Consider the following 103,004-nt stretch of genomic DNA (forward strand, 5'->3'; position numbering starts at 1 on the left):
GCATGCTGGGAAATATGATAATGATGAGCGTGGTTTGGAGTGTTTTACTCTACACACATTAAAAATGACACAATCACACTCAACTCTGGTTTTTAAAACCAATACTTGGTTTATTTTTTTATCCTGAATCAAATGTTCACTAACTGGACTATATGATAATTATGCTAAACAGTAAAGGTGTAACACACTGGGCACATTCGTAAATTCAAAGTCTAGTTTACACTGAAAAATCAACAGGGCTCTCTATTCAGTCTTTCACTAAAGTGAGACAGCGTGCTAGAAATGTAAAGGGAATTTCTGACTGGGACGATTTACAGAGTTTACAGTGAATGAAGAACATTTCCTTTGCATATCACTCACGCTGTAACGCTGAATTACCGCGAAATGGATTGAATACCCCTAGATTAAATCAGATCAAGTTAAACAGGTGTGGTGATACTGATTATTTTGTCGGCAGAGATGGTTTGTTTACATAGTAGGTTATAATAACTAACGCGGCAACGTTAGGGTAGCAGGTTAGGGGAATGAGGTTAAGGCTAGTAAAGGGTTAGGTTTAGCTACAATGCTAGTTGTCAACAACTGTTGTACACCTGCTCCACTAAACCACAACAGTATAAACGTAAACACATCATCCGTTCACAACACCGGGAGACATTTGACACCTCTAACGCAGTTCCCGACACCGTCAAAACAACCTCGATTTGGATGTCAGCTAAAGCGTATCTGATTGAATTGATTCGATTTGTGCTTGTTACAGAACGGTGGTGCGACTTCCTGTCACTCTCAGTTTTGCAGCGCTATGCGGCTGTATCACCACTAATTGACGGACAGTCCGATCAGCGAATGAGAGTTAAGACAGGACTCCCGAGCCTCCAATGGCTGTGGATATGTAACCCGATACCCCAGAATCATTCGAGGCAAACTGAAGCAGGAAAACGAGACGGTCAGCCACAACTGTCATGAAGCGATTTGGCCTTAATATACGGTTATTTCTAAGCGAATTACCTTGACAAAACAAAATAGGGGAATTAACATTTAAGAGTTTTTTTAGGTAGAACCCTTTGACTTACAAAGAAAAAAAAGGTGCCCAGTTTTTCAGATTAAATACGTTTTTTTGATAGAACCAGTTTCCCACACAAAGAAATGTGTTTTCAAATAGTGTAAGTCAATGCACCTCATGCTTAAGTGAGAGGAGTCTGCGGTATCAGTGTGGTTTCCGTGGTGAATATATGAGGGCTGGGGTACAGTCAAACAAACCACACAAGTAACACCTCCAGCATCTAGTATAAACAGCACAATACGACTCAGTGGTGTAAAGTATTTAAGTAAAAACACTTTATAAAGTACTACTTAAGTCGTTTTTTTGGGGGTATCTGTACTCTACTATTTTTTTGTTGTTGACAACTTTTACTTCACTACATTCCTAAAGAAAATGATGTACTTTTTATTCCATACATTTAACCTTGACACCCAAAAGTACTCATTACATGTTGAATGCTTAGCAGGACAGGTAAATGGTCTAATTCACACACTTATGAAGAAAACATCCCTGGTCATCCCTACTGCCTCTGATCTTGAGGACTCACTGAACACATGCTTTGTTTGTAAATTATGTTTAGTTGGTGCGTTCCCTTGGCGATCCATAAATAAATAAAAACAAGAAAAAAATGGTGCCGTCTGGTTTGCTTAAAATAAGGAATTTAAAATGATTTGTACTTTTACTTTTGATACTAAAGTATATTTTAGCAATTACGTTTACTTCAATACTTAAGTATATTTAAAACCAAATCCTTTCAGACTTTTATTCAAGTATGACTTTACTCAGTGACTTTTACTTGAGTAACTTTCTATTAATGCATCTTTACTTTTACTCAAGTATGACATTTGGGTACTTTCCCCACTACTGATTAGATTAGACACATACAGCATGAAGAGCACGTCACTATAACTTCTTTGTATTAGAAATGTTCACTAACTGGACTGTATGATAATTATGCTAAACAGTACAGGTGTAACACAGTGGGCACAACGTCTAGTTTGGATTTACATTTGGTTAAGTTATCAGCTAAGGTGAAATCAAACCCCCCAAAAATTGGATTTAGGTTAAAAGTTGGGTGAAAAAAAGACTAAATTCACATTTATGACTTTTTGCAAATCCAAGTCGTTTTCCTTGTTCAACATCACAGTACAACCCATTTTTGCCCAGTTTCTTGCTTAGCGAATAGGCCTACCACTTCCACCTGATTCAGCTCATACCGAGGAGCTCTGCCTCGCAAACACACATGACCGTCCTCCTGAAGCATCTCACCCAGTTCTGACACCCCGAAAAGCTAGCTATTCAGCAGCGCAAGTCGGGACACTTCAGGCTGATGAGTGAGTTTCACACATCCCCATGTGCTACAGAGGCACTGAATGTGGGTTGGAAGTCTACCAGTCCTCGGTTAATCCAAGCAGTGGACAGGGGTTTTCTGCTCTTAGTATGAAGGCAGGTGTCTGCTGTGTGGCTGGCTCTGCAGAGATTTAATCTGACACTGAAATTCTGCCACCTGTTAACAGAAATACAGTACCAATTGAAATGGCATATCTGATCTAAAAAGATAATTACTAAAGACAACAGCACTTAACCCTGAGGAAGCCAAATTAGGTTTTTGTGTGTGGTGTACATACCAAGCAGCTCTTACCCACTATTCAGGGCCAGTAATCTAAGACACAGCAGGCAATCAAGCTGTTAGTAGGCCAAGATAGCTAATGGAACATATATATGTGTGACAAACCACAGTTATATAAACACTGGTTACACCTTTGCATTAACATGTGGTTTTCATTATACAATTGAAGTAATCTCGTCCACCAGCCGGCTCTCTCTTGTTAGCAATGTAGCCTGAGGATGAGGTTAGATTTCCAGATACAATGCATGAAGCATCGCTGATTACCTCCTGAGGTGGTCAAGAAGATCGGTTCACAATAGGTTCCCAATGCGTGTTTTAATTGTCTACACCCGTCTGAAAATGTGTGTACAATCAGAATGTGGGCACGATCAGAACACAGGACGCATGGGGGGAAAAAAACTGGTATATAACAGGGCTATTATGACACACAAACCAGCCTCTTAATTATCCGTCTGTTATGGGAATTAACATAGACAATTGCCTTGTGTAATTTTATTTATTTATTTTATTTCACCTTTATTTAACCAGGTAGGCAAGTTGAGAACAAGTTCTCATTTACAATTGCGACCTGGCCAAGATAAAGCAAAGCAGTTCGACAGATACAACAACACAGAGTTACACATGGAGTAAAACAAACATACAGTCAATAATAAAGTCTATATACAATGTGAGCAAATGAGGTGAGATAAGGGAGGTAAAGGCAAAAAAGGCCTTGGTGGCGAAGTAAATACAATATAGCAAGTAAAACACTGGAATGGTAGTTTTGCAATGGAAGAATGTGCAAAGTAGAAATAAAAATAATGGGGTGCAAAGGAGCAAAATAAATAAATAAATTAAATACAGTTGGGAAAGAGGTAGTTGATAGGGCTAAATTATAGGTGGGCTATGTACAGGTGCAGTAATCTGTGAGCTGCTCTGACAGTTGGTGCTTAAAGCTAGTGAGGGAGATAAGTGTTTCCAGTTTCAGAGATTTTTGTAGTTCGTTCCAGTCATTGGCAGCAGAGAACTGGAAAGAGAGGCGGCCAAAGAAAGAATTGGTTTTGGGGGTGACTAGAGAGATATACCTGCTGGAGCGTGTGCTACAGGTGGGAGATGCTATGGTGACCAGCGAGCTGAGATAAGGGGGGACTTTACCTAGCAGGGTCTTGTAGATGACATGGAGCCAGTGGGTTTGGCGACGAGTATGAAGCGAGGGCCAGCCAACGAGAGCGTACAGGTCGCAATGGTGGGTAGTATATGGGGCTTTGGTGACAAAACTGATTGCACTGTGATAGACTGCATCCAATTTGTTGAGTAGGGTATTGGAGGCTATTTTGTAAATTACATCGCCAAAGTCGAGGATTGGTAGGATGGTCAGTTTTACAAGGGTATGTTTGGCAGCATGAGTGAAGGATGCTTTGTTGCGAAATAGGAAGCCAATTCTAGATTTAACTTTGGACTGGAGATGTTTGATATGGGTCTGGAAGGAGAGTTTACAGTCTAACCAGACACCTAAGTATTTGTAGTTGTCCACGTATTCTAAGTCAGAGCCGTCCAGAGTAGTGATGTTGGACAGGCGGGTAGGTGCAGGTAGCGATCGGTTGAAGAGCATGCATTTAGTTTTACTTGTATTTAAGAGCAATTGGAGGCCACGGAAGGAGTGGAACGGACGGAATGAGACATGTGCTTCTGAGGTTCTCAGTTCTGTAAAAAATAAAATAATAATCATTGCAACACTGGAGAAAATGTCACTATTGACAGAAGGATGACATGAAAAAAAAGTAATTTCAAGTTTACTCATAACAGCATGGGTAAAGATGGCTCAGTTTAGACACGCAGCTCAATTCTGATATTTTTTCACTAACTGACCAATCAGATCAGCGCTGAAAAAAGAGCGCTGAAAAAAAGTACACACACACACACACAATACCTCATAATGAACTGTTTTTTCGAAAATTTTGCAAATGTTTAAAAAAAAAAAAACGGAAATGCTTTATTTACATAATTATTCAGACCCTTTTGATTTGAGACTCGAAATTGAGCTCAGACGCATCCTGTTTCCATTGATCATCCTTGAGATGTTTCTACAACTAACCTGTGGCAAATTCTATTGATTGGACATGATTTGGAAAGGCACACACCTGTCTATATAAGGTCCCACAGTTGACAGTGCATGTCAGAGCAAAAACCAAGCCATGTGGTGGAAGGAATTGTCCGTAGAACTCCGAGACAGGATTGTGTCAAGGCACAGATCTGGGGAAGGGTACGAAAAAATGTATGCAGCATTGAAAGTTCCCAAGAACACAGTGGCCTCCATCATTCTTAAATGGAAGAAGTTTGGAACCACCAAGACTCTTCCTAGAGCTGGAGGCCTGGCCAAACTGAGCAATCGGGGGAGAAGGGCCTTAGTCAGGGAGGTGACCAAGGCCCTTCTCCCCCAACAGTATTGGGCTTGATTACCAACACTGACGAGACAGCCTACAGGGAGGAGGTGAGGGCACTCAAAAACAACCTCTCACTCAACATCAACAAATCAAAGGAGATGATTGTGTACCTCAGGAAACAGCAGAGGGAGCACTCCACATCAATGGGACGGTAATGGAGAAGGCTAGAGAAGGCGGAAAGTTAAGTTCCTTGGCGTACACATCACAGACAAACTGAAATGATCCACCCACACAGACTATGTGGTGAAGAAGGCACAACAGTGCCTCTTCAACCTCAGGAGGCTGTCACCTAAAACCCTCACAGGCTTTTACAGATGCACAATTGAGAGCAATTGAGAGCATCCTGTATCAACCGCAAGGCTCTCCAGAGGGTAGTGCGGTATGCACAACGCATCACCGGGGGCCAACTACCTGCCCTCTTGGACACCTACAGCACCCGATGTCACAGGAAGGCCAAAAAAGATAATCAAGGACATCAACCACCCAAGCAACTGCCTGTTCACCCCGATATCCTCGATGAAAACCTACTCCAGAGTATCAGGACCTCAGACTGGGGCGAAGGTTCACCTCCCAACAGGATAAAAACCCTAAGCACACAGACAAGACAATGCAGGAGTGTCTTCGGGACAAGTCTCTGAACGTCCTTGAGTGGCCCAGCCAGACACAGGATCGAACATCTCTGGAGAGACTTGATAATAGCTGTGCAGCGAAGCTCCCCTTACAACCTGACAGAGCTAGTTAAATAAAGGTAAAATAAAATTTAAAAAAACATTAGCTAGGCTAGGCTATTAAACCTCAGGTTATGGTAAGCAAAGTTGCTAATTAGCTGAAATGTTATCTATGATGTGATTCAAACATGAAACCTTTGGGTTGCTAGACATTCACATTATGCACCCAACCAACCTCCCTAATCATATCAACCGTAACTTACACATCATACTCATAAAGAACAGGCAACATTGACTATTTTAGTAAATGGATGACCTGTGGAAACAAAAACTGTTAAAATGATACAGATGGAAACTCAAGCATGGTGGTCCAAGATAGCACAAAAAAAACAGATGTAAAAAGTCTGATTCAACTTCGTTACTATGTTATGTCTCGTCTGAGGCCAGGCTGATCCTTCTGTCACGTTGACAAGAAGCGCTCTGAAAAAACAACCCGCTGCATTGTGTTCTGTTCTAATTCTCACCCTGCTGCAGCACGTTCACGATCACATTATCCCCCCCCCCCCCCCCCCCCCCCCCACAGGCTACACAGGAAATCAGTACCGTGCCAAACGTTAGTGACTGTGTACATGTAGCAGCGCATACTCTCACAGCCACACGTGGTTGTTACTCACTGGTGAATAATATGTTTCCTTCACAAATGTAACAGAGGTCAAGCTCACATCATGGATCTGGGACAAAAAGGTAGTGTCAGTATGCAATAAAAGGCCTGGGGCAAGGGGTATGAGATGAGAGATACTTTCTTTAATAGGAATTCAACTCCAATAGTTTACAGCATGTTCATAATGTGCAGCATGCCCAACGATATACAGTACCAGTCAGAAGATGACATCTAGTCAATACAAGGTTTTTCTCTATTTTTTTTCTACATTGTAGAATAATAGTGAAGACATCACAACTTTGAAATAAAACATATGGAATCATGTTGTAACCAAAAAAAAGAATTAAACAAATCAAAATATATTTTATATGAGAGATTCTTCAAAGTAGCCACCCTTTGCTTTGATGACAGCTTTGCACACTCTTGGCATTCTCTCAACCAGCTTCATGAGGTGGTCACCTGGAATGTGGAATTTCTTTCCTTCTTAAAGCGTTTGAGCAAATCAGTTGTGTTGTGACAAGGTAGGGGTGGAATACAGAAGGTTGCCCTATTTGGTAAAATACCAAGTCCATATTATGTCAAGAACAGCTCAAGTAAGCAAAGAGAAATGACAGTCCATTATTACTTTAAGACATGAAGGTCAGTCAATGCGGAACATTTCAAGAACTTTGAAAGTTTCTTCAAGTGCAGTCGCAAAACCATCAAGAGCTATGATGAAACTGGCTCTCATGAGGAGCGCCACAGGAAAGGCAGACCCAGAGTTACCTCTGCTGCAGAGGATACGCTCAGATTGCAGCCCCAAAAAATGCTTCACAGAGTTCAAGTAACAGTCACATCTCAACATCAGCTGTTCAGAGGAGACTGCGTGAATCAGACATTCATGGTCGAATTGCTGCGAAGAAACCACTACTAAAGGAAACTAATAAGAAGAAGAGACTTGCTTGGGCCAAGAAACACAGACAATGGACATTAGACTGGTGGAAATCTGTCCAAATGTACGATTTTAGGGCCACTGTAACACAGGAACACAATCTGCTGTCATGGTTACACCCCAGCCTTCTGAACAACAACATATGGCAGTTGTGAGCAAGCTCCGTTTTTAGTCTGTACTGTCGGCTAACTTTGTTCCAGCCCAGCACTTACACACCTGATTCAAATGATCAACAAACAGTCTTTATTTTAGACCACAGTTATTAGAATCAGGTGTGTTGGAGCTGGGCTGAAACAAAAGCTTGGACACAGCCACAGTGTGATTGTCCGGGTAACGGATGCTGTTGGCCTCACCGTGTTGATAAGGATAGAACTTCAGCCAGGGCCAGTTAGACATCTGACCCTTGCCCTCAATCTCAGTACGTACTGTATGAGCCAGAGTTGTCCATCTCCCCAGAGAAGTCGCTCCTCTCCTCTGTTTTCCTCAAATAAACATGTACTCTTTACAGTCCCGGAGTAAGAAAGGATCTTAGCACCTTTTTTTTATTTTTATAAGAGTGTACCATCTAGAAACTGAAAAGGCTCTTCGACTGTCCCCATAGGAGAACCCTTTTGTGTTCCATGTGTTCCTTTTTCACAGAGGGTTCCACCCGGAACCAAAGAGTTTCTCTTTTTGGAACGCTTTTTTCTAAGAGTGTATTCACAAAGTGTTTGGTACATTGAACGTGACATTGTGATTGGTTAGGGAGTGATTCAAATCAAATCAAAGTTCATCAAATGTTATTTGTCACATGTGCCAAATACAACAGGTGTAGACTTTACCGTGAAATGCATACTTACGAGCCCTTTCCCAATACCAGTTAAAAAACAGTAAGAAAAATTTGCTAAAAAGTGAATAACAATAAAATAACGAGGCTATATACAAGGAGTACCAGTACCGAATCAATGTGCAGGGGTACCAGGTAGTTTAGGTAATGTGTACATGTAGGTAGGGCTAAAAGTGACTAGGCAATCAGGATAGATAATAAACCGAATAACAGCAGCGTATGTGAAGAGTGTGAAAGTGTGTCCATGTGTGAGTGTGTGTGGCGTCAACATGCATGAGTGTGCCTGTTTTGTGTATGTGAGCGTGTGTAGAGTGTGTGTGTGTGTGTGTGTGTGTGTGTGTGTGTGAAGGAGTGTCAGTGTAGTATGTGTAAGTGGGTAAAGTCCAGTGAGTGTGAATAGGGTCAGCGCATGAGAATTAGCGCAAAACAAAATAATAAGCGGGTCAATGTAAATAGTCCGGGTAGCCATTTGATGAACTGTTCAGCAGTCTTATGGCTTGGGGGGTAAAAACTTTACAGGAGCCTTTTCGGTCCCAGACTTTGGCGCTCCGGTACCACGTGCAGTGCCATATATGACTTGTGTGGCTGGAGTCTTTTAAAATGTTTAGGGCCTCTTCCGCTAACGCCGCCTTGTATCGTTGTCCTGGATGTCAAGGGAGCGGTCCAATCTCAGGATGTATGGAGTGTTCACTGCACGGTCACGTTGGGAGGTCTGGGCAGCGTAGCAGACGCTGAGAAACACAAGACCAGAATCGTGTCACGTTTCACGTTGTACTTCTGCATCACAGTAATGTTGGATGCTATAGTGCAGTAATAAGCAGACGTGGAGGACAACTAAAACATTACACCAACATAAGAAACTGAGACTTCTTAGTCTGCCTGGAGCGGTAGTACACTTCAACACACGAGAAAGCTGTTGTGGAAGGTGTGTGAAATGAATAGCATCAACATTCCTGTGGTTGATTTATAGTCAAAACTAGACATGTGAACCACTCGCAGCTCTCTTGCCGAAACCAGACCGGTACCGACTTGTAGAGCAGGACGTGAGAGAATCCAGATCAGTACCGACTTGTAGAGCAGGACGTAAGAGACATGCCTTGTTCTGTTATAGAGATGTTCTGTTCTAGAGATGCCTTGTTCTGTTCTAGAGATGCCTTGTTCTGTTATAGTAGCCTTGTTCTGTTATAGAGATGCCTTGTTCTGTTATAGAGAAGCCTTGTTCTGTTATAGAGAAGCCTTGTTCTGTTATAGAGAAAACTTGTTCTGTTATAGAGATGCCTTGTTCTGTTATAGAGATGCCTTGTTCTGTTATAGAGAAGCCTTGTTCTGTTATAGAGAAAACTTGTTCTGTTAAAGAGATGCCTTGTTCTGTTAAAGAGATGCCTTGTTCTGTTATAGAGAAGCCTTGTTCTGTTATAGAGAAGCCTTGTTCGGTTATAGAGACTACTGTACATCATAGTTTTAACCCGTTGTGGCTGTTAGCTTTCTACATTGAAAGTAGACTTTCAGTGAACTGCAAATAATAGTTTATTCAATGAAAAAAGTAAATATTTTCATCCTAAATCTGAAGAGATCAGCATAATAAATATAGTGAATTCAGAAAGTACTCAGACCCCTTGACTTTTCCACATTTTGTTGTTACAGAAATATGACAAAATATATCTCTATATCTCTCTCTATCTCGATCTATTTAATAAAATTAAAATCGGAAATACTTTGTTTACATACAGTATATCACAAAAGTGAGTACACCCCTCACATTTTTGTAAATATGAGTATATCTTTTCATGTGACAACAATGAAGAAATTACACTTTGCTACAATGTAAAGTAGTGAGTGTACAGCTTGTATAACAGTGTAAATTGGCTGTCCCCTCAGAATAACTCAACACACAGCCATTAATGTCTAAACCGCTGGCAACAAAAGTGAGTACACCCCTAAGTGAACATGTCCAAATTGGGCCCAATTAGCCATTTTCCCTCCCCGGTGTCATGTGACTCGTTAGTGTTACAAGGTCTCAGGTGTGAATGGGGAGCAGGTGTGTTAAATTTGGTGTCGTCGCTCTCACACTCCCTCATACTGACTGGTCACTGGAAGTTCAACATGGCACCTCATGGCAAAGAACTCTGAGGATCTGATTATAATTTTTTTTATTGGACATGATTTGGAAAGGCACACACACACACCTGTCTATATAAGCGCCCACAGTTGACAGTGCATGTCAGAGCAAAAACCCAAGCCATGTGGTGGAAGGAATTGTCCGTAGAGCTCCGAGACAGGATTGTATCGAGGAACAGATCTGGGGAAGGGTAGCAAAAAATGTATGCAGCTTTGAAGGTTCCCAAGAACACAGTGGCCTCCATCATTCTTGAATGGAAGAAGTTTGGAAGTACCAAGACTCTTCCTAGCCTCTTCCTCTTCCTCGACAACTACAAATACCTAGGTGTCTGGTTAGACTGTAAACTCTCCTTCCAGACTCACATAAAACATCTCCATCCCTGATCTTGACAGCCTCTCTCCCCTCCATTTCCACAGGTCCTTCCAACCTGGACTCAGGGGTAGACGGAACATAGTAAACATAAAGCTGTAACATTCAAATGAGTATCATATGTGACGTATGGTTTTTATTCATATGTAGTTGTCCATTTCATATATGTTTCAAAATGCAATTTGTATGATATGCTACGTATTGAAATTTATTTTGGCTAACGTTAGCTAGGCTAGGGGCTGGGGGAATCAGGTTAAGGTTAAGAGTTATGGTAAGCAAAGTTGCTAATTAGCTAAAATGTTATCTATGATGTGATACAAACATGCAACCTTTGGGTTGCTAGACGTTGACATACACCCAACCAACCTCCCTACTTTAGTTTTTGACTTAAGTAACCATATCAACCGTAACACATCATACTCATTTGAGTGTCACAGATTTAACCTTACTATGTTATGTCTCGTCTGAGGCCAGGCTGATCCTTCTGTCACGTTGACAAGAAGCGCTCTCAAAAAAAACAACGCTGCATTGTGTTCTGTTGTAATTCTCACCCTGCTGCAGCACGTTCACATCCCCCCCCCCCCCCCAGTGTGATTAATGATAAAGGAACAGGCTACACAGGAAATCAGTACAGTGCCAAACGTTAGTGACTGTGTACATGTAGCAGCACATACTCACAGCCACACGTGGTTGTTACTCACTGGTGAATAATGTTTCCTTCACAAATGTAACAGAGGTCAAGCTCACATCATGGATCTGGGACAAAAAGGTAGTGTCAGTATACAATAAAAGGCCTGGGGCAAGGGGTATGAGATGAGAGATACTTTCTTTAATAGGAATTCAACTCCATTTGGAAGCAATAGTTTACAGCATGTTCAGTATTGTACAGCATATTTGGTACAACACCAGGTCCGTATTATGGCAAGAACATCTCAAATAAGCAAAGAGAAACGACAGTCCTTCATTACTTTAAGACATGAATGTCAGTCAATGCAGAACATTTCAAGTGCAGTCGCAAAAACCATCATCCGCTGTGATGAAACTGGCTCTCATGAGGACCGTCACAGGAAAGGAAGACCCAGAGTTACCTCTGCTGTGATGAAACTGGCTCTCATGAGGACCGTCACAGGAAAGGAAGACCCAGAGTTACCTCTGCTGTGATGAAACGGTCTCTCATGAGGACCGCCACAGGAAAGGAAGACCCAGAGTTACCTCTGCTGTGATGAACCTGGCTCTCATGAGGACCGCCACAGGAAAGGAAGACCCAGAGGATAAATTCATTAGAGTTAACTGCACCTCAGATTGCAGCCCAAATAAATGCTTCAGAGTTCAAGTAACAGACATCTCAACATCAACTTTTCAGAGGAGACTACGTGAATCAGGCCTTCATGGTCAAATTGCTGCTAAGAAACCACCACTAAAGGACACCAATAAGAAGAGACGTGCTTGGGCCAAGAAACATGAGCAATGGACATTAGACTGGTGGAAATATGTCCTAGAATTCAAGGCACACTTCACCAGCATGGCTACCACAGCATTCTGCAGCGAAACGCCATCCCATCTGGTTTGCGCTTAGTGGGACTATCATTTGTTTTTCAACAGGACAATGACCCAAAAAAAACACACCTCCATGCTGTGTAAGAGCTATTTGATGAAGGAGAGTGACGGAATGCTGCATCAGATGACCTGGCATCAAGGCAAAGGGTGGCTACTTTGAAGAATCTAAAATATATTTTGATTTGCATTTAACACTTTTTTGGTTACTACATGATTCCATATGTGTTATTTCATAGTTGATGTCTTTACTAGTATTCAACAATGTAGAAAACAGTGAAAATAAACTTGAATGAGTAGGTGTGTTACTGTAAAATGCGACAATTGTTTGTGCACAAGACTCACCAGGACTACTTTTGTAAACCTACAGTATGTAACTATAATGCTACGTCAGATGTCAGCTAGGTATGATAAAGCATAGACAAACATTTGCATTGGCTGTGTTTGAGGCTTTGACAGATGTAATGTATGGTTTTGTTGGATGCATTTTGTTTTATGTCACTTTTTATCCCAAATGATGCTGATAATTTAAAACTTTGACAAAATGTTGTATGAATAGTGCAAAACCTCTAAGATGAATTTGTTCCACAGGGGAGTTTCACCTCAGAAAACAAACCATCAGAAAGAGAGACATCAATAAACAATAGACCTTCAGGGATTCAGTTCTTGTTTAAAACTCAGGGGCCCAACCAGTAACAGTCGGACCAAAGCACCTTTCAAAACAAAGATGAAGTCAAATAATAAGGTATGTTTTCGCGCTGACACTTTCCTTGATTTCAGAATCCATAAAGAACAAACAAATTAATGTTTTTAAAAGTTAAAAATCCATCCAGCCGCGACATGCCCAGCGACGTAAGCTTACCAAAGGAGCTAAATGCATTTATGCTTGGAGGTAAGCAACACAGAACCATGCATGAGAGCCCCAGCTGTTCAGTACTAATGTATGATCTTGCTCTCCGTAGTCAATGTAAGACTTTCCAACAGGTTAACATTCACAAGGCCGCGGGGCCAGATGGAATACCAGGCCACATCCTCAGAGTTTGCACTGGCTAGCTGGCAAATCACCCCGTAGCACTCACATCTATAGCCATGAAATGCTTTGAAAAGTTGGTCATGGTTCACACCATTATCCCAGACACCATGGACACACTCCAATTTGCATTCCACCCCAACAGATGACGCAATCTCTATTGCACTCCATACTGCCCTCACCCACCTGGACAAAAGGAGTACCTATGTAAGAATGCTATTCATTGACTACAGCTCAGCAATCAAAACCATAGTCCCTTCCAAGCTAACCACCAAGCTCAGGACCCTGGGTTTGAACACCTCCCTCTGCAACTGGATCCTGGACTTTCTGATGGGCCGCCCCCAGGTGGTGAGGGTAGGCAACAACACATCCACCACACTGACCATCAACACGGGGGCCCCGCAGGGCTGTGTGCTTAGTCCCCTCCTGTATTCCCTGTTCACCCATGACTGCATGGCCGCGCACGAGTCTAACACCAAGTTTGCTGACGACACGACGGTGGTAAGACTTATCACTTAGGACGAAGAGGCAGCCTATATGGGCTGAGTTCAGAAACCTGGTTGTGTAGTGTAGGGACAACAACCTCTCCCTCAACGTCAGCAAGACACTGATCATGGACTAGAGGAAACGGAGGGGCGAACACACGCCCCCATCCACATCAATGGGGCGGTAGTGAAGCAAGTTCCTCAGTGTCCAAATCACTAAGAACGTAAGATCCATACACACAGTTGATAAGAGGGCATGACGGCACCTCTACACCTCAGGAGGCTGTTCTACAGCTGCACCATCAAAATAATCTTGACTGGCTGCATTACCACTTGGAAAGGCAACTACAAGCCACCTGACCGCCAGGCGCTACAACGCGGGGTGCGTACGGCCCAGTCCATCACTCGGGCAGAGCTCCCTGCCATCCAGGACCAATATACCAGGCGGTGTCAAGAGCAAGTCGTGGGGACTTGCTCTTGACACCGCCTGGTATATTGGTCCTGGAGGTTGCTACCTCAGCGAACAAACCATCAGAAAGAGGAAGAGAGACATCAATGAACATAGACCTTCAGGGATTTAGTTATTGTTTAAGACTCAGGGGCCCAACCAGTAACAGTCGGACCAAAGCACCTTTCAAAACAAAGATGAAGTCAAATAATAAGAAAACATGACACTTCCTGATGTCAGATTCTATAAGAATCATAAAAGGACAAAACGAATTAAATGTTTCTAAAAGTAACACAATAAAAAATAAAAAAAAACAGGCACTCAGATGTGGCAGGGCAAACCACCACGGATTACGGCCCAGTCCATCACCCGGGCAGAGCTCCCTGCTATCCAGGACCACTATACCAGGCGGTGTCAAGAGGAAGGCCCCAAACGTTGTGAAAGACTCGAGCAACCACAGTGCACCACGTCTGGAACCAACACGACCCTGAACAGCTTCTATACACAAGTCATAGAAAAGAAAGGTGGACTGCGGTCTTTTAGACATCTTAAAGTCAATGGGCCTCCATACCAAATCTGAAACTTTTTATGCATGTTTCTACACCCTTAAAAACCACACAGCAACATGGGATTCCCAGGCCAACCCAGGCAGCTGACAGTGTACTGGTATACTAAAAGGCCAGAATCACATGAATAACATGCCATCCTGTTGCATAAATAAAATAATCCATTAAAAAAAGATTTAGGTATTTGATAGTCCCAAAATGTTAAACATGTCAACAGACAAGTTTCCAAAAATATTGGACTTTCATGATATGACGTCTCTCCCCATCTCCTCCATCTTGGCCTGCGCCAGTGTCTGCCAGGAATCCACTTCCTGGTCTGTCCTGATTGGCTCCCCACAACTACGACCCTGCTGGGTGGAGCCTCCCTCTGTGGAGCAGATCCCAGAGTCTCCGCTGTCCTGGCAGATGTGCCTGTCGCTGTCCTGACCCAGCTCTGAGGGGGGCGCTGTGAGGGGAGGAAGGACGTGTATCTCCAGTAGCACCACCTCAGAACAGATGGTCAGCTTATGACAGCACAGCTCCGCCTCTGAATCAGCAGTGAGGAGGCGGGGCATGTCGGAGCCGGGGGAGGAGTCACAGAGGTACTGGGGTGAGGGGAAGAGAGAAAGATAAATTGTCATTGCTTATTCCCAACCACCCTTAAACACACAGACACACCCACCAACCAAGAGGATGGACGGTACACCTGGATACTACTGTTATGCTGTTTACTGTTGAGTAAGCGTTTGTGAGGCCTACCTCCTGGATGTGTGCAGGCAGCTGGATAGAGGGGTAAAAGGTGTTTTTGAGGACTCTGTAGAACCTGAAGAAGGCGTAGGAGGAAAGCAACACGAGCAGGAAACACACCATCATGGAGACCAGGAAGTACAGGAAGATCTGCCCGTACGGGGTGTCACCTGAGGACGAGAACAGTCACACTTTAGTGGCCTTATTTTGCAATTACTCCTGTAAAAGACGCTCTCTGGCATCTCTACACACACATTATACAGGTAGGTAATTTGTCAAGCAATTTGGAAACAAATCTCCAAGCCTTTAGTGTGAAATGTTCATTCCTACCCTCTGTCTGCATGCACTGGGGTTCTGTGTAGCTGCTAGTCTTGTTGTAGTAGTCGTAGCGAGACTGGATCATGACACAGTACCACGTCCAGGCCTCCAACTCAGGCAGCGTCACCAGGTTGTTGCTAGAGTCCAACACTTTAGGCTTCAGACCCTGAACATCCAATAAGAACACGTTATAAAATCAGACAGGGTTGGGATACGCTGCCCTGTCTTGCACTACTACTTGTTTCAACTGGAAGAGTTCCAGAGAACATGGAACGACAACTTTGCATTTCATCTGAATATAGAACACTTCAAACCCTTCTAGAATACAGAGCCACATCATAGAACACTTCAAAACCTTCTAGAATACAGAGCCCCATCATAGAACACTTCAAAACCTTCTAGAATACAAAGCACCATCATAGAACACTTCAAAACCTTCTAGAATACAGAGCACCAACCAGTTACCTGCATTGAAAGCCTTATTAGAACACACTTGTGTTCCTATCTTTAAGTTTATTGTTACACCATGTTGTAGCTTCTGGTATTTTATAGCAGTCCCAGGGTTACTGAGGGGAGGCCCAGGTGACAGCAGTCCCAGGTTTACTGAGGGGAGGCCCAGGTGACAGCAGTCCCAGGGTTACTGAGGGGAGGCCCAGGTGACAGCAGTCCCAGGGTTACTGAGGGGAGGCCCAGGTGACAGCAGTCCCAGGGTTACTGAGGGGAGGCCCAGGTGACAGCAGTCCCAGGTTTACTGAGGGGAGGCCCAGGTGACAGCAGTCCCAGGTTTACTGAGGGGAGACCCAGGTGACAGCAGTCCCAGGTTTACTGAGGGGAGGCCCAGGTGACAGCAGTCCCAGGGTTACTGAGGGGAGGCCCAGGTGACAGCAGTCCCAGGGTTACTGAGGGGATGCCCAGGTGACAGCAGTCCCAGGGTTACTGATGGGAGGCCCAGGTGATAGCAGTCCCAGGGTTACTGAGGGGAGGCCCAGGTGATAGCAGTCCCAGGGTTACTGAGGGGAGGCCCAGGTGATAGCAGTCCCAGGGTTACTGAGGGGAGGCCCACAAGTCTTTAGAGGCCACAAAACAAGGCAGAAGGTTGTGCCAGTACCTGAGGGTCATCAAAGCGGCTCCAGTACAGGATGCGGTAGTCCAGGTAGAAGACGTGTTCCTTCATGGAGTGCTGGGTGCTGGTCAGGGGGTCAGAGATGGTCACGTTCAGCAGGTTCCCCACAGGAGCCATCTCCACCCTGGACGGTGGGCCCAACGAAGCTAGACAGGGGGAAGAACAGAGAAGACCTAAATAAACTCACTAATAATCAATAGTCGCCATACAGGCAACTCCAGAGTCCTGGGAATGATTCTTGGTGAAGGACAGATTAACGGTCTCTGTGCTAGTTGTGTGTGAGGGTGGCTGTGCGTGTTGGCGTGTCGCTGTGTGTGAGTTATATTTTCATTTTATTTAACCAGGTAAGACCCATTGAGGTAAAAAGCCTATTTTGTGAGGGGCGACCTGGCAAGAAGGCAAAACAGGGAAATAGCAGCGTGTCCAGAAAATATTACAGAAAAATACAAAAGCTGTGTTCGAATACCCACACTAACATACTGTATATACACTACATACTATTTGTTATTTTTTATTATACTGTAAACTAAACGGTATTCTTTCAGTTGAGCGTACTAGTGCTTGACCCGTCTATCCCGGAAGTTGATGCTGTTGCTTTGCAACCACTTGCTAGATTGTTAGAATAACAAATTATTAGCTAGGACATCATACAACTTTGGCCGTGTTCTTAAATTCAATCTGGGAGTGGCAGAGCACGCTCTGGGCGTTCCTAAATTCAGAGTGTTGTCAGATAGATTATCTGTTCATAAGCGCTCAGAGCGCACACTGGACGCTCTGGTGGAGGGCTAGGGTTGATCCAAGTGTTCTGACCTCAGCTTGGGTGCTTGGCTGCCGTTGTAACTGGCTAATGTTGGCTAGCTTGTTAGCTACATCCAGACACAAATGAGAGAACACTTCACTCTGACCATTTTACTCGCCCTAGCAGAGCTGGTTAGGCTGGTTTCATGTTATCTAGAGTGTTGGTAACCAACTGTGCTGCTGGCAACAATTTAATCATGCTTTTAAAATTATTATTATTATAATATTTTTTTACGATCACCAGAGCGAAATAGCAATGTCCACTGACAACACAACTTAACTAAATTAAATAGCATATAGTTGATATACTGGCAAGTCCGATGTATTAGTAGCCAACTAACATTAGGTAGCTAGCTAACATACCGGTACATACTGCTGTAATATGCTATGTGATTCGTAAGGATAGCGAAGCTAACAAAATGTGTAACTTATTTGAAAAGTAATTACTTTATGACATTACTCAACATTTGTCATAATTAGTTAAAGAAATGAATTTGTATCCTCTCTCGTCACACCTCGGCTGCATATTTTCCACCAAATACATCAAATCTGAAAATGTTGTGAAGCCACACCCCCTTTTTGAGGAATTGCATTATGGGCCCTAAAGTACGGAAATAGTGTCCTCTGCGTGTATACTTCGGCAAATTTAGGACCACATCTGGGAATTGTCATACTAACTATATCTGTAAAATGGTATAGAAACAGCTTGACAGCCTCTGTCGAAGGCGCTTGGACCTTCTTTTTTGATATTTTCAATGGTATTGTTAACAAACACGCCCCCATAAAGAAAATGAGAATTACAACAAAAAAAAAAGGTTCAGCCCCTGGTTCGACCGCGATCTTGCAGAGTTACTCCACCTCAAGAATTGCATTTGGCGAAAGGCTCAGCACACACATCCTCAGGCTGACTGGCTATCGTTCAGGCAAATGAGAAATAAGTGCACTCAGGCTATCCAGAAGGCCAATGTTAGTTACTTTAAGGAGCAGTTCTAGCTCTGTGGGTCTAACACCAAGACGTTCTGGAAAACGGTTAAAGACCTGGAGAATAAACCTGCCTCCTCACAGCCGCCTATGTCCCTTAATGTTGATGTGGTTGTTACTGACAAGAACATGGCTGAGCTTTTAAAAAAAACAAAAAAAAAAACACAATTTCATTAAGTCAGGGTTCCTATTTGACTCAGCCATGCCTCCCTGCCCGTCCAACATTTCCTCATCTCCCACCCCTCTAAAGCGACTATCCCCGATGCTTCTCCCTCTTTTTCCCCTGCCCCGCTACAAAGTCTCTCCCTGCAGGCAGTCACTAAGTCCGAGGTGCTAAAGGAATTCCTTAAACTTGACCCCCCAAAAAAACGTGAGTCAGATGGATTAGACCATTTCTTTAAAAAAATAATTCTTACACCTATCATTGCCAAGCCTGTATCTCCTTTCTGGGGAGGTTCCCATTGCTTTGATGGGAGCCACAGTTAATCCTTTATTTAAAAAGGGGGAGATCAAGCTGATCCTAAATGTTATAGGCCAATTTTTTATTTTGCCCTGTTTAATCAAAAGTGATGGAAAAACTTGTCGATAATCAACTGACTGGCTTTCTTGATGTCAATAGTATTCTCTCGGTTATGCAATCTGGTTTCCGCTCAGGTTATGGATGGGTCACTGCAACCTTAAAAAGGTCCTCAATGACGTCACCATTGCCCTTGATTCTAAGCAATGTTGTTCTGCTATTTTTATTGACTTGGCCAAAGCTTTTGATACGGTAGACCATTCCATACTTTTGGGCCAGCTAAGGTGGATTGGTGTCTCTGAGGGGTCTTTGGCCTCATTTACTGACTCTCTCTCAAATAGTGCAGTGTATAAAGTCAGAACATCTGCTGTCTCAGCCACTGTCGGTCACCAAGGGCCCAAGGCTCGATCCTAGACCCCACCCTCTTGAAAAATGTACATTAACAACATAGCTCAGGCAGAAGGAAGCTCTCTAATCCATTTATATGCAGATGATAGTCTTATACTCAGATAGCCCCTCCCCGGATTTTGTGTTAAATGCTCTACAACAAAGCTTTCTTAGTGTCCAACAAGCTTTCTCTGACCTTAACCTTGTTTTGGAGGTGTTCAGAACAAAAGGTAATGTGGTTTGGTAAGAAGAATGCCCCTCTTCCCACCGGTGTGATTACAACCTCTGAAGGTTTAACGCTTGAGGTAGTCACTTCAAACAAGTACTTCGGAGTATGGCTAGATGGTGAACTGTGCTCTGCACATATCAAAGCTGCAGGCTAAAGTTAGAAGAAACCAAGTCTAGATTTATCGTAATCGCTCCTCTTTCACCCCAGCTGCCAAACTAACCCTGATTCAGATGACAATCCTACTCGCGCTAGATTACGGAGACAGAATTTATAGATCGGCAGGTAAGGGTGCTCTCGAGCAGCTAGATGTTCTTTACCATTCAGCCATCATATTTGCCACCAACGCTCCTTATAGGATACACTCCTCTGTAAACTGGCCATCTCTGTATACACGTCACAAAACCTACTGGTTGATGCTTATTTATTAAACCCTCTTAGGCCTCACTCCCCCCGATCTGAGATATCTACTGCAGCCGTCATCCTCCACATACAACACTTGTTCTGCCAGTCACATTCTGATAAAAAGGTCCAAAGCACACGCATCCCTGAGTCGATCCTCTTTTCAGTTTGCAGCTCTTTCCAGTCATTAGCTGCAGCAACAAACACTCACACTGGACAGTTCTCAATCTCTTCACTCAAAGACTCAATCATGGACACTCTTACTGACAGTTGTGTCTGCTTTGTGTGATTCATTGTTGTCTCCACCTTCTTGTCCTTTGTGCTGTTGTCTTTGCCCAATAATGTTTGTACCATGTTTTGTGTTGCTACCAAGTTATGTTGCCACCATGCCGTGTTGTCATGTGTTGATGCCTTGCTATGGTGTTGTCTTAGGTCTCTCTTTATGTAGTGATGTGTGTTTTGTCCTATATTTATCCCAGACCCCCGTCCCTGCAGGAGGCCTTTTGGTAGGGTGACATTATAAATAAGAATTAGTTCTTAACCGACTTCCCTGGTTAAATAAAAATCCATACTATGCCAAATAAGCATGTACATCAAAAATAGTACGGTTAGTATGAGTATTCGAACACAGCTAAAGTGTCACAAGTTATATACACTGCTCAAAAAAATAAAGGGAACACTTAAACAACACAATGTAACTCCAAGTCAATCACACTTCTCTGAAATCAAACTGTCCACTTAGGAAGCAACACTGATTGACAATAAATTTCACATGCTGTTGTGCAAATGGAATAGATAACAGGTGGAAATTATAGGCAATTAGCAAGACACCCTCAATAAAGGAGTGGTTCTGCAGGTGGGGACCACAGACCACTTCTCAGTTCCTATGCTTCCTGGCTGGTGTTTTGGTCACTTTTGAATGCTGGCGGTGCTTTCACTCTAGTGGTAGCATGAGGCGGAGTCTACAACCCACACAAGTGGCTCAGGTAGTGCAGCTCATCCAGGATGGCACATCAATGCGAGCTGTGGCAAGAAGGTTTGCTGTGTCTGTCAGCGTAGTGTCCAGAGCATGGAGGCGCTACCAGGAGACAGGCCAGTACATCAGGAGACGTAAACTTTTATTTAGTCTATTCAACAGCAGGGCATGGTCAACAGTGTCAAAGGCCTTTGACAAGTCGATAGAAAGTGAGCATCTAGAAAATCACCAACAACATCATTGCAGTAATTGTACTATACTGTCCTACCAAGCAAAACTGGCAGTAACTGCTAATTTGGTCAAAAATGAGTTAGTCATTTTTGCTACAGTAAATACATGCTTAATCATGTGGACAAGTATCCTGCCTCTATTGTATTGTATTGTGGTGAAAATTGCGGTCATGTTAACAGTTACTGTATAAAGTTACTGTGAAACCAAGGTAAATAAAAGCCATTTTCCTCAGATCCACACTATGAGCAGTTACTGCCTTTTTGCTTGGTAGGGCAGCATACTGGGCTCTAAAACCCAACTGGAATTGAGAACCTGAAAAAAACTCAACTCTGTTTTTTTCCTAAATGTTTGGATGTGCAGACAGTTTAGACATGGGACGATAGTTATCCAATTGGGACAGATCTCCACCCTTAACGTAAAGGCATGACGTAGGCTGCTTTCCAGACTTTAGGAATTCAATTCATCCGGGCCAGCCGGCTTTCTTAATACCAATAGATTTGAGTGCCTTTACAACTTCTGAAAGCTCAATCAACACACGCGTGTGGCTGTGTGTGTGTGTGTGTGTGTGTGGCGGTGTTTAAATGTGACTGTCTGCAACGGTGTTGATTTTCTTCTCTCATTTAGTTTTTCCCCCATCTGTGCCCAAGTCTGTCTGCCTTCTCCCATTCCTCTCACCGTTTTTATGAGGGCAGAAGTCTTTGTTGACCCAGTCCGAGTTGACTCCGTCTGCGCTGGCTTGGACTCGGAGCACGTACACGCCCAGGTAGCGCAGATTAGAACCTGTGAGGTCACAGCGGGTGCGTGTGGTCCTTTCACACACACGGCTCCAGTCCTCCTTCTTCTTCTTCTTCATCTTCATCTTGTACTTCCTGTTGGGGAGCGAGCGAGAGGGTCAGTGATGAGAGGCAGTCTTGGCCTAATACCAGATCATGACTCTCATGGTGGTAAAATAAAGCAGACGAGTCACTGTTTGGGTGTAGGAGGTGAAATACGGTATCATGTGACATGTAGCAGGTGACATACAGTACAGTATGTGACATGTAGGAGGGGGAGGTGAACTACAGTATGACATGTAGGAGGGGAGGTGAAATACAGTATGTGACATGTAGGAGGGGAGGTGAAATACAGTATGTGACATGTAGGAGGGGAGGTGAAATACAGTAAGTGACATGTAGGAGGGGAGGTGAAATACAGTAAGTGACATGTAGGAGGGGGAGGTGAACTACAGTAAGTGACATGTAGTAGGAGGTGAAATACAGTAAGTGACATGTAGGAGGTGAAATACAGTAAGTGACATGTAGGAGGTGAAATACAGTATGTGACATGTAGGAGGGGGAGGTGAAATACAGTATGTGACATGTAGGAGGGGGAGGTGAAATACAGTATGTGCATGTAGGAGGTGAACTACAGTATGTGACATGTAGGAGGGGAGGTGAAATACAGTATGCGACATGGAGGGGAGGTGAACTACAGTATGTGACATGTAGGAGGGGAGGTGAACTACAGTATGTGACATGTAGGAGGGGGAGGTGAACTACAGTATGTGACATGTAGGAGGGGAGGTGAACTACAGTATGTGACATGTAGGAGGGGAGGTGAACTACAGTATGTGACATGTAGGAGGGGAGGTGAACTACAGTATGTGACATGTAGGAGGGGAGGTGAAATACAGTATGTGACATGTAGGAGGGGGAGGTGAAATACAGTATGTGACATGTAGGAAGGGGAGGTGAAATACAGTATGTGACATGTAGGAGGGGGAGGTGAACTACAGTATGTGACATGTAGGAGGGGGAGGTGAAATACAGTATGTGACATGTAGGGGGGGGGGTGAAATACAGTATGTGACATGTACGAGGGGTCTGCGGGGGTGGTGTGAGTGCATCTGGTGACTTACGCCATGTACTCTACAGTGAAGCTAACAGAGTTGCCTGTGGTCGTCTGGTCCCAGTCCCACGTCAGTACATACTGTGTGTTCAGGGTGAGCAGAGTCAGGTTCTGAGGTTGAGGCAGCTCTGCAAGCACTGGAACACAGAGAGTAAGACAGGCAGACCGGGTCACTGAATAGTTCTTCACTGTTTGGTACCGTGTTGTTTATGTTACATGATGGGAGTTGGATATAAGCAACTGATTCGGCAGCAACTTTGAAGTTAAAATAGCCTCAACATTTGCATACTTTAGGCTTTGCATTTCATCACTACTTCACAGCCAGCCACCAATTCACATGTCCCGTGGACAATATGAAATATACAAAAAAAGAGGAATTGATCCCATATTTAAAATCTCCGAAGAACAAATAAGCAAACACACCCCTGTGGCGAGAAAGAAACAATTGACTGGCAACAATGACAGTGACCTCACTAGCCAGCGTTTCTATTGGCCGATTCCACGCCAGCGTTTCTATTGGCCGATTCCACGCCAGCGTTTCTATTGGCCGATTCCACGCCAGCGTTTCTATTGGCCGATTCCACGCCAGCGAGAAATATTTTCAGTATGTCAGAATGTTCTTGTAATTCTCACATAGGAACAGCATTGGGAGGAAGGATGTTTAACATGCTGTTTACCTTTGTAGCAAACTATTATTATTATTATTATTATTATTATTATTATTATTATTATCATCATCATCATTTAAACATGATTAAAGTGGCCATTTAAGACCCTAATGATCTGTAAACACGTACATGATAGACATATTGGCGTCATTTTAACTCCTTGTTGTGTTCTCTCAAATAAGGAGTATGTCTAGACTCTGAAATAATTTCCACATTCATTTATTCAACATAAATCCAAAAACATTATTACATTATTTTTTTTATCTTATTTTTTTGGGGATACTGTTTGTTTTTAACAATATATACTTTTTCAAACATGTCAAATTTCCAGAGTGGGCTCTGGTACTTTTAATGATGTGACCCACCTAGACGTAGAAATGTACATTATACAGTGCATTTGGAAGGTGCTCAGACCCCTTGACTTTTCCACGTTTGGTTCACACAGCCTTATTCTAAAATTGAGATTTTCCCGCAATCTACACACAATAATGACAAAACAAAAAGAGAGAACCCACTCTGGGAATGTGATGTAGAGTATTAAAAACAAAAAAAACATTAAGTTAAAAGTAAGCATGGGTCTGAAGCCAAAAAAAGAGAATTCCTGAGCACCGCAATGCGTACTCCACCCATGCTCTACAAAGGATTTCCAGCACACAACGTTGATCTACTAAAGTAGCTACGTTGGTTTATTGCTTAGGATTCAAACCTTAACAAAAGAAAACAGCCAAATTCATAGTCTTAGAGATGCTCCCACAATAATGTGTTTTGTGCTGCATAGAAGGTAATGTATTGCATTCATCCTACCCAATTCCACTACCTTTTCAAGCTTTTTTTTGATTTTATGAAAGCAAGCATTGCTTTTATACTTACAACACCATTAGGCTTGATTGAGTGACCTGTTTTGTCTCGTAGCAATGTTGTCCCTGCCTGCATTTCTTTATTAAACCTTTATTTTATCAATATATTCATTGAAAAAAAAATGAATAGATTAAAACATCTTCTTTGGTCAGTAGGTACCATACATAACATACAGCCGGTCTGTATTCCTGGTTTCTGTAACAGTTAGTTGACCTGTGTAATATTCACATAAACTTGTTTTTCCCAACATGGTCCTGTTTTATCAATTGCTATACTGAACAATGGACAGATCATTACCTCTGTCAAATTACTATGTAGCTTCAAGTTGTGTATACATCTCCTGATACGAACACCGTAACAAATGAGAAACACCTTACATCGGATAGGTTCGCTAAATTCTTTTAACCACAAATATTCTTAGTCATGCTGTACATAGCTGTCCAACTCTGCAAAAAAAAAAGCACATTTTCATTCCCACATTTACAAAAACATTTGGGAGCAGAGTTTGAGAGCTGGGCCCGATTTCCCAAGAGCGTGTTAAGGGTTCAGTTCATCGTTTGGAGCATTGTTAAATCTCAGAGCAGTTTCCACAAAAAAACATTGTTCTTAAAGTTGCACTTGAAAACACTCAGACCCCTTGCAGAACAGCTAAGCGCATCGTGAGATGCTTTTTTTGGCCTCCCGCACTTCATCCATTAGAAGATTTGCGCTAAACATTAAATCACATGGTTTTATCTTTTATTTTTTCACCTTTATTTAACCAGGTAGGCAAGTTGAGAACAAGTTCTCATTTACAATTGCGACCTGGCCAAGATAAAGCAAAGCAGTTCGACACATACAACGACACAGAGTTACACATGGAGTAAAACAAACATACAGTCAATAATACAGTATAAACAAGTCTATATACGATGTGAGCAAATGAGGTGAGATAAGGGAGGTAAAGGCAAAAAGGCCATGGTGGCAAAGTAAATACAATATAGCAAGTAAAACACTGGAATGGTAGATTTGCAATTGGAGAATGTGCAAAGTAGAAATAAAAATAATGGGGTGCAAAGGAGCAAAATAAATAAATAAATAAAATACAGTAGGGAAAGAGGTAGTTGTTTGGGCTAAATTATAGGTGGGCTATGTACAGGTGCCAGTGGGTTTGGCGACGAGTATGAAGCGAGGGCCAGCCAACAAGAGCGTACAGGTCGCAATGGTGGGTAGTATATGGGGCTTCGGTGACAAAACGGATTGCACTGTGATAGACTGCATCCAATTTGTTGAGTAGGGTATTGGAGGCTATTTTGTAAATGACATCGCCAAAGTCGAGGATTGGTAGGATGGTCAGTTTTACAAGGGTATGTTTGGCAGCATGAGTGAAGGATGCTTTGTTGCGAAATAGGAAGCCAATTCTAGATTTAACTTTGGATTGGAGATGTTTGATATGGGTCTGGAAGGAGAGTTTACAGTCTAACCAGACACCTAAGTATTTGTAGTCCACGTATTCTAAGTCAGAGCCGTCCAGAGTAGTAATGTTGGACAGGCGGGTAGGTACAGGTAGCGATCGGTTGAAGAGCATGCATTTAGTTTTACTTGTATTTAAGAGCAATTGGAGGCCACGGAAGGAGAGTTGTATGGCATTGAAGCTTGCCTGGAGGGTTGTTAACACAGTGTCCAAAGAAGGGCCAGAAGTATACAGAATGGTGTCGTCTGCGTAGAGGTGGATCAGAGACTCACCAGCAGCAAGAGCGACCTCATTGATGTATACAGAGAAGAGAGTCGGTCCAAGAATTGAACCCTGTGGCACCCCCATAGAGACTGCCAGAGGTCCGGACAGCAGACCCTCCGATTTGACACACTGAACTCTATCAGAGAAGTAGTTGGTGAACCAGGCGAGGCAATCATTTGAGAAACCAAGGCTGTCGAGTCTGCCGATGAGGATGTGGTGATTGACAGAGTCGAAAGCCTTGGCCAGATCAATGAATACGGCTGCACAGTAATGTTTCTTATCGATGGCGGTTAAGATATCATTTAGGACCTTGAGCGTGGCTGAGGTGCACCCATGACCAGCTCTGAAACCAGATTGCATAGCAGAGAAGGTATGGTGAGATTCGAAATGGTCGGTAATCTGTTTGTTGACTTGGCTTTCGAAGACCTTAGAAAGACATGGTAGGATAGATATAGGTCTGTAGCAGTTTGGGTCAAGAGTGTCACCCCCTTTGAAGAGGGGGATGACCGCAGCTGCTTTCCAATCTTTGGGAATCTCAGACGACACGAAAGAGAGGTTGAACAGGCTAGTAATAGGGGTGGCAACAATTTTGGCAGATAATTTTAGAAAGGGTCCAGATTGTCTAGCCCGGCTGATTTGTAGGGGTCCAGATTTTGCAGCTCATTCAGAACATCAGCTGAGCAGATTTGGGAGAAGGAGAAATGGGGAAGGTTTGGGCGAGTTGTTGTGGGGGGTGCAGTGCTGTTGACCGGGGTAGGAGTAGCCAGGTGGAAAGCATGGCCAGCCGTAGAAAAATGCTTATTGAAATTCTCAATTATGGTGGATTTATCAGTGGTGACAGTGTTTCCTATCTTCAGTGCAGTGGGCAGCTGGGAGGAGGTGTTCTTATTCTCCATGGACTTTACAGTGTCCCAGAACTTTTTTGAGTTAGTGTTGCAGGAAGCAAATTTCTGCTTGAAAAAGCTAGCCTTGGCTTTTCTAACTGCCTGTGTATAATGGTTTCTAGCTTCCCTGAACAGCTGCATATCACGGGGGCTGTTCGATGCTAATGCAGAACGCCATAGGATGTTTTTGTGTTGGTTAAGGGCAGTCAGGTCTGGGGAGAACCAAGGGCTATATCTGTTCCTGGTTCTAAATTTCTTGAATGGGGCATGTTTATTTAAGATGGTTAGGAAGGCATTTTTAAAAAATATCCAGGCATCCTCTACTGACAGGATGAGATCAATATCCTTCCAGGATACCCCGGCCAGGTTGATTAGAAAGGCCTGCTCGCTGAAGTGTTTCAGGGAGCGTTTTACAGTGATGAGTGGAGGTCGTTTGACCGCTGACCCATTACGGATGCAGGCAATGAGGCAGTGATCGCTGAGATCTTGGTTGAAAACAGCAGAGGTGTATTTAGAGGGCAAGTTGGTTAGGATGATATCTATGAGGGTGCCCGTGTTTAAGGCTTTGGGGAGGTACCTGGTAGGTTCATTGATAATTTGTGTGAGGTTGAGGGCATCAAGTTTAGATTGTAGGATGGCTGGGGTGTTAAGCATGTTCCAGTTTAGGTTTATGCTTCCTGGCTGGTGTTTTGGTCACTTTTGAATGCTGGCGGTGCTTTCACTCTAGTGGTAGCATGAGGCGGAGTCTACAACCCACACAAGTGGCTCAGGTAGTGCAGCTCATCCAGGATGGCACATCAATGCGAGCTGTGGCAAGAAGGTTTGCTGTGTCTGTCAGCGTAGTGTCCAGAGCATGGAGGCGCTACCAGGAGACAGGCCAGTACATCAGGAGACGTAAACTTTTATTTAGTCTATTCAACAGCAGGGCATGGTCAACAGTGTCAAAGGCCTTTGACAAGTCGATAGAAAGTGAGCATCTAGAAAATCACCAACAACATCATTGCAGTAATTGTACTATACTGTCCTACCAAGCAAAACTGGCAGTAACTGCTAATTTGGTCAAAAATGAGTTAGTCATTTTTGCTACAGTAAATACATGCTTAATCATGTGGACAAGTATCCTGCCTCTATTGTATTGTATTGTGGTGAAAATTGCGGTCATGTTAACAGTTACTGTATAAAGTTACTGTGAAACCAAGGTAAATAAAAGCCATTTTCCTCAGATCCACACTATGAGCAGTTACTGCCTTTTTGCTTGGTAGGGCAGCATACTGGGCTCTAAAACCCAACTGGAATTGAGAACCTGAAAAAAACTCAACTCTGTTTTTTTCCTAAATGTTTGGATGTGCAGACAGTTTAGACATGGGACGATAGTTATCCAATTGGGACAGATCTCCACCCTTAACGTAAAGGCATGACGTAGGCTGCTTTCCAGACTTTAGGAATTCAATTCATCCGGGCCAGCCGGCTTTCTTAATACCAATAGATTTGAGTGCCTTTACAACTTCTGAAAGCTCAATCAACACACGCGTGTGGCTGTGTGTGTGTGTGTGTGTGTGTGGCGGTGTTTAAATGTGACTGTCTGCAACGGTGTTGATTTTCTTCTCTCATTTAGTTTTTCCCCCATCTGTGCCCAAGTCTGTCTGCCTTCTCCCATTCCTCTCACCGTTTTTATGAGGGCAGAAGTCTTTGTTGACCCAGTCCGAGTTGACTCCGTCTGCGCTGGCTTGGACTCGGAGCACGTACACGCCCAGGTAGCGCAGATTAGAACCTGTGAGGTCACAGCGGGTGCGTGTGGTCCTTTCACACACACGGCTCCAGTTCTTCTTCATCTTCATCTTGTACTTCCTGTTGGGGAGCGAGCGAGAGGGTCAGTGATGAGAGGCAGTCTTGGCCTAATACCAGATCATGACTCTCATGGTGGTAAAATAAAGCAGACGAGTCACTGTTTGGGTGTAGGAGGTGAAATACGGTATCATGTGACATGTAGCAGGTGACATACAGTACAGTATGTGACATGTAGGAGGGGGAGGTGAACTACAGTATGACATGTAGGAGGGGAGGTGAAATACAGTATGTGACATGTAGGAGGGGAGGTGAAATACAGTATGTGACATGTAGGAGGGGAGGTGAAATACAGTAAGTGACATGTAGGAGGGGAGGTGAAATACAGTAAGTGACATGTAGGAGGGGGAGGTGAACTACAGTAAGTGACATGTAGTAGGAGGTGAAATACAGTAAGTGACATGTAGGAGGTGAAATACAGTAAGTGACATGTAGGAGGTGAAATACAGTATGTGACATGTAGGAGGGGGAGGTGAAATACAGTATGTGACATGTAGGAGGGGGAGGTGAAATACAGTATGTGACATGTAGGAGGGGAGGTGAACTACAGTATGTGACATGTAGGAGGGGGAGGTGAACTACAGTATGTGACATGTAGGAGGGGAGGTGAACTACAGTATGTGACATGTAGGAGGGGAGGTGAACTACAGTATGTGACATGTAGGAGGGGAGGTGAACTACAGTATGTGACATGTAGGAGGGGAGGTGAAATACAGTATGTGACATGTAGGAGGGGGAGGTGAAATACAGTATGTGACATGTAGGAAGGGGAGGTGAAATACAGTATGTGACATGTAGGAGGGGGAGGTGAACTACAGTATGTGACATGTAGGAGGGGGAGGTGAAATACAGTATGTGACATGTAGGGGGGGGGGGGGTGAAATACAGTATGTGACATGTACGAGGGGTCTGCGGGGGTGGTGTGAGTGCATCTGGTGACTTACGCCATGTACTCTACAGTGAAGCTAACAGAGTTGCCTGTGGTCGTCTGGTCCCAGTCCCACGTCAGTACATACTGTGTGTTCAGGGTGAGCAGAGTCAGGTTCTGAGGTTGAGGCAGCTCTGCAAGCACTGGAACACAGAGAGTAAGACAGGCAGACCGGGTCACTGAATAGTTCTTCACTGTTTGGTACCGTGTTGTTTATGTTACATGATGGGAGTTGGATATAAGCAACTGATTCGGCAGCAACTTTGAAGTTAAAATAGCCTCAACATTTGCATACTTTAGGCTTTGCATTTCATCACTACTTCACAGCCAGCCACCAATTCACATGTCCCGTGGACAATATGAAATATACAAAAAAAGAGGAATTGATCCCATATTTAAAATCTCCGAAGAACAAATAAGCAAACACACCCCTGTGGCGAGAAAGAAACAATTGACTGGCAACAATGACAGTGACCTCACTAGCCAGCGTTTCTATTGGCCGATTCCACGCCAGCGTTTCTATTGGCCGATTCCACGCCAGCGTTTCTATTGGCCGATTCCACGCCAGCGTTTCTATTGGCCGATTCCACGCCAGCGAGAAATATTTTCAGTATGTCAGAATGTTCTTGTAATTCTCACATAGGAACAGCATTGGGAGGAAGGATGTTTAACATGCTGTTTACCTTTGTAGCAAACTATTATTATTATTATTATTATTATTATTATTATCATCATCATCATTTAAACATGATTAAAGTGGCCATTTAAGACCCTAATGATCTGTAAACACGTACATGATAGACATATTGGCGTCATTTTAACTCCTTGTTGTGTTCTCTCAAATAAGGAGTATGTCTAGACTCTGAAATAATTTCCACATTCATTTATTCAACATAAATCCAAAAACATTATTACATTATTTTTTTTATCTTATTTTTTTGGGGATACTGTTTGTTTTTAACAATATATACTTTTTCAAACATGTCAAATTTCCAGAGTGGGCTCTGGTACTTTTAATGATGTGACCCACCTAGACGTAGAAATGTACATTATACAGTGCATTCGGAAGGTGCTCAGACCCCTTGACTTTTCCACGTTTGGTTCACACAGCCTTATTCTAAAATTGAGATTTTCCCGCAATCTACACACAATAATGACAAAACAAAAAGAGAGAACCCACTCTGGGAATGTGATGTAGAGTATTAAAAACAAAAAAAAAACATTAAGTTAAAAGTAAGCATGGGTCTGAAGCCAAAAAAAGAGAATTCCTGAGCACCGCAATGCGTACTCCACCCATGCTCTACAAAGGATTTCCAGCACACAACGTTGATCTACTAAAGTAGCTACGTTGGTTTATTGCTTAGGATTCAAACCTTAACAAAAGAAAACAGCCAAATTCATAGTCTTAGAGATGCTCCCACAATAATGTGTTTTGTGCTGCATAGAAGGTAATGTATTGCATTCATCCTACCCAATTCCACTACCTTTTCAAGCTTTTTTTGATTTTATGAAAGCAAGCATTGCTTTTATACTTACAACACCATTAGGCTTGATTGAGTGACCTGTTTTGTCTCGTAGCAATGTTGTCCCTGCCTGCATTTCTTTATTAAACCTTTATTTTATCAATATATTCATTGAAAAAAAATGAATAGATTAAAACATCTTCTTTGGTCAGTAGGTACCATACATAACATACAGCCGGTCTGTATTCCTGGTTTCTGTAACAGTTAGTTTACCTGTGTAATATTCACATAAACTTGTTTTTCCCAACATGGTCCTGTTTTATCAATTGCTATACTGAACAATGGACAGTTCATTAACCTCTGTCAAATTACTATGTAGCTTCAAGTTGTGTATACATCTCCTGATACGAACACCGTAACAAATGAGAAACACCTTACATCGGATAGGTTCGCTAAATTCTTTAACTACAAATATTCTTAGTCATGCTGTACATAGCTGTCCAACTCTGCAAAAAAAAAAAGCACATTTTCATTCCCACATTTACAAAAACATTTGGGAGCAGAGTTTGAGAGCTGGGCCCGATTTCCCAAGAGCGTGTTAAGGGTTCAGTTCATCGTTTGGAGCATTGTTAAATCTCAGAGCAGTTTCCACAAAAAAACATCGTTCTTAAAGTTGCACTTGAAAACACTCGTGATCTAACGGCTGCCTCAGACCCCTTGCAGAACAGCTAAGCGCATCGTGAGATGCTTTTTTTGGCCTCCCGCACTTCATCCATTAGAAGATTTGCGCTAAACATTAAATCACATGGTTTTATCTTTTATTTTTTCACCTTTATTTAACCAGGTAGGCAAGTTGAGAACAAGTTCTCATTTACAATTGCGACCTGGCCAAGATAAAGCAAAGCAGTTCGACACATACAACGACACAGAGTTACACATGGAGTAAAACAAACATACAGTCAATAATACAGTATAAACAAGTCTATATACGATGTGAGCAAATGAGGTGAGATAAGGGAGGTAAAGGCAAAAAGGCCATGGTGGCAAAGTAAATACAATATAGCAAGTAAAACACTGGAATGGTAGATTTGCAATTGGAGAATGTGCAAAGTAGAAATACAAATAATGGGGTGCAAAGGAGCAAAATAAATAAATAAATAAAATACAGTAGGGAAAGAGGTAGTTGTTTGGGCTAAATTATAGGTGGGCTATGTACAGGTGCAGTAATCTGTGAGCTGCTCTGACAGTTGGTGCTTAAAGCTAGTGAGGGAGATAAGTGTTTCCAGTTTCAGAGATTTTTGTAGTTCGTTCCAGTCATTGGCAGCAGAGAACTGTATGGAGAGGCGGCCAAAGAAAGAATTGGTTTTGGGGGTGACTAGAGAGATATACCTGCTGGAGCGTGTGCTACAGGTGGGAGATGCAATGGTGACCAGCGAGCTGAGATAAGGGGGGACTTTACCTAGCAGGGTCTTGTAGATGACATGGAGCCAGTGGGTTTGGCGACGAGTATGAAGCGAGGGCCAGCCAACGAGAGCGTACAGGTCGCAATGGTGGGTAGTATATGGGGCTTTGGTGACAAAACGGATTGCACTGTGATAGACTGCATCCAATTTGTTGAGTAGGGTATTGGAGGCTATTTTGTAAATTACATCGCCAAAGTCGAGGATTGGTAGGATGGTCAGTTTTACAAGGGTATGTTTGGCAGCATGAGTGAAGGATGCTTTGTTGTGAAATAGGAAGCCAATTCTAGATTTAACTTTGGATTGGAGATGTTTGATATGGGTCTGGAAGGAGAGTTTACAGTCTAACCAGACACCTAAGTATTTGTAGTTGTCCACGTATTCTAAGTCAGAGCCGTCCAGAGTAGTAATGTTGGACAGGCGGGTAGGTACAGGTAGCGATCGGTTGAAGAGCATGCATTTAGTTTTACTTGTATTTAAGAGCAATTGGAGGCCACGGAAGGAGAGTTGTATGGCATTGAAGCTTGCCTGGAGGGTTGTTAACACAGTGTCCAAAGAAGGGCCAGAAGTATACAGAATGGTGTCGTCTGCGTAGAGGTGGATCAGAGACTCACCAGCAGCAAGAGCGACCTCATTGATGTATACAGAGAAGAGAGTCGGTCCAAGAATTGAACCCTGTGGCACCCCCATAGAGACTGCCAGAGGTCCGGACAGCAGACCCTCCGATTTGACACACTGAACTCTATCAGAGAAGTAGTTGGTGAACCAGGCGAGGAAATCATTTGAGAAACCAAGGCTGTCGAGTCTGCCGATGAGGATGTGGTGATTGACAGAGTCGAAAGCCTTGGCCAGATCAATGAATACGGCTGCACAGTAATGTTTCTTATCGATGGCGGTTAAGATATCATTTAGGACCTTGAGCGTGGCTGAGGTGCACCCATGACCAGCTCTGAAACCAGATTGCATAGCAGAGAAGGTATGGTGAGATTCAAAATGGTCGGTAATCTGTTTGTTGACTTGGCTTTCGAAGACCTTAGAAAGGCATGGTAGGATAGATATAGGTCTGTAGCTGTTTGGGTCAAGAGTGTCACCCCCTTTGAAGAGGGGCATGACCGCAGCTGCTTTCCAATCTTTGGGAATCTCAGACGACACAAAAGAGAGGTTGAACAGGCTAGTAATAGGGGTGGCAACAATTTTGGCAGATAATTTTAGAAAGAAAGGGTCCAGATTGTCTAGCCCGGCTGATTTGTAGGGGTCCAGATTTTGCAGCTCATTCAGAACATCAGCTGAGCAGATTTGGGAGAAGGAGAAATGGGGAAGGCTTGGGCGAGTTGTTGTGGGGGGTGCAGTGCTGTTGACCGGGGTAGGAGTAGCCAGGTGGAAAGCATGGCCAGCCGTAGAAAAATGCTTATTGAAATTCTCAATTATGGTGGATTTATCAGTGGTGACAGTGTTTCCTATCTTCAGTGCAGTGGGCAGCTGGGAGGAGGTGTTCTTATTCTCCATGGACTTTACAGTGTCCCAGAACTTTTTTGAGTTAGTGTTGCAGGAAGCAAATTTCTGCTTGAAAAAGCTAGCCTTGGCTTTTCTAACTGCCTGTGTATAATGGTTTCTAGCTTCCCTGAACAGCTGCATATCACGGGGGCTGTTCGATGCTAATGCAGAACGCCATAGGATGTTTTTGTGTTGGTTAAGGGCAGTCAGGTCTGGGGAGAACCAAGGGCTATATCTGTTCCTGGTTCTAAATTTCTTGAATGGGGCATGTTTATTTAAGATGGTTAGGAAGGCATTTAAAAAAAATATCCAGGCATCCTCTACTGACAGGATGAGATCAATATCCTTCCAGGATACCCCGGCCAGGTCGATTAGAAAGGCCTGCTCGCTGAAGTGTTTCAGGGAGCGTTTGACAGTGATGAGTGGAGGTCGTTTGACCGCTGACCCATTACGGATGCAGGCAATGAGGCAGTGATCGCTGAGATCTTGGTTGAAAACAGCAGAGGTGTATTTAGAGGGCAAGTTGGTTAGGATGATATCTATGAGGGTGCCCGTGTTTAAGGCTTTGGGGAGGTACCTGGTAGGTTCATTGATAATTTGTGTGAGGTTGAGGGCATCAAGTTTAGATTGTAGGATGGCTGGGGTGTTAAGCATGTTCCAGTTTAGGTTGCCTAGCAGCACAAGCTCTGAAGATAGATGGGGGGCAATCAGTTCACATATGGTGTCCAGAGCACAGCTGGGGGCAGAGGGTGGTCAGACGGCAACGGTGAGAGACTTGTTTTTAGAGAGGTGGATTTTTAAAAGTAGAAGTTCAAATTGTTTGGGTACAGACCTGGATAGTAGGACAGAACTCTGCAGGCTATCTTTGCAGTAGATTGCAACACCGCCCCCTTTGGCAGTTCTATCTTGTCTGAAAATGTTGTAGTTTGGAATTAAAATCTGGTTGCTCTGTGACTGCGATAACCCGAGAACAAAATTTGACTACAATAAAGTTGCCAATGTCTTTGCAAATGATCCAAAAAAAGCCACGTATAGGAACATGCTTCAAATGAAAACTCAGATGACTGTGTTAAAATAAAAACAGCAGGCTTATTACACACGAAAGACAATGGTCTAAAGATCCGCTCCGGTCAGTTTAGTCATCTTGCTTGGTTAATTTTGTCTTATAACAGTAGCTGGGTTTTTTGTCACATAGCTAACCAAAGTTAGCAAACGTGTCACTTGTTGATTGTGTACATGTCACGCAAGCAAGGAATGATCATTATGTTGTTTGACCTGGATGCTTCATGTGCAACCACGCTAGGTTTTATTTTTTAAATGTAACATTCCGATTAATCGGTCGACCTCTAATAGCAATAGATACAGTGCATTCGGAGAGTTTTCAGAACCCTTGAATTTTTTCCACATTTTATTTACGATTTTATTTCTAAAACATAAGTATTCAGACCCCTTTGCCTACGAGACTCAAAAATTGAGCTCAGGTGCATCCTGCTTCCATTGATCATCCTTAAGATGTTTCTACAACTTGGAGTCCACCTGTGGTAAATTCAATAGACTGGACAAGATTTGAAAAGGCCACACCTGTCTAGGTAAATTGCAACAGTTCTTAGGCGTTTTTAGTGCGCACGTGGGGGGTGCGCAGCCAGGATGCCTGCTAAACCAAGTATAACTATAAGAAATCGAAGATGTGTCAAATTATATCCAGCTCAGGGGCTCCAGCTATGCATTTGGTTTGCTAACTAAGTGGCTAGATGTCAAGATTAAGTTTATTGGTCACTATAGAGACATTAAATCCCATCCTGGATCGAGACCCCTGTTGCCTAAATTGTTGTGGAAGAACTGCGCAGATGCAAAGTCTGACGAGAGAATTTCAGTAAAATCTCCATTCGTTTTTAACATCTCCAAATAGTCTTAAATATTTGCTCCGAATTCAACGATATCTGCAGAAAGAAAGGGGTGTTAGCTATGACATGACACATTGAAAATATATGTTTTGGTTATTGAACTACAGTAAATAAAGTGGATTTACACCCAGTGACATAATTTAATTACGGGTCTCTGGTCTGTACTATACAGAAAATGCAGAATTATGAATGTTATTCTCTTCATGGTGATGTAGCACATGCAGAGCTCTACAGTGGGAACACTTTACTCACATATGCGATTAAATATTATGCTGTGTGACCAGGATAAAAAAATATGTTTTATTTAGGAGCACCAATGCGCCTGGAACAATTAAGTATTCTAGCAATATTAGCGCAAATATTTTGCATTGTGTTCCTAAATTTCTTTGTGTGCCCCGCCTACATTTTTTTCAACTTCAACACGCATGTGCTCCTTATAAAATACGTCAACGACAGCGTAGACCCAAGAAAGTACACAAAAGGTATAAATATGCAATATCCTCCTTTGCCTACTTGGGCATTTTTCTAAATGAGCGCTGCATCCAAACAAGACGAAATTTGGTTGTTCCGGACCAAATCTGAACGAAGCATAGACATCTAAGTACACCACAGTACAGCTCAGTAGAGTACAGTGTACTCAAGTCGTGTGATCTACTGTGTACTGTACAGTAATGTACTCTACTGTGCTGTCCAAACTTGTGAACCCAACGATGGTGTGACTACTATAAATTCCAAATGTAGCCAATTGCAGAAATTCCGCTACCGAATTTTTCATAAATTCGATAAACAATTTTGGTAATGGAGTTGTTTTAATCACTTAATTCATAAACAAAATTGATATCAGTAAAAACACTAACTGAAAGGTCTAATTGTACTTGTTTCTTCAATTATCCTCCCTCATGAAAGACATTTGAAAATACACACCACATGGCCAAAAGTATGAGGACGCCTGCTCATCAAACATCTCATTCCAAAATCATGGCCATTAATATGGAGTTGGTCCCCCGTTTGCTGCAATAACAGCCTCCACTCTTCTGGGAAGGATTTCCACTAGATGTTGGAACATTGCTGCTATAACAGCCTCCACTCTTCTGGGAAGGATTTCCACTAGATGTTGGAACACTGCTGCAGGGACTTGCTTCCATTCAGCCAGGAGATCATTTGTGAGGTTGGGGACTGATTGTTGGGCGATTAGGCCTGGCTCGTAGTCGGCATTCCAATTCATCCCAAAGGTGTTCAATAGGGTTGAGGTCAGTGCTCTGTGCAGGCCAGTCAAGTTCTTCCACACCGATCTCAACAAATCATTTCTAAATGGACCGCACTTTGTGCATGGGGGCATTATCATACCAAAACAAGAGATGGCTTCCCCAAATTGTTGTCACAAAGTTTGAAGCACAGAATTGTCTAGAATGTCGTTGTAATTGAAGACTTATCTCCCTCACCAACTTCAAACATCTGCTATCGGAGCAGCTAACCGATCGCTGCCACTGTACATAGTCTATCGGTAAATAGCCCACCCAATTTACCTACCTCATCCCCATACTGTTTTTATTTATTTACTTTTCTGCTATTTTGCACACCAGTATCTCTACCTGCACATGACCATCTGATCATTTATCACTCCAGTGTTAATCTGCTAAATTGTAATTATTCACCTACCTCCTCATGCCTTTTGCACACAATGTATATCGACTATTTTTTTTAATTAAAAAATAAATACAAATTCTACTGTGTTATTGACTTGTTTATTGTTTACTCCGTGTGTAACTGTAACTGTGTTGCTGTCTGTTCACACTGCTATGCTTTATCTTGGCCAGGTCGCAGTTGTACATGAGAACGTGTTCTCAACTAGCCTACCTGGTTAAATAAAAGGTGAACAAATAAATAAATAAGTATCATTAAGATTTCCCTTCACTGGAACTAAAAAGGGCCTTGACCAAACCATGAAAAACTGCCCAACCCATTATTCTTGCTCGAAACGTTACAGTTGGCACTATGCATTCGGGCAAATAGCGCCCTCCTGGCAGTCGCCAAACCCATTTTGAAAATACATGCTTGAACGTGCCAATAGGCTCGAGCTCGCTTGTTAGGCTCTGCCCACCTCCTTGCTCGTTCTACCTATTCAGATTAAATTTGCGCCCATTTGGAAACGACAGACTGTGGTGTATTTGGCTAATCCTTAGTCCAAATTAATGTACAGGTTTTGTTTAAAGCGCAAATTGTCTCGAAAACAAAACAGCCAAATACTCCGTATAAACGTGAATCGATTCACAATTCCGGTATGGTTCTAGCAACAAATCCATTTACTGTCATATCACGTCAATAATTTAACAAACGCAAAATATACTTACTGTACACCGGTTTAAAGATTAACACAGTTGCAGCCGACAGTATTTTTCAGTGAAAACACATTTTCGGCGTCTGTCTTTGTTGAATTAAACGCAGGTGTTCGGAGACACTGATGGCTAGCTAATTAGCACAGGTAGCTGTTTTCCGTTAACAAGCACTGTAACGTGGAAATATGGCTGAGTGGCAATCCAATCCTAACCCTGTGTAATGGAACCGGGAGTCAAGGACGAGCTGTGCGTTCGTGAATTCAACTTTGGCCATCTATTCCGACTCCAGAGCGCTCTCGTCTGAGCGCCGGAGTGCAGAATAACTGTTTACAAACACTCAACACCTGTTGAATATGACCAGTGTCAGTAAACGTCGGCAAAAAAAACCCACAATACAATTATTGCCAGCAGCACAGGCACCATCCCTCTAGATAACATGAACACAACACAATCAGCTCTTCTAGCTTGGGTACTTGACTGCGGTTGATGTCGGAACGCTCCGATCAACCCTAAGGTGTTCAATAGGGTTGAGGTCAGGGCTCTGCAGTCCAGTCAAGTGTGCGCTCTGAATTTATGAACCCTGGCACTCCAGAGTGAATTGGACGCGAAAACGTAACAATTGTATCGATATAACATTGGGGCCAACATCTATATAGCTAATCCCAAATGTCGTCCTAATGTAGCTATCGAGTGGTGCAGCGGTCTAAAGCACTGCATCTCAGTGCTAGGGTTAGGATTACCACACCGCAGAGAGCCTGAAAACCAGCTTCTATCTCAAAGCCATCAGACTGTTAAACAGCAATCACTAACACAGGCAGGCTGCTGCCTACATACAGACTTTAAAATCATTGGCCACTTTAATAAATTGATCACTAGTCACTTTAATAATGTTTACAATAACTTGCATTACTCATCTTATATGTATATACTGTACTTTATACCATCTATTGCATTTTACCTATGCTGCTCGGTCATTTCTCATCCATATAAATATAGTCTTATTCCATTCCTTTACTTAGATGTGTGTGTATTAGGTAGTAGTTGTGTAATTGTTAGGTTACATATTAGATATTGCTGCACTGTCGGAACTAGAAGCACGAGCATTTTGCTACACTCACAATAACATCTGCTAATCATGTGTATGTGACCATTAAGATTTGATTTAGAGGCATCACTACAGACCCTGGTTTGATCCCGGGTTGTATCACAACCAGCTGGTGATCTGGAGTCCCATAGGGCAGTGCGCAATTGGCCCAGCGTTGTCCTGGTTAGGGGAGGGTTTTGGTCGGGGTAGGCTGTCATTATCCGATTTGCCTAGTTAAATAAAGATTTACAAATATGTAAAAAAAAAAAAGGGATCTCTAACTACAGCTAAATTAGCTAGTTGCTGTACTTACCATTGGTTATTGGGAGAGACCAGAGGAGAACGAGTGCAAAGCCCACCTTCATGATGAATAATGATTATTTAACAAGTAATCCAACGGTACGTTTTTCCCAAAAAAACTACCTTCACAGATCGTTCATTTTCCCAATCCCAGCTTTAGTTGCTGTGGCCAGTTGAGTTGCTCCCGGTTCAATGGAACATCACCGGATAAACAATCCGATATGGACACCAACGAAATGACATATATGGAGATGTATGAATGACGTCGAAACTCAGTAACTTTACTCTGATTGGTCCTACGTGATTACGTTTTTTGTACAGATAGATAGATAGATATATAGATAGATAGCTTTGGCAATGTTAACACATATTTCCCATGCCAATAAAGCCCCTTGAATTGAATTGAATAGATAGATAGATAAATAGCTTCTTAGCTAGTTCGTTTGCAACAACAAAATAATATTTTTTAATAGCAAATCTGAATGCGATGCACACGAGGTTTATTCACAAAACGATCAGCTAGCGATTGTGTAGCTAACACTAGCTATTTAGCGAGCTAGATGGGTGACGCATTTATTTATTTGTATTTAACCTTTATTTAACTAGGCACGTAAATTAAAAACAAATTCATATGTACAGTGTTAAACTGTGCGAATAGTGTTGTTGCACGTATACCTAGCAGGTCAATTTAATTTAAAACCGCAACACTCTTCGCCCAGTTTAACACTGTAAATAGGAATTTGTTCTTAATTTACGTGCCTAGTTAAATAAATAAAAATGTATCACCCATCTACTTTAGTGCATAGAAAAGCAGTGTCTTTCTTGCAGCGTCAAGATCAGAGCTCCAAAAATATAGTTTTGAGACCTAACTAGCAAAAGAACTGTGTTGTACCAATGCCAATACAAAATTAAAAACAACACACCTCAACATCAAATGTCTTTAATTCCACCTGGCCTATCAGAGGTCAACATGGAGCTACCAGCATATTGCGTACACCTTTTCAATACTTCCAGATCTACACAAGTTTCTACAGGTTTATTTGGGTTTCAGGGATTAGTGCCAATGGAACAAGACCAGTCCCAGATAAACACTGCATTTGTGGTCTAATGGCCAACATCATAACACCTATCAACTATCTGTGCTATTAAGTGGGGTAGGCCTGCCTATCCTAGGGTTAGTAGGAAGCAGGCTTTCCTACCTGTCATGTAAAAATCTTCCCAGCGTGAAATAGTTCCCAATCGTTATGCTTGTATTGTGATGTCATGTTGTACAATTTCTCACAGCGTGAAAATGTTCCAAATGTAATCATTGCACACGCATATCTTTGTGTGAATGGCTGAGCTTGTGCTGAAGGCATTTCATGGTGCCGTTGTCAGAGATATTACAACACTGTATATAGCCATAATAAGACATTTTAAACGTCTCTATTCCTTTGGAACTTTTGTGAGTTTACTGTTTATTGTTTAATTTACATTGATTTTAGAGAAAGGAGATAGGAATCCTATTGGGCAAGGAGTGGAGGAACGTACAGTATAACGGCCCACCCAGCAGACTGTCGACCAATCGCGTTCATGTTGTCATGCTGTGTCGAGCGGTTGCTAAAGTCAAACGCGTGACAGTGTACGAGTCGAGAAACGTGCCTATTTTCCTCAAAAGTACGTAATATCACGATCCCAAAGCTTTACAATATTACAGATATCAAAGTTAATTATCTCACATGTCGGAAAATATTTGTATTGGTGTTCTTTCCTGTTGACGAAATTCATGCAAATGTTGGGTTTTCGAGCTAGCGCTCAATTGACTCCCATTTCCTCATTGAAGGAGCGCTCTCCTTGTACCATAATCGCTCTGAATGAACCGCGTGGTCCATTGACGAAGCATTTGCAACGAACGCAATGACAGTTATTCCAATGGAGTGTCCCATCTCATCAAAAGTATCTCTGCTGTTGCTAATGTCAGACTCCACCACTCTGTGAGGCACCTCGATCTGCAGGTTGAACATAGTGAGATTGTAGACTCCTAAATTGATAGCTGTAAAATCCCCTAAACAAACTACACTAACTATCTACTTCACATGCTGATATTATTTTTGGTATTATTGTTTGTACCTAGCCAGCCAGGCCATAGAGAGAGCATTGCAATGTTGATTTTGTAGTCGACCTGAGCATTAACGGATTTCCACAACGATTTTCACGTTGCTAGATTACCAACCATTTGTGTTCTTTAACACGGTAAATTATAGAAATGGGTGGTTTTGGATTTTTACTTTAAGGACAATTTCACCAATCTGAAATGGTGGCAGCATCTCACACTATGCAATTCGATGTCTGCTTGCAATTGAAAGCACACTGCAAAACATGGCCTGATAGTTGCCTTCACACTGTGCGATTTCACAAGCTAATTCTTTACACTCGAGCCTCTCCCTTCTATCCTTCCTTCTCTGTGTCCGATGGCTGTAAATACATTGAGAGACGATAAAGGCATTTCTCCTAACGTTGTTCACCCTGTTATGCTGTGAAAGCAAGGGAGCCTTGTCCACCACATACAAGCTTTTTGAGACTTTCTTTTTTGTCAGGAGTTTTTAAAATGTATTAATGAAAGTCATATGGTGCCGACTAGTGGACATTTAGTGGTACTCTTCTGGCATAAATATCACAGTCTTCTTAAACTAGGCTGAAGTGGCTTCCCCTCCTTTATCTGCACTATGTGAAAATAACTGTTTATCTCTCCACCATATTGCTTAGACTTTTCTTGTATTTTCAGACCAGTTCAAATTTAAAAGAGAAGAGCCAATGTATTTGCCTGACTACCCAGACTCCTTGCTCCGGCCATATGCTACGCCACGCCCACGGACGTTAGTTTCTTCTCCGCAATGAGTCTGGATCCGAGTACCTCCCCGACGATTTCTAGAATGCAAACACTTTCTAACCATTCTGATTGGTCCCAGAAACTGTTGGATTTGGCCAGAGTTAGAACACACGGTAAAGCGGCGTTTAGAAAATGTGTCATTGGTTTTTGATACTCTGATTGGTTAGAGATGATCCAATCGCTGATGACTTTGTTTAGTACAACACCCCTCGTTTTGATGTCACCACCAATGACTTAATTGATGTCCGTTTCAGACTGAATTATGTAGCGAATGACAGAACGGCGGAATAATTCAGTTAAAGTCGTCAGGCAAACAATAATACTGATATGGACTATAATAAAACCAAATCACATTTTATTTGTCACATGCGCCGAATACAACAGGTATACAACCTTACTGTGAAATGCCCAAATGCAGTTCAATAAATGGAGTTAAGAAAATATTTACTTAGTAAACTAAAGTGAAGAGAGAGAGAAAAAAAGAAAATTACATACAATAGCAAGGCTATTTTCAGGGGGTACCGGTACCGAGTCAGTGTGCGGAGGTACAGGTTAGTTGAGGTCATTTGGAAAGTGACTATGCATAGATAATAAACAGCGAGTAGCAGAAGTGTAAAAAGTTCTGATGGCCATGTGATTAATTGTTCTGTAGTCTTATGGCCTGGGGGTAGAAGCTGTTAAGGAGCCTTTTGGTCGTAGAATTGGCGCTCCGGTATCACTTGCCATGTGGTAGCAGAGAGAACAGTCTGACGTGGGTGACTGGAGTCTTCGACAATTTTTAGGGCCTTTTTCTGACACCGTCTATTATATAGGTCCTGGATGTCAGGAAGCTTGGCCCCAGTGATGTACTGGTCCGTACGCACTACCCTCTGTAGCGTATTACGGCCATACCAGGCGGGGATGCACCCGGTCAGGATGCTCTCGACGGTGCAGCTGTAGGACCTTTTGTGGATCTGTGGACCCATGCCAAATCTTTTCAGTCACCCGAGGGGGAAAAGGTGTTGTCTTGTCCTCTTCACAACTGTCTTGGTGGGTTTGGACCATGATAGTTTGTTGGTTATGTGGACACCAAGGAACTCAACTCTCAACCCGGTCAATTTCAGCCCCGTCGATGTTAATGGGGGCTTGTTCGGCCCTCCTTTTCCTACAGTCCACAATCAGCTCCTTTGTCTTGCTCACATTGAGGGAGAGATTGTTGTCCCTCCTCCCTATAGGCTGTCTCATCATTGTCGGTGATCAGGCCTACCACTGTTGTCGTCAGCAAACTTAATGATGGTGTTACAGTCATGTTTGGCCACTCAGTCTTGGGTGAACAGGGAGCACAGGAGTGGACTAAGTACACACCCCTGAGGGGTCCTCGAGGATCAGAGTGGCAGATGTGTTGTTGCCTACCCTTAACACCTGAGGGCGGCCCGTCAGGAAGTCCAGGATCCAGTTGCAGAGGGAGGTGTTTAATCCCAGGGTCCTTAGCTTAGTGATGAGCTTTGTGGGCACTATGGTGTTGAACGCTGTATATACTATGGATCCCCATTAGCTGCTGCCAAAGCATCAGCTACTCTTCCTGGGGTCCAGCAAAATTAAGGCAATTTTATACAATTTTAAAACATTACAATAGATTCACCGATTTCACAACACACTGTGTGCCCTCAGGCCTCTATTCCACCACTACCACATATCTACAGTACTAAATCCATGTGTATGTATAGTGCGTATGTTATCGTGTGTGTGTGTGTGTGTGTGTGTGTCTGTGCCAATGTTGGTGTTGCCTCACAGTCCCCGCTGTTCCATAAGGTGTTTTTTATCTGTTTTTTAAATCAAATTTTACTGCTTGCGTCAGAATAGAGTTCCATGTAGTCATGTCTCTATGTAGTACTGTGGAATAGAGTTCCATGTAGTCATGTCTCTATGTAGTACTGTGGAATAGAGTTCCATGTAGTCATGGCTCTATGTAGTACTGTGGAATAGAGTTCCATGTAGTCATGTCTCTATGTAGTACTGTGGAATAGAGTTCCATGTAGTCATGTCTCTATGTAGTACTGTGGAATAGAGTTCCATGTAGTCATGTCTCTATGTAGTACTGTGGAATAGAGTTCCATGTAGTCATGGCTCTATGTAGTACTGTGGAATAGAGTTCCATGTAGTCATGGCTCTATGTAGTACTGTGGAATAGAGTTCCATGTAGTCATGGCTCTATGTAGTACTGTGGAATAGAGTTCCATGTAGTCATGTCTCTATGTAGTACTGTGGAATAGAGTTCCATGTAGTCATGGCTCTATGTAGTACTGTGGAATAGAGTTCCATGTAGTCATGGCTCTATGTAGTACTGTGGAATAGAGTTCCATATAGTCATGGCTCTATGTAGTACTGTGGAATAGAGTTCCATGTAGTCATGTCTCTATGTAGTACTGTGGAATAGAGTTCCATGTAGTCATGTCTCTATGGAGTACTGTGGAATAGAGTTCCATGTAGTCATGGCTCTATGTAGTACTGTGGAATAGAGTTCAATGTAGTCATGCCTCTATGTAGTACTGTGGAATAGAGTTCCATGTAGTCATGGCTCTATGTAGTACTGTGGAATAGAGTTCCCTGTAGTCATGGCTCTATGTAGTACTGTGGAATAGAGTTCCATGTAGTCATGTCTCTATGTAGTACTGTGTGCCTCCCATAGTCTGTTCTGGACTTGGGGACTGTGAAGAGACCTCTTGTCTTGTGGGGTATGCATGGGTGTCAGAGCTGTGTGCCAGTAGTTTAGACAGACAGCTCGGTGCATTCAACATGGCAATACCTCTCGATGAACAGTGTTCTCACATAGGTGTTCCTTTTGTCCAGGTGGGAAAGGGCAGTGCGATTTGAGATTGCATCATCTGTGGATCTGTTGGGGTGGTATGTGAATTGGAGTGGGTCTAGGGTTTTCTGGATGATGGTGTTGATGTAAGCCATGACCAGCCTTTGAAAGCACTTCTTGGCTACCGACGTGATTACTACGGGTCTGTAGCCAGTTAGGCAGGTTACCTTCACTTCCTTGGGCACAGGGACAATGGTGGTCTGCTTGAAACATGTAGGTATTACAGACTCGGTCAGGGAGAGGTTGAAAATGTCAGTCGGAAAAACTTGCCAGTTTTTTTTTGTTTTTTTTTGGGTGGTTGGTCATTCTTGATACACACAGGAAACTGTTGAGTGTGAAAAACCCAGCAGCATTGCAGTTCTTGATACACTCAAACCAGTGCACCTGGCACCTACTACCATACCCCATTGAAAGGCACTTAAATATTTTGTCTTGCCCATTCACCCTCTGAATGGCACACGCAATCCATGTCTCAATTGTCTCAAGGCTTATAAATCCATCTCCATCTTAAATCCAAACGTCTCCTCCCCTTCATCTACACTGATTGAAGTGGATTTAACAAGTGACATCAATAAAGGATCATAGCTTTAATCTGGATTCACTTGGTCAGTGTGTATCATGGAAAGAGCAGCTTCCGTTACCTACCTTATCTTCATTCTTTGTATTCTCTGAAACATTTTCTTTATGTCTATCATTTTATATTTTTTTGTCTGCGTCTCCCTCCCTCTCTTTCTATATGTCGATATGTTTCAGTGGTGTGCCTGCCCCCAGTCTTTAGCAACATGTCCATTGTCTCCTTCAACCTTGAGCACACTCTGACCTGGCTGCCCTGTTCTGGGACTCCTGCCAACACCCACTTCACAGTTCAGAGCCTCAGGTATGCTCTTACTCTTCAGTCCCATGCTTTCCTTTTTCGATCCTTCTAGTGTAGCTGCTGAGTTAAGTGCTTTCCTTTTCCGATCCTTCTCGTGTAGCTGCTGAGTAAGTGCTTTCCTTTTTCGATCCTTCTCGTGTAGCTGCTGAGTAAGTGCTTTCCTTTCAGCTGGTTACGTGGTAAAGGCAAAATACTGCACAATTGCAGTGATACAATCTAGGATAGTTTAGATTTGATCGTCCTTAGCTTTGTTTTACCCTCTATATCTCACTCTCGGTTTCTCTATTTCTCTTTGTCTCTCGTTCCCTCCTCCAGGAAAAACTCATGTGAAGGATTGTGCCAGGTTGAAGACCAACCAGCCATATGACCTCTTTAACAAGTTCAAGGATTCCTTCTGTTACTGTCAGGCCCGTGTTCAGGCCTTCACCCTTAGCCAGAAGTCCAACTGAGTGAAACTTTAGTCTGCTCTTATGGAAATGGAAAAATATTGTCCATTCTAGTGGTCCTCATTTCATCAATTTGTTGATAGAATTTACTTGTATAGAATCATTGTCTTCACTTCAACCCCTGACCTCCCTATTGCAGCAGTGTTGTGCCCTCTAGTGGTGTCTGTGTCAGGCTGTGGGAACTGCCTGCTCCTGCAGGTCACTCCCCCTACATCCAGGGGCCTACAGCGCTCTCTGAATGAGGCTGTAACGTAACGAAATGTGGAAAAGGTCAAGGGGTCTGAATACTTTCCGAATGGAATATACCTAGAAAAGAAAGCAAGTTCTGAGAATGTGGTCAAACCCACTCACATTCCCTTTGAATATAACCTGGGAATGTCTTTAAAAAAAAAAAAAAAAATTACTTCACCTGGCAAGTCAGTTAAGAACAAATTCTTATTTACAATGACGGCCTGCCCCGCCCAAACCCGGACGACGCTGGGCCGGCTTAGGGTATTTAGATCACATCGATAAAAAGGACAGAATATCTTGCAGTTCACTGAACAGTGTCATGAAGTGTATGTTAAATAACTCGGGAGAGTGAGGAGAGGTGTGGCCATGTGAAATGCCACTTGGGTTAAATTCCCTACAAAAGGGATTGAACCCACATGGGAGGCATGCAGGCATTTTACTAACAATCATTAGATACACATTTCAAGTCAACATAATATAGTAATATTTGTTTACCCCAGTAGGTGCTGTAATACATGTGGAATGACTTTCTTTTGCAGTTGTTCGTACTGCAATGTTCAATCCGTTCGTGTTATTTATTTTAATCCAGGCATTGTACATGATAAACAGTGTCTTTGAAGTCAAAATGTTACCCTTTTTGGTAATGTACAAAGAAATACCATTCTTAAAATTCTCCAAATGAAGACATGACCATCGTTGGGGTGATGGTTAAGGGTTTAATAATGGACATTATAAACTGGGTGTTTCGAGCCCTGAATGCTAATTGGCCGAAAGCCATGGTAAATCAGACCGTATAACACGGGCATGACAAAACATTTATTTTTACTGCTCTAATTAAGTTGGTAACCAGTTTATAATAGCAATAAGAATCCTTGGGGGTTTGTGGTATATTGCCAATATACCACGGCTACGGCCTGTATCCAGGCTCTCCGCATTGCGTCGTGCAATAACAACAGCCCTTAGCCGTGGTATATTGACCATTTACCACAAACCCCCTCAGGCCTTATTGCTTAAATATACTACAGCATCTGCATTACATGTAGCCTTAATTTCAACTACCTCTCTTTGTAGCCGCTGGGCTTGGTAAGTTGCCCTCGTTCAACAGCCTCTCGTTCCACAGCCTCTCGTTCCACAGCCTAGGGTTTAGTGTAATATTTAGTCACAGTATTGTATGAAGTCACAGTATTGTCCTGGATTAACTGTCGGTGCCGGAGATGGCTGCTGTTTTACGGGCTACTAATCAATTGTGCTATTGAATTAAAAAAAAATGTTATTTGTAAGTTATTTTGTATATAATGTTTCTGCCACCGTCTCTTATGACCGAAAAGAGCTTCTGGAAATCAGGACAGCGATTTCTCACCTCGTACTGGACAAGATTTTTTCTTTAACGAGTCGGTCGCAAAATATTTACTTCAGACACACGAAAAGGCCCAAATCCACATCATTCTTATCAAGAAGATGTCTGGGAAGTAGGTTGGGGTCTTTGTAAGGATCCGACAGCAAGTGAGTAATCTTCCTCTATCATCAGTCCTATTCGCCAACATGCAATCATTGTGTAATAAAATGGATGAGCTCCGATCAAAACTATCCTACCAACGGGACACTAAACTGTAATATCTTATATTTCACCGAGTTGTGGCTGAACGACGACACGGATAACATACAGCAGGCTGGGTTTTCCGTGCATAGGCAAGATAGAACAGCTGTATCGGGTAAGACAAGGGCTGGCGGCCTGTGCCCATTTGTAAATAACAGCTGGTGCCTGAAATCTAATATTAAGGAAGTGGCCAAGCTTCCTGCCATCCAGGACCTCTATACCAGGCGGTGTCAGAGGAAGGCCCTAGAAATGGTCAAAGACTCCAGCCACCCTAGTCCATAGACTGTTCTCTCTGCTACCGCACGACAAGCGGTACCGGAGCTCCAAGTCTAGGTCCAAGAGGCTTCTAAACAGCTTCTACCCCCCCCCCCCCCCCCCCAGCCATAAGGCTCCTGAACAGCGAATCAAATGGCAACCCAGACTATTTGCATTGTCCCCCCCCCTTTTTTTTTTACACTGCTGCTACTCTCTGTTTATTATCTATGCATAGTCACTTTAACTCTACCTACTTGTACATATTACCTCAATTACCTCAACTAACCGGTGCCCCCGCACATTGACCCTGTACTGGTACCCTCTGTATATAGCCTCGCTACTGTTATTTTACTGCTGCTCTTTAATTATTTTTGCAAGCATGCATGATAACAAATCAACATGCTATATTAATATATGAACCTGGTGAAATTCACAAAGTATTTTAACAACTGTTACATTCACCCCTCCTGAATTTCACCAACCTTGTAAAACTAAACAAAATAATCTACCAAGCATAAAATAAAATAAATTAAACTATTGTTGCAAACTAACTAGCTAGCTATATATCTAACTATCCTTCTATGTATTTACCAATATTTGATTATCCATTGATCTCATCCATGTCTTGACGACTGTTTCGCAAACTACGTACAAAAAACGTAATCACGTAGAACCAATCAGAGTAAAGTTACTGAGTTTCGACGTCATTCATACATCTCCATATATGTCATTTCGTTGGCGTCCATATCGGATTGTTTATCCGGTGATGTTCCCTTGAACCGGGAGCAACTCAACTGGCCACAGCAACTAAAACTGGGATTGGGAAAATGAACGATCTGTGAAGGTATTTTTTTGGGGAAAAACGTACCGTTGGATTACTTGTTAAATAATAATTATTCATCATGAAGGTGGGCTTTGCACTCGTTCTCCTCTGGTCTCTCCCAATAACCAATGGTAAGTACAGCAACTAGCTAATTTAGCTGTAGTTAGAGATCCCTTTAAATGGATAGCTAACGTTACCTTCGGTCAAACTCGGTGGGTTTATATCGACTTGATTTGTAATATCTGAGAGCTATTTAAACATTCGTTTCTAATGGCGGGTGGTACGTCGGTGGTTGAAACCCGTGTGTTAACTACATGAATATAGATTATATATAGGGATACAATATTGTTATGTCTTCGACTTCACTGGGTGTGTTCGTAAATTCACTGTGGAGTGTCAGATGGTGCTCCGGACGTTTTAGAAAATTCAGAGCATTGTCAGATTGACCTGTTTTAATAAATTAGGAGTGCTCTGGTTTGAGGTGTAAGGGTTGCTCCAAGCATTCAGACCACACATGCTAGTTACTTCCAGACACCTCCTTCTGACCATTTTTCTCTCGCCCTAGCAGAGCTGCTTAGTCTGTTAGCCGCACGGCCATATTTTCACGTTACAGTGCTTGTTAACGGGAAACGGAGGGACTGACGTTACCCGTGCTAAGTAGCTCGCTATCTGCTTCTCTGAACAACTGTATTTACACATTTGCGGCGTCTGTCTTTGTTTATACACTGAAAAATACTGTCGACTGCAACTGCGTTCATCTTTTAAAACCGTGTACAGTAAGTATTGATTTTGATGTGATATGCAAGTAAATGGATTTGTTTCTAGAACCGTGCCGCAATTGTGAATCGATTCACGCTTACATTGAGGTTTTTTAAATTTAAATTTAATTTCACCTTTATTTAACCAGGTGGCCAGTTGAGAACAAGTTCTCATTTACATCTGCGATCTGGCCAAGATAAAGCGTAGCAGTGTGACACAAACAACAACAGAGTCGGGGCGGCAGGGTAGCCTAGTGGTTAGAACGTTGGGCTAATAACCGGAAGGTTGCAAGTTGAAATCCCCGAGCTGACTGTTGTTCTGCCCCTGAACAGGCAGTTAACCCACTGTTCGTAGGCCGTCATTGAAAATAAGAATGTTCTTTTAAAAAAAAAAAATTAAGTTACACATGGAACAAACAGTACAGTCAATAACACAATAGGAAAGTCTATATACAAAGGAAGTAAGATTAGGGAGGTAAGGAAATAAATAGGCCGTAGTGGTGAAATAAATGACAATTTAGCAATTAAACACTGGAGTGAAAGATGTGCAAGTAGAGATACTGGGGTGCAAAGGAGCAACAAAAAAACAATATAGGGATGAGGTAGTTGGGTGAGCTATGTACAGGTGCAGTGATCTGTGTGCTGCTCTGACAGCTGACGTTTAAAGTTAGTGAGGGAGATATGAGTCTACAGCTTCAGTGATTTTTGCAGTTCGTTCCAGTCATTGGCAGTAGAGAACTGGGAAGGAAAGGCGGCCAAAGGAGGAATTGGCTTTGGGGGTGACCAGTGAAATATACCTGTTGGAGCATGTGCTACAGGTGGGTGCTGATATGGTGACCAGTGAGCTGAGATAAGGCGGGGCTTTACCTAGCAAACACCTATAGATGACCTGGAGCCAGTGGGTTTGTTGACGAATATGAAGTGAGGGCCAGCCAACGAGAGCATACGAGAGCATACTACCCGCAGTGGTGGGTAGTATATGGGGCTTTGGTGACAAAACAGATGGCACTGTGATAGACAGCATCCAATTTGCTGAGTAGAGTGTTTGGGGCTATTTTATAAATGACAACGCCAAAGTCTATACAAAGTTTTACTAGGGTTTGGCAGCATGAGTGAAGGATGCTTTGTTTTGTGAAATAGAAAGCCAATTATAGATTTAATTTTGGATTGGAGATGTTTAATGTGAGTCTAGAAGGAGAGTTTACAGTCTAGCCAGACACCTAGGTAGTTGTCCACATATTCTACGTCCGAACCGTCCAGAGTAGTGATGCTGGACGGGGTGGCAGGTGCGGGCAGCGATCGGTTGAAGAGCATGCATTTAGTTTTACTTGCTTTTAAGAGCAGTTGGAGGCCACGGAAGGAGAGTTGTATGGCATTGAAGCTCGCCTGGAGGTTAGTTAACACAGTGTCCAAAGAAGGGCCAGAGGTGTACAGAATGGTGTCGTCGGCGTAGAGGTGGATCGGAGAATCACCAGCCGCAAGAGCGACGTTGATGTATGTATACAGAGAAAGAGTCAGCCTGAGAATTGAACCCTGTGGTACCCCCATAGAGACTGCCAGAGGTCCGGACAACAAGCCATGCAAACTCTATCTGAGAAGTAGTTGGTGAACCAGGCGAGGCAGTCATTTCAGAAACCAAGGCTGTTGAGTCTACCGATAAGAATGTTGTGATTGACAGGGTCGAAAGCCTTGGCCAGGTCGACGAATACAGCTACACGGTAATGTCTCTTATCGATGGCGGTTAAGATATTGTTTAGGACCTTGAGTGTGGCTGAGGTGCACCCATGACCAGCTCTGAAACCAGATTGCATAGTGGAGAAGGTACGGTGGGATTCGAAATGGTCAGTGATCTGTTTGTTAACTTGGCTTTGGAAGACCTTCGAAAGGCAGGGTAAGATAGATCTAGGTCTGTAACAGTTTGGGTCTAGGGTGTCTCCCCCTTTGAAGAGGGGGATGACAGCGGCAGCTTTCCAATCTTTGGGTCTCTCAGACGATATGAGAGGTTGAACAGGCAAGTAATAGGGGTTGCAACAATTGTGGCGGATAATTTTGGAGGTTCCTGATTGTCTAGCCCAGCTGATTTGTAGCGGTACAGATTTTTCCGCCCTTTCAGAACATGAACATCAAAAAAATGTAATGGGGCATGCTTACTTAAGATGGTGAGGAAAGCACTTTTAAAGAATAACCAGGCATCCTCTACTGATATATGTATTTGTGTATTTGTGTATTTATTATTTAACTAAGCAAGTCAGTTAAGAGCAAATCTTATTTACAATGACAGCCAAACCCGGACGACACTGGGCCAATTGTGCGCCGCCCTATGTGACTCCCAATCACGGCCGGTTGTGATACAGCCTGAAATTGAACCAGGGTCTGTAGTGACGCCTCTAGCACTGAGATGCAGTGCCTTAGACCGCTGCGCCACTCGGGAGACTGAGGTTCTTTCAACCTTTCGGTTACTGGTCCAATGCTCTAACCACTAGGCTACCCTGCCGCCTCTACACTCTAACCACTAGGCTACCCTGCCGTCCCTACACTCTAACCACTAGGCTACCTGCCGTCCCTACACTCTAACCACTAGGCTACCCTACCGCCCTACACTCTAACCACTAGGCTACCTGCCGTCCCTACACTCTAACCACTAGGCTACCCTGCCGCCGGAGCTATGGCCAAAATTGTCTATGCTTGGTTCAGATTTGGTCCGGACAACACACATTTTATGGTATTTGCGCATTGGTGCTCCGATGTAAAAACAATCCTCGTCACATAGCAAAATATTTATTCCCATATGCGCCTAAAATGGTCGACACTGTAGAGCCCTGCATAGGATACATCACCATGAAGAGAATAACATTCATATACATAATTAATTATGCATTTTCTGTGTAGTACAGACCAGGGACCTGTAATTAAATTATGTTACTGGGTGTAAATCCACTTTATTTACTGTAGTTCAATAACTGAAAATGATATATTTTCAGTCAATGTGTCATGTCATAGCTAACGCCCCTTTCTTTCTGCAGATAGAGTTGAATTTGAATTCAAAGCAAATATTTAAGACTTTTTGGGAAACGTGGAGATGTTCAGTTAACGAAGGGAGATTTTACTGAAATTCTCTCGCCAAACTTTGCATCTGTGCAGTTCTTCCAGTAAATGTATTTTCATAAAATGTTCAGTGTAAATTGTTAAAAGTAGTCCGGCAGCGACAAAGCCTGGGCTCGAACCCAGAGTTTCTGGTGGCACAGCTAGCACTAGCCTAGCCTTAGACCACTGCCCCAGCCGGGGGGGGGGGCCCTTGGCATCCATTTTTAAGTGAAAAATCTTGAGTCACAGTTTAATGCTGTCACCGTGGAATTGCCCTGTAGCCTAAGACCCTCTAGCAACCTTTTAATAGACTTGGAGAGGTTAGGTCAGGGAAGAGGAACTAAAGTCAGCAGACCCTAGCCTAGAGGTTCCTGAATTCCAATGTTCCAAATCTGTTTCAGTGCTTCAGTGACAGTTTGGAAAGTTATGCCGTTCTCCACGCTGTACAATTCCTTTATGGTTGAGTCACTTTCTGGATCTTGGATGTGTCATACTTCATGTTCAATGTTCTGTTATTTACATTGTCATCAGCAGTGTAACTGGTTTCATTGTAGCCAAGCTATTTATAACCTAGACCATGGTTAGGGTTTCTGCCACACCCTCACACTTTTTTTATAACTCCAACACCGTGGACTCCGCTTCGGAGTGCAAAGGCTGAGTTATAGGAAACGTCATAACCAGTCATAGTCATGCACAGAACAAATTAGGCAACAGGAGGATCTCGATCCAGGATTGGATTGAATGTCTCCACAGTGACCAATAAACTTAATCTTGACATCTAGCCACTTAGTTAGCAAACCAAATGCATAGCTGGAGCCCCTGAGCTGGATATAATTTGACACATCTTCGATTTCTTATAGTTATACTTGGTTTAGCAGGCACCCTGACTGTACCCCCCCCCCCCCCCCCCCTGATTTAGAAAGAGGGAAAAAAAGATACAGATTTGAGTCCGAGGGTGCACTGAAGCTTAGCACACAGATGTTAGGGGAACTGTTCCCTCTAAATTAGATGCCCCCCCCCCCCCCCCATCTGATGCAACATCCTGTTTAGGCATTGAGTCTCAGTCAAGCAAGCTCTACAGGGTTTTTCCGCACCAGCAGGAGTGGAAAATATCTCTGCTTTTGTTCTGGCCATTCTCACACACACATTCTCAAGTACATTATTTTGGGGGGGGGGTAAAGAAGGTTTGAAATGCTTTTTAAATTTGTGTACTTTTTTTTTTTTGGAGGGGGAAATTATGATGCAATTGGCAATTTGAGGCTCTTTTAAGATATATATATATATATATATATATGTTAAGAGTACACTATAAGGAGTATAATGATACCGTCATCATAAGGTATATATATATATATATATATATAGTTAACATGAATTTGTTAATATGAACAAAATATCAATAGAAACACCCCCTTTTTTCTTTTGAACAATATTATAGTCGTTTCTGTTGGCTCAACTATAGTGTGCATTGTTTTTGCAGTTCAATTGTTAAATTAAAATCTCTCTACTGTCATATCTAAGCCAATATGACACCAATATCGATGAACATTTGCAAATCAACTTGACAGGCGGAACACGACACACCGCCTCTCGTCATGATCCGTCCGGCTGTTACAGAGAACCATTATACCAGATTTTTGGCAAGGTCGCTAGCATTAGGGTATTCGGACAAGGTCGCTAGCATTAGGGTATTCGGACGAGGTCGCTAGCATTAGGGTATTCGGACAAGGTCGCTAGCATTAGGGTATTCGGACAAGGTCGCTAGCATTAGGGTATTCGGGCAAGGTCGCTAGCATTAGGGTATTCGGGCAAGGTCGCTAGCATTAGGGTATTCGGGCAAGGTCGCTAGCATTAGGCTATTCGGGCAAGGTCGCTAGCATTAGGCTATTCGGGCAAGGTCGCTAGTTTTTGGTGCAACCATTTTTATTAAATTCACAATGTGTTTCTCTCACGGGCACATTTCTGCTCATTTAAAAACTAAGGATGTGCTACTTTTTATTTTTTATTTTTTTTAGCATTCCTAACAATGCTGACATCTTTTCAGCCCTATATCAGAGTTCTAAACCGGTCGACCAACTCAGTTGCTACGCAACAGTATCAACAGTATCAACTAGCATCTATCTAGGTAACACCAGTTGGATGAGATGCAAAGGAAGATTGATGTTTTTTTGTTGTTTTTTTTTACAATTTAATCCGTTTACACAATACCCAATAATGACAAAGCAATTTTTCAGACCCTTTACTCAGTACTTTGTTGAAGCAGCTTTGGCAGCGATTACAGCCTCTAGTCGTCTTGGGTTTGACGCTACAAGCTTGGCACACCTGTATTTGGGGAGTTTCTCCCATTCTTCTCTCCAGATCCTCTCAAGCTCTCAGGTTGGATGGGGAGCGTTGCTGCCCAGCTATTTTTAAGCCTCTCCAGAGATGTTCGATCGGGTTCAAGTCCGGGCTCTGTCTGAGCCACTCAAGGACATTCAGAGACTTGTCTCGAAGCCACTACTGTGTTGTCTTGGCTGTGTGCTTATGGTCGTTGTCCTGTTGGAAGGTGAACCTTCGCCCCAGTCTGAGGTGCTGAGGGCTCTGGAGCAGGTTTTCATTAAGGATCTCTCTGTACTTTGCCCCGTTCACCTTTGCCTCTCCTGACTAGACTCCCAGTCTTTGGCACTGAAAAACATCCCCACAGCATTATACTGCCACCACCATGCTTCACCGTGGGGATGGTGCTAGGTTTCCTCCAGACGTGACATTTGGCATTCAGGCCATAAAGCTCAATCTTGGTTTCATCAGATCAGATCAGAGAATCTTGTTTCTCATTGTCAGTCCTTTAGGTGCCTTTTGGCCAACTGCAAGCGGGCTATCATGTGCCTTTTATTTTTTCGTCTGGCCACTACTGTAGAGGCCTGATTGGTGGAGTGCTGCGGAGATGGAAGAACCTTCCAAAAGGACAACCATCTCCACAGAGGAACTCTGGAGACCTGTCAGTGACCATCAGGTTCTTGGTCAGATCCCCGATTGCTCAGTTTGGCCGGGCTGCCACCTTTAGGAAGGTTCTTGGTAGTTCCAAACTTCTTTAATTTAAGAATGATGGAGGCCACAGTGTTCCTGGGGACCAGAATTTTTGTTGGTACCCTTCCCTAGATCTGTGGCTTGACACAGTCCTGTCTCTGAGCTCCATGGACAATTCCTTTTTGACCTCATTGCTTGTTTTTTTTGCTCTGACATGCTCTATCAACTGTGGGTCCTTTATCTAGACAGGTGTGCCTTTCCAAATCTTGTCCAGTCAATTGTTGCAGAAACATCTCAAAGATGGTCAAACAACATCATAATAATCATCCCTTGCTCGTGTGCAGTCAAACTCCATGCTTACTAACTTTGTTAGCGATGTGATAAAATGAGTGTCTTTGAACCCAACAACTGTTAAGGGAAAAAAAATAACCAAAGATGACTAAACATTCAATCAGTACTGAAAATCCAACTTTTTGGAAAAAAAATGTGCTGTCATCACCAGACGGACAATTTTTAAGTCAAGTTGATGCATCTATTACAGGGTTTGTAGCGTACCGCCTAGCGTCACTGCCCTGGGATATGACGGTCTTGGGTTCGATATGTAGACAATTCTCTTTCGTGTGTAATGAGCCTATAGCCTGCAGTTCCATCTTGAGCTTTCATTTGAAGCATGTTGCTGTACGTGGCTTGTTTTGGATCATTTGCAAAGACATTGGCAACTTTATTGTAGTCAAATTTTGTTCTCGGGTTATCGCAGTCACAGAGCAACCAGATAAAACCATGTGATTGAATGTTTCCTGGAGAGAATAGGTGGAGTTCGCCTTGTTGTCCTCAGGAATTTCCTTTTTCGGCTTCCAACCAATTTGCATACTCTACAAGTACATCAAATTTCCAGAGTGGGCTCTGCTAATTCTGTGTGAATCAGTTTATGAGCACTACCAACACAGTGAATGGGGAAAATGGGTTCAAAGTCAATCCATCTGCTGGTGACTTGCTGAATGTGCAATCCTAAAGGAGGGCTGTGATTGGTTAATGATCTATAATGTCCATTTCTATGTAATAGATGGATCATATCATTAAAAGTACCAGAGCCTACTCTGGAAATGTTTCTTCTGAAGAAGAGTATATTGTTTACAAACGGTATGTCTCTAAAAATAAGCTAAATCGAAAAGTGTCCTTTTGAGATATCAATATTTTTAATGTTGATTAAATTAATGTGACAATTTTTTTTTGTTTTTTATAGTCTAGACATACTCCTTATTTAGAGAGAACACTACAAGGAATTATAATGACGCCAAGATGTCTATCATGTACGTGTTTACAGATCATTAGGGTCTTAAATGGCCACTTTAATCACGTTTAAATTATAATAATAATAATAATAGTTTGCTACAAAGGTAAACAGCATGTTAAACATCCTTCCTCCCAATGCTGTTCCTATGTGAGAATTACAAGAACATTCTGACATAATGAAAATATTTCTCGCTGGTGTGGAATCGGCCAATAGAAACGCTGGCGTGGAATCGGCCAATAGAAACGCTGGCTAGTGAGGTCACTGTCATTGTTGCCAGTCTATTGTTTCTTTCTCACCACAGGGCTGTGTTCGCTTATTTGTTCTTCAGAGATTTTAAATATTGGATCAATTCCTCTTTGTTGAATATTTCATGTTGTCCACAGGACATGTGAATTGGTGGTTGGCTGTGAAGAAATACAGTGTCGTGTATTTGGCTATGCCGGATTAAGTGATATGACATGCTATTCTATAAAATCATTTCTCTGTAATTAATATTACTTGATTGAGCTAATCATGTAAATGTAATTAACTAGAGAGTCGGCACCACGAAATAATATTTATAGAGCTGTTCTCTTAATAAACTCTTAAAGACCTAGGAATATTTTACATCAATAGCAGTCAATATTAATCGTCGTCTTAATTCAGTCTCATCTGAAAGTTGTAAATTCTTGGTTATCTGCATGAACCCTGGCTAACAAGTTGAATCAGCAATACAAAATTGGGTTTAATTATTTATTTACTAAATACCTAACTAATCACACAGAATTACACATACACATAATTAAATCATAACTTGATTACAAATGATGTCATAAAGGAAAACGTCCCTAGCGGGCAGAACAGATTTGACAGCTTGTTACACAAAAGAAAAAGGGCTGGGTTTGAGTGAAACAGCGGGAAGACTGTGGAACAAAGGAGAAAGCTATGCTATCGTGAATACAGTATCTTATGCATTCTAAATTACCGGCCATTTGGAAAAGGAAAATACAATAAATATTTACTCTGAGCTGCGCTTCGGTAGGTTGGCGGTAGATGGAAGGCCGTGTTGCCCAACCGAGTCCTTTGAAGAATGTCTCTGCTGGTAAATTGGATACGTTGTTGTGTGGTAGATGGGATACTCTGTCTGTTCCTTCTGCTGCTGTTGCAAATTCAATGGCTAGGAGGTATCACTTCTGTAGTGAATAAGAGTTCAAAGGTCATACCATTCGCAACCAAAGCTCACGCTGATGTTGGCTTCGTTCTGTAGTTATTATCTGAACCATTCTGACATCTTCCTCACATCCTCGGAACAGGAGGTTATATTGTCGTCAAGGCTTTATATAGGAAGGGAGAGGAGGGCGTTTTTGAAAAGTTTTATAGCCCATGTCCCTTCACAGGGGAGGGCCACTGATTGACCTTATGAAAACCCAAATCTCACATTTTAGAAGCTAAAATCACATTTCATCCCATCATGAATAATTTCATATTCAAACATTTTAAATTGAACAACAATTCCATGTGAATCCGATAACTCTGATGTGTAGACTTTCCACTGTAGCGTTTATGTCATCTTATCATTGATGATAATGTCTCAGATGACAACCAAATTGACATCATATTCATTCATACCATATGTTCAATTGGTCAGATTACCAGAATATAGTTCATTTCCCCCCACCTTCTGATGTTCCCAGAATCTCTATGTTATCCAAAGGGGTTTGCAAATGTAACATCAGTAGGGTGGAGAGAGGAAAGAGGTATTTGACTGTCATAAACCTACACCCTGGCCAACAGCCTAAAGTATGCAAATGTTGAGGCTATTTTAACTTCAAAGTTGCTGCCGAATCAGTTGCTTATATCCAACTCCCATCATGTAACATGTAAACAACACGGTACCAAACAGTGAAGAACTATTCAGTGACCCGGTCTGCCTGTCTTACTCTCTGTGTTCCAGTGCTTGCAGAGCTGCCTCAACCTCAGAACCTGACTCTGCTCACCCTGAACACACAGTATGTACTGACGTGGGACTGGGACCAGACGACCACAGGCAACTCTGTTAGCTTCACTGTAGAGTACATGGCGTAAGTCACCAGATGCACTCACACCACCCCCGCAGACCCCTCCTACATGTCACATACTGTATTTCACCTCCCCCTCCTACATGTCACATACTGTAGTTCACCTCCCCCTCCTACATGTCACATACTGTATTTCACCTCCTCTTCCTACATGTCACATACTGTAGTTCACCTCCCCCTCCTACATGTCACATACTGTATTTCACCTCTTCCTACATGTCACATACTGTAGTTCACCTCCCCCTCCTACATGTCACATACTGTATTTCACCTCCCCCTCCTACATGTCACATACTGTATTTCACCTCTTCCTACATGTCACATACTGTAGTTCACCTCCCCCTCCTACATGTCACATACTGTAGTTCACCTCCCCCTCCTACATGTCACATACTGTATTTCACCTCTTCCTACATGTCACATACTGTAGTTCACCTCCCCCTCCTACATGTCACATACTGTATTTCACCTCCCCCTCCTACATGTCACATACTGTATTTCACCTCCCCCTCCTACATGTCACATACTGTATTTCACCTCCCCCTCCTACATGTCACATACTGTATTTCACCTCCCCCTCTACATGTCACATACTGTAGTTCACCTCCCCCTCCTACATGTCACATACTGTAGTTCACCTCCCCTCCTACATGTCACATACTGTAGTTCACCTCCCCTTCCTACATGTCACATACTGTATTTCACCTCCCCCTCCTACATGTCACATACTGTATTTCACCTCCCCCTCCTACATGTCACATACTGTAGTTCACCTCCCCTCCTACATGTCACATACTGTAGTTCACCTCCCCTCCTACATGTCACATACTGTAGTTCACCTCCCCTCCTACATGTCACATACTGTAGTTCACCTCCCCCTCCTACATGTCACATACTGTAGTTCACCTCCCCCTCCTACATGTCACATACTGTAGTTCACCTCCCCTCCTACATGTCACATACTGTAGTTCATCTCCCCTCCTACATGTCACATACTGTAGTTCACCTCCCCCTCCTACATGTCACATACAGTAGTTCACCTCCCCTCATACATGTCACATACTGTATTTCACCTCCCCTTCCTACATGTCACATACTGTAGTTCACCTCCCCTCATACATGTTACATACTGTATTTCACCTCCCCCTCCTACATGTCACATACTGTAGTTCACCTCCCCCTCCTACATGTCACATACTGTAGTTCACCTCCCCTCATACATGTCACATACTGTATTTCACCTCCCCTTCCTACATGTCACATACTGTACTGTATTTCACCTCCCCCTCCTACATGTCACATACTGTAGTTCACCTCCTCTTCCTACATGTCACATACTGTAGTTCACCTCCTCTTCCTACATGTCACATACTGTAGTTCCCCTCCCCCTCCTACATGCACATACTGTATTTCACCTCCCCCCCTACATGTCACATACTGTATTTCACCTCCTACATGTCACATACTGTAGTTCACCTCCTACATGTCACATACTGTATTTCACCTCCCCCTCCTACATGCACATACTGTATTTCACCTCCCCCTCCTACATGTCACATACTGTATTTCACCTCCCCCTCCTACATGCACATACTGTATTTCACCTCCTACATGTCACATACTGTATTTCACCTCCCCTTCCTACATGTCACATACTGTATTTCACCTCCCCCTCCTACATGTCACATACTGTAGTTCACCTCCCCTCCTACATGTCACATGCTGTATTTCACCTCCCCCTCCTACATGTCACATACTGTACTGTAGTTCACCTCCCCTCCTACATGTCACATACTGTACTGTAGTTCACCTCCCCCTCCTACATGTCACATACTGTACTGTAGTTCACCTCCCCCTCCTACATGTCACATACTGTAGTTCACCTCCCCTCCTACATGTCACATACTGTAGTTCACCTCCCCCTCCTACATGTCACATACTGTACTGTAGTTCACCTCCCCCCTACATGTCACATACTGTATTTCACCTCCCCCTCCTACATGCACATATTGTATTTCACCTCCCCCTCCTACATGTCACATACTGTAGTTCACCTCCCCTCCTACATGTCACATACTGTAGTTCACCTCCCCCTCCTACATGTCACATACTGTAGTTCACCTCCCCTCCTACATGTCACATACTGTAGTTCACCTCCCCCTCCTACATGTCACATACTGTACTGTAGTTCACCTCCCCCTCCTACATGTCACATACTGTAGTTCACCTCCCCTCCTACATGTCACATACTGTAGTTCACCTCCCCCTCCTACATGTCACATACTGTATTTCACCTCCCCCTCCTACATGTCACATACTGTACTGTAGTTCACCTCCCCCTCCTACATGTCACATACTGTACTGTAGTTCACCTCCCCCTCCTACATGTCACATACTGTACTGTAGTTCACCTCCCCCTCCTACATGTCACATACTGTAGTTCACCTCCCCTTCCTACATGTCACATACTGTACTGTAGTTCACCTCCCCCTCCTACATGTCACATACTGTACTGTAGTTCACCTCCCCCTCCTACATGTCACATACTGTAGTTCACCTCCCCTTCCTACATGTCACATACTGTACTGTAGTTCACCTCCCCCTCCTACATGTCACATACTGTACTGTAGTTCACCTCCCCCTCCTACATGTCACATACTGTAGTTCACCTCCCCTCCTACATGTCACATACTGTAGTTCACCTCCCCCTCCTACATGTCACATACTGTACTGTAGTTCACTTCCCCCTCCTACATGTCACATACTGTACTGTAGTTCACTTCCCCCTCCTACATGTCACATACTGTAGTTCACCTCCCCTCCTACATGTCACATACTGTAGTTCACCTCCCCCTCCTACATGTCACATACTGTATTTCACCTCCCCCTCCTACATGTCACATACTGTAGTTCACCTCCCCTCCTACATGTCACATACTGTAGTTCACCTCCCCCTCCTACATGTCACATACTGTATTTCACCTCCCCCTCCTACATGTCACATACTGTAGTTCACCTCCCCCTCCTACATGTCACATACTGTAGTTCACCTCCCCCTCCTACATGTCACATACTGTATTTCACCTCCCCTTCCTACATGTCACATACTGTATTTCACCTCCCCTCCTACATGTCACATACTGTAGTTCACCTCCCCTCCTACATGTCACATACTGTACTGTAGTTCACCTCCCCCTCCCTACATGTCACATACTGTACTGAAGTTCACCTCCCCCTCCTACATGTCACATACTGTAGTTCACCTCCCCTCCTACATGTCACATACTGTACTGTATTTCACCTCCCCCTCCTACATGTCACATACTGTAGTTCACCTCCCCTCTTACATGTCACATACTGTACTGTAGTTCACCTCCCCCTCCTACATGTCACATACTGTACTGTTGTTCACCTCCCCCTCCTACATGTCACATACTGTAGTTCACCTCCCCCTCCTACATGTCACATACTGTACTGTATGTCACCTCCATGTCACATGATACCGTATTTCACCTCCTACACCCAAACAGTGACTCGTCTGCTTTATTTTACCACCATGAGAGTCATGATCTGGTATTAGGCCAAGACTGCCTCTCATCACTGACCCTCTCGCTCGCTCCCCAACAGGAAGTACAAGATGAAAATGAAGAAGAAGAACTGGAGCCGTGTGTGTGAAAGGACCACACGCACCCGCTGTGACCTCACAGGTTCTGATCTGCACTACCTGGGAATGTACGTTCTCAGAGTCCGAGCCAGCGCAGACGGAGTCAACTCGGACTGGGTCAACAAAGACTTCTGCCCTGATATCGATGGTGAGAGGAATGGGAGAAGGCAGACAGACTTGAGCACAGATGGGGGGAAAAACTAAATGAGAGAAGAAAATAAACACCGTTGCGAACATTCACACATTTAAACGCCCACCAACACCCACACACCAACACCTACACACCAACACCTACACACCAACACCCACACACCAACACCTACACACCAACACCTACACACCAACACCCACACACCAACACCTACACACCAACACCCACACACCAACACCTACACACCAACAGCCACAAGCGCGTGTTGATTGGGTTTGAGTTTATTTAATTTTTTACAGGGACAGTGCACATTAATCAACGTTTCAGTAAAAGTGCCGGTTTTAGCCAGCCGGCTAACTTTCAACCGCAGTCCCTGGGCAGGTTATTAAAAACAATTACAATATAGACAATCATTGAGCAGTGAGCACACGCAGAGCAACGTAGGACAAGCAAGACGTAGCATACACGCAGAGCAACACAGGACAAGCAAGACGTAGCATACACGCAGAGCAACATAGGACAAGCAAGACGTAGCATACAGACAGATTAACATAGGACAAGCAAGACGTAGCATACAGACAGATTAACATAGGACAAGCAAGACGTAGCATACAGACAGATTAACATAGGACAAGCAAGACGTAGCATACAGACAGAGCAACATAGGACAAAAAGCAGCAAGATAAAATTCACAAAAGCAACAAAGTGTTTCCATACTTCACAAGCTACAGACAACATGGAAAATGGCAACACAGCTAGTGACCATGTTCACAAATCTGATTGACCTTTTAGCCATTTTGTGAAAGTGTGATATGTGGTGCAGTTATGTGTGTCTGATGGCAGTGTATTCCAGACATGGGAAGCTCTCACAGAGGAAACGGATTTACTAAAGGTGCTTTTCCTTAAGGGAACTATACAGTCACCTCTCATGGCGGACCTAGTGGATCTGCTGCCATTTGTCTGGGTTTTCTGTTTAACAAAAAGTGGAGTGGAGCCAGAGCCAGGCCATTTAGGATCTTGAATACAAGACATGCGTAGGTGTATTGCACAATATTTTTCCTGCTCAGGAGCTCATGCTTTCTGAGGATGTAACAGTGATGGCTATTGGGCTTCCTATCAAGCACTTTGAGAGCCTACTTGTTGACAGACTGAATAGGTTTTAATGTTGTACAGGAAGCTTGGGCCCAACTAGTCAAGCGGTATGTTAAGTGGGGGAGTATCATAGATTTGAAGTACAGTTTTGCTACCTCTGTAGTCAAACAATTTCGTATAAATCGGAAATGAGCTAGGTTGAATTTTGTTATTTGAATTAACTTTTTCACATGCTTTTTAAAAGAGAGGTTGGAATCAAGTATGATGCCAAGGTACTTAAAATCAGATACCACCTGGAGCTTCTCCCCTGACACATAGAAATCTGGCTCAGTAGCATCTGTTGCCCTCTTTGTGAAGAACATGCAAACAGTTTTTTTTCATTTCATTTTTCACATTGAGATGCAAACACGAGTCGCTGAGCCACTTTGTAACCTGGACCATTACAGTAGTGAGTTCTTGTGCAGCTTGTTGTTTGCTCTGCATGCACATATATCACTATCACTATATATCACTATTAATCACAATGACTTATTCTAGCGCATCTAATATTGAGATTGCTTTTCAGGACTTATAGTTGGCTTTTGATGTTATTCAGAGGCATCTTTTCAAATTGACACTTGTGCTTAATGCAAGAAACTAAATGTATGATTTTTTTTCTTCTCTTAAAGTTAACAGATGGCGTCACACATTTGATAGGGTCACCTATAAGTATCTTGGGAATTGGTTAGATGAAAAGCTGAATTTGAAACTATTGATAACCTGACGAAGAAACTGACGTTGAAATTGGGTTTCTATTTTAGGAACAAATCTTGCATTTCAATATCTGTCAGAAAGGATCTTGTTCGAAGCACTTTAGCGGTCCTCGATTTATGGTGATATTGTCTATATGCAGACATCCACAAGTACCTTACATTAAGTCCAGAGTGTATCATGGTGCTTCAAGATTCATGAAAAATGCTACATCAATTACCCATGGTGCAATGTACCTCTCCACCAGGAGGCTAAAGCACTGGTACACAACTCCCTTTGTATCTCTGTTCATTACTGACCAGATCAGTCACTCAATACAGTCTTCGTTCAGTCGCCGCTGTCCTTGTCTGTTCCTAAGTCTTGAACTGAGATGGGGAAGGCTAAAACTGAGATGGGGAAAGCAATCTTTTTCCCATAATGCCTTCATCTTGAAATATGCTTCGAAAGATATTAAAGTTATGGGAGTTAGTGTCTTTGCCTGTTTTTAAGACGCTGATCGACGACACTGTTTGTGATAGCTGCAGTTGTTTCTAATCTTCAAATATATCTGTAACTTGTGACACTTAAGCTGTGTTCGAATACTCACACGAACTGCTCTAACTGTACTATTAGTGACTTAAATTGAGTATGTAGTCTGCTTATTGGTCATAGTGTGGATGTCGTTAGTATGCCAAAAGTTCCCGGATGTTGTACTGAATTTTAACAAAGTATACAAGCAGTAGACACCATTTCTGTGCTTTTAGGGCCCATAATGCAAATCCTCAGAAAAGGGGGTGTGGCTTCACAACATTGTAGTATTTGTAGTAAATGGTTGAAAATAAGCAGCCGAGGTCTGACGAGAGAGAGGATACAAATTCTCATTGCTTTAACTAATTACGACAAATGTTGCGTAATGTAATAAAGTAATTACTTTTCAAATAAGTTACATATTTTGTTAGCTACGCTATCCTTACGAACCACATAGCATATTACAGCAGTATGTACTGGTTTGTGAGCTAGCTAGCTACCTAACGTTAGTTGGCTACTAATACATTGGACTTGCCAGTATATTAACTATCTAACTACCCAACGTTTATTGACTTGATTATTCACGTCATGCTTAGCTAAGTGCTATAGTCGTTGTGTGTTCTCAATGGACATTGTTAATTCACTCTGGCTAGCTACTCCGATTTCAGAGCACTCTCTTGTGCCAGAGCGCAGAATAAATTATGAATTTATGAACGTGCTTCTACACCTGCATTGCTTGCTGTTTGGGGTTTTAGGCTGGGTTTCTGTACAGCACTTTGAGATATCAGCTGATGTACGAAGGGCTATAAAAATACATTTGATTTGAACTCGCAATACCGGTGTCAGTAAACATCCGCAAAATAAAAAAGCGTAATTACATTCTTTCCATTAGCACAGTTGGTTACCAACGCTCTGGATAACATGAAACCAGCCTAACCAGCTCTGCTAGGGCGAGTACAATGGTCAGAGTGAAGTGTTCTCTCATTTGTGTCTGGAAGTAGCTAGCCAACGTTAGCCAGTTAGCTTGGGTGCTTGACTTCCGCTTTTGAGGCCAGAGCGTCCGATGTGCTCTCTGAACTCTCCCAGAGCGACGCGCTCTGAATTTATGAATGCCCAGATCGCATTCTGGCACGTCCGATTTACGAACCCACCCGAAGTTGTGGGATGTCTAGCTAGTAATCTGCAACGCTAACAAGCTAGCAAGACTTTGCACAGCAACGGTATCAATTTCCGGTAGACAGGCGACGTGCAAGTACCCTCAACTGAAAGGATACCGTTAGTTTACAGTTAACTAAAATGAATTAATAGTATGTTTTATTTACTCATTAAGTAATACAGTATGTTAGTATCGGTAGTTGGTTTCTATGACTACGCTGCTATTTCCCTGTTTTGCCTTCTTGCCACGCAAAACAGGTTAACATCAATGTGTCACGAAGCTCAAAGCCCGTAACAAAAGGGAGACAACGAGTAACTAAGTACAATATACAATGGTGTGTGTAATCAGTAGTGTAAGTGAGTGTTTTGCATACATGAATGTGATAATGCAGGGTGTTGAAAGGTGCCAAAGCAAACAACCCCAAAAAAAACACCAAGATACACAACAATCTATAAAGGTGTCTGCATGGAGAGAGTCTCCTCCGTGAATGGGGAAGTGGTGTATTTATCCTAGGAGACACCGGGCCCAGGTGTTTCCCATGTAGCTGACGACCCTCCCAACTCTGCCCACCGGCATCCTAATAAGGAAACAACAAAGAGAGAATACGGCAGACAGAGTGGGAGGGTCGTCACAAATGGGTCTTACCTGGTTAAATACAATTAAAATAACGCGCCAACACACAACACTATCCTCCTGCACACACACACACACACACACACAACACTATCCTCGCGCGCACACAACACTATCATCGGCGCACACACACAACACTATCATCGCGCGCATGTAACAGTATAAGTTTAAACCGTCCCCTCGCCCATACCCGGGCGCGAACCAGGGACCTTCTGCACACATCAACAACTGACACCCACGAAGCATCGTTACCCATCGCTCCACAAAAGCCGCGGCCCTTGCAGAGCAAGGGGAACAACTACTTCAAGGTCTCAGAGCAAGTGACGTAACTGATTGAAACGCTATTTAGCGCACACCGCTAACTAAGCTAGCCGTTCCACATCCGTTACACGCACACACAACACTATTAGTTAATCTGTCATTCAACAAGAATCATTCCCAGGACTCTGGAGTTGGCTGTATTGTAACTCTTGAGTTTATTTAGGTCTTATCTGTTCTTCCCCCTGTCTAGCTTCGTTGGGCCCACCGTCCAGGGTGGAGCTGGCTCCTGTGGGGAACCTGCTGGATGTGACCATCTCTGACCCCCTGACCAGCACCCAGCACTCCATGAAGGAACACGTCCTTTTCCTGTACTACCGCATCCTGTACTGGAGCCGCTCTGATGACCCTCAGGTACTGGCACAACCTTCTGCCTTGTTTTGTTGCCTAAAGACTCCTGGGCCTCCCCTCAGTAACCCTGGGACTGCTGTCACCTGGGCCTCCCTCAGTAACCCTGGGACTGCTTTCACCTGGGCCTCCCCTCAGTAACCCTGGGACTGCTATCACCTGGGCCTCTCCTCAGTAACCCTGGGACTGCTATCACCTGGGCCTCCCCTCAGTAACCCTGGGACTGCTGTCACCTGGGCCTCCCCTCAGTAACCCTGGGACTGCTGTCACCTGGGCCTTCCCTCAGTAACCCTGGGACTGCTGTCACCTGGGCCTTCCCTCAGTAACCCTGTAACTGCTATAAAATACCAGAAACTACAACATGTAACATTCTAAACAACAAACTTAAGGATAGGAACACAAGTGTGTTTTTCTATTGTTGGATTCGGGGTAGACTTTGATAAGGCATTGATAAGGGGAGATGGGTGGAGATCTTAGAACCTAACAATGTCACTGAGGGAGAGAGGGTATTGTAACGTTTACATTATGTCAGGATATGTCACTGAGGGAGAGAGGGTATTGTAACGTTTACATTATGTCAGGATATGTCACTGAGGGAGAGAGGGTAACGTGTAACGTTTACATTATGTCAGGATATGTCACTGAGGGAGAGAGGGTAACGTGTAACGTTTACATTATGTCAGGATATGTCACTGTTAGCCACCAGGGATCCTCTGGGAGGAGAAGACAGTCTGGTATCAATCACCATGACAGCCTTGAGTTGGGGAGGAGTGAGCACTTTGGGGTAGAGGTCAGGTCAGATGAACTGAGGAAGAACTGATATCACCAAGGTTCTGTCTAACAACAGAGATGCATTGGCTGTTGGGTTGTGGAAGAGGAGACTCAGCCTAGGAGATAGGGTTAAATATCAATGCTTGTGTGAAGTGTTTTTTTATTTTTTTTTTATTTTTTTTTGTCCGAATCACCGCTGTAACGACCCTTTGGGAAGAATTAAACTTGGTTTAGCTTCTCTAGTGCCCGTGAGTTATTTAGCATTATGCAGGGAACTGGTTGGTGCTTTGTATTCTAGAAGGATTTGAAGTGTTCTATGGTGGTGCTCTGTTTTCTAGAAGGTTTTGAAGTGTTCTATGATGGGGCTTTGTATTCTGGAAGGTTTTGAAGTGTTCTATGATGGTGCTTTGTATTCTAGAAGGTTGTGAAGTGTTCTATGATGGGGCTTTGTATTCTGGAAGGTTGTGAAGTGTTCTATGATGGGGCTTTGTATTCTAGAAGGTTGTGAAGTGTTCTATGATGGGGCTTTGTATTCTGGAAGGTTGTGAAGTGTTCTATGATGGTGCTTTGTATTCTGGAAGGTTTTGAAGTGTTCTATGTCAGTTGTTCCATGTTCTCTGGAACTCTTCCAGTTGAAACAACATCAATAACCCTTCTGCTGTGTCCCTGTGTTACACCAGAGCAGATAGGTATGATTTATATATCATCTGTATATCCCAAACCTTTCCTGGAGTACCCCCAACCGTTCCACTTTTTGAGACGTATTCAGGACTAGCACATCTGATTCAACTTGTGAAGGGCTTGATGAGTTCACCACTAGAATCCCATGTGCTCCTACTGGAATGGGTGAAATAAGTGGAACGTCTGGGGGGGTAGTGCAAGACAGGGCAGCGTATCCCAACCCTGTCTGATTTTATAACGTGTTCTTATTGGATGTTCAGGGTCTGAAGCCTAAAGTGTTGGACTCTAGCAACAACCTGGTGACGCTGCCTGAGTTGGAGGCCTGGACGTGGTACTGTGTCATGATCCAGTCTCGCTACGACTACTACAACAAGACTAGCAGCTACACAGAACCCCAGTGCATGCAGACGGAGGGTAGGAATGAACACTTGACACTAAAGGCTTGGAGATTGGTTTCCAAATTGCTTGACAAATTACCTACCTGTATAATGTGTGTGTAGAGATGCCAGAGAGCGTGTTTTACAGGAGTAATTGCATAATAAGGCCACTAAAGTGTGACTGTTCTCGTCCTCAGGTGACACCCCGTACGGGCAGATCTTCCTGTACTTCCTGGTCTCCATGATGGTGTGTTTCCTGCTCGTGTTGCTTTCCTCCTACGCCTTCTTCAGGTTCTACAGAGGCCTCAAAAACACCTTTTACCCCTCTATCCAGCTGCCTGCACACATCCAGGAGGTAGGCCTCACAAACGCTTACTCAACAGTAAACAGCATAACAGTAGTATCCAGGTGTACCGTCCATCCTCTTGGTTGGTGGGTGTGTCTGTGTGTTTAAGGGTGGTTGGGAATAAGTAATGACAATTTCTTTCTCTCTTCCCCTCCCCCCAGTACCTCTGTGACTTCTCCCCCGGCTCCGACATGCCCCGCCTCCTCACTGCTGATTCAGAGGCGGAGCTGTGCTGTGATAAGCTGACCATCTGTCCTGAGGTGGTGCTACTGGAGATACACGTCCCTCCTCCCCTCACAGCGCCCCCCTCAGAGCTGGAGCAGGACAGCGGCAGGCACATCCGCCAGGACAGCGGAGACTCTGGAATCTACTCCACAGAGGGAGGCTCCGCCCAGCAGGGTCGTAGTGGTGGGGAGCCAATCAGGAGAGACCAGGAAGTGGACTCCTGGCAGACACTGGAGCAGGTCAAGATGGAGGAGATGGGGAGAGAGTTGGCTGACGAAAGAGATCTGGACGAGGGGGTTGTGGATGTTTGCGTCTGAGGAGAAATGGAGAGAGGAGAGCTGGGTGGAAAGCATCAATGATGGTTGGCGATTTGTAACGAGGAAATGAGAACGGTTGCACAGAATGTTCTCAAGTCTCCGTCTTGCTGCTTTTCCTCAAAGGACACTGAAGACGATGACGTCTCTGAGCCAAAGACGCATCGTCACCTGTCCTGCCTACATTAAAGGAAACATCTACTCCAAAACTATCTCATGATATTGTTTCATTAAGTGCACTGTTGACACAGTCCCAAAATGTTTTGCATGTCAACAGATACGTTTTCAAAATAGTGGACGTTCAAGAAGCAAAGTGTCACGTGATGTAAAATGCATCATTGGAGCCAAGTGCTTCTTGAAAGTCCAATATTTTGAAAACGTATCTGTTGACATGCAAAACATTTTGGGACTGTGTCAACAGTGGACTTAATGAATCCCATGTTGCTGTGTTTTTTTTTTCAAGGGTATAGAAACAAGCTTTAAAATGTCAGATTTAGTATGAGGGTGGGGGCCCATTTGACTTCAAGATTTCTAAAAGACCCCGGTCCATCTTGCTTTTCTATGGCCGGTGTAATGACTGACATGTTTTAGTGTAGTTTGGAACACGTTTATCTCATCTCAAGACTCGGCTGGTCACAGCCAAGGGCGTACTTTCTGTTCCCAGTGAATTCTGACACTGTCGCTCCATTTTAGCGTCCTGTGAAGTGTGTGAATCCAGGGGGAAACAGGGTAGCTCATTGTGTTTAAACGACAGGGTATCAGTTTCAACAATTTCAATCCCAAAAAATCAACCTATTTTTCCAGTCAAGATATTTTCTTGAAAAGGAATGGTTCTGGTTAATTCATCTTCAAAACGAATCCTGTCGTGTGTTTGTGTGTGTGTGTGTGTGCCTTGGATAGATAAGACAGTACATTGGCAGCAGTGCATTTCGTGTGTGGGCGTGTGTTGTCAGTGTAAGTACTGAATGTCTGAGAGTCCTGTGTGTGTGCGTGCTTAGTATAGATGATAGACAGTACATTGGCAGTAGCGTATTTGGTGTGTGTTGTTAGTGTAAGTACTGAATGTCCTGTGTGTACATAGTCAATGCATGTAGTCCGGGTAGCCATTTGAAGAGCTATTTCGCAGTCTTAAGGCTTGGTTATAGAAGCTGTTCAGGGTCGTGTTGGTTTCAGACGTGGTGCACTGTGGTTGCTCGAGTCTTTCACAACGTTTGGGGCCTTCCTCTTGACACCGCCTGGTATAGTGGTCCTGGATAGCAGGGAGCTCTGCCCGGGTGATGGACTGGGCCGTAATCCGTGGTGGTTTGCCCTGCCACATCTGAGTGCCTGTTGTTTTTTTTATTTTTTATTGTGTTACTTTTAGAAACATTTAATTAGTTTTGTCCTTTTATGATTCTTATAGAATCTGACATCAGGAAGTGTCATGTTTTCTCTCTGATACCTTATTATTTGACTTCATCTTTGTTTTGAAAGGTGCTTTGGTCCGACTGTTACTGGTTGGGCCCCTGAGTTTTAAACAAGAACTGAATCCCTGAAGGTCTATGTTTATTGATGTCTCTCTTCCTCTTTCTGATGGTTTGTTCGCTGAGGTGGAACAACTTCCACCTAGAGCAGGGCTGCCCAACCCTCTTCCTGGAGATCTACTGTCCTGTAGGTTTTCAGTCCAACCCTAATTTAACATTTCTGATTCCGCTAGTTAAGGTCTTGTTGAGCAGCTAATGAGTAGAATCAGGTATGTTTTTTTAAATTAAGGTTGGACTGAAAACCCACAGGACGGTACATCTCCAGGAAGAGGGTTGGCCTGAAAACCCACAGGACGGTACATCTCCAGGAAGAGGGTTGGCCTGAAAACCCACAGGACGGTAGATCTCCAGGAAGAGGGTTGGCCTGAAAACCCACAGGACGGTAGATCTCCAGGAAGAGGGTTGGCCTGAAAACCCACAGGACGGTAGATCTCCAGGAAGAGGGTTGGCCTGAAAACCCACAGGACGGTAGATCTCCAGGAAGAGGGTTGGCCTGAAAACCCACAGGACGGTAGATCTCCAGGAAGAGGGTTGGCCTGAAAACCCACAGGACGGTACATCTCCAGGAAGAGGGTTGGCCTGAAAACCCACAGGACGGTACATCTCCAGGAAGAGGGTTGGGCAGCCCTGCTCTAGAGGTTTTTCCACTACATTTTGGCAAAGTTAAAACAAGGAAATACTCAGCATAGCATTTGGATAAGAAGCGACATGAAACCAAATGCATTAACAAATCGCCATACCTTGGTATCCGTCAAAGCCTCATAACCACAGCCAATGCAAATGTTTATCGTCTACGCTTTATACCAAGCTGACGTCTTGACGCAGAGTTATAATTACCTAGTGTGAGTCAAGTAGTCCTGGTGAATAGTGTTCCCAAAATATCGTCGCATTTTATATCGTTGGGCATGCTGTGCAATACTGAACGTGCTGTAAACTATTGCTTCCAAATGGAGTTGAATTCCTATTAAAGAAAGTATCTCTCATCTCATACCCCTTGCCCCAGGCCTTTTATTGCATACTGACACTGTACTGATTTTTCTGTGTAGTCTGTTAATTTATTAATCACACTGGGGCGGGAAGATGTGATTGTGAACATGTTGCCTCACGTAGGTTATTGATAGATTCTGGGTTAAACCTTAGACCATTGTTTATATTCAGAAGTATCTTATTTAAGGAGTGATAGCGATTCTGGTTTTTGTTTTACATCAGAAGTTAATGGTTATCTGTAGGTGCCAGATGGCTTTGGAATGTGTTGGGTGGACGGGAGGAAGTCACAGGATTGCTATAGGGGATACGGATGGTGATCTGTGGGTTAGGAAAATGAGGGGTTGAGGTCAGATTGCCTTAAGATAGAAATTATGGTTTATTACCTTTCTGTCAAACCATAATAGATGTAAGGGTTGGCGAGAAGGAGTGCCTACATTTGGATTGTGTGTGTGAGCATATTACACACACACACACACACACACACACACACACACTTGAAGTTGAAGTTTTACATACACCTTAGCCAAATATTTAAATTCAGTTTTTCACAAATCCTAGTAAAAATTCCCTGTTTTAGGTCAGTTAGGATCACCACTTTATATTAAGAATGTGAAATGTCAGAATAATAGTGGAGAGAATCATTTCAGCTTTTATTTCTTTCATCACATTCCCAGTGGGTCAGAAGTTTACATGCACTCAATTAGTATTTGGTAGCATTGCCTTTAAATTGTTTAACTTGTGTCAAACGTTTCGGGTAGCCTTCCACAAACTTCCCACAATAAGTTGGGTGAATTTTGGCCCATTCCTCCTGACAGAGCTGGTATAACTGAGTCAGGTTTGTCGGCCTTTCACACGCCTTTTCAGTTCTGCACACAAACTTTCTATAGGATTGAGGTCAGGGCTTTGCCATGGCCACTCCAATACCTTGACTTTGTTGTCCTCAAGCCATTTTGTCACAACTTTGGAAGTATGCTTGGAGTCCTTGTCCATTTGGAAAATGCATTTGCAACCAAGCTTTAACTTCCTGATTGATGTCTTGATCTTGCTTCGATATAACCACATTTCCATTCCTCATGATGTTATCTATTTTGTGACGTGCACCAGTCCCTCCTGCAGCAAAGCACCTGCACAACATGGTGCTGCCACCCCCGTGCTTCACGGTTGGGATGGTGTTCTTTGGCTTGCAAGCCTCCCCTTTTTCCTCAACACGACAATGGTCATTATGGCCAAACAGTTCTATTTTTGTTTCATCAGACCAGAGAACATGTCTCTAAAAAGTATGATCTTTGTCCCCATGTGCAGTTGCAAACCGTAGTCTGGGTTTTTTTTTTTAATGGCGGGTTTTGGAGCAGTGGCTACCTTGCAGAGCGGCCTTTCAAGTTATGTCGATATAGGACTCGTTTTACTGTGGATACAGATACTTTTGTACCATCTTCAAAAGGTCCTTTGCTGCTGTTCTGGGATTGATTTGCACTTTCGCACCAAGGTACGTTCATCTCTAGGAGACAACGCGTCTCCTTCCTGAGCGGTATGACGGCTGCATGGTCCCATGGTGTTTATACTTGCGTACTATTGGTTGTACAGATGAATGTGTTACCTTCAGGTGTTTGGAAATTGATCCCAAGGATGAACCAGACTTGTGGAGGTCTTCAAGTTTCTGATGTCTTGGCTTATTTCTTTTGTTTTTCCCATGATGTCAAGCAAAGAGGCCCAGAGTTTGAAGGTAAGTCTTGAAATACATCCACAGGTACACCTCCAATTGACTCAAATTGTTAAATAGCCTATCAGAAGCTTCTAAAATTTTCCCAGCTGTTTAAAAGTGGAATTGTGATACAGTAAATTATAAGTGAAACAATGATAATAAAACACAAATATATATATATATATATATATATATATATATATTTAAATATATTTAAATATATTTAAATGAACAAACAATGATAAACATTCGCCGTGAGGTTTACAAGCGTAGAGCCTGATGGCCTCTGTTCTATGATCACACCGCACACAATTGTATTTCCGTCTCTCATCACACAGCAAAATGACATTCCAGCTGAACCTGCTGTCTTGTTCCATGTCAGCTGGAACGCTTTTGTGTTTCTCCACTCTCTTCTTCTGGTTCCTAAGAGAGTGTGATCGCACAAGACTTGGAAAACAAACAAACAAAAAAAGACACACAAAACATAACAGTATTAACAACGTGATAAGCAATGCATATTAATATATGCATGAAAACCAAAGTCTGAGATCATGACGATTTTCACTCTCTCTTCACCTGACTCTATACTTTTCTGCTGGATTCCACAAAAATGAAGACCCTAAAAAAACCTCATGCTTTCGCCCAGTCTTACCCTTGCAGCCCCAGGTTCTGAGAGGCGTTCCCAAGTCATGTCATTTTCACTTTGTTCCCCATCTCCTCCATTGCCACACCTCTACATCCTCTTATTAAGGTAACTTCAGTACTGTATATGCTTTCACATAAACGCTTTCAACATGTTGTTCAGAGTACAATTATAACATCTATCCTCTTTCATATGGTGCATTAGCCAATAAAGCAGCTAACCCCAACCCAACTATGATGTTTAAAGTAGCTCCTAGACCCAACACTAGACCTAGACCCTGAATCCAACACTAACAAACGCCTAACCTTATCCCTTAGCTTAGCTAACGTTAGCCAAAACAAATTGCAATTCGTAACATATGAAATGGGCATCCACAAATGAATACATACCTGTGGTAACATATGATACTCATTTGATTGTTACAGCTTTACGTTTACTATGTTCCGTCTACCCCTGAGTCCAGGTTGGAAGGACCTGTGGAAATAGAGGGGAGAGAGGCTGTCAAGTTCAGGGATGAAGATATGCTATTTGCATGGCAAGCCTTCCTCTTTGTATCAACATGTTACATACAACTCTCCTTCTGTGGCCTCCAACTGCTCTTAAATGAAAGCAAAACTAAATGCATGCTCTTCAAAGCATCCTTCACTCACGTTGCCAAACATACCCTGGTAAAACTGACCATCCTACCGATACTTGACTTCGGCGATGTCATTTACAAAATAGCCCCCAACACTCTACTCTGCAAATTGGATGCAGTCTATCACAGTGCCATCCGTTTTGTCACCAAAGCCCCATATACTACCCACCACTGCGACCTGTATGCTCTCGTTGGCTGGCCCTCGCTTCATATTCGTCAACAAACCCACTGGCTCCAGGTCATCTATAGGTCTTTGCTAGGTAAAGCCCCGCCTTATCTCAGCTCACTGGTCACCATAGCAGCACCCACCTGTAGCACGCACTCCAGCAGGTATATTTCACTGGTCACCCCCAAAACCAATTCCTCCTTCGGCCACCTTTCCTTCCAGTTCTCTGCTGCCAATGACTGGAACGAACTGCAAAAAAATCACTGAAGCTGGAGACTCATATCTCCCTCACTAGCTTTAAGCACCAGCTGTCAGAGCAGCTCACATATCACTGCACCTGTACATAGCCCATCTGTAAATAGCCCATCCAACTACCTCATCACCATATTGTTATTTATTTATTTTTCTCCTTTGCACCCCAGTATCTCTACTTGCACACTCATCTTCTGCACATCTATCACCCCAGTGTTTAATTTGCCATACCGGAATAATTTTGCCACTATGGCCTATTTATTGCCTCACCCCCCTTATCCTACCTCATTTGCACACACTGTATATTATTTGACTGTATGTTTGTTTATTCCATGTGTAACTCTGTGTTGTTGTTTGTGTTGCTTTGCTTTATCTTATCCAGGTCGCAGTTGTAAATGAGAACTTGTTCTCAACTAGCTTACCTGGTTAAATAAAGGTGGAAAAAAAAAAAAGTTGAACTAAAAATTCAGTTATAGCTTGTTCCACTTGTACTTTTGCGATACTTGAGCAGTGACTAGACATTTGATTAAAATAATTCCCAACTCAACAAGTGTTACAGGTGAATCTAAAGGCAATATTGGTCGTGCATATAGTGCATTCGTCAAGTATTCAGACCACTTAACATTTTCCACATTTTGTTACGTTACAGCCTTATTCTAAAATGGATTAAAAAAAATAATCCCTCAATCTACACAATAATGACAAAGCTAAAACAGGTTTGTAGAATTTTGTACAAATTCATAAAGTAACTTTTTACATAAGTGTTCAGACCATTTACTTAATACTTTGTTAAAGCACCTTTGGCAGCGAATACAGCCTCAAATCTTCTTGGGTAAGACGCTACAAGCTTGGCACACCTGTATTTGGGGAGTTTCTCCCATTCTTCTCTGCAGATCCTCTCAAGCTCTGTCAGGCTGGATGGGGAGCGTTGCTGCACAGCTATTTTCAGGTCTCTCCAGAGATGTTCGATCGGGTTCAAGTCCGGGCTCTGGCTGGGCCACTCAAGGACATTCAGAGACTTGCAAAAATTTCTAAAACCCTGTTTTCGCTTTGTTATTATGGGGTATCCTAGGGGCATTGGCAGACACAATGTAAGTAACTTAATTTATGTCTCCCTAATTGCCCTGAATTCCTCTTATCTTACAGCTATTATATGCAGTAATCCATGAGCCTATGAACCAGAGTTATACAGTTAACACCGAGGCGGTGTACCCTTGTAGGAAGATGTAGAGCAGGCCAGAAGGCAAAACTGAAAAAAAGAAAGCCTAACCTCCATTAAATAAAATTATGGCGGAGCTGAAACAGTACTTCTGTTCCAGGGTGTTTATTTACATAGCGATTCTGGAAGAAAAACAGTACTGTCACCAAAAGTATACATTATGGGACAGCTTTATATATTAAAATATATACACACAATACTCCCCCATCAACAGCTCAATCAAAATGGTGTGTGTGTACACCAATCGCTTCTCCATCACGGAAGACCACTTTGTGCAGCTCACCCTGCACTATCAGTTCCAATGTAAATAACATGAGTAAGTCTACCTCTGATAAGCTTCCCAGTAAAGCATTAAAAAACCCATTAAGCAACCCAGAAGAGTGCTAAAAATAGCCCATATTTACATATGCAGCCTGAGAAACAAGGTCCATGAAGTCAATAACTTGCTTGTAACACATGACATTCATATTCTGACTATCTCTGAAACTCAGTTAGATAATACCTTTGATGATACAGTGGTAGCAATACATGGTTATAACATCTACTGTAAAGAAAAATGTTAACAGGGGTGGTGTTGCGATCTATATTCAGAAACACTTTCCTGTAAAGCTTTAGAGACAATCTAATGTTAAATACTGCTGAAGTAATATGGCTACAGGTTCATCTGCCTCACCTAAAGCCCATTCTGGTGGGAAGCTGCTATAGACCACCAAGTGCTAACAGTCAGTACCTGGACAACGTGTGAAATGCTTGATAATGTATGTGATATCAACAGAGAGGTATATTTTATGGCCGATTTTTAAATATTGACTGGCTTATCAAGCTGCCTACTCAAGAAAACACTTCAAACTGTAACCAGTGGGCTACAACCTGGTTCAGGTTGTCAGTCAATCAACCTACCAGGGTATTTACAAACAGCACAGGAATGAAATCATCTTTACTAATTCTGCAGATATTTTCTTTAAAGCAGTATCTAAATCCATAGGATGTAGTGATCACAAAATAATAGCCCATATCTAGGAAAACCAACGTTTCAAAGGCTGGGCCTAATATAGTGTCTAAGAGGTCATACAATATACGTTTTGTAGTGATTCACATGTTGATGATGTAAAGAATATTTGTTGGTCCGGTGTGTGTGATGAGGGGCCACCAGACGCTGCACTTTACACGTTTATGAAACTACCTATTCCAGTTACTAATAAGCACACAGCCATTAAGAAAATGACTAAAAACTGTTCAATCTCCTTGGATGGATGAGGAATTGAATAAATGTTATGGTTGAGAGGGACGAGGCAAAAAGGAATGGCAAATAAGTCTGGCTGCACAGCTGATTGGTAAACATACTGCAAATTAAGAAATGTGACTAAACTAAATAAAAAAGAATGACAAGCCACCGGGGTCTGACAATCTGGATGAAAAATTATTGAGGATAATAGCGAACGATATTGCCACATCTTCAATTTAAGCCTACTAGAGAGCATGTGCCCTCAGGCCTGGAGGGAAGCTAAAGTCATTCCGCTGCCCAAGAATAGTAAATCCTCCTTTACTGGCTCAAATAGCCAACCACTCAGCCTGTTACCAATCCTTACTTCTGAAATAAATTGTGTTTTACCAGATACAATGTTATTTCACGGTAAACAAATTGACAACAGACTTTCAACACGCTTATAGGGAAGGACACTCAACAAGCACGGCACTTAAATGACTGATGATAAACTGATTGTGGGGGCTGTCTTGTTAGACTTCAGTGCAGCTTTTGACATTATCGATCATAGTCTGCTGCTGGAAAAACTTGTGTTATGGCTTTACACCCCTTGCTATAATGTGGATAAAGAGTTACCTGTCTAAAAGAACACAGACGGTGTTCTTTAATGGAATGCTCTCCAACATAATCCAGGTAGAATCAGGAATTCCCCAGGGTAGCTGTTTAGGCCCCTTACTTTTTCAATCTTTACTAACGACATGCCACTGACTTTGAGTAAAGCCAGTGTGTCTATGTATGCGGATGACTCAACACTATACATGTCAGCTACTACAGTGACTGAAATGACTGCAACACTTAACAAAGAGCTGCAGTTAGTTTCGGGATGGGTAGCAAGGAATAAGTTAGTCCTAAATATTTCCAAAACTAAAAGAGTTGTATTTGGGACAAATCATTCACTAAACTACGTCTCGTAATGAATAATGTGAAAATTGAGCAAGTTGAGGTGACTAAATTGCTTGGAGTAACTCTGGATTGTAAACTGTCATGGTCAAAACATATTGATACAACAGTAACTAAGATGGGGATAAGTCTGTCCATAATAAAGCTCTGCTCTGCCTTCTTAACAGCACAACAAGGCAGGTCCTACAGGCCCTCGTTTTGTAGCACCTAGGCAACTGTGCAGTAGTGTGGTCAGGTGCCAGAAAGAGGGACTTGGGAAAATTGCAATTGGCTCAGAACAGGGCAGCACGGCTGGCACTTAAATGTACACAGAGAGCTAATATTAATAATACGCATGTCAATCTCTCTTGGCTGAAAGTGGAAGACAGATGGACTTCATCATTACTTGTTCTTGTAAGAGGTGTTGACAAGCTGAATGTACCGAGCTGTCTAAAACACTAGCACACAGCTCGGACACCCATGCATACCGCACAAGACATGCCACCAGAGGTCTCTTCACAGTCCCCAAATCCAGAACAGACTACAGGAGGCACACAGTACTACATTGAGCCATGACTACATGGAACACTATTCCACATCTGATAACTGATGCAAACAGTAGAGTCAGATTTAAAAAGCAGGTAAAAATACACCTTTACGGAACAACGGGGACTGTGAAGAGACACAGAAGGTACAGACACATGTAAACAGTACGCACACATTGTTGTATGGTGGTATTGAACATGTTGTGTTGTGGACATGTGGTGGTGTAGGGACGTTATATGATGTCCTGTTTTATCTTTAGTTCATTCAGTACAAACACAGTTCACTGTTTTATCTGTTGTATTATATGTAATGTGGGTGTTTTGGTGTGTTTGGATCCTAGGAAGAGTAGCTGCTGCCTTGACAGGAATTAATGAGGATGCATAATAAACCCCAGGAAGAGTAGCTGCTGCCTTGACAGGAACTAATGGGGATCCATAATAAACCCCAGGATGAGTAGCTGCTGTCTTGACAGGAACTAATGGGGATCCATAATAAACCCCAGGAAGAGTAGCTACTGTCTTGGCAGGAACTAAATGGGATCCATAATAAACCCCAGGAAGAGTAGCTGCTGCCTTGGCAGGAACTAATGGGGATCCATAATAAACCCCAGGAAGAGTAGCTGCTGTCTTGGCAGAAACTAATGGGGATCCATAATAAACCCCAGGAAGAGTAGCTGCTGTCTTGGCAGGAACTAATGGGGATCCATGATAAACCCCAGGAAGAGTAGCTGCTGTCTTGGCAGGAACTAATGGGGATCCATAATAAACCCCAGGAAGAGTAGCTGCTGTCTTGGCAGGAACTAATGGGGATCCATAATAAACCCCAGGAAGAGTAGCTGCTGTCTTGGCAGGAACTAATGGGGATCCATAATAAACCCCAGGAAGAGTAGCTGCTGTCTTGGCAGGAACTAATGGGGATCCATAATAAACCCCAGGAAGAGTAGCTGCTGTCTTGGCAGGAACTAATGGGGATCCATAATAAACCCCAGGAAGAGTAGCTGCTGTCTTGGCAGGAACTAATGGGGATCCATAATAAACCCCAGGAAGAGTAGCTGCTGTCTTGGCAGGAACTAATGGGGATCCATAATAAACCCCAGGAAGAGTAGCTGCTGTCTTGGCAGGAACTAATGGGGATCCATAATAAACCCCAGGAAGAGTAGCTGCTGTCTTGGCAGGAACTAATGGGGATCCATAATAAACCCCAGGAAGAGTAGCTGCTGTCTTGGCAGGAACTAATGGGGATCCATAATAAACCCCAGGAAGAGTAGCTGCTGTCTTGGCAGCAGCTAATGGGGATCCATAATAAACCCCAGGAAGAGTAGCTGCTGTCTTGGCAGGAACTAATGGGGATCCATAATAAACCCCAGGAAGAGTAGCTGCTGTCTTGGCAGCAGCTAATGGGGATCCATAATAAACCCCAGGAAGAGTAGCTGCTGTCTTGGCAGGAACTAATGGGGATCCATAATAAACCCCAGGAAGAGTAGCTGCTGTCTTGGCAGCAGCTAATGGGGATCCCTAGTATGAAATACAAATACAAAGTGTGTAGATTGATGAGGATTTTTTAAATATATATTTTTAATCAATTTTAGAATAAGGCTGTAATGCAACAAAATGAGGAAAAAGTCAAGGGGGCTGAATACTTTCCGAATCCATTGTAGACCCATTGCTGATGATGTCTTGATGATGTCATGATGATGTCATGATGTCTTGACTGCTGTGTCACAAGCTAAATACAAAAACGCCATTTTCCATAAAATTATTTGGAGTGTGTCGTATCAGTCAGCTCATAAGGAGAACTCTCTCTGGTGGAATAGTGGGTCACCATTCCATTGCCCTATACTCATATCATAAAATGCCAGTGTACCAAGGCCAATAATGAATAAAAGGCATTATTGATCATTATCATACACATTACACCAGGGTTCCCTAACTGGCAGTGGTTATATTCACCCCCCCCCCCCCCCCCCCCCCCAAGTTCTCAGTCAAATGTTTATTTTATTTTTAACAGCAGGAAATCAGCTCGTAGTGATTTTAGGTATCATAGAAACATGTGATCGTATACAAATGGAAGCAAGGTCTGAAATGATTGTTTCAGTCAAATATATTTGTTTGGGTTCTTGCGGCTAATTTGCATACGATCACAAAATGATTTGCAATTATTTTTTCCGAACCCCCAAGAGATAAAAAATCAGGCCTGCAGCTGAATCTAGAAGATGACACCTGCATTACACTAAATTATCTCTCTTAGAATTTCATCACAGGGATGAATAAATAACTAAATCCCTGATGTCAGTTAGACTATTATTTCTCACTAAGAGATACGTCCTCTTCTCTGCCATCCATTGATGTCTTCGTTTCTTCCTCACATCAGTCTTTCACCCATATTTTCCCCATCCACTTCAAGATCTTTGTGATTGGGTGCAGCCAACATTAAAGGCGAGTCGAGACTGACTGATCAACCAATCACCTTGCATCATAAACAACAACTTAATATTATTTATAGATCGGCCTGTCAGTCGCGGTGTTGACGCTCTCGAACACTGCCTTTCTTTTGCATTGTCAGTCAGTCTGGTTATGTGCTTTATGTTCTGTCCACCAGAGGGCGCTCTCTCTCTGTCTCTGTCCCCCCAGGCATGATGCTGACCTCATGGTACACCTCATCAGGCTGGGGGCTGCTCTGCAAGGCCAGGATGGAGGAGCACTGAGGATCCAACAGGTACTGCATGGGGAGGAGAGGGGAGGGGAGAGGAGACTTTGGTCACACTAAAGGCATCAGCTTGAAAACCGAATTAGTGTGCTCGCATACTCCTTTAAAAGATATTCACTTAAAAAATTGGAACAAAAACACCAATAGTACTGTTTGTCTATCTAAATAGAATTCTAGAATTAATAGACAAAATGAATCTAATATAACTCAAGAAATCTAACATTCATTTAGAATTTTTTTTTGCAGAAGAGATCTTAGTCATGCAATTTTACATCTAAGATCTTTGGTGCAGAATTTCTCAAGTGAAAAAATGTGCATGATTTCTCTCTTGTTGAAAGACAATAAACACTTAATTTAAGAATCCCTACTGTTGACCAATCACAGACAAGGTGTGTTGGCTACCAACTTCAGCTTGCCTCGAGAAAAAATCCTGTGCGCACAAAGAGCCAAAAAAAGCAACAACTCTTGACGAAGACTAAACCGAACGAAAAAGTCACAAGATATTGTCATAATATATGCACGAACTGTTCTGAACTGTTTCGGATGGGAAGCATGAGGACGCCTTAAAGGCATTTCAAAGTAATCTCTTTAAAGGTCTTTCAAACTAATCTCAATTAACCAAAAACCTTGTGAAATTTGGTCATATTTTATTTATTTAACGAGGCAAGTCAATTAAGAACAATTCTTATTTACAATGACGGCCTACCATAAGACAAAAGGCCTCCTGTGGGGACGGGGGGTGGGATTAAATATAGAACAAAACACACATCACGACAACAGAGCTACACTTCATAAAGAGAGACCTAAAGACAACAACATGGCATGGCAGCAACACATGACAACAACATGGTAGCAACAACACAGAGTACAAACATTGTTGGGCACAGACAACAGCGCAAAGGGCAAGAAGGTAGAGACAACAATACATCACACAAAGCAGCCACAACTGTCAGTAAGAGTGTCCATGATTAAGTCTTTGAATGAGGAGATTGAGATAAAACTGTCCAGTTTGAGTGTTTGTTGCAGCTCGTTCCAGTCGCTAGCTGCAGCGATCTGAAAAGACGAGCGGCCCAGGGATGTGTGCACTTTGGGGACTTTTAACAGAATGTGACTGGTGTAACAGTTTAACTTTCATCCGTCCCCTCGCCCCAACCCGGGCTCGCACCCTCTGCACACATAGACAACTGACACCCACGGAAGCATCGTTACCCATCGCGCCACAAACGCCGCGACAGCACTTGCAGAGCAAGGGGAACAACTACTTTTAAGGTCTCAGAGCGAGTGACTTCACCGGTTGAAACGCTATTAGCGCGCACCACCGCTAACTAGCTAGCTAGCCATTTCACATCGATTACACTGGCAGAACAGATGCACATTTATGTTTAAGCAGTCTGTCCACAAGAGATTAGACTAAAACCATTCATCATTATGCCAAGATATAACAGGACACACTGATTACATGGAACTCAGCCAAAGACAGAGCCTCATTGACAGTCCCCCCCCCCCCCTTAAACAGCAGCATGAACATGTCATTTATGGGTGCGCAAAACAACAAATGATACAGTTACTACACACAAAGAAACACACAGTGTATTATTATTCATTAAAACACAATGATCATGCGCCATACTGACCACTGTGAAATGTCCAGGCAGCTTGACCTTGGGTCTGAGGAAGCGGACCACCCTGTAGCAGTGCCAGAATGCTAGAACCACCAGGGGCACAGACACAGCCATCACCACAAACATCCCCAGGGCCATCACCCAGGGCCTGTCCTTGGCTGCAGACGGTTTGGGGTTGGGGAAAGTGGACACCGGGGGACGAAGAATTGAGTTGAGCAAGAGTAGACTTGTACTCGGAGAATCATTGAAGGCAACAATCTAATACTCATAATTTGTGTTTTTTACAGATGTAAAAAAAAAAAGGGGAGGACAAGAGAGAGAGAGAGAGACGGCGCTCACCCTTAGCGGTGCTCTCACACGTAACGTTGCTGGGCTGGCTTTGTTTGAAGAACCTTTCGGTTACCACCCAGACCTGAAAACAGTACCTGGTCCATTGCTCCAGCTCCAACACCACTTCATGCAGTTGGATGCCATTCATCCGTGTGACCTGCAGGGGGTGATAGAGGAGCAGTGAGGAAGCAGTGAGCGCCACGCAATGAGTCTGTTTTACACACATTGTAATTCTTTCATATTAAACTGATTGGCAGCCGGCACATTATGCAATAGTCATGTAAACACCTTACTCTGATTATCTTAAAAAAATCGGGCGTACGGTCAAAAATAAAGTTAGCATGCGCCGATTAAAACATCTGTTTTTTTCTGAGCCATCTTTTAAAATGATTAGGACACGTAAATCGGCGATCCAGCAGTGTAATTGATCTGCGCGTGGGCTAGCACCAGCCGAGCCGTCCTCCCTCAGGGCGATTTAAGTGAGTTCGGGAACAACTGAATGTATGTGTGTCTCAGAAGTAGCTTTCACATACAGTAGTACAAACTTCGGTAACACTTCCTTTGAAAGGATCTTTACTACACCGCAATCAACCATGCATTTACACTGTAACAACTATTATAGTTAACAGTAACAACTACCAGTAGTAGTTGCAGTATGTAATTACAGGAGGTGTAACAATGAATGGTTGTTACCATGCTTGTTTCAAAATGGGCAGGTTTCCCACTAAATTCACCAACTTTGTGTGTTTTCGCTTCTTATCAGCTGCATACAAGCTACAACTGTCACAAAGGTTGTGACCCCTCGTCGGTGTGCCACCACATTCGCCAAGGAAATGTGTTGTGTTTCTTCTCAGAATCGTACAGTTAGAACTGTCACAAAGGTTGTGACCCCTCGTCGGTGTGCTGGATGCCTGAGAAACTGCAGTAAAAGTGCAATAACTGCAGTTGACTGTGGTATTTTGAAACACATTAATTGCAGAACAACTGCAGTTACACTGCAAAAGTACTGCAGTAAAAAAAGTGATTTATTCATTTTGGAGCGTACTGCACTATAACTGCCTTTATACTGCAGTGTACTGCGGTGATACTGCACTGTGAGGGAGCCTATGCTCAATAGGCTCTAATTACTTACCCTTCAATGTGCACTGTTCTGTGTCTTCACTCAGTGTTGTTGCTAGCACTTGACCCCAAAATAAAGTTAACTTGGTTGAGCTGGCAAAAACAGATCAGTAGGGCAATCTCACTGACTGGGATCTAATACGCATAGTACATTTAATGTTTTGCCCAAGTACAATGTAATTACTAAAGGTTTTACACAGGCTGTAGCTAGTTAAAATGAAGTTTATCTTGAGCGGCCCTCATTTTAAAGCTTCCGGAAGTTTCACTTCACAACAAGGTACAGAAATTAAGTGAATTCTGGAATTAAACTTCCGGAAGCTTTAAAATGAGGGCCAGATTGTCCGTATGGATCATGTACTGTAGTTAGTTACATTACATTAGTTACAAGTAAGTACACCTCAAGATAGTTCAAATGAAGTGTATCTACATCCTGTGTAACTCCTAGTAATTACATTGTACTTAGGCAAACATTTAAATGTAGTATCCTTTGAAACAGGGTATTTATCCTCATCTGGGATGACCAAGTTAACCCAGATTGGTACACTTTATTTTGAGTGGAGATATAATAACAACAGTGCACTTTCATGGCTAAGTAATCAGAGCCTATTGAATAAAAAAATCTATTGGGACACCCAGCGCACCCGACGAGGGGTCACAACCTTTGTGACAGTTGTAACTGTACGCAGCTGATAAGAAACGAAACACTAAGTTGGCGAATGTTGTGGGCAACCTGCCCTTTTATCACAGCTGATAAGAAACGAAACACTAAGTTGGCGAATGTATTGGGCAACCTGCCCTTTTATCACAGCTGATAAGAAACTAAACACTAAGTTGGCGAATGTATTGGGCAACCTGCCCTTTTATCACAGCTGATAAGAAACGAAACACTAAGTTGGCGAATGTATTGGGCAACCTGCCCTTTTATCACAGCTGATAAGAAACTAAACACTAAGTTGGCGAATGTATTGGGCAACCTGCCCTTTTATCACAGCTGATAAGAAACGAAACACTAAGTTGGCGAATGTATTGGGCAACCTGCCCTTTTATCACAGCTGATAAGAAACGAAACACTAAGTTGGCGAATGTATTGGGCAACCTGCCCTTTTATCACAGCTGATAAGAAACGAAACACTAAGTTGGCGAATGTATTGGGCAACCTGCCCTTTTATCACAGCTGATAAGAAACGAAACACTAAGTTGGCGAATGTATTGGGCAACCTGCCCTTTTATCACAGCTGATAAGAAACGAAACACTAAGTTGGCGAATGTATTGGGCAACCTGCCCTTTTATCACAGCTGATAAGAAACGAAACACTAAGTTGGCGAATGTATTGGGCAACCTGCCCTTTTATCACAGTTGATAAGAAACTAAACACTAAGTTGGCGAATGTATTGGGCAACCTGCCCTTTTATCACAGCTGATAAGAAACGAAACACTAAGTTGGCGAATGTATTGGGCAACCTGCCCTTTTATCACAGCTGATAAGAAACGAAACACTAAGTTGGCGAATGTATTGGGCAACCTGCCCTTTTATCACAGCTGATAAGAAACGAAACACTAAGTTGGCGAATGTATTGGGCAACCTGCCCTTTTATCACAGCTGATAAGAAACTAAACACTAAGTTGGCGAATGTATTGGGCAACCTGCCCTTTTATCACAGCTGATAAGAAACGAAACACTAAGTTGGCGAATGTATTGGGCAACCTGCCCTTTTATCACAGCTGATAAGAAACGAAACACTAAGTTGGCGAATGTATTGGGCAACCTGCCCTTTTATCACAGCTGATAAGAAACGAAACACTAAGTTGGCGAATGTATTGGGCAACCTGCCCTTTTATCACAGCTGATAAGAAACTAAACACTAAGTTGGCGAATGTATTGGGCAACCTGCCCTTTTATCACAGCTGATAAGAAACTAAACACTAAGTTGGCGAATGTATTGGGCAACCTGCCCTTTTATCACAAGCATGGAAAACAAGCATTCATTGTTACACCTTTTTTTCTAATTAACAGACCACAATTACTGCCATGTGGCTGTTACAGTGAATTACAATACTCGTTAAAGTGTAATTACACACACTGTAATAAGAACCACTAATAAGGACCACTGTAATAAGGACCACTGTAATAAGGACCACTGTAATAAGGACCACTAATAAGGACCACTGTAATAAGGACCACTAATAAGGACCACTGTAATAAGGACCACTAATAAGGACCACTGTAATAAGGACCACTGTAATAAGGACCACTGTAATAAGGACCACTGTAATAAGGACCACTGTAATAAGGACCACTGTAATAAGGACCACTGTAATAAGGACCACTGTAATAAGGACCACTGTAATAAGGACCACTAATAAGGACCACTGTAATAAGGACCACTAATAAGGACCACTAATAAGGACCACTGTAATAAGGACCACTAATAAGGACCACTGTAATAAGGACCACTAATAAGGACCACTGTAATAAGGACCACTAATAAGGACCACTGTAATAAGGACCACTAATAAGGACCACTGTAATAAGGACCACTAATAAGGACCACTGTAATAAGGACCACTGTAATAAGGACCACTAATAAGGACCACTGTAATAAGGACCACTAATAAGGACCACTAATAAGGACCACTGTAATAAGGACCACTAATAAGGACCACTGTAATAAGGACCACTGATAAGGACCACTGTAATAAGGACCACTAATAAGGACCACTAATAAGGACCACTGTAATAAGGACCACTAATAAGGACCCCCATTTAAAATGAAAAGCGTTAGCCAAACTTTATACGTCCAAACTCAAATATACTTCCCAAAAATAAACACGATTGCTGTGGTATAATATTATTTTTGATTGCCGATTTTCTACATTTATCAGAGTGCCATCCGGTAGTCTGATTTCAGATGTATCCATGTTAAAAGAGGATTATTAGGGAAATCGTTCCTTCTTGCAAAGCATGTAAACGTTTTAATATCAAACTATTATATTAATCTATCTACAATAATCCCATTATATATTAATCTATCTACAATAATCCCATTATATATTCAACTATCTACAATAATCCCATTATATATTAATCTATCTACAATAATCCCATTATATATTCAACTATCTACAATAATCCCATTATATATTAATCTATCTACAATAATCCCATTATATATTAATCTATCTACAATAATCCCATTATATATTAATCTATCTACAATAATCCCATTATATATTAATCTATCTACAATAATCCCATTATATATTCAACTATCTACAATAATCCCATTATATATTAATCTATCTACAATAATCCCATTATATATTAATCTATCTACAATAATCCCATTATATATTAATCTATCTACAATAATCCCATTATATATTAATCTATCTACAATAATCCCATTATATATTCAACTATCTACAATAATCCCATTATATATTAATCTATCTACAATAATCCCATTATTGTGTGCATGTAACCGTACTCAATGTGTCACCAGATGATCACCCCTACGGTTATCAAGTTCACCATTGGCAGATGGAAAGTAGTTTATGTGCTCAGACCCTAAACCTGCATCTCATACTCCTTATTGGTTACTGTCACTATGACATCAGATGTGAAAGGTCAGGCAAACTGCTTTACTTTGTTTCGCCATTCCTCAGATCCCCTGGTTGTAGGCAGTGGACATTACACTTCAAATGTATAATCCCAGATGGAAAGTAAAATGGCCACCATACCTTCTTCTCCTGGCCCTCCTTCCAGTAGGCGACGTTAAAGGTTGCATGATTGTAGATCTCTTTAAACTCAGAGATCCTGAGCACTGGGTCTTCGATGCTCACTTCAATGTTCGCACCACTGGAGACTAGAGTCACACTGGGAGGGCCTAAAGTGGCTGTGGAGAGAGACAGAGAGACATGGGGAAGAAAGTGACCTAAAGGAAGTGGCGACCTCTCAGGGGTAAAGAAATGACATGGCACCTGCTAGCAGATCACCATAATCCATTAAAGAGCAAAAGCTGTCAGGCTCCAGTCTGTAATGATAACACTCTGCTTTGCCCTGACCTCTGGTTTAACAGTACCTGTTATTACAAATTTCATACCCATCTCTAGTGCACTGCAAAAAAAAAAAAAAAAAAATACTATGAAATGCCCATGTATGTCTTAGGTATAGGTTATGAATGTGTTATGAAATCCTTATGTAGATTGAAGTTACAGATGGGTAACTAGGAACTCACTGTGTTCATCCATGACAAACTCCTTAGTCTCCACCCAGTGAGATGTCTCTCCCTCTCGTTCTGCCCTCACTTGGAAAGTGTACACTCCAAATTTGTTTAGATGTCTGGTGAAGTCACAGCATAGGGCAGTTGTGTCCAAACATACAACCTGGTAGCTGTTCCTGATGCTCTTCCTGTGTTCAAAACAAGACAACCCCTGTATTGTTATTGGGGTAGACGGCAGGGTAGCCTAGTGGTTAGAGTGGAGTGGCGACAGGTAGCCTAGTGGTTAGAGTGGAGTGGCGACAGGTAGCCTAGTGGTTAGAGTGGAGTGGCGACAGGTAGCCTAGTGGTTAGAGCGTTGGACTAGTGACCAGCAGGTAGCCTAGTGGTTAGAGCGTTGGACTAGTAACCAGCAGGTAGCCTAGTGGTTAGAGCGTTGGACTAGTGACCAGCAGGTAGCCTAGTGGTTAGAGCGTTGGACTAGTGACCAGCAGGTAGCCTAGTGGTTAGAGCGTTGGACTAGTAACCAGCAGGTAGCCTAGTGGTTAGAGCATTGGACTAGTGACCAGCAGGTAGCCTAGTGGTTAGAGCGTTGGACTAGTAACCGAAAGGTTGCAAGAACGAATCCCCGAGCTGACAAGGTACAAATCTGTCGTTCTGCCCCTGAACAAGGCAGTTAACCCACTGTTCCTAGGCCGTCATTGAAAATAAGAATTTGTTCTTAACTGACTTGCCTAGTAAAATAATGGTAAAAAAATATATAAAAAAATACTATTGTTACCAGTGTTTGTAAGCTGTTTGTTTTTACACTGTTTGTTTGTTCAGTGTATGTACGCTGTTTGTTTGTTTGTACGCTGTTTGTATGCCTGAAACCAGTTCTGACAAGTAATTGTGTAAAAAAAAAAAGTGAAATAGTTGCACCTATTCCTTATAGATATAGTGAGTGTATGTGTGTGTGAGGGTGTGTGTGTGAGGGTGTGTGTGTGAGGGTGTATGACACAGATTCTTCTGGGGACGACAACTTGTGGGTGTGTCATTTCTCCTCTTTCCCAGCACCCATAAGCAGGAAGTGTGCCATATTTAAATGTTCACCCTCACTTGGTTGTGTTGTTTGGTTCTGTTCATATTACCCCTTGTATTCTGATCTGTAGGTGAGGTTTCCCGTGTGGTTCTGAGGGGGATCCCACTCCAACACTAGTCCCATGTTGATGGAGGTAATTCTGATGTTACTGGGACTTGGAAGTTCAGCTAACACTGCTGTAAAAGCACAGTTATACACAGTTGAACATACTGACAAATACACATCATTCAGGGGGATTACAGGCTTTAGATAAACAAGGGTATTGAGTCAGATGGGGAAAATTGTATTTTATATGTCTTGGACGATTTTAAGAGTTTTTTAAATTATTTTTTTTTAGAGAGAAATGAAGCCCATTGCACTTCCTCGAGATGAACACTCTTGACCACATATGGTATGTGGGTAAAACCTTAAGCCAATGTGTATGCATATATTTAGCCTACATCATCAGTATGTCAATCTAACAGAGACCAAAATGCGACGTGTTTCCATTGGTTCCCACTAGTGACAGTAAAAGTAGATTATGGAATGTATAAGTGCTAAATAAATGTAGCCTATAAAAGACTGTGAAATGATCACGAAATATCAACAACAAAAAGTTCGTAAACCAGTCGTGATATTGAATGGTTTAAAACATTCATCTACAATCAAAGCCAATCGATTGACAGCACGTTGGTAGACTAGGATGTGGTAAAGTCGAAAGAGAAATACTGACCTGTCATTCCATGTAAAGTTAAGCATAATAGTTTGACAAACAAGATAGTAAACACCGTAGATTGCATGTTGCCCGAGAGATGTTCTGTGTAGTCCAGCGACACTGAAATGTTCGCTATATTTGCTTCAGGCCGATCTTGAGAGTTTATTGTGTACTTTCTGAAAGGGCGGAGAATTGCGGGGAAGCGAAACCAAGCTGAGTGATATAAATACAGAAGAAGCCCGGGCAGGTTTCCATTGAAGCAAGTTTAGTCGATGTCGGAAAAAACCTTTAGGCTTAATGGAAACGGCAGATATAATATTCATTTTTAAAAGATCGACAAAATGTGTATCCGTTCGACAGGGGTGGATCTTTATTTTGTCTTACTTTATTGCGCCAAATTCTGATTGAATGAGCAGTGTTTATCGAGTAAATGATTGCCTAATACGTTTGATAGAAAACAGGGCACGTGATGTTTCGCCATAACTATATAGTTTCACTCCACATTTCATTCTAAATGCCTACTGCTTGTCAAGTAATTTTTCAAATATAACAATTATATTTATTTGTCAAGTATTGTTCTGACTTGCAAGATTGCCTGAACTGCTGCTTCACCTTGCTTCTTTGTAACGTTACATTTCTGAGTCAAAACGGATAAAGGCTCATTTATTGTTCCCGAATTTGAAAAACGGAAATCGACTTTGTTTGTCATTTATGGTGTCAAAATTAGACAGGGAATAATGGGAAACAAATAACAATATTTATTACATTTATATTTTCGTTTGGTTCCTACCAAGAAGTACACGCCCCCTCATAGAATATTATTGGTGCTTTAGGAGTGTTTTCAGCCTGGGTTACCAGCACAAAGAAAGGAGTCGACTGTGTGAGTGTGACAGGAAATCAAAATATTCATCTTAGTTTAAAGACAGGCTCCTGAAAGAGGGACATTTCTTTTTTTGCTGAGTTTATATATACAGTTGAAGTCGGAAGTTTACAGACACTGAGGTTGGAGTCATTAAAACTTGTTTTTTTAAACACTCCACACATTTCTTGATAACAAACTATAGTTTTGGCAAGTCGATTAGGACATCTACTTTGTGCGTGACAAGTAATTTTTCCAACAATTGTTTACAGACAGATTATTTCACTTATAATTCACTGTATCACAATTCCAGTGGGTCAGAAGTTTACATACACTAAATTGACTGCGCCTTTAAACAGCTTAGAAAATTCCAGAAAATGATGTCATGGCTTTAGAAGCTTCTGATAAGCTAATTGACATAATTTTAGTCAATTGGAGGTGTATCTGTGGATGTATTTCAATGCATACCTTCAAACTCAGTGCCTCTTTGCTTGACATCATGGGAAAATCAAAAGAAATCAGCCAAGACCTCAGAAAATAAATTGTAGACCTCCACAAGTCTGGTCCATCCTTGGGAGCAATTTCCAAACGCCTGAAGGTACCACGTTTATCTCTACAAACAATAGTACGCAAGTATAAACCCCATGGGACCACACAACTGTCATACTGCTCAGGAAGGAGACGCGTTCTGTCTCCTACAGATGAATGTACTTTGGTGCGAAAAGTGCAAATCAATCCCAGAGAAACAGCAAAGGACCTTCTGATGATGCTGGAGGAAAGTACAAAAGTATCTATATCCACAGTAAAATGAGCCCCATATCTACATAACCTGAAAGGCCGCTCAGCAAGGAAGAAGCCACTGCTCCAAAACCACCATAAAAAAGCCAGACTACGGTTTGCAACTGCACATGGGGACAAAGATTGTACTTTTTTGAGAAATGTCCTCTGGTCTGATGAAACAAAAATAGAACTGTTTGGCCATAATGACCATTGTTATGTTTGGAGGAAAAAGGGGGAGGGCTGCAAGCCGAAGAACACCAAGCCAACCGTGAAGCACGGGGGTGGAAGCACCATTTTGTGAGGGTGCTTTGCTGCAGGAGGGACTGGTGCACTTCACAAAATAGATGGCTTCATGAAGAAAGAAAATGTGGATATTTTGATGCAACATCTCAAGACATCATTCAGGAAGTTAAAGCTTGGTCACAAATGGGTCTTCCAAATGGACAATGACCCCAAGCATACTTCCAAAGTTGTGGCAAACTGGCTTAAGGACAACAAAGTCACGGTATTGAAGAGGCCATCACAAAGGCCTGACCTCAATCCCATAGAAAATTTGTGGGCAGAACTGAAAAAGTGTGTGTGAGCAGGGAGGCCTAGAAACCTGACTCAGTTACACCAGCTCTGTCAGGAGGAATGGGCCAAAATTCACCCAACTTATTGTGGGAAGTTTGTGGAAGGCTACCCGAAACGTTTGACACAAGTTAAACAATTTAAAGGCAATGCTACCAAATACTAATTGAGTATATGTAAACTTCTGACCCACTGGGAATGTGATGAAATAAATAAAAGCTGAAATGATTCTCTCCACTATTATTCTGATATTTCACATTCTTAATATAAAGTGGTGATCCTAACTGACCTAAAACAGGGAATTTTTACTAGGATTAAATGTCAGGAATTGTGAAAAACTGAGTTTAAATGTACTTGGCTAAGGTGTATGTAAACTTCCGACTTCAACTGTATATCATCTCTCAGTATGTGATCACACATTTTGGTACTTGTTTCTCTACATTAATAATCTTGATTTATGTTCAACCAAATAGAGAAATGAGCAAAGAGCGGGATGAGGCAAAAGTTCGGATTTGAGGAGATTTTTCGAGAAAGCTATCGCACAGCATTACACTTTCAATTTGTGATAGTGATATTTCTTTCCATTTCCCCAGTATAGTGAAGGGCGACTCTGGCAGCACCGGAGTGAAGGGCGACTCTGGCAGCACCGGAGTGAAGGGCGACTCTGGCAGCACCGGAGTGAAGGGCGACTCTGGCAGCACCGGAGTGAAGGGCGACTCTGGCAGCACCGGAGTGAAGGGCGACTCTGGCAGCACCGGAGTGAAGGGCGACTCTGGCAGCACCGGAGTGAAGGGCGACTCTGGCAGCACCGGAGTGAAGGGCGACTCTGGCAGCACCGGAGTGAAGGGCGACTCTGGCAGCACCGGAGTGAAGGGCGACTCTGGCGGCTCCGGACAGGCGGGAGAACCTGGAGGGAGGAGACAGAGACAGCCTGGTGCGTGGCGCTGCCACAGGACCCACCAGGCTGGGGAGACCTACAGGAGGCCTGGTGCGTGGAGGAGGCACCAGATGGACCGGGCTGTGGGGGAGCACTGGAGCGCAGCCTTGGCACCACTCCTCCAGGCTGGATGACCCCCTTTAGCCCGGACCCTCCAGAGTGCAGGCACAGGTTGAACCGGGCTGTGGGTGAGCACTGGAGATCTGGTGCATACCACTCGCACCTCTCCCTTAGGCTCAATGCCCACATTCGCCTGGCAGGGGCGGAGTGCAGGCATAGGGCGCACTGCACCCTCCCAGCGCCCCGGAGACACAGCACACAGAGCCGGTGCAGGATACCCTGGGCCGAAACGGCGTACCGGAGACCAAACACGCTGGACCAGCACAATACGCCCTGGCTGGATGCCCACTCTCGCATGGCACTTGCGGGGGACTGGCCTATAGCACACCGGGCTATGAGCGCGTATTGCTGTATCAGTGGATGGTAGATTCATGCTGTATCAGTGGATGGGAGAGCCATGCTGTATCAGTGGATGGGAGAGCCATGCTGTATCAGTGGTGGGGAGAGCCATGCTGTATCAGTGGATGGGAGAGGCATGCTGTATCAGTGGAGGGGAATCGCAAGCAATACCGCTTCTTGAAAACCTTAGGGTTTGTACTACCTTCTTAAAGTACATGCTGGTCTTTTAATTATGAAGTATATGGTGGTGATATTATTTTGCAGTTGGTCTTCTTTTTAGAAGAAGATGAATTGTCAATTAGAAGGCCATTTTCCAAGAGGCCTTTGCCCACTTAGGTATTTAATTAACATGTGGCCATAATCCTGTATTTTATTTTTATAGCAGAGAACAAAAGGGAATATTCACAAGGTACAGAGAACACGTTCAACAGTATACTGGGCTCCCGAGTGGTGCAGCGCTCTAAGGCACTGTATCTCAGTGCTAGAGGCGTCACTACAGTCCCTGGTTTGAACCCAAGCTGTATCAAAACCGGCCGTGATTGGGAGTCCCATAGGGCGGCGCACAATTGGCCCCATCGTTGCCCAGGTTTGGCCGGGGTAGGCCGTCATTGTAAATAAGAATTTGCCCATGAATTATAAAACGCATAATAATTTAGACTTCCTGCTGTAGCAAACTGGCTCAAATTAAGATCCTACATCGTTAGCTATGCAAATGCATTTATTTTATTTAACCAGGTAGGAAAGTTGAGAACAATTTCTCCTTTACAACTGTGACCTGGCAAAGATAAAGCAAAGCAGTGTGACACAAACAACAACACAGAGTTACACAAGGAGTAAACAAGCATACAGTCAATAACACAATAGAAAAAAAATAAAGTCTATATACAGTGTGTGCAAATGGCATGAGGAGGTAAGGCAATAAATAGGCCATAGTAGCAAAGTAATTACAATTTAGCAGATTAACACTGGAGTGATAGATGAGCAGATGATGATGTGCAAGTAGAAATACTGGTGTGCAAAAAAATATCCGAAAATCATACCTTCGGGACATGTACCGGATGGCAACAACAACTGCCGGAGTTACACCAGGAACGCAAAATCCCTCCATCAGTGCTCAGACTGTCTGCAATAGGCTGAGAGAGGCTGGACTGAGGGCTTGTAGACCTGTTGTAAGGCAGGTCCTCACCAGACATCACCTGCAACAACGTCGCCTAGGGGCACAAACCCACCGTAGCTGGACCAGACAGGACTGGCAAAAAGTGATCTTCACTGACGAGTTGTGGTTTTGTCTCACCAGGGGTGATGGTCAGATTCGTGCTTATCGTCGAAGGAATGAGCGTTACACCGAGGCCTGTACTCTGGAGCGGGATCGATTTGGAGGTGGAGGGTCCGTCATGGTCTGGGGCGGTGTGTCACAGCATCATCGGACTGAGCTTGTTGTCATTGCAGGCAATCTCAACGCTGTGCGTTACAGGGAAGACATCCTCCTCCCTCATGTGGTACCCTTCCTGCAGGCTCATCCTGACATGACCCTCCAGCATGACAATGCCACCAGCCATACTGCTCGTTCTGTGTGTGATTTCTTGCAAGACAGGAATGTCAGTGTTCTGCCATAGCCAGCCTAGAGCCTGAATTTCAATCCCATTGAGCACGTCTGGGACCTGTTGGATCGGAGGGTGATGGCTAAGGCCATTCCCTCCAGAAATGTCCGGGAACTTGTAGGTGCCTTGGTGGAAGAGTGGGGTAACATTTCACAGCAAGAACTGGTCAATCTGGTGCAGTCCATGAGGAGGAGATGCACTGCAGTACTTAATGCAGCTGGTGGCCACACCAGATACTGACTGTTACTTTTGATTTTGACCCCACACTTTGTTCAGGGTGACATTATTCTATTTCTGTTAGTCACATGTCTGTGGAACTTGTTCAGTTTATGTCTCAGTTGTTGAATCTTATGTTCATACAAATATTTCAGTATAGACCTCCAGGAGGCTGAATATACACAGTACACTCAATACCACAGACACTGAGACAGACACCAAGGGTCAGTACCACAGACACTGAGACAGACAGACACCAAGGGTCAGTACCACAGACACTGAGACAGACACCAAGGGTCAGTACCACAGACACTGAGGGACAGACAGACACCAAGGGTCAATACCACAGACACCAAGGGTCAGTACCACAGACACTGAGGGACAGACAGACACCAAGGGTCAGTACCACAGACACTGAGGGACAGACAGACACCAAGGGTCAGTACCACACACCAACAGGTCACTGACCATCTCGAATCCCACCGTACCTTCTCCGCTGTGCAATCTGGTTTCCGAGCCGGTCACGGGTGCACCTCAGCCACGCTCAAGGTACTAAACGATATCATAACCGCCAACAATAAAAGACAGTACTGTGCAGCCGTCTTCAACGACCTGGCCAAGGCTTTCGACTCTGTCAATCACCATATTCTTATCAGCAGACTCAGTAGCCTCGGTTTTTCTAATGACTGCCTTGCCTGGTTCACCAACTACTTTGCAGACAGAGTTCAGTGTGTCAAATCGGAGGCATGCTGTCCGGTCCTCTGGCAGTCTCTATGGGGGTGCCACAGGGTTCAATACTCAGGCCGACTCTTTTCTCTGTATATATCAATGATGTTGCTCTTGCTGCGGGTGATTCCCTGATCCACCTCTACGCAGACGACACCATTCTGTATACTTCCGGCCCTTCCTTGGACACTGTGCTATCTAACCTCCAAACGAGCTTCAACGCCATACAACACTCCTTCCGTGGCCTCCAACTGCTCTTAAACGCTAGTAAAACCAAATGCATGCTTTTCAACCGTTCGCTACCTGCACCCGCACGCCCGACTAGCATCACCACCCTGGATGGTTCCGACCTAGAATATGTGGACATCTATAAGTACCTAGGTGTCTGGCTAGACTGTAAACTCTCCTTCCAGACTCATATCAAACATCTCCAATCTAAAATCAAATCTAGAGTCGGCTTTATATTCTGCAACAAAGCCTCCTTCACTCACGCCGCCAAACTTACCCTAGTAAAAGTGACTATCCTACCGATCCTCGACTTCGGCGATGTCATCTACAAAATAGCTTCCAATACTCTACTCAGCAAACTGGATGCAGTTTATCACAGTGCCATCCGTTTTGTTACTAAAGCACCTTATACCACCCACCACTGCGACCTGTATGCACTAGTCGGCTGGCCCTCGCTACATATTCGTCGCCAGACCCACTGGCTCCAGGTCATCTACAAGTTTTCCTAGGTAAAGCTCCGCCTGATCTCAGTTCACGATGGCAACACCCACCCGTAGCACGCGCTCCAGCAGGTGTATCTCACTGATCATCCCTAAAGCCAATACCTCATTTGGCCGCCTTTCGTTCCAGTTCTCTGCTGCCTGTGACTGGAACGAATTGCAAAAATCGCTGAAGTTGGAGACTTTTATCTCCCTCACCAACTTCAAACATCTGCTATCTGAGCAGCTAACCGATCGCTGCAGCTGTACATAGTCTATTGGTAAATAGCCCACCCAATTTACCTACCTCATCCCCATACTGTTTGTATTTATTTACTTTTCTGCTCTTTTGCACACCAGTATCTCTACCTGCACATGACCATCTGATCATTTATCACTCCAGTGTTAATCTGCTAAATTGTAATTATTCGCCTACCTCCTCATGCCTTTTGCACACAATGTATATAGACTCTCTTTTTTTTATACTGTGTTATTGGCTTGTTTATTGTTTACTCCATGTGTAACTCTGTGTTGTTGTCTGTTCACACTTTATCTTGGCCAGGTCGCAGTTGTAAATGAGAACTTGTTCTCAACTAGCCTACCTGGTTAAATAAAGGTGAAATAAATAAATAGAAAAACACTGACAGACACCAAGGGTTTAGGGGCTATAATGTAAAATGTTAACTGTTGTGGTCTGATCTGTGCTGTTAGGTCCTGGTACATTACCTGTGCTGGTTGCAGTAGAACTGGTAAAGTCACAGTGGAGCTCAGATAGACTGAGGGTCACGGTCACACAATACTCCGGCCCTGGCTCCTCAGTAGAGGTGACCCACAATGTTCATATAGTTAATGTTTATAGCCATGTTTTACAATGCTACATATATAGGTCATCTACATTGATCGTTATCATCATAATGGTCTGATTCGTAGCCATGTGTAGCTATAATACCATCAATGAGATACAGTATTTGTCCTATGACTTTTGTTCATTCATTGTTGTTGTGTATTAGATTCACTATCTGTACCACATTTAGATTTTATTAACTAGGCAAGTCAGTCAACAACAAATTCTTATTTATAATGACGGCCTACCGGGGACCAGTGGGTTAACTGACTTGTTCAGAACGACAGATTTTTACCATGTAAGCTCGGGGATTCGATCCAGCAACCTTTCGGTTACTGGCCCAACGTTCTAACATGCTGCCCCCATTGATAAATAAACTGTGGGTTAGAGATGGGAGATGAGCCCCCTCCCGCTAAACCTGAGGGTTAGAGATGAGCCCCCTCCCACTGAACCTGTGGGTTAGAGATGGGAGATGAGCCCCCTCCCCCTGAACCTGTGGGTTAGAGATGAGCCCCCTCCCCCTGAACCTGTGGGTTAGAGATTAGCCCCCTCCCCCTGTGGGTTAGAGATGAGCCCCCTCCCCCTGAACCTGTGGGTTAGAGATTAGCCCCCTCCCCCTGTGGGTTAGAGATTAGCCCCCTCCCCCTGAACTTGTGGGTTAGAGATTAGCCCCCTCCCCCTGAACTTGTGGGTTAGAGATTAGACCCCTCCCCCTGAACCTGTGGGTTAGAGATGAGCCCCCTCCCCCTGAACCTGTGGGTTAGAGATTAGCCCCCTCGCCCTGTGGGTTAGAGATGAGCCCCCTCCCCCTGTGGGTTAGAGATGAGCCCCCTCCCCCTGAACCTGAGGGTTAGAGATGAGCCCCCTCCCCCTGAACCTGTGGGTTAGAGATGAGCCCCCTCCCCCTGAACCTGTGGGTTAGAGATTAGCCCCCTCCCCCTGTGGGTTAGAGATGAGCCCCCTCCCCCTGTGGGTTAGAGATGAGCCCCCTTCCCCCTGAACCTGAGGGTTAGAGATGAGCCCCCTCCCCCTGAACCTGTGGGTTAGAGATGAGCCCCCTTCCCCTGAACCTGTGGGTTAGAGATTAGCCCCCTCCCCCTGTGGGTTAGAGATGAGCCCCCTCCCCCTGTGGGTTAGAGATGAGCCCCCTTCCCCCTGAACCTGTGGGTTAGAGATGAGCCCCCACCCCCTGAACCTGTGGGTTAGAGATGAGCCCCCTCCCCCTGAACCTGTGGGTTAGAGATGAGCCCCCTCCCCCTGAACCTGTGGGTTAGAGATGAGCCCCCACCCCCTGAACCTGTGGGTTAGAGATGAGCCCCCTCCCCCTGAACCTGAGGGTTAGAGATGAGCCCCCTCCCCCTGTGGGTTAGAGATGAGCCCCCTCCCCCTGTGGGTTAGAGATGAGCCCCCTCCCCCTGTGGGTTAGAGATGAGCCCCCTCCCCCTGTGGGTTAGAGATGAGCCCCCTCCCCCTGTGGGTTAGAGATGAGCCCCCTCCCCCTGAGGGTTAGAGATTAGCCCTCTCCCCCTGTGGGTTAGAGATGAGCCCCCTCCCCCTGTGGGTTAGAGATGAGCCCCCTCCCCCTGTGGGTTAGAGATGAGCCCCCTCCCCCTGTGGGTTAGAGATGAGCCCCCTCCCCCTGTGGGTTAGAGATGAGCCCCCTCCCCCTGAGGGTTAGAGATTACCCCCCTCCCCCTGTGGGTTAGAGATTAGCCCCCTCCCCCTGTGGGTTAGAGATTAGCCCCCTTCCCCTGTGGGTTAGAGATTAGCCCCCTCCCCCTGTGGGTTCGAGATGAGCCCCCTCCCCCTGTGGGTTCGAGATGAGCCCCCTCCCCCTGAACTTGTGGTGGTGTAATTCTTAGAGCGAGAGGTGAGTTTCCTTGAACACAAACAGTGTGTGTTCTGGTGAGAGGAAGTAGTGGGAAAAACCAGACGTATCTACATCTGCAGTACGAGGTAAAGAACCCCTCAGAGAGGAAA

The 103,004-nt window shown here is 43.3% G+C and overlaps 4 protein-coding genes and 1 long non-coding RNA gene across 11 annotated transcripts; 3 read left to right on the plus strand and 2 right to left on the minus strand.

Moving 5' to 3' along the window:
- Positions 1–12,434: 12,434 nt before the first annotated feature.
- On the plus strand, positions 12,435–14,715 carry LOC110520636. The gene is made up of 2 exons (XR_002473014.2): positions 12,435–12,965; positions 14,399–14,715. It is a non-coding gene; the product is annotated as an uncharacterized LOC110520636 (long non-coding RNA).
- An 81-nt stretch (positions 14,716–14,796) lies between these two features.
- On the minus strand, positions 14,797–40,483 carry LOC110520635 (interferon alpha/beta receptor 1a-like). The gene is made up of 9 exons (XM_036975286.1): positions 40,276–40,483; positions 30,238–30,364; positions 29,115–29,296; positions 23,332–23,458; positions 22,110–22,303; positions 16,902–17,062; positions 15,806–15,959; positions 15,488–15,645; positions 14,797–15,333 (listed from the first exon to the last, which is right to left on the minus strand). Exons 1-9 carry the CDS (start codon positions 40,325–40,327, stop codon positions 14,992–14,994), a joined length of 1,497 nt encoding a protein of 498 aa, XP_036831181.1. The 5' UTR covers positions 40,328–40,483; the 3' UTR covers positions 14,797–14,991.
- A 1,359-nt stretch (positions 40,484–41,842) lies between these two features.
- LOC118944722 (interferon alpha/beta receptor 2-like) lies at positions 41,843–47,682 on the plus strand. The gene is made up of 3 exons (XM_036965233.1): positions 41,843–41,918; positions 46,730–46,853; positions 47,395–47,682. The coding sequence occupies exons 1-3, from the start codon at positions 41,843–41,845 to the stop codon at positions 47,549–47,551; spliced, it is 357 nt and encodes a 118-aa protein (XP_036821128.1). The 3' UTR covers positions 47,552–47,682.
- A 2,424-nt stretch (positions 47,683–50,106) lies between these two features.
- LOC101268957 (intracellular-type I interferon receptor) lies at positions 50,107–74,245 on the plus strand. Of its 4 annotated transcripts, NM_001281392.1 has the most exon segments (8): positions 50,799–50,978; positions 60,278–60,404; positions 64,029–64,213; positions 68,866–69,026; positions 70,733–70,886; positions 71,047–71,204; positions 71,357–71,925; positions 73,529–74,245. In NM_001281392.1, coding segments are annotated over 7 exon segments (1,167 nt in total). In that variant the 5' UTR covers positions 50,799–50,977; the 3' UTR covers positions 71,738–71,925; positions 73,529–74,245.
- Positions 74,246–76,158: 1,913 nt separating this feature from the next.
- On the minus strand, positions 76,159–93,625 carry crfb4 (cytokine receptor family member b4 precursor). Of its 4 annotated transcripts, XR_005039699.1 has the most exons (9): positions 93,344–93,625; positions 92,681–92,807; positions 91,569–91,741; positions 91,072–91,226; positions 86,220–86,367; positions 85,893–86,038; positions 84,196–84,270; positions 76,979–77,063; positions 76,159–76,393 (listed from the first exon to the last, which is right to left on the minus strand). XR_005039699.1 is itself a non-coding variant. In NM_001281378.1 (8 exon segments), coding segments are annotated over 8 exon segments (975 nt in total). In that variant the 5' UTR covers positions 93,411–93,455; the 3' UTR covers positions 83,104–84,110.
- Positions 93,626–103,004: the final 9,379 nt, after the last annotated feature.

This window comes from Oncorhynchus mykiss, chromosome 3 (genome assembly GCF_013265735.2).
Source record: "Oncorhynchus mykiss isolate Arlee chromosome 3, USDA_OmykA_1.1, whole genome shotgun sequence".
NCBI classification, from domain to species: domain Eukaryota; kingdom Metazoa; phylum Chordata; class Actinopteri; order Salmoniformes; family Salmonidae; genus Oncorhynchus; species Oncorhynchus mykiss.

Coding starts and splice junctions, on each gene's coding strand:
- LOC110520635 (XM_036975286.1), bottom strand. CDS start 40,327: ATGAAGGTGGGCTTTGCACTCGTTCTCCTCTGGTCTCTCCCAATAACC. Junction 29,297..30,237: donor TTCACTGTAGAGTACATGGC/GTAAGTCACCAG, acceptor GCTCCCCAACAG/GAAGTACAAGATGAAGATGA. Junction 22,304..23,331: donor TTCACTGTAGAGTACATGGC/GTAAGTCACCAG, acceptor GCTCCCCAACAG/GAAGTACAAGATGAAGATGA.
- LOC101268957 (XM_036963693.1), top strand. CDS start 50,282: ATGAAGGTGGGCTTTGCACTCGTTCTCCTCTGGTCTCTCCCAATAACC. Junction 60,405..64,028: donor TTCACTGTAGAGTACATGGC/GTAAGTCACCAG, acceptor GCTCCCCAACAG/GAAGTACAAGATGAAAATGA. Junction 69,027..70,732: donor GCCGCTCTGATGACCCTCAG/GTACTGGCACAA, acceptor TTGGATGTTCAG/GGTCTGAAGCCTAAAGTGTT.
- crfb4 (XM_036963669.1), bottom strand. CDS start 93,410: ATGCAATCTACGGTGTTTACTATCTTGTTTGTCAAACTATTATGCTTA. Junction 91,227..91,568: donor GTTTGTCATGGATGAACACA/GTGAGTTCCTAG, acceptor CTCTCTCCACAG/CCACTTTAGGCCCTCCCAGT. Junction 86,039..86,219: donor GTGTGAGAGCACCGCTAAGG/GTGAGCGCCGTC, acceptor AACCGTCTGCAG/CCAAGGACAGGCCCTGGGTG.
- LOC118944722 (XM_036965233.1), top strand. CDS start 41,843: ATGCTGTGTCGAGCGGTTGCTAAAGTCAAACGCGTGACAGTGTACGAG. Junction 41,919..46,729: donor CGTGCCTATTTTCCTCAAAA/GTACGTAATATC, acceptor GATATGTTTCAG/TGGTGTGCCTGCCCCCAGTC. Junction 46,854..47,394: donor TTCACAGTTCAGAGCCTCAG/GTATGCTCTTAC, acceptor TTACTTGTATAG/AATCATTGTCTTCACTTCAA.